The following is a 144,179-nucleotide window of genomic DNA, read 5'->3' as shown; positions in this document are numbered from 1 at the left end:
CGTTCTACTGAATAAAATTATTTTGTTTTTCAGTTTGTAAGGGGTTCCTTGAATGCTTCTAAGTGTTTTATTCTGTTACTGTAAGTAAATGCCAAGATTTCAGATCTACCACATTTAATTAAAACTGCATCAAATGTGTTGCAAATGTATTTCCAGTGTGAATTCAGGATAACTCAAAACTGTTCATGTCTTGAGGGCTGCTCACTCCTCCCATCCAACAGGTCTTTCCATAGTCTTGGACTCATGCTATGTTATATTACTAGTTCCCATATGAACCTCAGGCCAAGAAAGGTATACTTGTGTGTCTTTTCATAGAAACAACTTAATCTTTCCCTCATCATGGTAAGACAGGAGACAAATTGGAGAATAATAATGAAGACGAAACTGAAGGAAGCCGTTTTCTTTTGTTTTTAAATATTTTTTTTCTTATGAGAAATTAAATAGTTTATTTTGCCTGGGTTAGGCTAGCATGTCAATCAAGTGGCTGATTCTTATTATTTGTTTTAAAGAAATAAGTCTTTAAAGTGACTAATCAACATCAAGATTTAGGGTATATATACATATATATGTGTGTGTGTGTGTGTGTGTGTGTGTGTGTGTGTGTGTGTGTGTAATAAAAATAGTGCAAACTCATCTTTCAAATAGGATATTAAAAATTGTAAAAGTCTTCCATATGAAGCCAAATTATGTAACAATCTGCTTTGTAAATATATACAATACCTTTAATTAAAAGCCTAGGAAGAGGTCTTTGCAGCAGGACCAAACTCTCCCCTGGAGACTGTTTTGCAGGGTGAACATTCGGAGTGAAAATGGGGCTTGGAATTAAATGAACACCAAGGCAACCCACACTCTCCAGTGCAGAGCACACAAACAAATGCTCTTTGGGACTGGAACAAATGTTCCCTGGGACTTCAAACTCAAGAGCAACTTAATCAACATCAGCCTCTCATGTAGAAAACTCTACATGCTGATCCTATCTTTCCCTCACTAAGTTCATTATTGCATTGCATCTAATTACTCTTCACAATCAAACCACATCTCCCATTAAATGGGAAATCATTTTAAGATATCATCACTGGCAAGCCATCCCCAGTCTCCACTGATCCCCGTACATTCCCTGAATCTATTTTGTAACACTTCTTTCCCCCAACTGTGGCTTTTTTGTCATTTTCTTCCAACTCTTACCAGTTTAAATATTTTACATACACTAAGAAGATATTCATTCACAATTGCTAGTGTTTTTCTTGAGTCTTTGTTTAGGTAAGTACACACTCGTGTGCACACATGAGCACACACACACACACACATCACCACCATCATCATTATCCTTTTAAGTTAGACCGCTTTCTGTTACATTTCTATACCACATTGGAACATCATGCAGTTGTGAAGCAAGCTAGAAAGACAAGGAAAACTACAGGGCATGGGAAAGGAAAGAAACCTCTCACTGGCATTTCCCAGCTAAGAGTCAAGACTTTCAGAAAATTAACATTTGATGAATTTTGCTACATGGAGAACTCATTTGCTTAATACAGAACAATGAATAATGCTTAAGGCCAAAGCATGGCCATGTTGCTTTTCCAGAAATAAACCTACAATTTTCTAGGACCCTTATAAGAAATCGAATTACGGTGACACATGGTTTGACAGCCTTATACAATCTTGCAATCCATAGTTTTAACTTGTCAGATTTCAATTCCTCACCAAGACATCTTAAGAACCAAGATATACTCTCATTTACAGAAAAAGGCAAAGAAGAAAATGAAGTTGCTTAGCAATACTTCAAGTTATGTGAGAGTCACCCCATCTTGATTGAGAGCTATTGCTAAAACAGTTAACTGTAACTCTTCCTCGAAAGGCCTACATCCACAAGTAGGCATGTACTCTATTTTCCCAGCATTCTTTTAGTAATTTCCATGATTAAGTCTATGCTAAATCTTCCATCTGAGAGGTCCTTGGTCCTATGAAGGTTCTATGGCCCAGTGTAGAGGAACGGCAGGGCCAGGAAGCGGGAGTGGGTGGGTTGGTGAACAGGGGAATGGGGAGGGGATAGAGGGGTTTCAGAGGGGAAACTGGGAGAGGGGACAACATTTGAAATGTAAATAAAGTAAATATCTGTAAAAAATCTTCCATCCAATAAACTCTAATGCTCTTCCTTCACACAGGCTCAACCTGAAATGCTTTTCTGGCAAAATTACATCTCCTCTGACAGAAAACTCCTAGGGCTGCTGCAAGCTTCAAGGTGAAAGTGAGTGGGCAGATGCTGCCCTGCTACTGACTGGTGGTTATTTTATCCACTATAAGCTGGCCATGAGCTTCTTGAAGACTAGCATTGTGTGTCTCTCATGGGGTCTCATTGTACATCAATACTGATACTAATTCAACTCACAGGACTTGAAATTGAGATTAGGTCTCCCTTCTCTTTTTCTCTCGACTTCCCTTCTCCTCTCCCTCCTTCTCTCTCTTCCCCTCCATTACACCCTCCTTTGTCTTTCATAAGCATCTACTAATATATCTGTAAAACAAATGCATCAGAAAATAAATAATTATGGATATTAAATTAAGAATAAAAGGGACAATGTAAAGCAGATATAAACAGAAACCAATATATACTGAGTAAGATATATCTTTTGCATGAGAAACACAAAAGGATATTTTTATGTTATTATCACACTGAAGAATATTTTTAATGCATTTTATTTGTTCTTAAGAAAAGGGTATTTTCCTGCAAAAAGGCCAGGAAGGTAGCAGTCCATGCTCTAATGTCAACCAGCCATCAAGTTGTAGAGGTTATTGCAAGAGTACCTTTCTTCCCTTCAGGTCTGCATCAATACAGGAGAGAAGCCTCTGACAAGAATGTTCTCGTCTGGACAGCATTACATGTACAGACACAAAATAAGTACCATTATATTGCTGTTCCCAGCTCTTCACTCCGCTGCTTGCTAAAGAGATTTCTAACACAATCCATTCTGGTTTTTTGCCCATCTAAGAGGCCAGGAGGGATTCTTTTAGGGCTTTTCAAATGGAAAACAAACAGGATTATAAGTGGAAACTCTGCTGCTAAGAGACTATTGGGGGCTAAAAATTTAGGAGAAGGTAAGGACAACGCATACGAGTGCGTGTAGAAAAGGGATTGAACAAAGCTGAGCACATGAAGATATCTTCACTCAGGATGTATTCTAAAAGATGAGGGCATGTTACATTCTGAATTCAAAACTGCTGCAACAAAACCTGAAAAGGTCTTTGAATTAAGGGGAGAGCAAGAGTCTTAGACCATGCAATTGCCTATTCATCTCACCCCATGGAACTTTCTTCATGTCTCTATGGCTGGAGACAACTGTACACTTAAAGAGAGTATTCACCACTTAGGTGTTAATCCTCCCACTGTCCAGTTTGGGGAACTGTCTATCAAAGGAATAACCCTAGTTCCCACAGAAGGACACCCCAGGCTGTGAATCTGACAAGAAGCTTTAAAAAAAAAAATGTGTCTGAAAGAAGCAGAAAGACCTCATGTAATTATGAAGAATTTTTGTTCTTTTTTTTTTTCTTTTTCTTTCTTTCTTTTCCTTTCCGTCCTTTCTCTCTCTCTCTCTCTCTCTCTCTCTCTCTCTCTCTCTCTCTCTCTCTCTCTCTCTCTCTCTCTCTTCCTCTCTCCCTTTCTTTCTTTCTTTCTCTCATTTTTAAGTAAATGCTTTACAATTCAAGTTTAGGACCTAATGATGTGAAAAAGCTTTGTTTTGGTCAAGGTGAGGAAGCCACGAATGTCAACTGGAACCAGAGCAATTAATTTACATAAGAAAAGGTGAAAGGAAAAATAATTTCAGTTATTGCCATGAACAATTATTTCATTTCATGGTATTTGAGAAATGCTTGAAAAAATAAAAATAAAAAACATGAGTTTGCCATTCATCTTTGGCAATAGTATTTTGTTCCAAAAACTACTGTGAGCCTAAACTTTAAGGATTTTTTAAATAGTATACAAACAATAGTATTAAAAGCCAGCTACTAAAATGAAAACTAACTCATCACACTAAACTTAAATTCCCTGAAGTAATCCTAACAAAAGCCATTTCCCAAAGAAAGAGAAATGACCGGAACTGAGATAGCTTGCAAAGGAGTGACAAACTGTGAAATATTTCCCTAAAAACCAAGAAAACAAGTTTAATAAATCCTGCTGTATTGTAGCCAACTGAGGATAGAGTGACAATGTGCATCAGGGTGGCTAATAAAATGGCCAATAAGAACGTAAGGTTCACTGGGTACGGAGGCTCACATCTCTAACCCCAGCAGCTAGAGGGAGGCAAAGGCAGGCAGAGCACTGAGAGTTCAAGGCCACTCTGGTCTCCATAGTGACTTCCAGGACGGTAAAACTGCAGAGTGAAACACTGACTCAAAAACAAATACATCCAATAAGATAAGAAAGGAGGTAAGATTCAGCTATGGTTCAAAACAGTTCCTCTGTTTAATAAAGATGAGTAATATTCAATGTACACTCATTTACATACACACACATCTGTGTGTGTATGCATGTGTGTGTGTGTGTGTGTGTGTGTGTATGGAAGTTTTATTAATTCCAGGTACATACATATTATCATAGGTATAAGGCTACACATTAAACATGTTTTTCTTGCACAGTTGGTTACATACTCAGAAATATTCATTAAGAACTTTATTGACATTATATGGGAGTGGGTATAGGTTATGAAACAAGGAAAACCACCAGGAAAGGAGGAAATGGGTTTTAAAGAATTCTGTTTGTCTGGTAATTGAACACATATATAACATGAAAGGTAAAGAGTCATACTGGCAGGAGGGAACAGGCTTGAAGGGAATCAGGATGATGGGGAAGGAGCAGAATAGACAAATCAAAGTATGTGTGAGAATGCTGAAGGGATCCCTGTTTCTGCTGTTTTGTCTTGAATCCTTTTGTTAAAAAGTAAGACTTTTAGATAGTAAGCATGATTATTATAATTATAAATAATTATATCCTCCTTCCAGTGCACTGATCCCTACACACACACACACACACACACACACACACACACACATGTGCACGCACACACATACACATACACTAACAATCCAAATTACATTCATGGCTAGATAAAAGTACCTACTGAAGTTCTCAGGGGGAAAGTAACTGAAGCAGATAGCACAGCACAACCTGTGGAGATCTGGCCTCTAAACTCATTCCTCCATGGCTCCTGTTAAGGTGGCAAACATACTAAAGGATGGGGAAGGGAGGAGTCTGTGGGAAGGCGGGCTCTGCAAGCCTGGACTGTCTATATTCTCAGTAGAACCCTCCCCTATGAACCACAACTCTCTCAACAAAAGTCTCTGGCCATCTGTTGGGGATAATCAACTACCAATACAATGGTTTGGGTCCTAATTGCACCTCAATTTAATATTGCTTAGGAAAAACAAATAACAACTTCTCTACTTACCAATTGTCCCGCTGTTTTTCTGGTGACTTAATAAACCTCAGACAGCGATGTGTCAAGTCAGTGACAGAATGGACTTCCTAATTTCCCTATTACCCTCATTCCTCCTTTCTACAATAATCTTAGATTGCTAGAAAACTCAGTGATTTTTCCTGAAACCATCTAGACAAACTGCAAAAAGCTCCTTGAAGTCACTCCTCACAACATCAAAAGGAAAATAAACCCAAGGATCTTTGTCTTTTTCCTCACAATAAAAAGGAACTTTAAAGAGGAGGGATGTTTCATCTCTTCTTTGAAGGTGGGACCTTAGAAAATAAGTCAGAACAGAATGCATTTATGCTAATGGTGTCATCCTTATGATCTACACTGCTTTAAGAAAATCCGAGAGCCCTTGTCTATCCACTCAACTTGATCTGTCAAATAGGCGTGAGTGTCTGGAATGATTTAAATGATTTGACACTGGCACGTTTGCTTCTGTCCTAATCGTGGAAATATGGCAAGTTTGCAAATGATTTTATTTCAAGATTGAATGTGCAATGAAAGTCATCTGAAACGTCACATGGGAGCAGGGAGATGGCTCAGTATCCCCGTTCCCCTGTGATGTTTTAGATCAGAATGAAACTTATAGGCGTCACTCTCTCTTTACCTGGTGTGAAAGCCAAGCCTGATGACCTAAGTTCCATCCCTGGCTCCCATAACAAGTAAGTTTTCCTGTGATCTCCACGTGCATAATATGGTATTTGAATGCACATCTACACACATTCGCATACACACACACATACAATTTTTGTGAGCTTTTTAAACACATGAAAGTTCAAAGACTGAAAGAAATTATATCTGGAGACAACCAGAAAATGCTATGCCATGTGAATTAGTCAGGGCTCTCTAGAGGAATAGAATATAAACATGATATATGTATGTATGTGTGTATATATATTATATATACATATATATATAATATTTATTCTAGCCTGTAGCATATACATGTATGTCACATATATAACACACATATTCAGTATATACCTACATATAGGGATTTATTAGAATAATATATATTATATAAGTATGAATATATATGTGTGTGTGTGTGTGTGTGTGTGTGTGTGTGTGTGTGTGTGTAGTTAGCTAGCCTAACAATAACTGTCTACCAAAGGATGTTCCAAGGATTCAATACTTGTTCAGCCCATGAGGCTGGATGTCTCAGCTGGGCTTCAGTATATGCCAGAATTGCAAAGCAATCTCTAATGCTAGTGAAGGGAAGGATTGGTTAGTGACAGCAAGTAGGCAAAGAGAGAGCAAATCTCCTTCTTCCATGTCCTTACATATGCCGCCAGTAGAACATATGACCAGATTAAAGGTGAATCTTCCACTTTAAAAGATTTGGATTAAAGGTAGATTTTTCTCAGCTCAAAGATCAAGTTTTGAGGGTCTTCTTTGAGGGTTTTTGACATTAACTTACAGAGTTTATTACTCTTTTTTCTCTACCATCTATGGTTATATGAACCATCAAAGGTTGAATGTGTGTATTCAAGCTTTCCATATTAATCTTCTTCATGTATGAAAGAAGCATCCTACAATAATTGGTTGAGCAGACATGCTTTTGTCCCTCATGCATAAGAAAACAGAAGCATAAAGTACTAGACAGAGTTGTCCTCCAACACAAGGCATGACAGTGATAAAACTAAGTAAGAACAAAGAGCTCTGAACTTTCAGAGTGGTCAGTTCTTCCCTCCTCCAGTGGTATGCTAGTGAGACCTTCTCCAGACAAACACACTCAGTATGATATCTATCTGTCTGTCTGTGTTTCTGTCTGTCTGTCTGTTTAGATTTTTAACCACTTATATGTGTTAAAGGCGATATTTGATGGCATAATTATTCTAAAACAAAGCCAAATTCATTCTTATTTCTGGCTACTTAGCTTCTGTACATTTCATTTATGATCTTCATATTAAGCTCCCCAAATATTCTATAATCATGGTCTAATTCTGTCAACTAACAAGCCATTTGTTCCACTATGTAGCTGTGACAGAAAGATTAAAGTAACACTTAACACACCATGAAATTAGTTAAAATTATGGTGACATTCTTCATTCCTTCTCAACAGAAATGACATTTTCCTCAAGTGCCACAGTCCAATTATGATTTTCTAGGCTCCTTCTGTTTCTCTTATATAGCTATATGTCAGCTACAGTATTCATGCATTTAAGCTATATGTTTCTATGTACTATGTTGCAATATCACTTCTCCATCTTCCATAGGCATCATCATCTGTTCGATCTGGATAATTAAAAAAGAAAGGCAATTCTACTTATCTATCGGACCTAACTCATAAAACAGCAATGATATAAGCTTTATTATCCAGAGATGACTGATAAGAATTTAGGATTAACATAGTTTATCTTCCCATTATTATCTTTTAATATTCTTAGTCACTGACCCTTAAAAACATCAAATTCAGTACTAATTAAAATATCTGACAACATTTGCAACATAAGAATAAAGTCTCTCTCCAGAATTGCCAGTGATCATGGTGTTTCGATAGAATGCTTTTCTATTAATGCATCTGTTTATAGATTTATTAGACTTGCAGTAGTTTCTGAAGCCAGTTGTCTGAAAGAAAGCTCCCTGTAATGTCGATATGAGGACATATGGAGGGACATAAGAATCTCTCCATCCTGGTCAGACCATTATTTCATATGGACTCAAGCCCCAAATGTTATCTCTGAAAGTCTCCATAGAGCATCTGGTGTGGAAGTACAAATCAAGCTACTACATGTAATAAGCATGGTATCTCTTCACTGTGAAAGGTGGTCTGCAAAGAAAGCCATTGCATGTTCCATGATATTGTCAACTAGGTATAGTGTACTTTCTGGTGCATGTAAGTAAACCATAATTATTTTCTGGAAAGAACCCTTGAATATCTCAAAAATGGGTATACTGGTAATACTAAATTACTGGGTACCATTCCAGCTTTTAAAGTAATATGCCTCTCCACAATGGTATTTTATGTACTTACCAAGCTCTATTCCTCTTGGGAATGGCAGTGATCAATGGCCTTTTCCCTCAGTTCCTAGTGTCAACCCTCAAAATGTATGCCATTCAGTAGAAACTAGTCAGTGACTTGACACCAATAACTAGTGTGAACATGCTCAAGGCCCTAGATTTAATTCCAAACCCTCCAAAGAGTAAATTTAAAAATTGCATAACAACAATGGACATGCTAATCTGGATGGGGGAAAACTCACAAGACCTCAACCCTACACAAAGAACTATGAGTGACGAAGAAATTCTGTCTTCAGGAGAAATGACCTTCCTCAAGGAAGAACATACCAGTTGATTACCCAGTATCAAATGATTAGCCTTGAAGTCATACATATAACTAACATTATTTAAACTGAGTAGGGTGTATTTATATATTTAGGAGAGAGAGAGAGAGAGTGTGTGTGTAAAACATCAATTAATGGAAAAGAGGTCATGAATTTAAAAGAGAACAAGGAGAGTGTATAAGAAAGTTTGGAGGTAGAAAAGAAGAGGGTGAAATGTAATGATATTATAATCTCTAAAAATCTAAGAAATACTTCTATTAGAAAAAATGGCCAAACTGAGAGGAAGATGGCAGCAGCCACTAGTACCCATGGGGCCTTGGGGCCAATCCTAAGAGCCTGAGAGACTCGTGGAAGCTTTGAAGAGAGATGAGAGCTATGGGGGCGCAGCCTGCAGAGCATACAGTATCTCTAGAACAACTAAAAAAGGCAAGTCTTATGAGAACATGCTTTAAAACGTGGTTTTGAGGAACTTGGAAAAAAGAAGGCAGAGCAGATGTGCACTTGGTGGGAAGAAGCAGAAGTAGAGACATGGAGATGGGGACAGGCTGTGCTGATGTCTGTTCGTTCCCAACAGGGGACCAGATTGATGTCCATGAACTGAGCTACCACTAGAAAACAGGCTGAGGTCCATGATCCATGCTGCTGGCAGCTGCTATGGACCAGAGAGCTTATTTTACAGTATAATTGTTGTCCACAGACTTGTAACTGAGAATAAAGGACACTGAGACCTCTGGGACAACATCTCCCTCACCCTCCACCCCCCAAAAGGAAACAGTCCATACAGAAAGGTATTGAAAAGACTCGTCAAAAACTTTGATAAAGGAACTCAAGTGTAGTTCTTCTGGAGGGATGGGGGTTGGAGGGGGTATGGATGGGTTGGGAGGTATCTCCATTTTCTTAAAGCAGTTGACCACTGGGAGTTTTGCCCATGTTCCAAAGAGGATATGGTCAATACAAATTGGTTCAGTGTTTGTTTGTTTGTCTGTCTGTTTGTTTGTAGGTTTCAAGGGTGGGAGGGTGGACATAGTAGGAATGGGAATCGAGTGTAATTAGGATGCACTGTATGAGATTCCCAATAATTAATAAAAAATAATGTTGGGGCAATAAATAAATAAGAATAGACAAAGGAAAAAAGATAGAAAGAAAAGAATCCAGAACAATAATGATGGAATATATTACAGGTCGTCTTTTCCACTTCCCCCTAACTGTCTAAGAGAATTAGATGGGCTTAGACAGGGAGGAGTTTAAATAAGAATAAGGAAGAGCTGATGGGAGTGCCAGATTTTGACCTTTCTCAGGCAGAGTCTAGGAAATAATCTCTCAATTAATTTTGCTTAGCATTTATGAAGTATCTTTTTCTCAAACAACTTTTCTTTGACAGTTTAATAGATAAATTAGTTTAAAGCATTCAAAATAAAAAATACCTCTCTTAATATTATAGAACAAGTGTGTATTTTCTAAGAATAGAAAGTAAGAGGCACAAACCCTTCCTGTGCATGAAACACCACATCAACTGCCTCAGATTCTCTCAAATCATTGTTCCAATGTTCTACCTCATTTTGCCTGGAACATCTGTACTTGCAAATTCTCAGAGGCCAGTCAATGTCTAGTCACATGGTTTTCCTCCGTAGTCTTCCCATCATAGTAAGTGGCAACTTCAGCCATTTGGTATCTAAAGTCAAATAAATGTCTTATTCATGTTTAACTCTTCTGGCTCAGATGTAATTCATAATCAAGACTTTCTAGTCCTCTCTTCCAAAATACACCTCCAACTCTGCATTTCTCATGCCAGTCTGGCATAATCATCTCTCACCATCTATGCCCATCCATCTGCTGTCCAAAGTTTCCAGTGTGTGAGCCAGTGTGCTACTCCTGGAAGACACAGCCACGCCCCTCATCTCATTGCATTTCTATTTGCATTCCTCCGGTCAGGATGCTTTTCAAATATTTGAAGGAACCAGTCACCTGCTCAGTGCAAGGTAATTTTCACAGCATTCCTAAACACAACATTTGAAATTTCATTTTAGACCACTCCACACAACTCTGTATCATCTTTCTTGATTTATTTTCTGCAGCTTGCTGACAGAGGTTGATGTACAATATGGTATTGTTTCCAGTTGGTAATCCATCACTCTCTGTCAGAATACAAGCCTAACTTTTGCCATTTTTTTTTTCACAGCAGAAACTCTACTGCCTGGAGCATCACTTGGGAGCTGGTTAAGTTTCTCATCTCCTTCCTTGTATAAAAGTCAGAATTCTCTCTCCAAATTCCTTACTTAACAACTCTATATTCCAAATATTCCCTCAAAATGCATTGCTGTGAGAAGTCCATTAGAATCAAGGAAAATTTTCCTCAAACCAGGCATGGCTATCAAACCTCATTCTGGATCAGTCTTCAGTATACAATTAGCCATAAAAAATGGTATTAAACTTTTAGCGCTTTATAATGAGGTTTCTGCATGTCAGTGATATAAAATTAGTTGATTTTATGTATTTAAATCAATGTGAAAATATATGGTGCATTTTATTGACTAAGTGGATGAAACTGTTTATATTACAAACTAGCCATTTGGGGCATAGTCTCTTTTCTACAATCTACAACAGCAACTCTTTTTTTTTTCTTTTTCTATTTTTCCTGTTTTTAAGCCTATATTATAAAACATTTTTAGTCACATAAAAAAGTGTTTAATCAAACCAATGACTCATTCACTGTCTGCTTAGGTTACTTTTAAAAGTTTTAGTTAGCAAGAAAGCCACTTTTCTGCTAGCTGGGCATAGACAGCCACTGGACCTGAATAAAATGCTATGTGCAAGCTAGTCTAATCCTGCAGTAGGCAAAAGCAAGTCAGTTCTTTTACATAGCAGATTTTTTTGCCATTTGCTGTAAAATCCATTCAGTTAAATAATTTGGTGCCATTACGGTTGACTCCTTGTTACAGAAAACCTCAGAAATGACCATGGTTTCATCTACATTAGACTTACCTTGGCTCCATTCTTTTCTATCCAAACCATGTGATCTGAAGGCTGAAGATAAATAGGCAAATAAAATAGTCTTATTACAAAGCAATGGAAAAACAGAAACCTGCCAAAGACTAGCACTTGGTTTCTAAACTTATATCTCAAAAATTTTATCTGTAGAAATTATTAAATAGTTAGTAAAAAGAAAATTATATAAAATGAGTAGAAATGTTAACTCAGAAACTACCATTTAAGACTTTATTTAAATAGTAGGTTGAAAGTTGTTAGGTAAGTAGGTAGATACTGGAATTGTTGCTGGTATTGGGCAATTTGGATTGCTTTAAACAACAGCACAAGTCTTTTATGGTTTGCACCAGGATCGGAATTGACAAATGTAAAAAAAAAAAAAAAGAGTTCTTGAGAGTTTCCCAGTTACTTACGTAAATTTCCATTACATGAGAACAATTCTCCAAACATTCAAAATAAAACCAGAGAATCAATGTGATTAGACATAGTTAGTTCCGCAGTGGGATAAATTAATATATTCAACAGTCTCAGAAAGCTATCTGGAACACAGCAGGCACTGAGGAAATGTCAACCATGTGGTTAGGGGCAGGAGGAGTAGAGCTATCAGAAACTGGAGAAATTGCCACATAAAGATTACTATTTTAAAATGGATTCACAAAGCTACAGGGCAAATCTTTATGGTACAGAAGTTTTCCTGCAGCAAATAAATCAAATATTTCAAATTATTTACTTAAGTATAAATAATGCTTTATGGTTGAATACATTTAAATGAGTATTTTAAGTAAGTAAGCAGCTGAAGAAATGTTAGCACTCAGGAGAATTCTTTGGACTGGATTTATGGTCTCAGCTTAACTTCTTCCTCAGAGGAATACTTTGGAGACAAAGTCTCTGACAAGTGTGCTTTGTGAAAAAGGCACCTCTGCCTCCACACTTCCTTGCACAAAGTGAACTCCCAACACTTTGCTCTAGCTAATAGTTCAAGGGTCATTATTTCTTGCTGCCGTTTTATGAACAGAAAGGCTTTCTGCCTTAGACTCTGTCGACCTGAGGTAATTCTTGAATGTATAGTCTCTTCTCATTTTACTTCTCTGGGCTCGAGACTGATTAATACCTACTTGGAAAATCCTAAAATGTAGCTGCATGCATTATTAATAACATCATTAGGAAGTACCATGCATTTGCATCTGGATGAGAATATTGGCAAAAAAAATAAAAAAAGAAAGAAAAAAAAGGGAAATCAAAATAATGATTCTCGGTGGTTTAAAGAAGTTCCATTGGATTCAATGTACACCTGATGATTATAGTGATTCTCGGTGTTTTTAAGGAGTTCCACTGGACTCAATGCATACATGATGATTACAAATCCTCTTCACAGTTCACAAGTTGCACTTCAGCTCTTTCTCCTACTCACACCTGATTAACCCCATGACCTTCTTTTAATAGCAGGTGATTCATCGTGATTTACTTTTGTAAATTACTAATGAAAAAGAAACTTTTAGCTTTAAAATGCCTGTGTTTTACAAAAATGTAACTTTTACAGATGTAAAAATATTTTGGTATTTTACTCAAAAGTGGTATACTGTCTATATTTAGTAAAAATATCTGATTTTTCACCACTTATAGGAAGAATTTTAAAAATAAGCATCTAGTTAACTCCAAAACCTGAAAACATACTACAGAAGAACAAAAAAGTCATGTTAACTTATAGATACTTGATTTTTATTCTTATTTATATTTATAATCTCTTTTTACCCCTTTTATACATATATACACATATGGAAAAAAGATACAAAAATTTAACAAACATTATAGATTAAGGCACAATAAAGCCAAATATAAATCTAACAAGATACAAGAAGAAATAAAAGCATCACTATTTTTATTATTTTTAATTACAAATTTCAGAGCCAAAATTCAGTGTCAGGATACACTGCAAAAATATGACATAATAAATTTTATAATGCATAAAATTTCAGCAAAACACTATTCAGAACAGATGCAAAGGAGTCTGAGAGCTGGAAGTTTTTCATTTTGTTACTTATAATTCCATTTATGTTCATTATGTATCATGTATTAAATAATATTATTTAACATTATTTTATTACATTTTATTGGCTCCATAAAATTTGATCAAACTATATATCTCATGCTGTCTACACATCTCTTCAGGCACAAGTGATCCAGTTGTTTACTACTAGGATTTAGATGTTGGGAACAAATTGAATGATACCAGTTCCTCCACTGTTGTGATTAATTTCTTTCTTCGGAAATCATAAAAACAATCTGCAACCTGGCACTTTGCCAATAGGTAGTACTCAATCTTCCAGCAGCCCTTCACCTAATGTCTTAGTGTGCTCTGCTAGTCTTTGCCTGAATCCATTATTTCATTATAAATTATAAAATAAAGAGATTTGACTAATTGTATTATTTATTCCATATTGATTAGTTGCATTCTTCAGTGTAAAAAAAAATTTGAGACAATTTCTTTATGCTAAAAAGGATGAGTAAATACTTAAGTTTTTCATTTTAATTGCCAGTACACATGTTAGATAATATAATGGTCATCTCCACTGGTGTGGTTAAAGTTTTAGCTTTTTTTGTTTGCTCATTTGGAAAAAAAGAGTTCTAAAGGCTGGTTCCTGAACTGCTCTGAGGAGGACCCACACATGTCTGACAGCAAGACCTTCCTAGTTCTTTGTTGCACTCTGCCTTGTACACCTGAGGACTGCCATACAACTAGTATTGTTAGGGTCCATGATTCACCAAGGAGTGATACCCCAGACTCAAATAGTATACAAAAGCAAAGAGCATTTTATTATGCAGAAGTCTAGCATACAGGTTCTACCATTCACCAAGATGGAGAAGTCCAGGTGAGCTCAAAGTTTCAATTCAAAGCAGAGTAGGTGAATTCCTGGGACACATAGGTTATCTTTATCTTGATTGGTTGGCTCAGTCTCTAGAGGTATGGGTGCCTTTGGGGTTGGCTAGGGCTCTAAGGACATTCCAGAACCATTGCTAGGAAGTACCTGGAAACTGTTGCTGCGGGTAGGAGGCTGGAAACTGTTGCTGACTCACTGCCTCTGCCTCAGGCCAGGTGGCAAGTCAGCTTCTGATGGTAGGGCAGCTTCTGATTGGCTGCCCATGGACTTTGTTTTTCCAAGTAACTGACTTGCTCGGATTAGCCCAGTTCTGGGAAACAGAAACTTAGGCCTCGTCTCCTGAACTGCCAGTATGAAGCCTGTTATGGAGTCAGCATGGCTCAGACCTCTCAATATCATTTGAGATGAACCTTACAGAAAGACCAGAGTTTCAATGCTAAGAAGGCTTGTTGAAAAAGACAACTTTCCATCCTAAGTTTTATGGTGCTCCACTTTTAAACATATGCCCAGCTCTCTAGGGTACTCTCAACCTTAGGTATAGCTGTTTCTTTCTTAATATATCTCTATTTCTGTAACTGTTTGTCTCTGATATGGTATTTTGCCCCATCCCACAAGAAGTTTCCAATCTCACCAGCTGAGCCACAGACTCTGGTCTGCACCCCAAACACCTCAATGTTAAGATCTTTCAATGTCAACATATAGTGGTTCTTTCATCGGTCAACATTAGAATACCCCATGATCAAGGTCATTTATAAAAGGGCTCAACAAGGCTTATAATTCCAGAGGGATAAAGTCCATCATTGCCAGACAAAGGCATAGCTAAGAGCTCATATCTTTAACCATAAGTATAAATATTTTGGAACCTCAAAGCCTGCCCTCAGTGTCATACTTATTCCAACAAGGGTCCATTTCCTAACCCTCCCAAACAGTTCTGCCAAGTGGCAAACAAATATTCAAATATAAGATTCTTTGGAGGTCATTCTTTTTTCAAATTTTTATTAGATATTTTCTTCATTTACATTTCAAATGCTATCCCAAAAGTCACCCTGTCCTGCTCCCCTACCCACCCACTCCCACTTCTTGGCCCTGGTGTTCCCCTGTACTGGGGCATATAAAGTTTGCAAGACCAAGGGGCCTCTCTTCCCAGTGATGGCCAACTAGGCCATCTTCTGCTACATATGCAGCTAGAGACACAGCTCTGGGGGTACTGGTTAGTTCATATTGTTGTTCCACCTATAGGGTTGCAGATCCCTTCAGCTCCTTGGGTGCTTTCTCTAGCTCCTCCATTGGGGGCCCTGTGTTCCATCCAATAGATGATTGTGAGCATCCTCTTCTGTATTTGCCAGGCACTGGCATAGCCTCACAAGAGATAGCTATATCAGGGTCCTTTCAGCAAAATCTTGCTGGCATATGCAATAGCGTCCGCATTTGGTGGCTGATTATGGGATGGATCCCTGGGTGGGGCAGCCATTTTTATTCAAACCACCTCTCCTATTCTATGGTCATAATTTCAAGAATTATTCACAATGAGAATTTAAACATCACTGGTTTTATAAATTTTCATTAGTCCATGTTCTTACATTCAAAATTGTTGGTAATTTTATGGTCCACAATAAAATGCTAAATTGTTTATGTAAAAAAAAAAGAAAAAGACAACTTTCCTATATATATTAGATAGACCTTTTAATATATAAAATCATATATTCACATGGATATTTTCATTTCACCTTGAAAATTACAATTTTCTTATGCAGATTAATTGATAGTACATGTATTTCTTTTATCTACATGAAATATAAAATACTACAAATACTACTACAACTAAAACTAAGTAAAATTACAACTAAAAATAGTTTTTGATATTCAGAACAAAATATGCCAAAGTACAATCATTCAAAATAATTATATTACTACAGAATTACTAAGTATTGATTGATAATAAAAGTAAAATTTCAAAAAAACCTTAAAAGACGTTTTGAGTAAATTGTGAATGAATCAAGTAAAAATATATGTGTGATGAACCATATGCTTGGAACAGAGTTTTAAATTCTCCATGGAATTAAATTCATAACATTCATAGAAATAAAATTTACCTGGTATCAATACAAAACTCAAACTGTATTTTTAATCTGAAAGAAGGATTGCCTTCCTGAACAAAGTGTGTAAAACTCACATTTTAAAAAGAGGTAAATGAGTTGTACACAGTAGTGCATTCATTAGTTCTCCACATCTACTCTAAAAACTATGCAGGGAGGCATAGCTGAACCCAGGAGTATAAAGGCAGCTTGAAAAAATAGTAGAATCCTATCTTTAAAATTAAATAAATAAGAAAATAAATGGTAGGCAAACAACTGCTTAAAATGAAAGAATAAGCCACTTGAAGTAATGCTGTTTTAATAATAGATAATAAAGAAGAACACTACTACAAAATAGTTTATGTAGAATCCCTCAACTAAAAGAAGACAACATTTGAACATGGTGTTTATAGAAAGAGAAACACAAATGCTGAAAAAAGGTCTTCAGTTTTCATTGATTAAGAAAGAACCAACACCAACACTCATCAAATTACTCAACAAAATAGAAACTAGAGGAACAAAATATTTTCACAAAGCTATTATTATCCTAATGTCAAAACCACAGAAAGACTCAACTTTCTTTAAAATTATAGACTAATATGCCTTATGAACATAGATGTAAAACACTGCAATAAAGTATTTGTAAATTAAATCAAAACATTATCTGCCATGATCAACTTGGCTTCAATCCCAGAGATGCAGAAATGGTCCAACATATATAAATCAATAAATCTAATCCACCACATATACAAACTACAAATCAAAAAGTGCATGATCATCTCATTGGATACAGAAAAGGGCTCTGACAAAATCCAACATTCTGTCACAATAATTTCTTTTAGAGAGTAAGGTTACAAGGGACATAACTCAACTTAAAGGCAATTTGCAGAAATCCCATGGCCAACATCATACAAAATGGAGAAAAACTCAGAGCATTTCCTCTAAGAGCAGGAACTAGACAAGGATGCCCACTTTTTGCATGCCTATTCAATATAGTTCATGAAGTCTTAACTAGAGCAATAAATCACTGAGGGAAATCAAGAGAATACAAATAGAAAAGAAAGTTCTTTGTATTCCTATTTGTGAACAGTATGAAAACATTTTAAAATAAATTCTAAAACATCACCAACAAACTTCTACACCTGATAAACACTTTAAAAAAAACATCAGAATAGAGAATTAACACACAAAAATTAGTAGCTTTTTATATATAAATGGCAATCATATAGAGAAATAAAGCAGGAAAAGGTGCCTTTCATGATAGCCTCAAGAAAAAAAATCTTTGAATAACTCTAACTCATTACGTGAAATACTTGAATAACTCAGACGTTAAGATGCTGAATAAAGACATTAAAAAAGAATCTGAAGATTGAACAATATACCATTCTCATGAACTAATAGGATTGATAGTGTGAAAATGGCCATCCTACCAAAAGTGATATACAGAGTAAATACAATCCCCATCAAAATTCTAACACAATTCTTCACTGAAATTTAAAAAAAAAAACCTAAAGGTATACATTAACACTCACTCACACACACACACACACAGAGAGAGAGAGAGAGAGAGAGAGAGAGAGAGAGAGAGAGAGAGAGAGAGAGAGAGAGAACGCTCCTGAATAATGAAAGAACTTCTGGAGATATCACCATTCCAGCTTTGAAGTTGTATTACAGAGCTGTTATAATAAGAAGAACATGAAATTGACATAAAAGCAGATATATTGATCAATGGAAAAGAATTGGGGACCCAGATATAATTCTACCCATCTATAAACACCCCCCACTTTTTTTTTTTTTACAAAGAAACCAAAAATACACATTAGAGAAAAGACAGAATTTTCAACAAATGGTGCTAGTCAAACTCACGGCTGCATGTAGACAAATAAAAGTATATACATAAATATCTACACAAAATTCAACTCAAATGCATCAAAGACCTCAACATAAGACTATATGCCATTGGTTGTCTAGAAGAGACAATAAGAAACAGGCTAGAATTCATTGGCACAGGAAGGACCTGACTACAATTACACAAGCATTACACCAATCAGAATGGCTAAGATAAAAAACTCAAGCAACAGCACATGCTGAAGAGGATTATGAGAAAGGGAAACACTCCTCCATTGCTGATGGGACTGCAAACTAATACAACCACTCTGGAAATCAATCTGGTGGTTCCTCAGAAAACTGGAAATAGTTCTACCTGAAGACTCAGCTATACCACTCCTGGGCATATACCAAAAAGATGCTTGGGGACTCCTATTGAAGAATAGGGGGAAAAACTACAAGTCCCAAAGGAGATAAGAACTCCACAGAAAGTTCAACAGAGTCAACTAACCTGGACCGTTGGGGCTCTCAGAGACTGAACTATCAACCAAAGAACATATGCGGGTAGTCTGAGTCCTCTGGCACATATGTAGCAGAGGACTCCCTTGTCTGGCCTCAGTAGAAGAGGATGCACCTAACCTTGTAGTGCCTTGATGTCCCAGGAAGCGGCAATGTACTGGAAGAGGCACCCTCTTAGAGGTAAAAGTGAGGGTGAAGAACTCTGTGAGGGAGGATCAAGAGGAGGATCAACATTTGGGATATAAATGAATAAAATAATTTTTTAAAAGACTGACAATAAGTAGAAATTCATGAAGCTAAAAAACTTCTGGACTGAAAAAGACACCATCATTCAATCACAACATCAACCTAGACAATGGTTAAAAAAGAAAGAAATATTTAGCAATTATACATCTGGTAAGGGTTTAGTATCTATAATGTAAGAAAAAACCTGAAAACATTAAAACCTAGACATCAAAAACCCAAATAACCCACTTAAAATGGAATATAAAACTAAACAGAATTATCAAAACAGGAAACACAAATGGCTGAGAAGGTTTAGTCATCACGGAAATGCAAATCAAAACTACTTTGAGATTTTCACTAACCTCAGTTAGAATGGCCAAGGGTAACATAAAAAAATGACAGTAGGTGTTGGTAAGACTGTACTGTGAGGAATACTTATTAATTGTTTATGAGGGCACAAACTGGTACTGGTACTGTATAAATCATGTGGAGGATCCTCGGGGAGATAAAAACAAACGTGTCTCAAGAGCTGGCTACACCAAACTTGGGAAGATACCAAAGGACCCTACAGCTTACTACAGAGATGCTTGCACGATCATGTTCACTGCTGCTCTATTCATAACATCCAGAAACTGGAAACAGACTATTAGGAAGCTTTCAGGCAAAAGATGGAGGCACACAATCATTCTTAGTTAGCTAACCCATAGCCAGAAAAATAAATATCACATTTTCTTTCATAGGCTTTAATGTTCAGCTGTACATTTATCTTAAAGCTTTAAATATGTGTGTTTCATTTACAATATCCACAGAGGTTATATAGCTCATATAAGACCAGTGTGGAGGAGACAATCTTCCAAAGAAGTGGAAATAGAATATACTATTATAAAGGAATAAAGGGAAAATAGAAGAAGATTAAATGAGAGGGGAGGAAAGGGAGGAGAGGAGAATATGGGAAGGGATATTCAATAGTAAAGACCTTTAAAACACCATACTTACTATTCTAGAAGCTTCCTAAATTATGTAAAAATAAATTTAAATGGAGATACAATATAAAATGAGGAAGACAATGTCCCAACTGTACAACATATGCTACCAAGTCAAAGTTTCAGTACCAGGAATAGGTTAGATCCTGTTAAGCCAAATGGGTCTGATATACAAACATTATGGGCTGTTGCTAATGCAATGGGTTACCCACCACAACAGGACAGTAATGTTCTACTGCTGGAGACGCTGCATGCTTATGTGATGAAACGTGAAGTAATAGAGCTGATGCCTAACTAGAAGCTCCCACCACCTCTACTTCCATAGTACTTGAAGGTACTGTACATGCTCCTCGATATGGAAAGTGTTCATTTCACCTTGTAGTGGATCCTATAACCTACAATAGCAATCAGCCTGTATATATATATTTATATACTACTGCAATAGCAGCACAAATATTATAGAAGTAGCCAACCACTTTATATTGTCTGTAAATCTGACTCTATGTGGTGATATTCACAGCTGGATTTGTTAATGAGGCTAGATAAGTTATGGACCTTGAGGGAACTTACTACTATTCTGATAAATGGGCATAGAAATAAAATGGCTCTTAATAACATGGTGCTATACCCATAGATGAGTGCAGGGTTCAAGAGAGGGTTCCTCTTGCAGTGCACAATAATTAATAAGGTTCCTCTTTCAGAGACCACACAAGTAGACAATTTACAGACAGTGAGAAATCTCACAGCACTCACTCCTAAATGAGATATTTTCATCATAAACTCTTCCTCAAAGCTCAGAGCTCTATGTGGAAGAGGCAGCAAAAAGATTGTAAGAATCAGAAGAAATAGATGACTCCAAGGAATCAGGACCTTCCTTAATACACAGTCTCACAGAGACTGTTACAAATGCATCAGACCTGAATAAGTTCAAACCAGTCAAAATTCCAGCACGGAAAAAGGATATTGGGAATAAAGTATTATCCCTAAGAAGCCTTTTGTAGATGATAACTGCTGGGAGAAAGAAAATAAGCTTCCTTCAATAGAGTGACACTGGATAAATCAAACATTTTCTAGTGCAGGTATCATGCTCAGGGGAGGTGACTAACTCAAAATGAACTCCGTGGGTTTTGTGTGTGTTTGTTTTCTTGTTGTTGTTGATAATGATGTGATTTTGTGGTTTCTATTCTTCTGGTTTTTGTCTTATTTGTTGGTATTTATTTGGGTTTGGGAAGTGTTGAGCTGTGGAAAGAGAAATAGAAGGAACATGAAGTTAATTAAGTAGGGAAATGGGGAGAATCTGGGAGATCTTGGGGAAGGAAAGGAATATAATCAGAATACATTTTCTAGAAAAAAATAAAATAAGGGACTAGAAAGAATAAAATAGTAGGGCTTAAAAATAAAAATGGTAATAATATGTCATTTGGGTCTTGTTATTTACAAAAATGTTTAAATATTAAATATTTATTAAAACATGAGAAACAGAAATTCTCAAATAGTTGTAACTATCATGAAACATGTATGTAACTGTTTAGGCAAAGACTTTACAGGACATTCAGAAACTGATCTTTTAAATTTCTAGCCATTTGGTCCTTAGATACACACTTAAAATAATATGTAAACATAATTATTTTTAAAGCATTGCTATTGTTAAATAATGTTATTATTCATTAATATGTAAGTGATTGAAATATTGCACTTCATTTATAATATGAGAATGATATGCATATTTCCAAAGATTATTATGGGACAAAATATGAATGGTAAGGTCTAACTTTTGGAATACATGTCTAAAAGATGCAAACTGGTACAGATCCAATACATAGACAGTTTTGTGGTATGTAACTATAGATAGCATCCTAGCATCTCTATATAACATGATTGGCATTGAAGACTAAACCTAATACCTAAAAACAATGTCCGTTTTACAGAGAAAGTAATTTTTGGAAAACTAACCCAACTACTTGAAATAAATAGTAAAACTCAAAGGATAAGTATTAATTTATACCAATATTTCAGAGAACGGGACAAGGACATGGTGGATGGCTCAAAACGGTAACGTTCCATAATAGATGAGAATTGCAGAAGAGTGCAGAAGAATGAAGAGTGAAAAGAACATTCAGAAGAGAGTCAGGGAAGGGTGATAACTCATTCTTCAATGAGGATATGGCTAAGACATACTCTGAATAAAAGAAATCTCTAAGGGAGTCCTAGTGATGTCCTGGTGACATGCAGCACATTCTAAAAGCTTTGATGCAGGACAGAAGCACTGAGTTCAGTATTTGAAAAGAAATACAGGAGACAATTCTCCTAGGCATAAGATATAGAAAGATAATAGTCATAGGTGAGGAAGGAGCTGTGTATGAAGATAGCAGCAAAAAATAAGACAGGAGAAGGATTGAGATTCCCCATAATAATCTCCATGAATGGAGAGAGGGGATAGTGGGGCTTTCAGTCCTTTACCATCCCAGTACTATAAGAAACAACACAAATCCAGCAGAGCCATAACACAAATGATCAGACTTACAGCCAATACAAAGTGGTGATTTGGTTCTCTGGAGTCTAACTTCTTGAGTACTTTGCATATATTGAAATATTAGCCCTCTATCGGATATAGGGTTGGTGAAGATCTTTTCCCAATCTGTTGGTTGCTATTTTGTCCTACTGAAAGTGTCCTTTGCCTTACAGAAGCTTTGCAATTTTATGAGGTCCCATTTGTCTATATTGTTGATCTTAGAGCATAAGCCATTAGTCTTCTGTTCAGAAAATTTTCCCCTGTGCTCATGTGTTCAAGTCTCTTTACCACTTTCTCTTCTATTAGTTTCAGTGTATCTGGTTCTATGTGGAGGTCCTTGATCCACTTGGACATGAGCTTTGTACAAGGAGATTAAAAAAAAAAGGATCAATTTGCATTATTCTTCATTCAGACCACCAGTTAGACCAGCACCATTTGATGAAAATGCTGTCTTTTTCTACTGTATGGTTTTAGCTCCTTTGTCAAAGATCAAATGACCATAAGTGTGTGGGTTCATTTCTGGGACTTCAATTCTATTCCTGCCTGTCTCTGTACCAGTACCATGCAGTTTTTACCACTATTGCTCTGTAGTACAGCTTGCGGTCAGGGATGGTGATTCCACCTTTTTTATTAGTTTTTAATCTTACATTTTTACTTTTCCATTCCTTCTGCCACTGGAGAATGCAGAGCTCCTTGCTCCAAGAATATAGCACCATGCAACCCTCTAGGGAGCAGGCTAGTTCTTGGCAGACAGTTAAACCTGACTAATTCTGTCATTTGACATTTCAGCCTTTAGAATAATAGGAAATAAACTTCTATTCTTGGTAAACTGCACATCTCAGATATTCTGCCACAGTACTAACCAAAGTAAGAGGAAAATATCTGTTACCCTGCATCAAAGTAGGACCAGTTGTAAAAAAAAAATCAGAATTATGCTCAGTAATCAGGATACCAATAAAACTTTTTAATGTATTGTAAATTTGTATCCTTATACCCTCTGGAAAGTATGACCTCCAATGCTCATCACAGACGCTTCTTTTTGCAACAGATGAAGACTGTTGCTAAGAAACACAACTGGTACAGACGTAGAGAATCAGTTTCTGTTAGGTGCCTGGCCCCAACTGACACATGTATAATGCAACTCCTATACCTGAAGCTTGGGGAAAACAGTGGAGGAGGGAATTAGATGATTGTAAGGGCCAGAAGACTGCAATTTCCTTGCTAGACAGTGTCTTCTGAACATGGCAGAGAAGCTACAGCACAAAACCTGAACAATATGGCTGCCTGAACAAGATCTACTTAATGGTGTCACCAGTCTGCATATCAGTATTGGAGGTAGAAATTTCACAAGATCCCACCCTTTGATGAAGAACTACAGGCAGTCAATGAATACTTAGAAAGGAAGAATGAGTTTTCTCCAGGACTAGTTCCCAATACATTATCTAATCCCAAATAAGCAGCCCTAATTAATATACACAATAGGTTACATACATACATACATACATACGAGAAATATGTATATATATATTGTGTGTATATATATTTATGTACATATATATAATAGTTTTCAGTGTCATTAATTTAAGAAGGATTGGGGACACATAGAAAGAGTTGGGGTTAAAGAGTTTTTGGAGTACCATAAAAATAGTACTCATGTATGAAATACACACGCAAAAAAATAAAAGTTTTTCATGAAAAAAAAAAAAAACCTCACTACCGTCCCTGGGTTGGATAATCCTTCCTTCACCATGCCCATTTGGTTACTAGTATTGCTTACCAAATTGTTTCACCTGAAATGTTTCAATGGGTTTTCATTCTCTAGCTGTATTATTCTGCATTTTGGCTAGGAACAGCATCATGGTGAGTTGCTGTTTGGTAAAAGTATTTTTCTCTCTCTAAAAATGCAATCTACTTAACCTCAGAACTAAAGTGCATGTTATTCAGAAAAAGAGCCAGGATGTCCCTGGTACCAACCTTACCAGACGTGAGCAACCTGGGGTAATGAAATAGCAGCAGATGGTGCTGGTTTAGTCTCATATTCAATTCCATTATCATATCTCAATAGATGTGACCTCTCCATGCTGCTGACTGCAATGCCCTAACTCAGGTGACATCACATTTAACCTGAATGACTGCAGATGTGTAACTATTCTGGCATTGTTTGTTTGTTTGTTTGTTTGTTGTTTGCTTGAATCCATTCTATAACTCTTTACAAAGATTCTGAAGGAATATTTGTACTAGTCACTACAAACTACTGAAACTTACTTGGGCTAATGTGAGCAGAAAAAGAATTGTGTCACAATTATCATAAAATCCTCAGATCAATTGGAAGTCATAGAATTAAATTCAGAAAGGTGTTAAACTCAGAGAGATTAGGGAGCTTAGGGACACAAAATTATATCCTGAGAAAACTCAGGTGATGACATAGTCATTGTCAACAAAGGCACACCATCACTCCAGCTACACACATTGCTGATAAGATAGGATTATATGTGTATGAGTGCTGGGTTAATCTCTCAAACCGAGGAATAGCATAAGTCTTTCTGATTAGCTGAACAATCAGGCCCTGTGCTTCATTCTAGTAGTAGGAAGATGTTCCTCTCCCTTTTTAGTTTTCATCTAGTGATAGACAGAATTCAGCTTCCAACTAAAACCATGTAATAGGGCATTTCCTAAATTATCAAGAGTCATTAGGATGGTAGGTAATGGAAAAATAATAAATTTTAATAATAATCTTCTTTAAAGGAGTCCCTTAACCTTGCTATGCCCCCTATTAACACTAACTGTTGACTACACATTCCCTACACTGTGAAATCTGCAATCTTAATGGAGCACCAAATAATCCCCAGGACTCTATTTCCAGCTTTCTTTTCTCTTCTTTGCGTATTTTTAATTAAGAATTGAGGGAAGACTAGTCTTACTCCAGTTTCATTGCTCTCCCTGGACAGTACTATCTACTTATAATTTTCTCTCTTTATTTCTACATGTACAGCAGTTACATCACCTTCAAGAAACCTTTCAAAGGCTCTACCTTGCAGCTGACTCATACAGATACAAACACCAACAGCCATGAAGTGGGTGGAGCTTGAGGATTCTAATGGAAGAATAAGAGGAAGGATTGTGGACCCCGAAGGAGATAGGAACTCCACAGGAAGACCAACAGAGTCAACTAACCTAAACTCTTGGGGCTCTCAGAGACTGAACCACCAACCAATGAACATACATGGGCTGGACCTATGTATCAGATGTGCAGCTTGGTCTTCATGTGTGTCCCCAAACAACTGGAGCTCAGACTATCCCAAAAGCTGTTGCCTGTATGAGGAATTTGCTCTTCTAGCTGGGCTGCTTTGCTTGGCCTCAGATGCACCTGCCCTCACAGAGACTTGATGTTCCAGGGTTGGGGAGATACCAAAGGGAGACCCCACCCACTCAGAGAACAAGGGAGGGGAAGGAGGAAGGACTGTGGGAAGGGGTAATCAGGAGGGGGTAGTGAGTAGGATGTAAAGTGAATAAGTTAAAACAGACAAAGAATCCTCTCAAATATAACCACTCTCAGTATGCCATGCTTCCAGCTATTCTCCCTCCTTTTGAAGGTCCCAATCAAAAATGCTTACCTTCCTTTCAATTTATAGTTCAATCTTCTATGTACTCTCCATTTTTTGTAGATTATGGTCTCCTAAGGAGCAGGATGCAATTTATTCTTTGTATTTTTATAAATATCATTAACATTGATGTCAAGTAAATGGTAAGCAATATGTGCAAATGTAGCAGTGAGAAGCCAATCTAAAGCATAATAAACCACAATTGCTGTGGAACAAAAAGACCAGGAAGCCACAATAATAGAGATGAGCTCCCCATTAAGGACATTCTGTGTAAGCATAAAATTCTGATGAAGAAATCAGATTTCTTTAGACATTTCCCAAACAAAAGCATTTATTTTCAAATGACTCATTCTGCCCTTCACAAGGTAAGCATCTCGAGAGTACTAAAATAACATTTGATTTACAGAAATGTTATTTCAAATATCTACTGTGTGTTGGAATTTGAACAAAGGATGAAACCTTTCACCAAACTCCTAGACTTCCAAAAATATTCTCTCCATCTCTGTATTTTACAAGGAAACAGTGAGGTAAAATGAACTAGTTTAGTGGAAAGCCAAAAAAAGGTGATTGAAGGGTTTGGGAAAAGATCTAATAAAGTAGGTCAAGAGAATAGATATTATTCAGCATAAAGATTACAGGCTGATTTGAGACAATTTAATAACCATCTGTGAATACATGAATTGCTTGCACATAGAGAATAGTCACCAGCTTATTATCTTCAACTTCATTTTGGACCAGAACAAGATAAATTTTATGTTAGATAAAAGGAAGATTTCTCAATCGTGGAAATTATTTAATTCTAAAAGGATAGCTACATAGAGCTGCAGGCTCTTGCACCTTCTGATAAGACTTTAAAATATGTTTTAAAAGGCACAATCCACCCAAGGGTAAGGAAAGCACACACACACACACACACACAAACTCACCTCAAAAATCTCTTCCAATGTCATAACTCCAAAGTTTCAAATTAATTTCTTTTAGAAATTTTCACTTTTTAAAAATTTCCTGTCCTGACTAAGAAAAACTGTGTTTAAAATAATTTGATAACATTCCAGTTTTCTCCCACATCCATCTTAAAATTCTGCCATTTTGATGATTGCTTTCTGGCATTTATGTGTGTGCTAAACATAGGAAGAAGGTGAGCAAGAATATATGCAATCTAGGCTTTAAAATATATTCTAGCTAGTATTTTTCATCCTCCATACTGAAGAAAGTCTGAGCAAACCATGGCTCTTGAACCACCATGTCTCTTTCTTCCCTCAAGACACAAAACTGCTCATATATGCATCAGAGACTGTTTGTTGGATTGGAAACTTAACGATTCCTTGGTAAGTAGGTTGGATGGTGTTTTCCTGAGGCAAACTTATGAAGGAATGTTTCATTAAAGTGGACACGGATATGAGAGTCTAAGGCAGAGTCTTGAATGAATGTTTTACTAAAACAGACGCAGGAGAGAAGATAGTCTGCTAAAGCAAGAAAGGACACATGATGAAGGGTTCTTTGCTAACAACACACATGTTTTGCTCAATCTTACATTGTGTAGTTGAGCTGCATTTGTCAGGACACCATAGAGAGAAATGCACCAAAAACTTCTGGTGGTGTGCTGCAGCTTCTTACCCCTTCCTCAGACTCGGGCTGATTGGATACACATGCTGAGGCAGGAGACATGCTAAGGCAAGGCACATGGAGGATACACATGATGTTTGGAAGGTATAAATAGGATTCCACGAAGTGACAGAAACAGAGTTTGGCTTGTTGGTACAGCTAGCTGTGTAATGCATGTGGGTCCTCAAATCTTTGCTGATCTTCACTTCCCTGAGAGAGGAGCAGTCAAGAGCTTCTCCTGGTGTTCCCTCCAGGTCCCTCCTAATGACTAGAGCCTTGGCTGAGGCCTGGCTGATTCTGCTAGGTCGTGTCACCACTGTTGCTAAACCAACTCTAACAAACAGGACTGCTGGTGTATCAGTGAAGTGTTTGCGAGTGGATTGAGCTGCCTCTGCCTACTAACCTATGGAGTGAACTGCTGATTTCTAGAAAACAAAAGGTAGTTGCTCCAAAAAACTTTTCTAAACAGGTCAATCCTGCACCATCACCACCCCATATTCCCTTCTTTTCCACTATCTCTGGTGGGTGGTAGGTTACAAGGGAGGTTAAAGCATTTAAGAACCATTGTTAAAAATAGGATTTAAAAATTAAAGTTAGTTTGTTCTCTATCATTGCTTCCCATCAGAGTTTCTGTAACCTAGATTGGTATCAGGAAAAGGGAAGAAGAAAGGAAGAAAAAAAGAAAGAAAGAAAGAAAGAAAGAAAGAAAGAAAGAAAGAAAGAAAGAAAGAAAGAAAGAAAGAAGGAAGGAAGGAAGGAAGGAAGGAAGGAAGGAAGGAAGAAAGAAAGAAAGAAAGAAAGAAAGAGGAAATAGGATCATGATACTGCACAACTATGATCAAAGGTAACAAAGGTAACATTTTCACTAAAGTTTGATTGTTATACTGTATGTTCCTAAATTAGTAGAAGAAACTGAGTATGTAGAAAGACCTAGAAATGAAAGCAAATGATGTTTGCAATTTTAGGAAAATTTAAAGTTCTTGAGACAGTTTCATGGTCTCAACCCAGAATGAGTTGTCCAGACACATTTCAGTGAACTCATTGGGAGACCCAACAGGGTATACACTGAAGAGAAAAAAGACAGGGGAGACTGATTGAAAGGACTTGGCTCATCAGATTATATTGGCTGGCTAATCTGTCAGGGAAGGGTTGCTGTTGGAGTCTTGAGTTCTGAATCTGTAGAGAAGGCTGGTATGCTGAAAATTCAATCCAAATTTCTATATCCATCTTGAGATAAAAAAGTCTTTCTCAAAGAAACCTCATTTTTAAATCTTAACATCTCATATCATTGGAGGGGGCTCATCAACATTATAAAATATAACCTGCTTTCTTTAAAGCCAAATAGTTGTTATGTGTTGGTTACATCTATAAAATAAGTTCACAACCGCATTTAATATTGTAGGTGTATAACACACCTGTGCAGCTTTTATGCAACAGCTGTAGGGATCTGAGTTCTAGTCCTAATTGAGGATTTTATCCATTGAGCCATGCCCCTGCCCTTGAGTCCATGATCTGTTTGTTTGTTTGTTTGTTTGTTTGCTTGCTTGCTTTTAAATTTTTGACCATGTCTTTTCTTTCTTTTCCTTTATTCTTTAATCTTTTTTACAGTCCAGATTTTATTTCCCTCCTAGTCCACCTTCTGACTGTTCCACATACCATACCTCCTTCCCCCATCTCCAAGATGCCCCCACTCTCCGACCCCACCAGACCTCCCAACTCCTTGGGGCCTCAAGTCTCTTGAGGGTTAGGTGTATCTTCTCTGACTGAGTCCAGACCCAGCAGTCCTCTGCTGTATATGTGTTGGGGGCCTCATACCAGCTGGTGTATGCTGCCTGGTGGTGGCTCACTGTCTGGGAGATCCTGGTGGTTCAGATTAGTTGAGACTGTTGGTCATCCTATAGGGTTGCACTCCCTCTCAGCTTCTTTCACCTTTTTCCTAATTCAACCATAGTGGTCACCAGCTTGTGTCCATCAGTTGGGTGTTAAGTATCTGCATCTAACTTTTCAGCTGCTTGAGTCTTCCAGAGGGCAGTCATGATAGGTCCCTTTTTGTGAGCACTCTATAGCCTCAGTAATAGTGTCAGGCCTTGGGACCTTCCTTTGAGCTGGATTCCATTGTGGGCCTGTCTCTGGACTTTCTTTTCCTCAGGCGCCTCTCTATCTCCATCCCTGCAGTTCTTTCAGACAAGAACAATTCTAGGTCAGAGTTTTGACTGTGGGATGGCAACCCCATCCCTCACTTGATACCCTGTCTTTCTGCTGCAGATGGGCTCTACAAGTTCCCTCTCCCCACTGTAGAGCATTTCATCTAAGGTTCCCTCCCTTTGAGTCTTGAGAGTTTCTCATCTCGCAGGTCTCTGGTACATTCTAGAGGGTTCCCCACCTCCAACTTTCTGAGGTTGTTTCCATTCTTCCTGCTGGCATTCAGAACTTGAGTACTGTTCCTCCCACTCAATACCTGATCATGTTCCCCTCTTCCCCTCCTTACCTCCTTTCCCACCCAGGTCCCTCTCTCCCTCCCTCCCTCCCTCACCCTCCTGTGAGTGCTTTCTTCTCACTCCCAATTGGGATTGGGACATCCTCACTTGGGCCCTTCAGCTTGTTAACATTCTTGAGTTCTGTGGATTGCATCCTGGGTGTTCTGCACATTTTTGTCTAATATCCACTTATTATATACTATGCATGTCTTCGGTCTGAATTACTTCACTCAGAATGATATTTTCCATCCATTTGTCTGCAAAACTTGTGATGTCCTCTTTTTTAATAGAGGACATTCTGTAGTTCATTGTGTAAATGAACTGCATTTTCTGTATCGATTCTTCCTTTGTGGGACATTTGTTTTTTGTTTGTTTGTTTGTTTGTTTTTCAACTTCTGGCTATCACAAATAAGGCCACTGTGAACATAGTAGAACATGTGCCCTTGTGGCCTGGTGGGGCATCTTTTGTATATATGACCGAGAGTGGTATAAGTGGGTCTTCAGGTAAATCTATTTCCAATTTTCTGAGGAACCTCCAGATTTATTTCCAGAGTAGTTGTACCAGTTTGCAATTCCACCAGCAATGGAGGAGTGTTCCTCTTTCCCCACATCCTCACCAACATGTACTGTCACCTGAGGTTTTGATCTTAGCCATTCTGATTAGTGTAAGGTAGAAACTCAGGGTCATTTTAATTTGCATTTCCCTGATCTCTATGGACTTTGCACATTTCTTTAAGCGCTTCTCGGCCATTTGGGATTCCTGTTGTAAATTCTCTGTTTAGCTCTATACCCCATTTTTTGATTGGGTTGTTTGGTTTCTTGGTGGTTAGCTTCTTGAGATCTTTATATATTTTGGATATTAGCCCTCTATCCAATGTGAGGTTAGTGAAGTTTTTTCCAAATCTGTATGTTGCCGTTTTGTCCTATTGGCTATGTCGTTGCCTTATAGAAGCTTTCCAGTTTCTTGCCATCATCCCATTTATCAATTCTTGATCTTAGACCATGAGCCATTGCAGTTCTGTTTAGAAAATTTCCCCCTGTGACAATGAGTTTAAGGCTCTTTCCCACTTTCTCTTCTATTAGATTCAGTGTATCTGGTTTTATGTTGAGGTCCTTGATCCACTTGGACTTGAGCTTTGTGCAAGGTGACAAATATGGATTTATTTTTTCTACATACAGACTGCCAGTTAGGCAAATACCATTTATTGAAGATGCTTTCTTTCTTCCTTTGTATATTTTCGGCCTCTTTGTCAAAGATCAAGTGTCCAGAAGTATGTGATTTTATTTCTATGCCTCAATTCTATTCCACTGATCAATGTGTCTGTCTCTGTACCAATACCGTGCAGTTTTTATCACTATTTCTCTGTAGTATAGCTTGAGGTGAGGAATGGTGATTCCCCCAGAAGTTCTTTTATTGTTAAGAATTATTTTTGCTAATCTGGGGTTTTTTTTCACATTCTTAAACATTCTGAGTTTACATTAATTTCTTTGTGCTGAAATTCCTGTAACTCCTCTAACGATCTCATCTCTGATAATAGGAATAGTTTCTTTCAAATGAGTCTATTTGGCTTTGTATTTTGTTTGTTTTTTGTTTATTTAGTTATATATGCCTGTGATCTGGTGGTGTCTAAGCACCAGGGATATAGAAATGAAAATCAGTAGGGCCCTTGACCTCATGGCGCTTACATTCTGTTACCATTCTAAATGTGTTATATTTTCAATTTCCGAAACACTATGTATTACCATTACATAATGTTAATTTTTATATCTACCACTTTATGTGCTTATTACTTTACTCTTAATACTATCATTTTCAACAAGCTTACACTATTTCTGTGTTCTCCAAGCTTTATCTGAGTATAGAGTACAAAATAGCTCTGAGTAGCTATACACAACCGTGCTGTGTCCTGAGAGAGTTAACATTTGAGTACAATCTTTCCACATTGAAAATAAGTTTTAGAATGACCCATTGAGTTTGACATACTGCATGCCATACAACCTTATTCTACCAAGAATAGACTACAAATAGCCAGGATTATATATCTTTTGATAAACCACACTTATTAAAAAATAGGTTTAAGAAAACTATAGAAAATTATGAGAATAATGGTCTTCTGTGCATGCACACATAATTTAGAAAACATGCACAAATAAATTTATAAAAATAATTTATTAAATTTTCAGAACCCTAAAATAAATTAATTTATTTATTAATGCACACCGACTTACTCTGATGCACACAGTTTAGCACCTTAACCAAACTTTAACAGCCTGACAACCTGTTTCACAATTGCTCCTAAAAGAAACTCTGCTTTCCCAGTAGAATTGCTTTTAATGTGCCTGATATAAGGCTATGTCCTAGGAAAGAAAAAAAACCTAAGAGCAAGCAAGCCCTTCTTAACACCCCATTCCTCAGAAATTGGCTCATGATGAGAGAATCACACTTTCTCTGAAGTCACTATGGATGAAGCCCAGAATCTTGAAGCTTTTGGTAAGTGTCTTTTCAATAACATGTAGCAATTAAATGGGAGGGGCTCTCTCGCTCGCTCTCCCTCCCTCCCTTCCTCTCCTCTCCTCTTCTTATATGCATATTGATCATGTCCATTTGTGTGTGTGTATGTGTGTGTGTGTGTGTGTGTGTGTGAGTGAAATCATTTTGAAAGGTAGACATAAATACAACTCTATAGCTGTGAGCTCTGTGGATTCAGGTATTTGCTTTTGTGTCTTTTATACACTGCTGTATCACAATGATGCCTCAGTGTTTACATTCAATAAATACCTGAAATAGTACATACAATATCTATGCTATCCTGGTTACAGTTGGCAAATAAAATCAAGTTAAGATCTCTTCTGCTAGCATAAGTTATAAACTCCAAAAGAAGAACCATGCACTGTGATACATTTCATCTCATTAGTCTTGGTGTCACAGGAGATAGTCACTCTCTTCCTTTTACAAGTGGGCAACTAGAGCTCAGGGAGGTTAATTAACTTGCCCAAATTCTCACAGTAAATGACAGAGCTGGGCATGAAGTGCTCTGTGACTCTACTGTCTGCAGTGTCCCTGTAATATGTGTATATATATATATATATATATATATATATATATATATATATAATTTTAGAAAACGTTTGTCATTGTCACTAATCATTTAACATAATAAAGGCAAATTTAAACCATTTCCATAAAAATTTTAAACAATGTAGAGGCTAAACAAGTTTTGCCAAATCAAGTAACAGTGATTGGAAGTCTATAAAAACAATTACAAAAATTCGCAACTTGTTATCAAGCCTCTGTCCCATTTTTTCAGAACACATTCTAAACACGGAAATAAATGAAGGCATTAAAATCTAATTTATGCACAAAGAATATCCTTATACAATCATGGAAGATTTTAAGATGTCAGCTATTTAACAGTTACAACTAGTTATTTTAATAAAGATGTGTCTGTCAAAGTCTGAACACTGAAAGGGCACTTGGTGGCTTTGATTTACTGTGGAAAATTTGCCACTATTCACCTGCTTTTGTGATTATGAAAGTTGAAACCAAACGAATAATAAGTTTTCAGAAGAACTGTCATGGACTCATATTAATTTTTTAACTCTCATCCTGCATGAGTAATGAAGTAGAACAAAACCACTACATGCATAGGAGGAAACATTCCAAAATTTGCTTAAAATCACCAGTGACTTCCCTAAGTGTCAAAATCTACTGAGGAGAGTGAATTAACACTCACAATGGCAGTGTCCAAAGATCCTACACCAAAGATCCTGCACCTTTTCATAGTGCATGAAAGGGGAAAATGAGATAAGAAAAAACCTGAAACTTAAGCAGGGAATACCCTGTGATGAGCTGTAGTTATGTGAAAAATAAATCAGAAATATAATAAGAAAGGCTACACTGTGTTCTTGAGAATAACGCTTTGCGTTGTGTCAGATGCTTTTAAGCACTGTAACAAACTACTTAAGAAAACACCCTAAAGAAGGGAAGAGTTATGTGGGATCCTTGGTTTGGGTGGTTCCAATGGTTTCCTTGGATGGATCTTTTGTTCTGGCCTAAAACCAGGACGAGAGTGGTAGTGATGGTGGTGGTTGGTGGTGGTGGATGGTGGTGGTTGGTGGTGGTGGATGGTGGTGGTAGATAGTGGTGGATGATGATGGTAGAGGGTAGTGGTAAAGGGTACTGGTAGTGGTGGTGGTTGTAGTTGTGGTGGTACATGGCCAAGAAGGCTGCTTATCTGATAGGAGACAGAGAGAAAGAACTAAGAGGCTGAGAACAGACACTAACAACTCTTCTCAGTAGACCTCACCTCTCATTAATGACATCAAATTATCAACCCATCTGTAGATAAATCTATTGTGTAGGTGAGAGTCTTCATTATCCAATCACTTTACAAAACTCCATCACCCTTTACCACGTGAACATTTTTTTATCCAACTCCTACAGAACAGTGTCAGACAATCACCCGGACAGGTCCTGTCACTCAAGCAGTGGGATCAGAACATCTAAAACTTGTTTTGTTTCAAAAACAAACAAACAAACAAACAAACAAACCCAGAGCATCAGACCTCCTGCTGAAACAGGCACAGGAGAAACCAGAGAAAGAACACCTACAGGTTACTCAAAAATAGCAAAATGGGGGAGGCAAGCAACTCTGATCATTTATTTCCCTTTCAGTAAAAATTGCCCAGGGAAGATTTCTCAAATTACTCTTCCTGGAGTATTTATTATGGGATTTGCTCTAGGTGATCAAGAGAAACTTCACTGAATGAACTCCTAGTACGCAATAATTATATTTAACTACAAGATGTTTCCGGGGGTGGGGGGAGGAAAATAGCACTGACAAGAGGTGCTCAGGTGTCAGAAAATACCTTGCAGAATAAAATTAACACAAAATAAAAACTGGAAGGCCAGGAGAGGAGGAAACACAAGCAATTCCTCAGTTGAATTATAAATTGTGACTTGGAGTAAAATATTACTTAAATTGACAAATCTTTGTCATATTTGAAAGCATACAGAACAACACTATGTTAATAAGTAGACAGACAATGGAAAGACTGAAGAGAATTCAGCAGTTCAGACCTTGTGCTCTTGCAGAGGACCCAGGTTTGTCTCCTAGCACCCACATGGCAGCTCACATCTGTCTGTATCCGAAGGGGATCCGAAGCCCTCCTCATTCTTTGGGTACCAAGCATGTAGTCATGGTGCATATCATATGATCAGGCAAACACTCATACATATAAAATAAAAATAAATATGCTAAAACTAAACAATAAAAATGGAAAGAAAGGCAGAAACAGGTTTCAGTCTACAATTTGTTTTGAGAAAGCTCATAAGGTCATTTCTTGCATTATTTAAGGATATTAACATAATGCAACTACTAGGGGTGAATCTAACTAGAACTTACACACATGTAATACTTTACAGGAATAGGAAGCTGCCACTCTGGGTACTAATTAGGCTCCCCAAAATATTTAATTTTTATACACAGTGTAAAATATATGATAAAATATTATAATCTTTGTGAAAAGGAAGAACAGTGAGAAGAGATAAAAAGCATGCTATCAGATATAACAGAAACGCATTGGATGTGTTTAAGGAAAGAATTGTGACTGGGCCTTGGAGGCACACACTTTTAATCCCAGCACTCCCAGAGACAGAGGCAGGTCGACCTCTATGAGTTCAAGGCCAGACTTGTCTACAAAGAGAGTTCCAGGACAGCCAAAGATACACAGAGAAACCCTGACTCAATAAAATAGGGAGAAAGGAAGGAGGCCGGGGGGAAGGAGAGGAGAGGAGAAGGGAGGAGAGGAGAGGAGAGGAGAGGAGAGGAGAGGAGAGGAGAGGAGAGGAGAGGAGAGGAGAGGAGAAAACAAAGAAACAAAACAACCATAAGTAATTTTAAGTTTTTAACATATTTCACTTTTAATAAGAAAATAAGGATTGTGTATATTTATTGCATACAATTTATTTTGAAATAGACATACATTATAGGAAACCTTATTTAAACTAATTAAAATGCATTACTTTAAAACATACTGTAGTAGATTAACACAGGCAAAATAAATGGTGAGTTTCAATAAAGAAGGAAAATACAAACAAAAATTGAGATCTAGATCTAAAAAAAAAAAAAACAGAATAATAAAGAAAGCATTCAGTGGGCTAACAGCACACTGGACAAAGCAGATGAAAATATCCATAAATTTGAACAAAAGTAAAAAAATACATCGACACCAGCACAGGAAAAAGGCACAACATTAGGAGGGCCTGAGATCTGGGAGGTAACAGTAAGCAATATGCAACAAAGTACATGTTCAAGTGGTTGCAGACAGATATTTATAAATATAAAGAAAATAGTTTAAAGCTATAATAAGAATTATCTGTCAAAATTATGAAAACCAAACTAATGAGAAAAAAATTAAAGCAGACATACTAATACAGTCATGGTGGCACATATCTATAGTCCTGGAACTAAGAAGGAAGGATGCAGGATGCTACCAAGTTCAAGGCCAGCCTGGATCTCATAGGAAGAACAGGTTCCTAGAGGGCCAAATGAATCAAACACAATAAAACTGTGCTCTTTAAATAAGGAAGAAACTCTAGCTATCACATTTAATTATAAAGCACGAATAAAAGACATATTGTCATGTTACATACGGATGAAAAGTACAGACCATGATAGATACTAGATGATAACAGGTAATAGTTAGATGATATACATATGTAGATAATAGTTGACTGATAGATAGATAGATAGATAGATAGATAGATAGATAGATAGATAGATGATAGATAGACAGACAGACAGACAGACAGACAGACAGATAGATAGATAGATAGTGATTGATAGTGAATGTACTCTAATAACATGCATTGTTCTGTTAAATCAGTCTTTTGAACATGCTAGTCTCAATAATGAATAGTTTGATCTTTTCTCAATATTTCATGTTATATTAAATAAATATAAACTGATACTATTATTGTAAAAATAATAAATATTCATAAAAGACACAGAAGAAATCTAGTTAAGCGGAAGGGTAGTGGTAAGATAATTAGCATCCATAATCATGACACCACATATCATCTTGGAGTATATCTGCTTATGTGCTTACAGGGAGGAATAAGGTAAACTTGGAAACTTGATAAAGAAAGCTAATAATGGATTATATATGGTGGATAAATATAGATGATGATGAAATTAAATAAGATATGGAGATTCTGTTTTTATTTTAATAATACTACAGTATGGTTTTAAAACAATTTCTACAGGCTGGACACCCTAGCACATAACTTTAATCCTAGCACTTGGGAGGCTTAGGCAGGAAAATCTAGTCAACATATCAAGTCTAGACCAACTGTGGCAACATTGTGAGAACCTGTCTCAAGAAAGGAAAACAAAAGGAAAAGAGGAAAGAAGGAAGGGAGGGAGGGAGGGAGGGAGGGAGGGAGGGAGGAAGGAAGGAAGGAAGGAAGGAAGGAAGGAAGGAAGGAAGGAAGGAAGGAAGGAAGGGAGGGAAAGGAAGGGAGGGAGGGAAAGGAAGGGAGGGAGAAAGGGAGAGAGGGAGAGAGGGAGAGAGGGAGGGAGGAATGGAGGAAGGGAAGAAGGGAGGAAGGGAGGAAGGAAGGAAGGAAGGAAGGAAGGAAGGAAGGAAGGAAGGAAGGAAGAAGGGAAAGGGAGGGAGGGAGAAAGGGAGAGAGAGGGAGAGGGAGAAAGGGAGGGAGGGAGAGAGGGAGGGAGGGAGGAAGGGAGGAAGGGAGAAAGGGAGAAAGGAAAAGAAGGAGGAGGCACAGAGGAAAGGAGGGAGAGAGGGAGGGTGGAAGGGAAGAATAAGAACAGACAGAAAGAAAAATAGATATGAGAAACTTTATAAGGACTTCTTTTCTTTTTTCAGAGGTCAAGACAGCAACATTATTGTGGCTAAAGACCACCACCGAAATCAATAGCAAATATCTCTTTCAAAATGTGTGTAGATTGCTGTTATTTATAACTTCAGCCAAGAAAACCTGTCCAGACATTACTAAGAGTAAAATTCATGCTTCTGTTCACTAAACCTAAAACCATTGCATTAGTGTGGACCAAGACAAGCACAAAATATCACAATAGTGCTTTGGGGGATATGCGCTTCATTAAAGATAATCCAGTACAGTCTGACAAAACATAAGGTGGCTATTCTCGCTGCAGCAACACAGATGACGACTTTATTTTAAAGCCATAGCAGATTGAATTTTTGCATGATGTTTTCCTTAAACTGCCTTGCTTAATCTAGAAATACATTAAAGCACTCATCCACCAGCTGTGCTGGCTTCAGCTGTAGCAAATTGATGATCAGCTTCCTCCTGACAATATTTTCTTCCTACAAAAATTTTAACCAGATTGAAATAGCAATAAATTTCTGGGATGAAGAATGCAGCTTTATTATTAAACTTTTGAGTCCATTTTGCCTTTAAAACATTTGAATTATCAAAGTGAATGAAACTACTGATATTAGGGAAAAAACACTAATTAGACATTAATGTCTATTACCATCCAAAAGCCATGTAAAGAGGCATAATTAATTACAATTGCCTCTGTTACACTCCAGCACAAAATGTGTGACTCTAGCTATAGTCTCAGAGGCTGTTAATACTTGAAGCCTGCACTGTGGTCAGTGCAGGCAAATCCATGACTGCACTGTGTTGTTCACCTGTTACATTACTTTTCTTTTAGTCAAAATTCAATGAAGTTTGTACCTAAAAATAATTTTTAATTTTTACTTAAAATTAAATTTTATTTACTTAAAGTTAAATGTTACTTCAAATCGAATTAAATTACATAAATTATATTTTTCACATATATGTATTTTTATCTTATATATTCATATGTATTATTTATATATGAGAATCCTTATATTCTGAAGTTTGAGAGTAAAGGTTAACTTATTGTTTTAATTTTTTCTCATCTTGGAAGAACATAGTTAAAACTCACAGGATGGGGTACGTTTGAGGATATAATGTCTTGATCAAATCAACCCCCAATTCTTCCCTCCTATTTCTGCCCTCCCAACTTCATGTGCTTTAACACCCAGAGTCCACTTAGTACTGCCTGCATGTGCATGTGTGTAGGACCTTTGACCAGAGGCTGTGTGGCCTCTCCAGCAGCCAGCAGCAGCAGCCATCACTTTCTAGTATCTTCTCAGCTTGGGGCAGAGCTTCCTGAGCCCACCTCGCTGATTTGACCTTGGATAGGTCTTAAGCATGCAGTAGAGTTGTTATTTTTTTTTCTTTTTTTAAAATAGTTTTTATTACGTATTTTCCTCAGTTACATTTCCAATGCTATCCCAAAAGTCCCCCATACCTTTCCCCCCCCACTTCCCTACCTATATGTGTCATGTCCAGCAAAGACTGTTTCACTTACAGATGTCCATTACCTCTGTCCCCTTTCCTATGACAATCTTTGAGCCTTGAGAAGGTGTATGATATAGATGTCCCATTTACAGCTGAATACTCTGGATCTTCTCTTATTCTTTGCACAGTGATCAGTCTCAGATCTCTGTATTAATCACCATCTACTGCTAAAAGAAGCATTTCTTAGGAGGGTTGAGAGACGCACTGGTCTATGGTTGTGGAGATAGAACTTAGGAGCATTTTATGACTGTGTCCACCTAGCAAAGGACAGTATTAAGTTCCCTTCTAGATCTCAGGCAACCACAAGATTTTAACCCAGTAAACATTATTGGGCCTGAATTCTAGGAACTGTTTTGTGTCTGGCTCTGAACTGGCACAAATTTCATCTGCCTCTGATGTGTAATGCATTACATATTTCTGATTAGCATTTTTTTAATTAGGTATTTTCTTCATTTACATTTTCAATACTATCCCAAAAGTCCCCCATACCCTCCCCCCACCCACTCCCCTACCCACCTACTCCCACTTCTTGGCCCTGGTGTTCCCCTGTACTGAGGCATATAAAGTTTGCAAGTCCAATGGGCCTCTCTTTCCAGTGATGGCCGACTAGGCCATCTTCTGATTAGCATTTTAATTAAAATATACAACCTTTTAACTGAGCGCATGTCACACCTGAATTTCTTTATTTACATTATTTTGTATTTTGCAAAATATAAAGTAATGAGAGAATATAAAGTACATGAAATATAAAGTAAAGGAAAATTTTATTAATTTTGAATCTTTTGAAGACTGAGGTAAACCAAATTGATTAATATCAAATGCATTTGAACTAAAAGCATTCCAAAATCATTTATGGTCAAGAGTTATTATCTTGAATTATACAATCTCTTGTGAGCAATTTTAAGTAACTTTGGTAAACTGCCCATGTCCAAACCTAATTATGAGGTCCTGTGTGAGTTGGTCATGGATTTCATGTATGGAGCCAAAACTCTTTGGATTAACTTCCATATTTTAATTGGGAAGAATGCTATAACTAAGTTCTCTGTAACTGTTGTGAAGTCCAATAAACAGATGCAGGGATGAAACAACACTCATACATCCAAGCATTTTGACAACAGAACCGGGACCTGAAACCCTAGAGAACAAATGCAGAAAAGCAGTATCACTGAGAAAAACACTGAATTTTTAGGGAAGTCTCATTCTGGGAGATGCAAGAGTTATTGATCAGATTATTTGGGGAAAAAATATTTTTAGGACTGGCGAGATGGCTCAGTGGTTAAGAGCACTGACTGTTCTTCAGAAGGTCCTGAGTTCAAATTCCAGCAACCACATGGTTGCTCACAACTATCCATAATGTGATCTGACATCCTCTTCTGGTGTGTCTGAAGATAGCTACAGTGTTCTTAGATATAATAATAAATAAATCTTTGGGGGCCCTGTGTTCCATACAATAGATGATTGTGAGCATCCATAGCTAATAAAAAATTAAATAAAAAATAAAGTAAAATACCTAATTAAAATAATCTGATGACAACATCAATCAATCAATCAATCTTTGGCCTGAGTGAGCAGGGCTGACCGGAGAGAACGGGACCTGAACAAGCAGAGGTCCTGAATTCAGTTCCCAGGAACCACATGATGGCTCACAACTATCTGTACAGCTACAGTGTACTCATACACATAAAACAAATAAATCTTTTTTAAAAATTGTTTTAAAATCCTGGGTTGACAAATAGCTCAGCAAGTAAATCACTTGCCATGTAAGCATAGCCTCCTGAGTTAGATATGCTGAGTCAGCATAATGGCCCACGAAGCAGGCCAACTCCACAAAGCTGTCTTCTGACATCCACGTGGGCCCCCACATGTACATTGTGCACATACAGAAGAATAACAAACATAGCTTATTTTAAAAGTTCTAGCAATGGCAGTGTTCTCCAAGAAGTCCCACTCAGTGGGGACTCTTGTGGCATACTGGATTATAGGGTTTAACAAACACTTCATATCCAGTGTTAACACGGAAGGTTCCTGAGATTGTCAAAAATCTGAACTCAGTACATTCTAACAAAAGAAAACTATGTGAATCTCTTTTATTTACTTGTTTGTTGCTGGTCAGAAGTCTCTCTGCTTTGTTATCAATGTGCATACATGACTGTGTGCTGACTTAACCAGGACATGCAGTATCCAGATACTGAGTCAGTCATTAAATGTAACCTCGCCCAAGCCTGAAGCAGGCTGAGCCAGACCTTGACCTTTTCTGCCTCTAAGGAGATTATGTAAGATGGAGCCTTCCTAGATCACTCTATTGTTCATCCACTGTCGCTGTGCCTCTTCATGATACTGCTACCTGTTGGGAGGCCACTGAGCTATTCCGGAGACCACACCCTATCCTGCACATCATCACCTGCAGCTTGTTCCAGGCTCCAAGGATGAATTGGTAGAACGGGCCTCTCCCCTCGCCCCCTTTATAAGTGCATTCGCCATTAAACATTTGAGCCTTGATCAGAAACCTTGTCTTGGCTCCGTTTCTCTCTCATCCGCCTAGTTTCCCTCTCTTTTCAGCCCCGGTTTGCCTCCCAGGTGAAACCCCGTTTCTTGTGAGCCAGCAGTCAGTTAAAACACAATTTTAGGAATTTCTTTAATTTTTTTGGATGAGAACTACATTTACATTAGTAAAAACAGTGAAACAGACTGCCATCCCTTAATCAGCACTGGCAGTCACCCACATCTTGTGGGCAGACAAGTGTCTGACAAAAAGATCAGGAAAGACTCTCAAGAAATTCCTGAATTAAACCAGACACCCAAGAGTGCACACACAGTCTTCCAGCCTTTCCCAAGAATGCCAGGATGATGGTCAGTACAGCATCTCTGAGAAAATACACATGGGAACTAGTCAGTGCAGAGGCACAGCAAAGAGAAAACTCAACCAGGAAGCATCAACAGCTATTCAAGAAGACAAAAAACTTTAAAACTGTTCTTTAATACATAATGTATATGAAAATGGATTTTTTTCTGTCTAATTATAGTTCCAATTAATTTTATTTTAATTTCAGAGTTAAAATTTCCTCATTTTGAAAGTACCAAATTATTCTGCTCAATTGAGTGGCTAAAGTCTTTAATGTCAATGCTAAGGAGACAGAAGTAGGGCTCACGTAGTTCCAGGCAAGCATTATCTGAATAGTGATTTACAGAGAAGCCAGGGATAAACTGTGAGATGCTATCTCCACAACAAAATATTCTGCTTGATAACAATAAGGTAGCACAAGTAACAATAATATATAATATATCCATCAATAAGCCCATTAGTGTCCAGTTATGATTATGAGCACAAGACTATTCTGATTAAACACTTAAGCAAGTCACAGCAAGTTGTGACTAAACCACTGCCATGCTCAAAGTTAATCCTAATTGGAACATGTATTTATTTTACGTGTGTGTGTGTATTTTACATGTGCGTGTGTGCACATGCACACACATGTAAAATACACACACACACACACATGCACAAGCACATGTGCATACATAATAGTGTATCTTATGCCCTCAGAGATGTCTGCCGAACAAGAACAATTCTTATATAAATAAAAACTTCAATCATGTAATGGGGATTGTCTCTGCCTTCTCGGGCTCTAACAGCTCTCTTCTTCACTCACTCCTTTGCAGACAAACTGGGCTCCTTGCTGCTCCTGATGCTGCATATTGCATCCTTTGATATAGTAGTCCAGTCCATCCAGAATAACCCTCCCACAGATGTCCATGTAACGCGCTCCCTCAACTCGAACACATACCACTTCCCAGCAATTTCAAAGAATCCTGCTGCTATACATTTTTCACATACTAACCGCTATAATTATTTCTCAATTTTCATTATTTATTCTTTCTCTTCCTTCTGAACTATAAATCCAACTATAAAAGGCTTGAATTCTGTTTTGTTTACCTCTATATTCCACATACATAATCATTTTTTAAATTAAGAACACGTGCATATTATGCTTGTTGGATAAAGTGCTTAAAAAGTGTTTGTTCAAAGAATATATAAAGGAACAGATGAGAAGACTAGGAGATTTCAATTGAAAAGACACAAAGACATGAAAGGGGCATCAATACAATATGACTATCAGAAATGAAAAGTGCAACCCAAGTAAAAGTAGAAAAGAAAAACGTATGAAGTGGTGTAAAGTAGTGGAGAAATGGAGATGTCATAGGTTTGGATCAAGTCTGCATCAGAGTATCAAAGAGTTCTGAAACAGATCAGAAATAGATGAAGAGGAGAAGATGACTTCATCTGGGAACATCTGTAGGGACATACTAAACATTGAACATCATCCGGGAATCTCTTCAGGGATGTATTTAAAATCGAGCATCATCTGGGAGCTTCGTCATCCAGGAACCTCTGCAGGGGCATGCTCAACATTGAACATCATCTGAGAACTTCTTCACGGACAACCTAAACATTGAACCCAGGACCTCACACTGTAACTGTCACCTACGTCCCTAACTGTCTCTTGGTTTTGTTGTTTTAATTTTGAGGTGGTATTTCACTATATTAATAATCAGGCCTTGGACTCAGTAGCCCAAGCATATTGTGAACTGATGATCTTCCCGCCTCAGCTTTCCACACAAGTAGTTGGTGTGAAAGGACTACACCATCAAGGAAGAGAACTGTCTAAAAATTAAAAAGAAAATAGATTTTGACTTTGAAAGAATCTGTCAACTTCCCTGTCCAATGAATAATAAGAGATGACAAAGGACCACACATAAAGAGCAAATCACCATAATGTTTTATGATCACTTTGTTTAAGAAATAATATACCAAGTGTCCAAAGGACAAATAAAACAGTTATCATAAAAAAAAAATCAAGATTCAGAATGACCTTGGATTTTCAAAGTAATTCCCGGAGCTAAGAAGCAATGAAGATGTGCATACAGGATTCTAAACTTACAGCAAATAAAATAACTCAAGCAGAAGTATAAGATAAAGCTATATTAAGATTTGTATGATTACCAGAAGAAAAAGAATTTCTTTTAACCCTTTTTAGAAAACTATTGGGGGAGGATTCTATAAACATGAAAAGAAAAAATGGAAACAAGTGAGCCACAAAGCAGAAGCTTTGGCTCAATACAAAGGCAAAGCATTATGTGAGGAAGACGGTACAGCTGGCTGAATTCTGAAACCCAAAACCATACACAGATGTGTGTACACTGCAGATTGTGAGTGTGACCCTGTAGGTCTGTGGAACTAGAAGCAAGTTAAGATGAGGCAATGCTGGGTTCAAGTGGGTCATGTGTCCATCTCTTTATTTTATAAAGTTCAGGCACACTGAGTGATATACACAATACCATGTATATAATTTCTTAAGAAGATGGAGACAGAACCAAAGAATCCCAAGGACTAAGACAATCACTAAAACCAGGAGGGAATCATGAAAGATTCTTCCTCAGAGAGTCCACAATAAATCAAACTGCTGATACCTTGGCTTGGTATTTCTAGACTAGAGACTGGTAAAGAATCTATTTATGGGTCTTTTATGGCACCAAGTATGTGGAAGTTTTCACAGATGTCCTAGGAAAGCTTTACCAATGATGGAGGAAGATTTTAGAAAGACTGGCAGCCAATGAAAATGGTCCAGATGGAAGCAGATGGAACAGCTCTTGGAGAATGCCATGAAGTGAACAAATTAACAGAATAACAAAAGGCACTTAATGTATTGAAAGGAAACACAGACCATTAGGAAGAAGTTGAGGTCCAGAAAAGACGAAGTAAATGGGAAAGGAAAAGGATAAATTAAAATCAGAGAAGAACATGCAAGAAGGAGAAAGAAATAATCTACTTGTAGCTTGACTCTTGTGACAACTAACTCCATGTTCATGTTGAGCAGCATTTGAGGATTTGATTAATATACAATGGGTAAATTTGAGTAAAGCAGATTTACCTCTGTAATATGGATGGGTTTCAATTAGTTAGATGTCCAAATAGGATAAAAAAAAAAAAAAAAAAAAAGACTCACCTCACTGAGCCAGAGGAAACCCTCCCATGGGTATCTTTTGGTTTCATTTGTATCATCAGCTCTCCTAGGTTTCCAGATGATTGATCCATACTTATCAGAACTTATCAGTCTTCTTAATCAGATGAACTAATTCCAGTAATCAAACTCCATCTATAAAGCCTATTGATTCTGTTTTATGAAGAACTTTAAATAATAGCAATACAACTGAAAATAGGATTATCATAATAATTGTAGTGTAAATGTTAAGTACTGATATGATCAAAACCATAAGCACATGTGGAGAATGGATAACTGGGATTTGGCAAGAGTTGGGATGGTGCAAGGGCTAGGTTTTTGTTATCCTACTCGTAGGTGATGCCAAAAGTTTATAACATCAGAAAACATCTTGATAAGCCTGTTATTAGAATCATGGACATAATTATTTAAAAAAAAAAAGAAAGCTAGAAAGCTTTGTGTGTTAAGAAAAGCTACCTTTAACCTTGTCTCATATTTAGAGAACATGAAAATGAATTTCATATAAAAATTAACCACAGATAATTATTAGGGTCAATGCCTCTACAGAGTTATTATAAGATAAAAGGAAATAAAAGCCAGAATCACATCTGAACAATGCAAATATGACAGATGGAGATGCCCACAGGACAGATCAAAGCTGTACTCTTCCTTTTCAGGTAAGATAAAGGGCATTAAGGAAATTAAGCAAGATGAAAAGAAACATAGAACATAATTACACCAATTCAGATATGAAGAGACAAAACTCAGGAAAATAAGTGCGAAAGTAAATTTTAAAATTGAAGAACAAAGTTGTCAGATCACAAGTGAGCAAACATGACATGCAGTGCCTTAAAGGGAAATGTGGATTGGAGCAAGGCTTTGTAAGCACCAAATAAATCAGAAAGAATATATTTTCCTTTCTTTTATGAGGTATTTATTTTTATTTTATGTGTGAGCACCTGCTTGTATGTTTCTGCACAGTGTACCTGCAAAAGTCAGGAGAGGACATAAGATTTCCTGGAATTGGCTTTACAAAGGTTATAAGCCAGCTATCATACAGGTGCTGGGGATAGAACTTGGGTCCTCTGGAAGAGCAGCCAGTGCTTCTAACCACTGAGCCCCTGAAAAATGATATGTTAAAAATCAAGAGCAAGTGACCAATGTTGAGAAATAACAAAGAAAACCTCATAAAGAAACAATAAAACCCCCTAAGGGAAAGCCCCCAGCAGACTTGAGAAGTATTAAACAAATACTAAAAACTGTAACTCAAGGAAATTAATCAGGAATAAGAAATATTTGAAATTATATGAAGTATGAAATGTGAACATCTTACAAGCAAAGGCAAAACCTAACACATACTCTCACAAGACAGCTGGACTTTAAAAAACAGGAAAATCTTTGAGCAGATAACTTTCAAAAGAAAGAAAAGTTGTGAATAAAATATTCGCGAATAGAAGTTGAGATAATGGTTTTACACCTCCCCAAATTAAGTTCAAAGTATAAAAGGTACAGACAGCGTCTTACTGGCGTGAAAAATTTCTATTAGACTCCTGAACCTTTCCTGAGAGTATCTACTAGACAAAAACCTCTGGAAAATGAAAACGTCCTGAGAGACAATGTTTCCATTGGTCATGAGCATATGCATACGATTATCTGAATCGATTCCTTCTTGTATTTCTTGACAGTATATTTCTCCTTCAAGAACTTAGAATGACAGACAGTATCAGAAGGAGAGAAGTACTCCACCTCTTTTGCAATTCACAATGCCTCCGCACCACAGAGAGAGGGCCCTGTGACAGCAGATGCTCAAGTGGAAGTTCAGTAGAATGAACAAGGACTCCATGGCACAAAATTACCATTCCTCTCTAAAACAGTCTTTGATATTTCCCTCTGATGGTATTCATGAATTCTAGATGACTCTCAAATCTGCCCTAAGACCCTCTTTGCCCTTTCAGTTTCTAGCTGTATTGTGAGGCTCTTCAGGCGGTCTTGTCTTCATGCTTCTGTCAAACTGACTCTTCTCCAAACGCTTGTTCCTATATATGACACTATTAAGCAGTCTGGATGACATATCACAGAGACATTTTTAAAAGACTGCTAAAGGTAACAGGTATTATTATACACATAAGAGAAGATCATTCCCTTGATCCACAGGACAGAAGTTCTGTCCAAAGCCAACTAAACTACGACTGCATTTCTACATTCATGATTTAAAAGTTAGTTCCATGGAAAAATTATAAAAAAGAAAAAATGAAATGGGGGAAAAACAGTCTGGACGTGCTTTCAGAAATGACAGTGTAATCTGATTACACAATGTAAGAGGGGGGTGCCCAATACCCTCTAATCTTTCTTAATTTTTTTCTCCACAATCTCTCTACAAAGAGTGAAATTGCTGAAATAATGAAACAAAGCCAGAAAGGTAAGCCATCATAATACAGTGGAAATGGTCTTTGTATGCTCTGTGAGGTATTTAATATTCTTACTCAATACTTATCTATCACACAACCCAAATCTTGCACATTGCTTCCAGGTAAGGATTGCCCTGATTTACTCTCAGCATCATATTCCGAGACACAAAGATTCCTGATTTCTGACAAGCAATACAATTACTTTTAACTTGAATTATGAGAATGGAGCCAACCACACAACCATCTCTATGTCTGCTGAAGAGAACAGTGGAAAAATATTTGGAATCTCAACCAAGACCTTAAATGATGAAGTCAAAGAGAATGGGTAATTAGTTCCAGGAGAACTGTAGTTTTTTGCAAAGAATTTTCATAGCTATTGTATTTAATTCCACAGAAATCTTGAAGATTCTACAGAAGGTAATTCTTTTCCTTCAATATGGTGATTCGTAAGTGTTCTCTTGACAAATTTATAAGTGAAGAAATGTGTATACTATTTAGTTTTGTTTAGCCATTCCATAATGTATTCACATTTTAAATAGTCATGATCTGTATCATTAGCAGGTATATTTTATTAAAAAATAAATATCAATTTACTATAAACAAACTTGAAAAAGTACACTTAAATGCTGTTTTCCATTTTTCTAAAGAACCATTTTTAATCTCCTATTAAATAAGTTTAGTATGCTCATTTTTCCATTAATTTTACAAATATAAAGTATAAGCGTAATGTCTGAAGGATTTTTTGAGTAACTGCTTATCAGAATTTTTTTTGTTACCTTCATTTTTTTAGTCCAGTCATTATCCCACCTCCAGTCTGCCCTCACACAGGTCCTGATCCCATTCCCCCTCCCCTGCCCCTGCCTTGTCTCCAAAATGATATACCTCCTCCCACCCCCAGACATCCCCACTCCCTGGGACCTCAAGTCTCTCAAGGGTCAGGTGCATCTTCTCCCACTGAAGCCAGACCAGGCAGTCCTCTTTTGTATTTGTGTCTGGGACCTCAGAGCATCTCATGTATGTTGCCTGGTTGGTGCCTCAGTGTCTGGGAGATCTCCGGGTCTGGGTTAGTTGAGACTGCTGGTTGTCCTATAGGGTTTCCCTCCTCAGCTTCTGTCAGCTTTTCCCTAACTCAACCACAGGGGTCCCCAACTTCATTTCTTCAGTTCAATGGTTGGGTATATTATCTGCATGTCTCTGTTAGCTGCTTGTTGTGCTTCTTGGAAAACAGCCATGCTAGGCTCCTGTGTAAGCACACCATAGCATCAGGCCTTGAAACCTCCCCTTGAGATGGATCCCAAGTTTGGCTGATCACTGGACCACCTTTCTCTCAGTCTCTTCTCCATTTTTGTCCCTGCTGTTCTTTTAGACAAGGACAATTCTGGGTCAGAGTTTTTTGACTGTAGGATGGCAAGCCACATTTCCCTTTCCCCACTGTTAGGCATTTCACTATGGTCCCTCCTTTTGAGTCCTAAGAAACTCTCACCTCCCAGGTCTCTGGTACTTTCTAGAGGGTCCTTCAACCCCCACCCCTTGAGGTTGCATATTGCCATTCATTCTGCTGGCCCTCAGGGCTTTTTTCCTGTCCCCACCCCATACTTGATCATGTCTTCTTCTCCTCTCCACCTCTCCTCTCCCTACCCCCTCCTACTCTTTAATTACTTTCTTCTCCCTCCCAAGTGACATTGAAGCATCATTACTTGGGCCCTCCTGCTTATTAACCTTCTTGATTTCTGCGGATTGTATCCTAGGTATTCTGTACTTTTTAAGCTAATATCCACTTATTGGTGAGTACATACCACAAATGTCCTTTTGGGTCTAAATTGCAATACTCCGGATGGTATTTCCTAGTTCCATTCATCAGGATTTTTAATTCTAGTCTTTTGAAATTTTTATACATGTTTTGATTATATTCTTTCCCTTTCTCCAACTCCTCTCAATTTCTCAGACCTCTTCTTTCCCACTGAAGTAAATGATATTTCTGTATCATTTGCACTGACCAACTACTGAAAATGGAGCATGCCCTGGGATGTGGTTGATATATTCAGTGTCAGTCCATTGAAGAGAAAAGATTGTCCCTTCTCCAGCAACTATCAATCACAACTCTTTTCTTTGTGAGTGGTGGATTTCCCCTATGGCCATAGTCTATCTAATTTTGAGTTCTTGGACTCATTAGCAGTGTCAGCTATGGGTTCTACCCCATAAAATATACTTTTAACCAAAACACTTATATGCATAAAATAAGATAAATACATCTAAAAACATTAAAAAACACAATTTCATTGGAGGAATCCAAAAAATTGTCACAAATGCTATTTGACTTTAAGTTTTGTCACAAACTTTAAAACTCTATAAAATAAGCCTAATTTTACATTTTCTTACTTCTTTTAACTTTAATAAATGGTACACAACAAGGTGTCAAACACTAAGAGTAAAATATTTTTTATAATGTGAAAAGACATAAAGAAACTGCCAATAGTGTTATACCCACAATGGTTATTAATAATTTGTGATACCTAAGTAAGATTTAGGAACCTATAATGACAGTACTTAAATCTTGTAATTATTTGGTTTATTAAAATATTGTGACATGGCAATTAAGTCATTTAACACATCTCCACCTATGCTGCTACTGTTGGATACAAAACCACTAGTAAGCATATAGAACACACTTAAACTAGAGAATATAAAGGAGATTTTCAACTGTTGATTTATCTCACTTGATGTTCACAAATACAAAATAGCTTCAACAGCAGAATTCATCTGAGTCGTACCCAAACTTACTCAAATCTCAGTCTCACTGCTATTAATAAACAGTGTGAAAAGGTGACAAAAGCTACCCCAAACCTAGCATGGCAGCACTCATCTGTAATTCCAGCACTCGGGAAATGAAAATAGGAGTCTAGGACCAGTCTGGTTATATAGTAAGACCTTGTCTCAGCAGGATGCTTCTGTACAGAACCTGGAATCAATCCATTTGTATTCCAGAAGAGCACCTCAGGCTAATTCCAAACCTACAAATCAGAACTCTCAGAGCTCAGGTTGTTTATTTGGTGAAACATACTCAGGGATGTTGGTCAGTATAATAATCAAGGCCAAGTTTATATGCTGTATGGTAGACTGCAGGGAGCTGGACTCCTTTAGAGAAATGTCTTTCTTTAAAGATATTTTGTCTTGTTCATGAGTAAATATCATCCACTGTGTTTAGAATGAGAAATCAATTATTCTTCATCAAATGTACCCACAGTTGTTACTAAAGGAAGCAGAATGCTAAGAGGTGAGGCTCCCCTATAATTGGTGACCTGAAGAATAATTAAAAACAAGGAGGGAAAACCAAATCCAATTTAATCAGCATTTATCGTTACTCTGTCTCCTTTAGAAAAAAAACATTCCTGGCACATCACTGGAGCATGGAAACACTTTACAGCAGATCATTTATCCCGGAATGAGATAAAGATTCTCTTAAATGCTTCTCATTTACTCCACACATCTAGTTGCAGAACATAAGAACAGTTCAGATCCATTCAAAATTCTAGTTCTTCTGCCCTGCAGTTCTTTCTTCTCCACAAACTGGAACTCAAACTGAAAGGTATAAATCCAGTTATTCATCATGAAGCCATGCAGGACTGATGATGTAGCTTGGTGATGAAGTGAAGAGTAGTTGCTTAGCATGTACAAGGTCAAGGACTGGATCTCTAGGATCAAAGCAGGGAGGCTGTAATGCTGCAGTGAGGTGTCTCAGTCTAAGAAGTAAGTGAGGTATTTAGAAATAAGAGGAAATAAGTAGAATAGAATAGAATAGAATAGAATAGAATAGAATAGAATAGAATAGAATAGAATAGAATAGAATAGAATAGAAAATAGTAATAGAAGGTAGACATAAAAGAAAACCCTAATTCTCACATGACAAATCTATATACAGTTTACATCTGAAAATTAATCCTGAGGGGTGACCTCAAATTGGGCCAAACATCACAAATTAAATTTGTTTGTCAACTAGTAGTTTTATTGACTACATAATTAATGCTGATTCTTCACAGGCATAAATGGATTGTCTTCATCCTGGGAGTTTACAAACAAGTAATGTCACCAGACTTCAGTTTGTACTCTTTTGATCTGTCACTAAAAAACCAGATGACTTTGAGTCATTGTTAAAACACTGTTTTCAATCTGGGTCTCACCCTGAATGAAACCCTGGTGAAGTTCTTAGAATACTTTGATAGTCACCTGTAGTTGTTCCAGGAAGGTTGGAGCTTGCATAATGGCTTATGTCTTAGTATGTTTGCATTTTGACTTCAACTTCAATGAATTACATTTTTTTGTTTGTTTGTTTGTTTGTTGTCCTCTAATCTCCGATCTCTACATTTGTACTCTGGCACACAGGGACCCACACACAAATACACGCATATGTACACCAGTCATTTAAAAACTGTTTTAAATAAAAATTCAGTTGTTTAAATTCTAGGTATTTGGTTTGGTTTGGTTTGGGTTTGGGTTTTCATTTTAGGGCTTGGTTTTTGTTCATGATCTATAGATCAGCGTGAAGTCTTTCATAATCAAAATATTTAAATAAGTAAGGCACATAAGTCACAACTTTTGGTGGGACTGGCAACACTCAGGTAATGTGACCACATTTTATAAGCAAATTAGCCTTGTTAGAATGTGTATAAATTTCTTGCAGAAGAAATGGCCTACTCAGTGAAAGAATGAAATTTCCCACATGAACTGAGAAGTTGGAATAAAAAAAAAAAACTGATCTGGAGGATAGAATGGATTGTGAAAACTTCTACAGTTGTAACAATTTACTCCCAGCCAAGGGTATCTCTCAGGTGCAATTGGAAGAAGGAAAAGAGACCAGAACACTGGGGTACACGTCCAGTATAAGAGGCTTCACTTCATCTCCTTCTTCACAAAAGAAAATATGCTACTAAGGAATAAGAGTCTCATTGCTATAGGCACTGTGTCCACTCCACTGTCCAGGTAAGGCAATTACAAACTTCAATGCATTGGTAATTAGTAGCATCCCATGCGTCCTGTTGAAGCCCAGCGTTCAGATTACAGGTATAAACATGCGTATAATAAAGAAGACTAGATTACAGGTATAAACTAGATTACAGGTATAAACATGCGTATAATAAAGAAGACTAGATTACAGGTATAAACTAGATTACAGGTATAAACATGCGTATAATAAAGAAGACTAGATTACAGGTATAAACTAGATTACAGGTATAAACATGTGTATAATAAAGAAGACTAGATTACAGGTATAAACTAGATTACAGGTATAAACATGCGTATAATAAAGAAGACTAGATTACAGGTATAAACTAGATTACAGGTATAAACATGCGTGTAATAAAGAAGACTAGATTACAGGTATAAACTAGATTACAGGTATAAACTAGATTACAGGTATAAACTAGATTACAGGTATAAACTAGATTACAGGTATAAACTAGATTACAGGTATAAACATGCGTGTAATAAAGACGACTAGAGGAAGGCCTTCAGGGAAGAATCTGGGAAACATCTGTGCTTTTATAAAGGATCTGTGTTGGGGGGGGACACGCACGCGTGAGCATGCGTGCTTGCGTGCACGTGTGTGTCTTTTCTCTAGGAACTAAGTGATCAAGCCAGAGTTAAAACCCCAGGTTGGAATTAATAATTTACGCAACATATCACTAGGTCACAAAGAGAACACCTAGGTACTCCAGCTAGCAGCAAGGCAAAAGACAAGGTACAAATGGCACGTGACTAGATAGGGTTGATGGTGGAATGTTAGAAATTTCTAATCTGATTTTTCTGTTTCTCCTACTGAAATATCATCAAAGGCAAATGAATCAGTAAGTCAAGAAAGGGAAAAGGGAAAGAAAAGACGAGTAAGGGAAGCCCAGGGAGATGAGGAGACATCCTGAGCTACTCTTTTGAGGTCAGGCGTTTAAAAGGTGGCTAACATTCCTGGCTTCTGTTATTCTCCACTCCTGTCCTTCTAGATGCCTCCAGTGCCTGGTGCCTGAGTTTTCGCCCTTTTGTAGCTTATATCCTTTCCTGAGCTGTGAGCAGGCATAGAGATGATTCAGGAACCAAATATTTTTTCAGTTCTGGCTGGAAAACTAGTAAAGCTACCAGCAGTTCTCACATGATGAAAGAAGCATAGAAATGAAGCCAAGCCAACAAAGAAAAACACCTCAAGTCTTTTCCTCAAGTCTTTTTTGTCATTGTTGTTCTTTCTGGGGGTGAGAGAGGTGCAGTACGGATGAGCAAGACAGAAACACTTGCACCTGAATAAATCTTGTCAGTGTTTCTCTGTGCCTTTGGGGCACGGCGAGCAATTCATCCAGGAAAACGTATCTATCTCACCCCCGATAGCAGGGCTCAGATGTATATCTAGTCTTATGTAAAGATGGAGAGCCGATTTTAGACCATCTTAAACTATTCCAAACTGCCCTTTACCAACTTAAGTTACTCTTGTCCCTGATGTCTCTTGTCCAATGAAAAGGATTCACTGCCATTCACATTTACTCGGTAGGACTTCAACTTTTGTTTTCTCTTTCCCTGTATCCCTAAATCTGACATCAGCCATGCTTTCCAATGCCTTTGAGACTTTTTGTGGTCCTACAACATTCAGAAAGAGCAAGAGCCATCTTCCTGCATTAAGTCTTGGGAATTGTATATACAGCCCTAGATACTGCCTGCCAAGGAGTTTTATGTACTGACCAAGGTGCTTTTGGAGATTAAAGCCCTGCACCTAGGTCCCAGGGTTTTGTGCCTGGAAGTAGGCAGCTGGAGCCAGCATGAAGCCACACTGAGATGGACATTTCTCTTCCTCCATCATTAAAAAGGAATCAAAGTAAAGTCCTGCTTGCTGCTGCAGCACACTTCTTGCAAGTAGGACACTTCCTGTCCAACTTGACCAGGAGAGTTTTTAATGAGAGTTGTTAGTACATTTATCTCTTAAGCTTGACCTCCAAAGGGAGCCACTGTACATACTTTCCTCTGGTAATGTTGGATAGAGGTGATCTTAAATTCAAACAAAGTTGCAGAAGCACTCTATGTACCTTACTATAGGGATGAAGTCTAACACAGTAATTTCTAACACTTATTAATTATTTTGCTATATGACCTGTCATAGTTCCAAGTGCAACACTATTTCAAATTTATTTTTTTAATTCACTTTCAAAACCAAGTAACTGAAGGTCAGAGGGGTTAAGTAACTATAAGGCATATTTCAAAACTAAATGCTTAATGACTAAATTCTTCTGCGTGTACTGACATGAAAGAGATGTTCTTGTCCTCTCAATCAAGATCGGACACTGATGGATGAACACGAAAGAAAAAAAGATAAAACTGGCAAATTTCAAATTTTACATTTATGAGGGGTTACAAGCACCATAAGGAAATAGAACAACTTAGAAGAATGCAACACTAAGATTAAGATAGAGCATCAATGCTTATGTCCCAGGACCCAGAGCAGGTAAGGAGCATCCAGATACCCATCACACTGCAGGGTTCCCAGGAGCCAGACCTTCCACGAGAGGCTTCCGATTTCTTGGAGAGACATGAAGGAAGTGATACAATACTACTATGCTATCCTAACTAAATGTGCTTGGGTCAAGAAGCAAAGAGCTCGTGTAACAATGTAAATTCAACACCAAATGAGTGTGCTGCAATTGCGTACAAAGGAATACAACACAATGGATGTTTGTACAAAGGAACTACAACACACTGAATGTTTGTGCGATGAAACTACAACACACCGAATGCTTGTGTAATGGTGAAGGCATTGTGGGGAGTAGGAAGGGTCTTCCTCAGATATGTAAAAAGCAAGGCTTTTTTCCCCCTTCATTTTACTAAAGAAGTCATCATTCAAGGAGAAACATAACTGAAAAATATCAAATTGCCCTCTGATTCCAGTAAAGTAGTTTACAAGGAGCATAATCCTTTTAAATTGCATCAATTTTATGAGTAAGTGGGGCACTTGGCAGCTGTTCTAAATTATTCCCAAGACTTAGCATAATGGCTGCCTCCTTCTGGGCAAAAATGTCTTCCTTTAATGCAGTCACTACTACAACTTTAACACTTCATGGCATCCTTTCAGCTACAATTACACCACACCAACAAACCCCAAAGATGTAAGAAAACCAGCATTCCTCTTCTGAAAATATTATTTTTTCATCTCAACAGTCCAGAAGGGTCACATGGGTAGTTTGGAGCTATAGTCCCTTGTCCTCTCAGTCAACAAACAAGATCAACTTCTAAGCATTGTGCTTTTTCCCTAGCTCCAAATGAGTTAAGTGATGCTTATAAACTTAAGAAAGAAAACAAGGCTCAGCTCTTCACAGTAAAAAATGTCTTCTGGCTTCTGTTTCTATGTAATCTTTCAATGTCTTAAAACCTTTCAAGGTATGGGTTCTTGTCTCCTCTGCCTTTATACTCAGTACTGGGAAAGAAACTACACAAACCATATTTCACCTCTGTTGAATGAAACTTAGGTTGGAGGAGAGTGCAAGCTTGCTCCATAGGGTTGCTCACTCTGGTTAACTATTACCCAGCTAAGTTGCTTCACCTTGGCCACATCAGTTAGCTTCTGTAGTAGCCAGTTCTAGTGTCCTTTCTTGTTTATATCCCAAGACAAAGTTGCCTCTTGTCAATTCAGAGGTATCAGATAGTATTTATAGCATTTTTCTTCTGAACTTCTGAAGCAATCTCCCCACTTTTCTTTCTGAGCCATAGAAGAAATATCTTCCTCCTCTCCTTACTGTCTTAGTTGACATTGTCATATGGTTTGATCATCAAATGTCCCCATAGGTTCAAACACTGGTATATGTGTGATGGTACCATTTAGAGAGACACTGGAACTTTACAAAGTAGGGACTACCTTCAAGAAGTATGTCACTAGGATCTCATCTTTGGAGATCATGACTTATCCTGGTCCCATCTTGTATACTTCCTGTCCACAGCCTCCTTCACACACTGCTTTCTGAACTTAAGCCCAGAATAATGAAGCCTCAGCAATGGAAAGAAACCTTGAACCAAAATAAATCCTTCTGCCAACTCATGTCAGAAATTTGGTCACAATGACAAAAGGTCTGATTAATATACCCTACAGTTGATTTTACTTCCTCTGGGGTTGATTTATTTTTTCCTCTATTACCTACTTATTTATATCCTTATATTGTCTGCATTAAAATAGCTAGTGTCTACATGCCTTACCAGCCCCTGCCAACTACAATTTGTGAGTTAATCCTTGTCCTATAATGTGTCCTCACACACAAGAAAATTAATCATGGGGATCCATTCCAGTTGGGGGCCACCCCTGCCATCTTCCTTCTGAGCCCAGCGGAGGCCGCTAAGGGCTCAAGAGTACTCTCTATGCCACAGGACCGCAGGATCACCTCGGGATCACGGGTGAGTGGAACACAACATCAGCTCCAAAGAATCGTGGAGGGTCTTGTGCCAGCAGGAACAGGAACGGAGGAACCCCGCCTGACCAGAGGCTGGGATCCGTTCCAGTCGGGGTCACCCCTGCCATCTTCCTTCTGAGCACAACAGAGGCTGCTAGGGGCTCCAGAATGCTTTCCACGCTGCAGGACCTCGGGATCACCTCGGGAACAAAGGACCCCTAGCACACCCAGGACCTCTTGATCACCTGAGAGCACATGGGTGATAGAAGTAACAGAGCTTCTTGGTCAAGGTCCCCTCAGGCCTTCATCCTCAGCCAAGAGGCAGAGCTGAGACCCAGACCCCTGGGCACATTCCTTGTCAGAGGAGAGTCGGCCTACAGGGAGGGTTCTGACCCCAGAACTCAGGAGGTGGATCAGAGCTCCAGACTGTTGGACACCTGCCCTGCAAGAGGAGAGCTTGCTTGCAGAGAGTGCTCTAACCACTGCAACTCAGGTGAGAGTTGAACTCCCAGGAGTACTGACAGAGGCTAACAATCACAGGGGGATCAAGCTCCAGCCAGAGACAACTTGAACATTAACACCAGAGATTTCCAGATGGCAAAAGGCAAACGTAAGAATCTTACTAACAGAAACCAAGAACACTGGACATCATCAGAACCCAGTATGCCCACCACAACGAGTCCTGGAAACCCCAGCACTCCCAAAAAGCAAGACCCAGATTTAAAATCATATCTCATGATGGTAGTAGAAGATTTAAAGAAGGGCATTAATAACTCACTTAAAGAAATACAGGAGAACAGTGCTAAAGAGGTAGAAGCCCTTAAAGACGAAGCACAAAATTCCCTCAAGAAATTACAGAAGAATAATGCTAAACAGGTAGAAGTTCTTAAAGAACCACAGGCAAACACTGCTAAACAGGTAGAAGAAACACAAAAATCCCTAAAGAATTGGAGGAAAACACAACCAAATAGGCTATGTAATTGAACAAAACCATCAAAGATCTAAAAACTGAAGAAGAAGAAACAATAAAGAAAACCCAAAGGGAGACAACTCTGGAGATAGAAACACTAGAAAAGAAATCTGGAACCATAGATGTGACCATCAGCAACAGAATACATGAGATGGAAGAGAGAATCTCAGGTGCAGAAGATTCCATAGGGAACATGGACACAACTGTCAAAGAAAATGCAAAATGCAAAAAGATTCTAACTCAAAACATCCAGGAAATCCAGGACACAATGAGAAGACCAAACCTACAGATAAAAGGAGTAGATGAGAATGAAGATTTTCAACTTAAAGAACCAGCAAATATCTTCAACAAAATTATAGAAGAAAACTTCCCAAACCTAAAGAAAGAGATGCCCATGAACATACAAGAAGCCTACAGAACTCCAAATAGACTGGACCAGAAAAGAAATTCCTCCTGACACATAATAATCAGAACACCAAATGCACTAAATAAAGATAGACTATTAAAAGCAGTAAGGGAAAGGGGTCAAGTAACATATAAAGGCAGGCCTATTAGAATTACTCCAGACTTCTCATCAGAGACTATGAAAGCCAGAAGAGACTGGACAGATGTTATACAGACACTAAGAGAACACAAATGAAAGCCCAGGCTACTATACCCAGCCAAAATCTCAATTACCATAGATGGGGAAACCAAAGTATTCCCTGACAAAACCAAATTCACACAAAATCTTTTCATGCATCCAGCCCTTCAAAGGATAATAAAGGGAAAACACCAACAGAAGGGCAGAAACTACACCCTAGAAAAAGCAAGAAAGTAATCCTTCAACAAACCTAAAAGGAGACAGCCACAAGAACAGAATGCCAACTTTAACAACAAAAATAAAAGGAAGCAACAATTACTTTTCTTTGATTTCTCTTAACATCAATGGGCTCAATTCCCCAATAAAAAGACATAGACTAACAGACTGGCTACAAAAACAGGACCCAGCATTTTGCTGCTTACAGGAAACCCACCACAGGGATAAAGACAGATACTACCACAGAGTAAAAGGCTGAAAAACAAATTTCCAAGCAAATGATCTGAAGAAACAAGCTGGAGTAGCCATTATAATATCGAATAAAATCGATGTCCAACCCAAAGTTATCAAAAAAAAAAAAAAAGACAAGGAGGTACACTTCATACTCATCAGAGGTAAAATCTACCAAGATGATCTCTCAATTCTAAATATCTATGCTCCAAATGCAAGGGCAGGGACATTCATTAAAGAAACTTTAGTAAAGCTCAAAGCACACATTGTACTTCACACAATAATAGTGCAGGACTTCAACACCCCACTCTCACCAATGGACAGATCTTGGAAACAGAAAATAAACAGACACATGGACACTGACAGAAGTTATGAAACAAATGGATTTAATAGATATCTACATTTTATCCTAAAACCAAAGGATATACCTTCTTCTCAGCACCTCATGGTACCTCCTCCAAAATTGACCATATAAATGGTCACAAAACAAGCCTCAACAGATACAAAAATATTGAAATTATTCCATGCATCCTATCAGATCACCACAGACTAAGGCTGATCTTCAATAACAACATAAATAATAGAAAGCCAACATTCAAGTGGAAACTGAACGACACTCTATCAATGATATCTTGGTCAAGGAAGAAATAAAAAAAAGAAATTAAAGACGTTTTAGAGTTTAATGAAAATGAAGCCACAACATACCCAAACATATAGGACAAAATTAAGGCAGTCCAAGAGGAAAACTCATAGCCCTGAGTGCCTCTAAAAAGAAACTAGAGAGAGCATACACCAACACTCTGACAGCACACCTAGAAGCTCTAGAACAAAAGGAAGAAAATTCACCCAAGATGGCAGGAAATAATCAAACTTGGGGCAGAAATCAACCAAGTGGAAACAAAAAGAACTATACAAAGAATCAACCAAACCAGGAGCTTGTTCTTTGAGAAAATCAAAAAGATAGATAAACCCTTACCTAGAATGACTAGAGGGCACAGGGACAGTATTCTATTTAACAAAATCAGAAATGAAAAAGGAGACATAACAACAGATCCTGAGGATATCCAAAACATCATCAGATCCTACTACAAAAGGCTATACTCAACAAAACTGTAAAACCTGGATGAAAGGGACAACTTCCTAGACAGATACCAGGTACCAAAGTTAAATCAGAATCAGATTAATGATCTAAACAATCCCATTTCCTCTAAAGAAATAGAAGCAGTCATCAATAGTCTCCCAACCAAAAACCCAGGACCAGATGGGTTTAGTGCAGAGTTCTATCAGACCTTCAAAGACCTAATTCCAACTCTCCTCAAACTATTCCACAAAATAGAAACAGAAGGTACTCTGCCCAATTCATTCTATGAAGCCCCAATTACTCTGATACCTAAACCACACAAAGACCCAACAAAGAAAGAGAACTTCAGACCAATTTCCCTTATGTATATCGATGCAAAAATACTCAATAAAATCCTCAAAAACCAAATCCAAAAACACATCAAAAGGATCATCCATCATGACCAAGTAGGCTTCATCCCAGGGATGCAGCGATGGTTTAATATAAGGAAATCCATCAACGTAATACACTATATAAACAAACTCAAAGACAAAAATCACATGATCATCTCATTAGATGCTGAGAAAGCATTTGACAAAATCCAACAACTCTTCATGATAAAAGTCATGGGAAGATCAGGAATTCAAGGACCATACCTAAACATAATAAAAGTAATACACAGCAAACCAGTAGCCAACATCAAAGTAAATGGAGAGAAGCTGGAAGCAATCTCACTAAAATCAGGGACTAAATAAGGCTGCCCACTTTCTCCCTACTTATTCAATATAGTACTTGAAGTCCTAGCCAGAGCAATTCAACAACAAAAAGAGATCGAGGGAATAAAAATTGGAAAAGAAGTCAAAATATCACTATTTGCAGATGATATGATGGTATATATAAGTGACCCTAAAAATTACACTAGAGAACTCCTAAACATGATACACAGCTTCATCACAGTAGCTGGATATAAAATTAACTCAATCAAATCATTGGCCTTTCTCTACACAAAGGATAAACAGGCTGAGAGAGAAATTAGGGAAACAACACCCTTCACAATAGTCATAGATAATATAAAATACCTTGCTGTGACTCTAACTAAGGAAGTGAAAGATCTGTATGACAAGAACTTCAAGTCTCTGAAGAAAGAAATTCAAGAAGATCTCAGAAGATGGAAAGATCTCCCATACTCATGGATTGGCAGGATTAATATAGTCAAAATGGCTATCCTGCCAAAAGCAATATACAGATTCAATGCAATCCCCATCAAAATTCCAACTCAATTCTTCACTGAGTTAGAAAGGGCAATTTGCAAATTCATCTGGAATAATAAAAAACCTGGGATAGCAAAAACTCTTCTCAACAATAAAAGAACCTCTGGTGGAATCACCATGCCAGACCTAAAGCTGTACTACAGAGCAATTGTGATTAAAAACTGCATGGTACTGGTGCAATGACAGACAGGTAGATCAATGGAATAGAATTGAAGACCCCGAAATGAGCCTACAAACCTATAGTCACCTGATCTTTAACAAGGGAGCTAAAACCATCCCATGGAAAAAAGACAGCATTTTCAAAAAAAAAAAAGGTGCTGGCACAACTGGCGGATATCATGTAGAGGAATGCGAATTGATCCATTCTTATCTCCTTGTACAAAGCTCAAGTCTAAGTGGATCAAAGACCTCCACATAAAACCAGAGGCACTGAAATTTATAGTGGAGAAAGTGGGAAAAACCCTTGAAGATATGGGCACAGGGAGAAAATTCCTAAACAAAAAAGCAATGGCCTGAGCTGTAAGATCAAGAATTGACAAATGAGACCTTAAAAAATTGCAAAGCTTCTGTAGGGCAAAAGATACTGTCAATAAGACAAAAAGGCCACCAACAGATTGGGAAAGAATTTATACCAATCCTAAATCTGATAGGGGACTAATATCCAATATATACAAAGAGCTCAAGAAGCTGAACTCCAGAAATTCAAATAACCCCATTAAAAATGGGGTACAAAGCTAAACGAAGAATTATCAACTGAGGAATACTGAAGGCTGAGAAGCACTTGAAAAAATGTTCAACATCCTTAATCATCAGGGAAATGCAAATCAAAACAACCCTGAGATTCCACCTCACACTGTCAGAATGGCTAGAATCCAAAATTCAGGTGACAGCAGATGCTGGTGAGGATGTGGAGAAAGAGAAACACTCCTCCATTGCTGGTGGGATTGCAAGCTTGTACAACCACTCTGGAAATCAGTCTGGTGGTTCCTCAGAAATCTGGACATAGTACTACTGGTAGATCCAGCAATACCTCTCCTGGTAATAAGGACACATTCTCCTCTATGTTCATAGCAGCCCTATTAATAATAGTCAGAAGCTGGAAAGAACCCAGATGTCCCTCAACAGAGGGATGGATACAGAAAATGTGGTACATTTACACAATGGAGTACTACTCAGCTATTAAAAACAATGAATTTATGAAATTCTTGGGCAAATGGATGTATCTGAAGGATGTCATCCTGAGTGAGGTAACCCAATCACAAAAGAAGTCACTTGATATGCACTCACTGATAAGTGGATATTAGCCCAGAAACCTAGAATTCCTAAGCTACCACTTCCAAAACACAAGAAAATCAAGAAGGAAGAGCAACTCATATCCACTTCATTCCTCCCTAGAATAGGGAATAAAATATCCATGGAAGGAGTTGCAGAGACAAAGTTTGGAGCTAAGATGAAAGGATGGACCATCCAGAGACTGCCCCACCCGGGGGTCCATCCCATAATCAGCCACCAAACGTAGACACTATTGAATATGCCAGCAAGATTTTGTTGAAAGGACCCTGATATAGCTGTCTCCTGTGAAGCTTTGCCCTTGCCTGGCAAATACAGAAGTAGATGCTCATAGTCATCTATAGGATGCACCACAGGGACCCCAACAGGAGCTAGAGAAAGTACCCAAGAGCTGAAGAAGTCTGCAACCCTATAGGTAGAACAACATTATGAACTACTCAATACCCCCTGGAACTCGTCTCTCTAGCTGCATATGTAGCAGAAGATGGCCTAGTTGGCCATCATTGGGAAGATAGGACCTTGGTCTAGCAAACTTTATATGCCCCAGTACAGGGAAAAGCCAGGGCCAAGAAGTGGGAGTGAGTGGTTAGGGGAGCAGGGGCAAGGGTATAGGGGACTTTTGAGGTAGCATTTGAAATGTAAATGAAGAAAATATCCAATAAAAAAGCAAAATATAAAAAAGAAACAGTTTGAAGAAAATGAATCATAACTCATCACCTGGTGGGACTTCAATAGGTGACTAATTTTCAAGCAAACTACCAAATATATTTCCCTCTTATTTACAATAGCAAAAGGTACTTAGATGTAGTAAATTATAATTTACTTTTGCTTTTTCTTGTTTTCTGTAAATAATAAATGTAGTTTTACAAATAAAACTTTCCCTGTTTAGAAACAGTAGGGAGGGAGAAGAAAGCAATCACAAGGAGAGAGAGAGGGAGGGAGGGACCTAGGAGGGAAAATAGAAGGGGAAGTGGGGAGGGGAACCAGATCTGGTATTGGGCGAGAGAAAAGGACTGAAGCACTAAGGGCCAGCAGAAAGAATGGAAACAGGCAACCTTGGGAGATAGGAGATTTGGGGGACCCTCCAGAATGCACCAGAGACCTGGGAGGTGAGAGATTCTCAGGACTCAAAGGGACCTTAAATGAAATGCCCGAAAGTAGAGAGAGGGAACTCTTTTTTTTATTGGATATTTAATTTATTTACATTTCAAATGTTATTCCCTTTCCCAAGCCTCCCCAGAGACACCCCATCCCATCACCCCTCCTCCTGCTTCTATGAGAGTGTGCCCCCACCCAACCACTTCTGTCCCTGTCTTCGCCTTCCTTTGCATTGACCAACCTTCAATCGACCAGTGGCCTCTTCTCCCATTGATGCCTGACCATCCTCCACTACATATACTGCTGGAGTCATGGGTCCCTCTATGTTTAAGGAGAGGGTACTTATGGAACCCACCTCAAGCAGAAAGACAGGGCATCAAGTGAGGTAGGGGATTGCCATCCCACAGTCAAAACTCTGACCCATAATTGTTCCTGTCTGAAAGAACTGCAGGGACAGAAATGGAGAGGAGCCTGAGGAAAAGAAGGTCCAGCGGCAGGCCCAAAGTGGGGTCCAGCTCAAGAGGACCTCCCAAGGCCTGATACTATTACTGAGGCTACAGAGCACTCACAAAAATGGACCTATCATGACTGCACTCTGGAAGACCCAACAAGCAACCGAAAGAGTAAGATGCAGGTATTTGCACCCAACCAGTGGACAGAAGCTGCTGACCCCTGTGGTTGAATTAAGAAAAAGCTAGAAGAAGCTGAGGAGGAAGGCTACCCTATAGGAGGACCAGCAGTCTCAGTTGACCTGGACCCCTGAGATCTCCACTGGGCCACCAACTAGGCAACATACACCAGCTGATAAGAGGCCTCCAATACATATAGAGCAGAGGACTTCCAGGTCTGGGTTCAATCAGAGAAGTTGCACCCCTCAAGAGACTGGAGGCCCAAGAAGAGTTTAGAGGCCTGGTGAGGGCAGGGGACATCCTCATGGAGATGGGGGCAGGGAGGAGGTATGGGATGTGCAAAACAGTTGGAGGGTAGACCAAGAGGGGAACAAAATATGGAGTGTAAAAACTTAAATAAATAATAAATAAATAAATATTAAATTTTTAAAAAAGAAATTATTGTTTTAAAAGAAAATATACAATTCAACCATAACCTATATAACAGAATAGTGAAAATTTTGAAGTTTGTACATCTGTTTCCTTTGATTGCATAAAACCTAACAGTCTCGGTGGTTGAAACAATAGAGGTCACTGCAGCTGCCATGACAGCATGATTGCAGTGGTTATGTCATGCCTCGGGGATGGCATTTCACAGTCCTTCCTCTTATCGGCCGACTCTTACATTCCTCCTGCTTCCTCATCCTCTTCTGCGATGCTCTCGGAGCTTTACAGTGGGTTTGCAAATGCAGCATTGAGAAATGAGCCCTTAGTTGGTACTTATTAGTAGTATCTCAGCCAACCATAACTATCTGCCCTAGTCACCCTTCACTGTAAAGAGAATAGCTTTCACTTATGGGTTTAAACACTGGTATTTAGAGGATAATTTGACAGTGTAGCAATTTACTTTAACAACAGTAGTAAGGTTTTCTTTCCCTTTTGGTCTCCCAAGACATAGACTGTTGACCGGGTTTATAGTACCAGGAAGATTCCCTCCTGTGAAGTGGCCCTCAAATCCAATCAAAAAAAAAAAAAAAAATAGTTGGCTACCCTGTAACAAGTATACCACTGTTCTAGAAATGGGGACATTTTACCTGGAAGATTGGTTTCATAGTTGATAGAGTACACAGTTGGTAAGATTGTTGATACCTTTCCTTCAACCAATCTCACTTAAACAGGTTACATAACACTCTCCAGCTCTCTGAAAGCTAGCCTATAGGGGAGAATTTCCAGGTCAGGTCAGGCTTGATTTCTCTATAACTGAGATATGTGATTTCTTTAGCAATAAGGCCCCCAGACTCACACTCCCTATTGCATCCATCCATGTCAAGGGTCTTGCATCCCTGAATCTAGGCATAGAGACCCTTTCAATAGAGACAACTACACCCACAACCCACCTGCATCCCACCCACTAGTCTCTTCATCCCTGCTGCAAATGTATGCTTATATCTCCAGACAGAAACACTAAACTCATGCCACAAATTCTACGACCTGAGGACTTCCCCTGAAATGGCACTAGACCCACAATGACAACTCCATGTTCCAGCCCCCAGCAACTTCTGAGAAACCACATGTCCCATTATTATGTTTCTAGCTCCCTCTCCTATACCTCCTCTTCATTCAGAGACCTTATGTTGCCAACTCCATCAATATCCATTACCTAAGGAAAAGTCCTAGAAACCTCTCCCAGCTTCCTGGGGTTCGACTTTGAGAATTTTCTGACTTTACAGAAAGTCTGCTCCAGGGCTTATAAACCACACTTGGCCTGAGCTGAGTCAGGACTACTTCCGATAGCCCATTCACGCACCAACATTCAATTGTCCAAATAACTGAGCCCCAGAGAGCTGATTAGCCACCTGACAAGCTGAGATTAAAAAGGAGCCAGAGATTGAAATACCCAGTCAGCCAAGCAGAAATAGGTGTTCCATATCAAGTTATTTTCTAATTCTCACAAAAAGCACTTGATTATGAATTATTGTTGTTATGGGATGTGTCACTTTGTCACCAACTTCCCTCCACATGTGTATTTACTATGGATCTCATCATTGTTAACACAATTGAAAAAAAAAACATAAACATTGCTATAGTAAAGATAAATTTAGGAAACAAGTATTAGGAGCTTTGAGACTCATGTTTCTATCTCCATGTGTGGGAAGAAGGGTGTGCATGGTTATTTGACTTATTTCAAAAGTTTGTATTCTTTCACTGATGTTTTTAACTGGTAATATTATGGTAGCTTCAGGAAACATAAGAATATATAAAAATGAGTGCAGTATTACAATTGCATAGCTAGCCAATTCTTTTAAATAATCACTCAGTATTTCTACCCAAGAATGTCTGTAAGGCACACTGCCATTCACTTGGATGATGTGTTTCTGAAAATTATAGAACACCAGCCTGGAGCAAGTCAAATCTTCTTCGTGGCATTGTCTTTGCATTACCTATGGATTTTTAGTCTGAAATCCTTCAAACCAGACAGTGCTGTTAAAACATAATTTAAAAGCCTCAGAACATGGCTGCCTCCTTAGTAGAAGAGAAAAATGTTTCCTTTAATGTGGACAACAATTTAAAACCCTCAAAAACGCATCTATTTTATTTATTCATCAAGCACATGGGGAAAAGTAATCCTAAAGGTAATGAGAAATTGGAAAAAGAGCAGTAGCTCATTTTGCAAATCTTACAGGTTAATAACCGTGTGATTCAAAGCTTTTGGAGGAACCCAGGTATTATTGTACTGAGTTATATCTAGAAAGGATCCAACAGCAAGTTTTCTACCTTTTGTGTCTCCAGAAAATCCTTGTTAGCATCATTCTGAAACATTTAGAAACACCATGCTTTCCCTAACCTACTAGATCTATTAGCTAATAAAGTCAATACACTAGCGTTGATCTTCACTTTCAAATGCTTAACTCTTCACATATTATCTATGGGTTAATGTAATCCATAACTTTATAGATCACATTATTTATGAAATAAAAGAATTTGCTGACTTGTGTTTTAAGTGTGAGAAACCAATGACTTCCACAGACAGGATTAGCTAGAGGTCCTGACACATCTTCCAATGCTATTTTCTCCAGATCTCAAACACATAGCACTCTGTTCTCACAGAAAATAGAAAAACCACCATATGAACAGTGAATTATCTAGGCCTGAGCTTTAAGCAGCAAACTATGGGAATAAGAATAGTTAAGGAGCCAGATGCCTAGGAAGAACTGTCCAGGGCCAGATATGAAAATAACTGAGAAAGCTGCTTGGTCTCCAACTCAATAGACTCTATGTGATACACAGTCAGATTTGATCAGAATACAAAAAACAGGCAGTCACCGAGAGTTCCTGTAATGCCTTCTCTGATCCTTAAGCTACCAAAACATTTGTTAAGGAATGAGTTATTCCCGGGCCTAACTGTCTCCTTACAAATATGTATTGGTTAAAAAGTAGGAAAGAAAACAATTATACCACAGAGCTATCAGGCATAATTTTGGCCCTAGTGATCAAAATCAAGATCATTTATAGGAAACAGATATGATGCTGTGCATATGATATTCTGCTAATGGCGTAATATGTACTGGTAAGAGAAAGGAAAAGGAAATAAAGAAGATGTTCCATGTTTTTCCTAGTGTTACTGAGGCTGATTTATCAGTGATTAAAACCTGGGTACTTTAAATGTTATTTTTATAATTGTTTGAGGACAGGCCCAAGATCTGACTTAGCATAGTTCTTAATTTTGTCAGATGGAAACTTGAACAATGTGTGCAGTCCATCTCAATTTGTAATATCTAGGGTACCACAGAAATGCCTTGGCTGTTAAGACTGCTTCTTACCCTTCTAGAGGATGCACATCTAGTGGTTCACAGACAAATGGAACCCAACATCTTCCGAATTCCATGTGCACTCACACACACGTAGCATACACTCACAAAGACACACAAGCACACATATAGATAAAAATTTAACAATGTATTATCCACACGAATCTCTCAACATGTCTGAAACCCACTCAGAGAATCTGACCTAGCACATTTTTTATGTTGTCAGGAAAATGACATTTTAACAAGCTTTTGGGTAATTCTGAAAACTCATTTTAAGAAACACTGTGGAGCTGAGATAAAAAGATGGACCATGTAGAGACTGCCATATCCGGGGATCCATCCCATAATCAGCTTCCAAACGCTGACACCATTGCATACACTAGCAAGATTATGCTGAAAGGACCCTGATATAGCTGTCTCTTGTGAGACTATGCCTGGGCCTAACAAACATAGAAGTGGATGCTCACAGTCAGCTTTTGGATGGATCACATGGCCCCCAATGAAGGAGCTAGAGAAAGTACCCAAGGAGCTAAAGGGATCTGCAACCCTATAGGTGGAACAACATTATGAACTAACCAGTACCCCGGAGCTCTTGACTCTAGCTGCATATGTATCAAAAGATGGCCTAGCTGGCCATCACTGAAAAGAGAGGCCCATTGGACACGCAAACTGTATATGCCCCAGTACAGGGGAACGCCAGGGCCAAAAAAGGGGAGTGGGTGGGTAGGGGAGTGGGAGTGGGTTGCTATGGGGGACTTTTGGTATAGCATTGGAAGTGTAAATGAGCTAAATACCTAATAAAAAATGGAAAAAAATAAAAAAATACTAAAATAAAAAAAAAGAAAGAAACACTGTGATGAGAATGGAAAGAAGAGTCAGTTATGAAACTCTTCTTGATAGTTCTCTGCACAGACACACTGGCTCACACAGTCTGTAATTTCAGGTCCAGGAGTTCAGATGCACTTTTCTGTGCCTTCCCCTGCCCCAATTCTAGGGAGCAAATCCATGGCCTTGTGGGATGCTAAGCAAGTAGTCTAGTGCCAGCTTTCATGCCAAACTGCCAACTGTACTTTACTAAGGGAAGAGAAAAGATAGTCTGTGCTTCCCATATTCCTAAACTGCCTTTCTAGTTGTTTTTCTTCCTTTAGTCACACTCTAGAAGTTCAGATTGCCTTACATAGTCTGTCTTGGGAATGCTGCTACCCTTATCAAAGTAGTTTTTACAGAACTATATTGCAATGCTTGACCTATGGGGTGTCATTAATGATTACCCCACACTAAAAATACTAACCAAGTAAATTTAGTATTTCAAATACAGAGGACTTCCATTCAGTGTACAAAGTAGGACTTCACTATATATAAGAAAACGGTTCAACTGCACAACCCAGGGAGAATTTAGATTTGAAATCTCAAAACACATCTCCATGTTTCCAATCAAATACTTTATGCCATGAACTAACTTGTCATGTCTCCTTTGCAATAATCTCTACTTTTCTAAGTTCTCAAAACCTCTAAAAAGCAACCCTTATGCTTCATTCAGCACTGTGTTGCTTGGCACTTGGACTGTGCCATCAATATTTCTTGAATAAGTAAAAGATTTGACCGTACTTATTCTTGGGGGGGGGTGTAGGGATGAAAAGACAAGCCTTGAACCAGGTAACTTTGTACACAGTAATATTATAAAGGAGAAAGCATAAGAGTAATATGCATATGTGCTACAATGGGCAAAATAATATACGTCAAAGATAAACAAAAGGTAATAGCAAGAGGAGTCTCAAATAACTTGTTACATAAAATGATTATCTTTATTCTTAACTGTTAAATAGAAAAGACCAATATAGTATATGCCTCTGGTTGCAGCATTTTGGAGGCTGAGACAAAAGGATTGTAATTTTTTTTTTTTTAAGACAGGGTTTCTCTGTGTAGCCCTGGCTGTCCTGGAACTCACTCTGTAGACCAGGCTGGCCTCGAACTCAGAAATCCGCCTGCCTCTGCCTCCCAAGTGCTGGGATTAAAGGCGTTCGCCACCACTGCATGGCTAAAATGATTGTAATTTTGAGGACAGCCTAGGTTTATAACAGATAAGACCTTGCCTCAAAATAAACAAATAAAATACAAGTCAAGGATAGCAAAATGGCTCAGAAAGTATCAGTGCTTATCATTCAACCCTGAAGGTCTGAGTTTGATCCCTAGAATCTATGACAGAAGAAGGATGGCGGGGGGGGGGGGGAGAGTTGGAGGAGGAGGAGGAGGAGGAAGAGGAGGAAGAGGAGGAGGAGGAGGATCAGAAGCAGTAGCAGGAGGAAAAGGAGAAAGAGGAGGAAGAGGGGGAAGGAAGAGGGGGAGAAGGAAGAGGAGGAGCAGAAGCAGGAGAAAGAGGAGGAAGAAGAAGAGGAGGAGGAAGAGGAGGAGGAGGGAGAGGAGGAGGAGGAAGTGGTGGTTGAATCCTAGAGTTGTCTCTGGCCTCTACACATGCACTATGGCACACATCCACCCACACTCATACACACACATCAATCACACACCACCACCAACACCAACACTGACATCACCACCATTATCATCAAGTTATATTTCTAAATAAAATAAAATAAAATAAAATAAAATAAAACTCAGGCCTTCACAAGGCAAAGCAAGAACTTTACTACCTGAGCCATCTCCCCAACCCTTAAATATTGTCTAAGTGGTGATTCTTCTTCATGCTATCTCATAACTCAAGGTACAAAGAAGAAAGGGGCATTTTGATCTAACTATAAAAATACGATACACAAAAATAGGAACTAAATTATGGAAGAAATGCATAGGAAGCAACAGCAGAAATACAGAGTAACTTTGTGCCAACAATGATAAAAATTATTGCACATACTGATATGACAAATGCACAGTCTCAGATTTTCTCTAGCTGGCCAGTATGGAGGGGCACTCCGTCTTTCTTAGTGCACCACTAAGAATCAATAAGGTGAGTTTTCACACTGCATTCAAAAAGCCTATAATCAATATCTCTTCCCACCATTCCTGATGAGCGACACAGCTACATGGCATGGCATCTGGCTTTCCTAGTACACAGCTCAGTGGCATGACCCAAAATGATGGGTCACTTTTAGTTAAGTAGAGACTGATTTGAGAGAGCTAGTGGATGGATTCTTTTGTGTCCCCATAAATAGTTCTTTGAGTACCCATAAGCTTCTATGCAATTAACCTCACGTAGCCTGAAGACTACCTGTCCTGACCTACAGGATAACAGATAGCTTAGTACCTTCCACTTGCTTCCTTTACTTACATTTTGCACACCCTCATAGTCCTCGGTGCATTTTACCAATAAAGCAGTAGAACCTGAGCTTTGCCCCAGGTTCTCTTTTTGAAGTGTGCTAAAATGTCTTGTGAAACCTCATAATACACAGATATACACCTGAGCATGTAATGCATTTCTATTTGCAAATGAGACAAACACTTAGGTGATAAGCTGGAATCAGGCTGCTCTCTTACAGGTTTTGATTTTACTCTGTAAGTCAACAGAAGCCCATCCACATTAGCATATTAATAGCATAATGTGGCGAGGAAAAGTGCCTGCTTACATGAGGACATTTTCTCATCTTTGAAAAGAAGATTCTGTAATTAATCACAACTCCATTTTAAACCAATATTTTTTCTCATGAGGAAAAATAATGCAATCTATCATCCACAGTACCCATCTAAAATTTAATTACCATGATCAAATACAATCTAGTAAAATGCAACAAAAGGCACTCCACACACCCTAAGATCCGCCAGAACTCAGTGGAGTCTGGACTTCGGCCAGCCTCTTCCTGTTTTCTGGTTGCTAGTCTCCAAAGTGAGAATAATCAGCTGCTGATTGTGAAATGGAATTATGCAAGTTTATTTGATTTTCTTGGGTTGCCTCTTATAGAAAGGCACAAAAATGAAAATGGATTGTTGGTGATGGCGGGACAGGTGAACATGAAATACTGTCATTAATCTCATTGTTTCAGGGAGCAACAGACACAGTGAGCACCAGCAGGCTCAATAGGAGGAAGGAACAGTTCCGGGGTGCAAGAGAGAGTAGCTGACCTCTCTGTACAACACAGTCCACAGGAAAACCTGGAATTGCAAGCCCAGAGGGATGATGCTAAAAGACTTAACTTTTCTCCAACCACTCCAAAATCTCACCTGAAAAAAAACTCTTTAGACCTTGAGGACTACAAGTGCCAGGTAGAAGGCCACTTCAGTAAGACCTTTGCTCAATATTATAAAAATTAAGGGAAAGAGGAAATGGAATTGAGCTGGCCTCATTGACCAGTTCTACCTACAACTAGTCAAAACCAAATGGGTGTGTCTTCAAAATCAGAAAGACATAAGCAAATCTCCCACTAAGAGCTTTCACTACCAAGGGTGTATGTTAGCATTATTAATACAAAGACTAATAGACAGTAAATTGCCAAACCACAAAAGGAAAGGTAGAACTGACACGGTGTGGTGTTTGCCTGCCATCTCAGCTATCTGGGACTGAGAGAAGAGAACCACAAGCTCTAGGCCAGCCTTCACAGTTTAGTAAGACCTAGTCTCAAAATTAAAAAGTGAAATTAAAGATCTGAGATGTATCTCAGTGGAAAGTGATTATTGAGCATGTGCCAGGCCTTGAGTTCAGTTCTCAGGATCATAATAGAAAGGAAAGGAAACGGAGAAGAAGGAACAAGGAAAAGCCTAGGAACTATGCAACCCCATTTACAGGTGATTTTCTGATGCTGCAAACTCACATCCACTTTACTTTTGTGCTCGATTTGGGTGTTTCTTTCTGAGCACATCTTCTACTTCACGCTACTGTCCCCCATCCAAGCTCTTGATCTCTTCAATTTCACTAGAATGAAATTATTCTTAATAAGCTACAACCACTCTAACTCCACTCCAAAGCCATACTAGCAAAGGACTTTATGCCTGGTCCTGTCAGAATTTGCAGCCACCCTCAGAGAAAATATGTCTTTTGTTGCTGTTGTTGTGGTGGTGATGGAGGAGGGAGAGGGGATGGAGAGGAGCATGGTTTGTTGATATTTTAAGAGAGTCTCAAACTGAAACCCAGAGTAGCCTCAATCTCATGGCAATCCTCCTGCCTCACCCTCTGGGACTGCTAGTTGTAAAGTGTGAATCGCCATAAACAGCTGAGAATAAAACATTCTTTCATGTACCAAAACTCCAAGATTTTTGCCTGTTCCAACAGGATTTAAAGAATTTAATTTTTTTTTCTTGAAGTCTTGCTTCATATCTTGTTCTAAAGGATTATGATAGATGAAGTGTTTTTAAACATAATTTTGGCTATGCCTTTCCAATAGAAATGTGCTAACAATTTTTAAAAATGATCATTTTAATCACTATGAAATAATAGTAGGAGCCTGGCAGTGGTGGTGCATACCTCTTATGCCAGCACATTAGAAGCAGATGCAAACTCTGTAAGATTGACGCCAGCATGGTCTGCAGGGCAAGTTCCAGGAAAGTCAGGGCTACATAGAGAAAGTCTGTCTCAAAAACAAACAGGCAAACACAAACAAATACAAGTAAGAAAAAGTTGTCCAGGGGCCATTAAATCATGGAAGGCAGCCTCATTGTCTTGTGCCCAGCATCACGCCTAAGATGAAGAGACAAATTAACTAATAGCATCGGCAAATACAATAACAATCAAACAGCCCCGTAATATATTTATGGGGTCAGACCCTGAACTTTTAAGTTTTCATGAAATTACAGAAGCAAATGACTATACACTTGCAGCAAGACTGCTTTGACTGCCAAGGTTTTTACTCATAAATAGATTTCAATATTTATTTTGTCACCCCTCAAATTGCCATCACATTGCTAAATAGAAAGAACGTTCAGCCCGGAAAATTGAGTTATTTTTATAAGGAAAGTTAAGTGGACAGCAGCTGCAGGATTAATACATTCCCTTGATTTATTTTTTATTTACAGATGCACATTTTCATTAGCTGGGATTTGAATGGAGTGGATTTTACAATAACAAAAGCAGAGGCAGCCTAGTTCTGGTTTTTATACATAGATGGGCCTCCTTCTGTCTCCTTGGACACTTTTGAGTGTATCTTCTTCCAACATAAGCCAGATGCATCTATTTTAAATGTTCAGCTCACAGCCTCGAGGCAAAGGGCATAATTTCCCTCCTAATCTGTACAGCAAATCTCAGATGCAGTATGTTTTCAGTATAGATGCAAAGAAGCCCCAGAGAAGTAGGCTGGAAATGCAAACAGAACTGTGTCGCCTTCCTAAATGTAAATGAAGGCATTTCATGCCTCTACAACGATTTCTCTTGTTATCTATCTATATTTGCTACAGTGCTTTCCTAAGTAGCCTTGGGCCATATTACTTCCTCTGGCTTTAGAAAACAATTGAATTTGTGCTGCAAGTGTCCCCAGCTGACTATTCTGTTTGATCATAGTTATTAGACTATCCTCTAATGTTGTGAAACCTTTACCATTTTAGAACTGGAGCCAGAGTAGTTTAAATAACCAGAGATATGCATGCTTTCTTATATGTGCTACACTGGGCAATTGTATTTGTTTGGGTGTCCAAGAAATGTTTAGTGATTGAACAGCAACATCCATGTGGCAGAATCTGGTTGGGATTCTAACCGTATTCCCCGCTGTGGCTTTGGGGAGCTCTGGTTCTGAACCTTACTCAAGTTTCTGTGTGAAGGCATCCATACAGAGCCTCTGCAATTAGAGAATATAAAGGGTTGGATGTTGTTGGACATCAAATGGGCTTCCAGTGATCAGTGGCAGAAGAATGAGAAACTGTATGGAGGTGGCAGTAGCCCAAGCTTTTGTGACTACAGGATCACAAATTGCAGAAGATGCCTGTGCTCTGAACTTAACCTGCTCCTGTTCTTAGTCCTCAAGATACCCACAGGGGGCAAAAGGAATAACAAGAAAGCCTTATCCATTCTATTTTTCTCTTTGTATTTTTGGGGGCTACATGGAAGTGGTTGAAAAATAAGACAGGAAAGGGAATATTTAAAGTAAATATAGAATCTTCACCATAATGTCCCCATCTTCCCCTCTCTGCCTTGGGTCATTTCCCCCCTTTCCCTTAGCATGTGCCTATCCATATTTATAGTTGTCTGGATTTTCTAAAGACTTTCTTTCAAATCCTGTGGGCCAAATAACTTGGGTCTTGTGCATGTCAAGCATGCGCAATGCACTAAGCTATGGTCAGAGTTCAAGACAGATTATTTTTACATCTGAAATTTAAATGTGCTCATGTTTATAGCATTAAAATGCTCCATGGTCTTTTTAATTAGTCATTTATTTTTATGTACATGGGTATCTTGTTTGCATATTTGTCTGGGTACCACATGCATGCCTGGTGTCCACAAAGGCCAAAGGATGTGTCAGATTCCCCTGGAACTGGAGATAAATACAGTTGTTAACCACCATATGATGCTAGGAATCTAACACAGCTCCTCTGGAAGAGCATCCAGCACTCTTAACCTCTGAGCCATCTCTCAGGCTTGCTCAGTTGTTTTAAGAGCAAAGTGACTTGTGCAAGTCAAACAGCCTCCATCTTTTCCATGTGAAACACAACAAAACATTAAAACGATGCTTCCCAGCAGGAAGGGTAGGTTTTTTTTTTTTTGTTTCGTTTTGTTTTTTTACTCCAATAAAACCAGGTGAGCAGCACCTCTACTTAATATAACGGTGAGAAAACAAACAAACAAACAAGCAAATGAATAATAATGATTTCCCAACTCAAAATGTCTCACACAGCTAGAGGGCCTGCCCAGCAGGTTTCAATCCAGAATGTAGTCCTTAGCAGTTCATTTTCTTGAATTCTAGAATATCAATCGATATTTCAAAAGCAAATGGTTAAGTCTCCCAATCCAATCCCAGGGCAGCCATTCTCTGCGAACTACATTCGCCCTCGGATGGATCATTTGCTGTGTGGAATTTACTGGCAGTGTTTGGTGCTTATGTTTTATTTGTCTAATTTTTTTTTAACTTAATGTGAGTTCTGAGATTCACCTCTGCTTAGCTAAGACAATCACGGAATAAAAACAAATACGTAAATTAGAAGATTTTTTTTTTAAACTGGAAATACTGACACAACCTTAACTGGAGTGGAGGGAGCCATACAGCCGTGATAATAAAAGTTGCAGACGTTAGCAATCTGCTTCATAGCATGAAATAAAATGTATTTTGATAAAAACATGAGTGCTGCCCCAACTGTAATTTTTCACATAGCTGTGATTAAAGAAAAATAAAAGTGATAAGGCAGAACATTTCTCCGGGAGCCACGCAGACAGGGATGTGGAAGGTTCAGATCTAACGGATTTTGTTTTACTTGCAGATGCTGAAAACACCGTGGCTGAAGCCTTGTTTCTTACAAACTGCTATCAGTGCTGTTGACTGGTACATTTAGAGAAAGGTCGAGGCTTCTGAAAACTGCACTGCATTAAGAGATGTTCTACCCTTGCCTATGCGTCTGACACTGCGTCACCCTGTGACGTTACGCCCTTGTGAATAGATAGCTCATCTACAGCATCCTGATAGGAAAAAATAGCAAAAGCAGTATTCAACGAATCCTTCCTGAGGACAAACGCATTTCCTTAGAAGTGATGTGGTTCTGCCACTGCCTATTAAATATCTGAGTCTCAACCAAGGGTCTAGAACAGCTCTTTAATCATTGGAACAAATACATGTTTGGGCAAAAAGGAGAGCAATTATTTTCAAAATAGAAACACATTTTAGCTGTTGTTGTGGGCAGATAAATGATTTTAAGGAGCTTAGAAGATAAAAATGTGAGAGGAAAAAAGATAGCTGTGCATTTTCATAAGAATGGTCTTATTTCTATAGAACATAGTAATCTACAGATCAGAGAATGGTTGAAGGGACGTAGTTCTCTCCCAGACTTCTCCATTAGAACAAATGATTATATAACCACACGCACAGTGAGCCATTGCATCCATCAGACACAAAACATACACTAACTTGTATCTCTGACCTTCTAACAGCCTTCATTGTTGGTGTGATACCAGTTGCTTATATGTTAATTAGTTATTGACTATAAACTAGTACTTAGTGTTTATCAGGTCTCTCTATGACTCACTATAGACAGATTAGCTATGGAGACCGATGATCACCTTTGTAGTTGCAAGTTGCAATGACTATGTCTTCAACAACAACAACAACAAATGTTCCTGACTTTGTGCTCAGGGAAGTGTTTTCTTGGGCATATTCTGTATTTTACTCTTCTGTTCTGCACCTAGGTCACTTTGGATAGTTATGAATAAAGAATCAATTATGCTCATCCTACATACTTTGGAAGTCACATATTAAAGATGGCCATGCCCAAAGAAAGAAAGAGCCAGGTTTCCTTCAGCTAAAATTAGTTTGTCAGAAAACACTTCAAATTCTTATAAAAGAGAGATTAAGGTCCAGTTGTATAAACTACATCAACTCTGGGATTTATCTGTTATAACAATTAATATGATGTGTGTGTGTGTGTGTGTGTGTGTGTGTGTGTGTATAAAAGAATTTTATTTCCAGATTTCCCTTCAGGATTGTTCTACAGGGAAAAAAGTCAAGGATTATTATGTAAAATAATGAAGATGCTAAGAGAAGTAATGGAAAACTAGGGCTTCAGATACCACCTCCATACTACAATGAAGGAACTTGGTAGAAAAGGAGTTAGTCAAGGAGGCTTCGTGGAGGAAGAGCCCTGTTAGCTTCATTTCAAAGGACAGGCAGCAGAATGAGACATGTGAATAAAATTCAAATACTTAAAGGCAGGGGGAACTGTGAGATCAAAGGAGACAGAGAAAGTGCCATGATTTGGGGACAGAACTGTCTGTACAGAAGTAGTCATAACACTATTAGGCAGCAGCCTTCCAAGTTGAGATAGTTTTAAATTTATTGATAATCCAATGTGTAATGGTTATAGCTTTAACACTATAAAGGGTGATGGACATATTTGATAATGACCATTTTAGCTGAAAAGTGTTTTCTTTTTTCTGGGACTTCAGCAACGAGCTACAGCATCTCTCTTGCTACTGTAGCTAGTAAGAGAATGATTCAGGATTCACAAATCTGAAACAAATCACAGAACACAGAGAATGTCCCAGTTCCGTGTGTTTAAAAAAAATGGTTCCCAAAATGCATAGGTCTGTGTGGCTATCAGTAAAGCAGGTCGATGTTATATTAATCAATTACACAGGCTTTAATCAATTACAAACTCAACTGTGAAATTTTATACCTTAATATGCCAAGCTCTAACAAGCATCCAACCAAAGTTTGACATGGTCTACACAAAAATATCAGAAATCAGGTCAGCCTTGGGGTGCAGTTGGAAACCGGAAGGATCCTGTCCCCTTGGCTCCCTGGTTCCTGAGGGCTCCAGGCAGGTCCCTCGGAGCAGAAGAGGTGGTCTTACCTGTGCTCACAAGCTTTTCAACACTCCTGGGAGACCAGCTCTCTCCTCATGGTATTTGGGTATGGAGTGTTGTGGCACAGAATCAGCTCCAGGCACTGTAGCACAGGATCACTAAAGATATATCAAAAATATTAAAAATAATATATGCTGACTCCATTGTCTGCTAATGGATCTCCTTCCCCTCGCGGGACTGCTTTGTGATACCTCAGTGGGAGAGGACACACTTAGTCCTGCTGCAACTTGATGTACCAGGGTGGAGTGGTACCCATGTGGACTTCCCCCTTCTCTGAAGAGAAGGGGAGGGAGTAATGGGGTTGTAAGGGTGGGACAGGGAGGAGAGAAGGGAGGGTGGCAAATGGGATGTGAAGTGAATAAATGAGTAAATATATAAATAAAGGAAGAAAAAAGAAAGACCCCCCCAAAAAATGGAAATTGAGAAGAGAACCCATGGCATAACGATATTTTACCAGGAATGAAGAGGGTGAATGTGTTTGAGTGTGATGTCTGTGCTTATGTGTGTGACTGAGGACACTGTGAAGCCCAGAGCATGAGCTTGGTGACAGGTCTCACCTCCTACTTTCCTGAGGTGGGATCTTTCTTTCACTGTCATTCATGCCAGGCCAAGCTTCAGAGGAGTCTCCTGACTCTGCCTCTATACTATCCTAGTAGCACAGAAACACGCTAGGAACACAGACACACAGACACACAGACACACGCTTCCGTGCTCAGCTAGGAGCACAGACACACAGACACACTGACACACAGAAACACAGACACACAGACACACAGACACACGCTTCCGTGCTCAGCTAGGAACACAGACACACAGACACACAGACACACAGACACACAGACACACACTTCCGTGCTCAGCTAGGAACACAGACACACAGACACACAGACACACACTTCCGTGCTCAGCTAGGAACACAGACACACAGACACACAGACACACAGACACATGCTTCCGTGCTCAGCTAGGTGCACAGACACACAGACACACAGACACATGCTTCTGTGCTCAGCTAGGAACACAGACACACAGACACACAGACACACAGACACACGCTTCTGTGCTCAGCTTTTGCTTGGGTTCTGGGCGTTCAAACTCTGATCCCCATGACTTTACAGCAAACAGTTGACACCTGAGCCATCTCTACAATTCAATAATGCTTTCTGAATATTTACCTATTCTTCAATTAGTGGTTTTCAATGTATTCATCCCACTAAGAGTATCCACTCCATACTGTTAGTAGCACCATCTTGGGAATTATCATCTCAGAAATCCTAATTGACAACAATAAATTATTCAATAAACAGACTTTAGTGCATTCTACTTTTGTTTATATGTAAAACTATCCACTTATATCTAAATATCTACTAGCAAATAACTATTTAGAAAAGGACAGGATGGTCTTGTCTGTTTTCTTCTAGATAAGTCTTTGGCAATGATGCAGAAAAATCCAAATGTAAAACAGCCCCAAGCACCAAGTTTCTAAAAGTTTGAATCACAATAGAGAAAATCTGTAAAAACATAAAACATTTCTTTACTTTTTATCTTTTTAAAGACACATAATCTTCAATGATTTTTTTTCCTGCTAACATTAGTTGTCCTAATATTATTTTTTTTCCAGCTTCTTTTGAGCTTGGGGAAAAGATCAGAGGTTTATTTCCAAGAGAGTTCTGTTTGAAATTGATGTGGAGGGAAGGTTTGTGGTGAGCAAAGGAAGCCACACTACAGCTTCTCCAGTAGCTAAGTAGCTGCTTTGTAAGCAGAGGACCTGTGAAGCCAACACCTCTCATCAAATGTGGCCGTCCCCAGGGTTCCCACTCCCTTGTTATTAAGCATAATTTTTCTCCCCAGAGATACAAAAACTGAACAAGAAGGAAAGTTAGGATAGACTCATGTGGGCTTTAACCTGATGCAAATGTCAAGGAAAGACAGAAAGTCCCCTCTCTACACAGATCACTAGCTTCTTTCCCTCCTACTTTTTCCAAAAGAAAATCTAAAATAAATGAGACTGGAGATCCTATTACAAAGCAAAGAAGAGATGCGTTATGTGTCTATAAGAGAAAATTAATTTTGTGAAACTTTAATTATTTCTATGGTAGAAAACTATCAGAAAAAAAGCAACACAACATATGTTTTTAAAGAAGATTTTCTATGAAGCATTTAATTCAAAGACCTAAACACGCATTGGCTTTTCTCCCTATGGCGATTTTTTGCTCCATATACCTTTCTGAGCATTTTCTTCCTTTCTCTGGCTTCCCAGTTTGTCCTTCATAAAGCCCAAAAATGGGGATACAAAGAATATAGCCTTAACAACATTCCCTGGCTTAGGTCTCTCAACATCTTCCTAATGTCAGCTGCACAAAAGCAAACAGCTCACTTCATAATCCCTCCTATTTTTAGTTTGCCAGTCTCATTTCCTACCAACCCACCCCCTCCCATCGAGAAAAAAAAAAAAGAGTTACTTTGATGCTTAGTATTATGTTTGTTTGTTTCCCATTCTACTTGCTTTGAATAGTATCTGCCCTTTCTCCTTCTCCATTAGGTGCAATTCTGTTCTTTCAAATTCCTTCTACTGAGCAGGATTCAGTGCAATGAACAGAAGCCATTCTGCGTCCCTTAAGCAGAAGGGCAGTCAGAGCAGGCCATGAACTGTGACAAAGCTATTGAAAGGATCAGAGGAGCCCAAGACAGGGACCATCATCAGCTCCCATACACTGGAGGCTGTAATTCAGAAACTGGGGCAGCTGCTGACATGCAGAGATCAAATGTTACAGGAGTTCCTGCCTGTCTCATATCTCCACTACAGCTGAGGTTAGAGACACTAAAATGAAGAGTTTGATTACCACAAGAGACAATGTTGGCTTCACCTTACATTCTGTAGCTAATGAAGGGGAACAGATCTCTGCTTCCTTCCTGCCTAGTGAATTCTTCATTAGAGCACACACACACAAACACACACATACACACACGCACACACACACACACACACACACACACACCAACCTATTATAGACAATCCTCTCCATTGAGAGTCCTTCCCCACATGATTCTAGGTTGTGTCAAGTTGACAAAGTTAGCCATGTGTAACCTATTTAAAGTTATAGGACAATAATAAGTAAATAGCTTTTGAGATTGAAGAGTATTGAATTCATTTCCTCAGACTTCATGTCCTCTGTCAGGGTCTTATGGGTCCTTCTTCCCCCAATGGTTAATTACTCATGCATTATATCAGCTCTTGTTTTCAGTAAGCATCCTCCATCATCTTATACAGCTCAAGATTCATAGACACATCAATACTCCATACACTGTGAATATGTGCTTATTATTTTACTTGAATTTTTTCTTTCCATAATATTTTATGAATGAAATGTTATTGGGAAATTTCACAGCATAACATGAACCTTGATCACACTCACTTACCAGTCATCCCTACCCAAAAAGGAGAAGGAGGAAGAGGAGAAGGAAGAGAAAGAAGGACGAGGATGAAGAGGAAGAGGAGGAGGGAGAGGAGGAAAAAGAGGAAGAGGAGGAAAAAGAGGAAGAGGAGGAGGAGTTCAATTTGTATTGCCAATATACTCACTGCAACATGGTTAAACTTCCAGAGGCCAGCTCCTTAAAGAAAACTCAGCCTTTACCCACCTGCATCCCCTACCAAAGCCATCAATTGTGGAGAGCTATACTTCAGTATCTTTATATTAAGAGCTCTCCTCAATGGCCTTCTATCTAAGCTGTTATTTTTATGGAGAGTGGGGAGAAGTTGTCATACAGGCCTTCTATGTCTCTCTTTCTTAACTGTGAGTATGCAGTCATCATGGCAAAAATAGCTTCCTTACTCTTTACTGTCAGCAGGAGCACAGATCATAGAGTTCCACATGGTCTAAGACATCAATACATGCCAACAAATGATCAGTGGTAGTACAGAACAAGAATATCAATGCATCACTCAGCCAAAGCACAGGGGACCACAGACACCATTATAGCCCTTGGCATGAGCACAAGTCAAAGACAATAACTGGCCTCAGGTGGTAGTGCAGGCTACTCAAATCAACATGGATTCAGGCAGCAGCATAGACCACTGACATTCACATAGCCTTTGGTGGTAACATAGGCAATGGACATCAACACAGTCCCTGACTGCAGTAGGATCACAGATAGTCATGACCCTTGATGGCAGAACAGACCACAAACATCCACACAGCCTTTAGTGGTGACAAGGGCCACGGACATCAACGTGGCCCCAGTCTATGGTAAGAATACAATCCCAGACATAACTCTAGGCAGAATCATAGAACACGGACATGAACGTGGCCTCACATAACAGCACAGGCCACTCATATCAATGTGCACTCCTGCACCCCGATAGCAGAGTGTCCCATGAACATCAGCATGGCTTCAGGCAAAAACACAGACCATGGGCATGACCTTCAGTGGTAATGTGGGCCACAGACAACTATGTGAACCTTGGGTTTCAACATGCCCTGGTGCAGCAGACCAAGGATACCAAAGTGGCCTCCATAGTCAGCACGGACCAAGAAGGGTTTTTGAGAAGATCCAATCCAGAGAATGAAGCATTCTTCATCTCAAGGCATCTTGTCGTTGCTCAGAACCATGGCAATCCTGAGGCTGGGCAGCTTGTTCAGTCAGGGGCTGAGTCTGTGCAACCTTCAGGCTACCCTGTCGACTCTGCTTCCATCCATCACTGCTTGCTACCATATCATCTCTAAGTTTCACCCCTCTCCACCACACATTCACCATTTCATTCTTCCATCTCTCCCACTTTTCTCATTAGAAACGGCAGTGTATCACGTAGTATATTGTTTGCCCAAACAGCTTTCCATGCAACTATTCATTGCAACAAGTCGTTGGTCTGGTTCAAGCGTTCTGGTTCCAGAAGCACCATGAATGTGATCGTTGTTGAGACTTATCTCAGACATCCTGCTCTTGCCCAGAATCAGGGTGGTGTTGCCAATAGGCAGGGCATTCTGGAGCAGGTTCTGTGAACTGCTGGCTGCCACACAGCTCCTATCACCCTGAGATTCACTGTGCTTGTAGCCTTCAGGCATTGGTGGTGCCCCACACTCTTCATTCCCAGAAGGGCGAGCAGTATGGGCTGAAGCTGCGGTAGCTCTAAATTGGGGGCCAGCCTTCCTAGGGTTCAGGGCCAGCCCTGTTCAGTAAGGATATGTTTATGCTGGAGCTACCGGCTGCTGCACACCACCCCATCCTCCAAGAGGCAGCTGGGCACACTATTTTGCTTGTAGGTAATGCTGCAGCCTGTTGCTTTCTGTTTCCCAGCAGGGCAAGCAGCGCAGGCTGAAGTGGAGGGGGCTCCATTCTGGGAGCTGGCAGGTGGGCTTAAGGGCCAGTCTTACTCTGTATTGACTTGTTTCTGCAGGAACTCCAGGCCTCTGTACATCTCCCTGTTGTTGGTGCTGGCTGCCCCATGACTCATGGGGCACTACCTTTGTGCTCGCAGCCTGCTGGCTAAGATGCATCAGCAAAGGGTATAGATTTGCCTCACATGGCTCTGTTCCTCCATCTTTCTTTCCAACTTCTTAAGTTCACTTTTTAAAAGCATCTTTCCAAAAGGCTTGCTTTCTTTTCCCAGTTGTTCCAGAAATAGTGTAAACTATTCTGCAACAAACTCTGCAGACTCTGCAAACTCCTTTTCTGCTGCCCTGTTACCCATCAGAGACCCAAGGGGATTTTAAGTCTCCCTGTGGAGCTTCACAGTGGATGTAAGCATTCACTGCCATCTTTCGTTTCTCCCCAGTGGTTTTTTTTCCCCCCACAGATGATAGCCTAGTTCCTGACATAAAGTATGAGCTGATTTCATTTCCCCAAATTTACTGAGTGGCATTTTAATTTGAAAAATATATAAACTAAATTTCAAAGGTGACGTTTCTAGTTCCAATCTCTTCTTTCAACAAATTTGAAAAATATGCCACCGGGAAGTAATGCAATTCAGGAGTCCTGAGATTTTAGTAAATCCGTTTCCCTTGAACAGTGGTGGAATGGTACTCAACAAAAATACCTATTTGTGGTTCTTTGATTCTTGTCAACAATTTACTCATTATACTCTCTAGTAATCAATTTGATCTTCCCCATTGGGAATATAAACTCAAGAATTCATTGCACTTATTTAAATTATAGTTCATTTATGCAATGTATTGAATAACCTCTGGGCATGATTATACACCACAAAAGTAAGAGCAAAGCAAGCAATTTGAACTGTCGTTTAAAGATACAGAACAAATATGAAAAGAGTATTCAAATAAGGAGGAGAATGTATTTGTGTTTCTTTCATTTCCTCACCAGACTATGGTGGGTAGATCAAGATGGCTGAGTACATGGTCCACAGCTCTAGCACATGGTTTATCTACTTTCAGAAATTACACCAGGCACACTACTGCAAACTCAACAATCAAGTTATATATTTTTTAAAATGCCATGGACACCCTACTATTCAGGACTCCGTGCAAACATCATGGTGTCCATGTAAGTCAACACAAGAATAGAAATTAATGTTTAATAAATATAAAAGTGACCTTTAAGTACTAAGCTAGAAGTGCATTATCTACAGTTATGACTGGTACTAAGAGAATATTACATGGCTGAAGATACATTCACATTTCAGCTTGACTTGTGCACTAGTAAAACTTGCAGGTAAACTAGACATTGCTAGAAAAAAATTGGAGCAGATACTATCTTTATCAGTAGAAATGTTAATTTCAGGGTATTTGTTTTTTCATTGTCTGTCATGAGAATTTCTCTTTAGTTTTATATAAAGAGACCAGAGTTACTCAACATTTATAACTAAGATATTAGAGAAGGAGACTTTGTCGGTGTAATTTTCTACATGTGTGGGTCCCTAAAGTTTCATATACTAAAGCATTGATTTTCAGTGTTGTTTGATTTGGGGAAGGAGGATCTTAAAATGAAATTAAATGCATTCATTCACATAAGAGCCAAACCTGATGAGGTTAGTGTCTTTAGAAAAGAGATACTAGAGCAAGCACCACCACCCCCCTCTCTCTCCAAAAATCAGAACATGGTAGCTTCATAGTGTTGATTCCAGCTTCCAGAAAAATGAGAAGATTAATTTGTGTTGCTTAAACTACCCTGTCTTTGATATTTTGACAGGGCAACCTGTCTTAATTTCCTTTATGCTTCTATGATAAAATAGCCTTGTGAGAGCAACTTAAGGAGGTAAGGTATTAGTTTAGCTTAGAAGTCTAGCCTAGAGGCCATCATAGTGGGGAATTTACAGCAGCGGGAACTTGAGCAGGGAACAATGTTTGAATGAATGCTAATGCTGAACTTGCTTTCTCTATGTTATACTAAAATCAAGCAAACCCTGCCCAAGGAATGGTAGTGTCTACAATGTGAAGGTCTTTCCCCTTCAATTATCACTATCCCAGTAATCCCCACTAGTCCTGCTCAGAGGCCCATCTCCCAGGTAATTCTAACTTTTGTCAAGTTGATAATTAACACCAGCCATCAGAGACCCCAAGAAAACCAATACCATGAATAAAGCAGCTAAAATCCACCTAGGTCCTTTCTTTCCTCTTACTGACATGCCCACACATGTCATCGCCATAAAGCCAGTGGCTTAAGAAGCAGCCCAAGGAAAGAGAGTAAATAGGAACAACAAGAAAATATTAACATCCTTCCCTATTGCAATGCTTTAGGTATGACGTGTTCCTCAGAGCCGGGTGTGCTGAAAACTTATACCCAGTGCAGCAGTATCCAGAGGTTTGAAAGATGACTGATTCATGAATCATGAGCTCAAGATTACTATAGCATTATTGAGTAGTGGTAGAAACCTTAAAAGATGGAGCCTAGTAGAAGAAAATGAATGACCAGAGTAATTCTCCCTCCACAAAAAGAAGAGGTCTTGTCCCTACTCATTCTCTCTCTCAATGTTGCAGGTCACAGGAGGATGAGTAGCTGTTTCCCCACACCCTTCCATCAGGAAGTAGATTCACCACAGCCTTAGAAAAAGTGAACCCAACCAACACAGACTAAAACCTATGAAACCATTAGCCAAAATTAGCCTAAATTTTTGCAAAGGTAATACAGGATATAATCAAAATGAGTTATTTTCCATGTACTGTCTATTGAACTTCTAGACATTTATGAAAACTTCCTCAAGTTCAGAACCAAAAAAAAAAATCGTAAATTCAAAAATGTCTTGGTTCTGGGACTCCGCAGAAAGTAGTCTGCACAGGTGAGAGTGTGCACTACAGAAGCTAATAGCTTCTGGGACAGGCAGAAGCCACAGAGCTTCTGAGGCAGCGTCCTTTTCGAGCTCCAGACATCCGACCACCCTCCCGGCCAGAGGACAGGTGTCCACCCAACCTGGGAGGCTTTTGCCTCGGGATCAGTGGGAGCCATCTTGGTTCGAGGACTCGTCCAAAACTAGTCTGCAAAGGTGAGAGTGTGCACTACAGAAGCTAACAGCTCCTGGGACAGGCCAAACAACACAGCTTCTGGGAAAGGTCCTGTTTTGGGCCTTCATCTTCGGCCAGAAGGAGGTCCAAATGCCAAATATCTGTGCACCTTCCCTGTAAGAGGAGAGCTTGCCTGCAGAGAATGCTCTGACCACTGAAACTCAGAGGAGAGAACTAGTCTCCCAGGACTGCTGATAGAGGGTAACAGAATCACCAGAGGAACAATCTCTAAACAGAGACAACTATAACAACTAACTCCAGAGATTAACAGACGGCGAAAAGTAAACATAAGAATCTTACTAAGAGAAACCAAGACCACTCACCATCATCAGAACCCAGCACTCCCACTTTGCTCAGTCCAGGGAACCCCAACAAACACAAAAAGCTAGACCCGGATTTAAAAGCATATCACATGATGATAATAGAGGACATCAAGAAGGAATTTAATAACTCAATTTTAAAAGTACAGGAGAGCACTGCTAAACAGGTAGAAAACATTAAAGAGGAAGCACAAAAATCCCTTAAAGAATTGCAGGAAAACACAACCAAACAGGTGATGGAATTGAATAAAACTATCCAAGACCTAAAAATGGAAGTAGACACAATAAAGAAAACCCAAAGTGACGCAACACTGGAGATAGAAACCCTAGGAAAGAAATCTGGAACCATAGATGCAAGCATCAGCAACAGAATACAAGAGATGGAAGAGAGAATCTCAGGTGCAGAAGATTCCATAGAGAACATCGGCACAAAAATCAAAGATAATACAAAACGCGAAAAGATCCTAACTCAAAACACCCAGGAAATCCAGGACACAATAAGAAGACCAAACCTACAGATAATAGTAGTAGATGAGAATGAAGATTGTCAACTCAAAGGACCAACAAATATCTTCAACAAAACTATAGAAGAAAACTTCCCAAACCTAAAAAAAGACATGCCCATGAACATACAAGAAGCCTACATAACTCCAAAAAGACTGGACCAGAAAAGAAATTCCTTCGGACACATAATAACCAGAACAACAAATGCACTAAATAAACATAGAATACTAAAAGCAGTAAGGGAAAAAGGTCAAGTAACATATAAAGGCAAGCCTATCAGAATTACACCAGATTTTTTACCAGAGACTATAAAAGCCAGAAGATCCCAGGCAGAAGTTATACCGACACTAAGATAACACAAATTCCAGTCCAGGCTACTATACCCAGCCAAACTCTCAATTACCATAGATGGAGAAACCAAAGTATTCCACGACAAAACCAAATTCACACATTATCTTTCCACAAATCCAGCCCTTCAAAGGATAAAAACAGAAAAAAACAAATACAAGGACAGAAACCACTTCCCAGAAAAAGCAAGAAGGCAATCCCTCAACAAACCTAAAAGAAGACAGACAAAAGAACAGAATGCCAATTTTAACAATGAAAATAATAGGAAGCAACAATTACTTTTCCTTAATATCTCTTAATATCAATGGACTCAGCTCCCCAATAAAAAGAAATAGGCTAACAGACTGGCTACACAAACAGGACCCAAAATTTTGCTGCTTACAAGAAACTCATCTGAGAGAAAAAGATAGACACTACCTCAGAATGAAAGGATGGAAAACAATTTTCCAAACAAATGGTCTGAAGAAACAAGCTGGAGTCGCCATTCTAATATCTAATAAAATCGACTTGCAACCCACAGTCATCAAAAAAGACAAGGAGGGGCACGTCAAACTCATCAAAGGTAAAATCCTCCAAGAGGAACTATCAATTCTGAATATCTATGCTCCAAATAAAAGGGCAGCCACATTCATTAAAGAAACTTTAGTAAAGCTCAAAGCACACATTGCACCTCACACAATAATAGTAGGAGACTTCAACACACCACTTTCACCAATGGACAGATCGTGGAAATAGAAACTAAACAAGGACACAGTGAAACTAACAGAAGTTATGAAACAAATGGATCTGACAGATATCTACCAAACATTTTATCCTAAAACAAAAGGATATACCTTCTTCTCAGCACCTCATGGTACCTTCTCCAAAATTGACCACATAATTCGTCACAAAACAAGCCTCAACATATACAAAAATATTGAAATTGTCCCATGCATCCTATCAGATCACCATGGACTAAGGCTGATCTTCAATAACAAAATAAATGATGGAAAACCAACATTCACGTGGAAACTGAACAACACTCTTCTCAATGATACCTTGGTCAAGGAAGGAATAAAGAAAGAAATTAAGGACTTTTTGGAGTTTAATGAAAATGAAGCCACAACATACCCAAACTTATGGGAAACAATGAAAGCATTTCTAAGAGGAAAACTCATAGCTCTGAGTGCCTCCAAAAAGAAACTAGAGAGAGCACACATTAGCAGCTTGACAACACACCTAAAAGATCTAGAACAAAAGGAAGCAAATTCACCCAAGAGGAGTAAACAGCAGGAAATAATCAAACTCAGGGGCAAAAATCAACCAAGTGGAAACAAGAAGGACTATTCAAAGAATCAACCAATCAAGGAGCTGGTTCTTTGAGAAAATCAACAAGATAGATAAACCCTTCGCCAGACTCACTAGGGGGCACAGGGAAAGCATCCTAATTAACAAAATCAGAAATGAAAAGGGAGACATAACAACAGATCCTAAAGAAATCCAAAGCACCATCAGATCCTTCTACAAAAGGCTATACTCAACAAAACTGGAAAACCTGCATGAAATGAACGAGTTTCTAGACAGATACCAGGTACCTAAGTTAAATCAGGATCAGGTTAATGATCTAAACAGTCCTATATCCCCTAAAGAAATAGAAGCAGTCATTAATAGTCTCCCAGCCAAAAAAAGCCCAGGACCAGATGGGTTTAGTGCAGAGTTCTATCAGACCTTCAAAGAAGATCTAATCCCAGTTCTTCACAAACTATTCCACAAAATAGAAACAGAAGGTACACAACTCATTCTATGAAGCCACAATTACTCTGATACCTAAACCACAAAAAGACCCAACAAAGATAGAGAACTTCAGACCAATTTCCTTTATGAATATCGATGGAAAAATCCTCAATAAAGTTCTCACTATCAGAATACAAGTACACATCAAAACAATCATCGATACTGACCAAGTAGGTTTCATTTTAGGGATGCAGGGATAGTTCAATATACAGAAATCCATCAACATATCCAGTATATAAACAAACTCAAAAACAAAAACCACATGATCATCTTGCTAGATGCTGAGAAAGCATTTGACAAAATCCAACACCCATTCATGATAAAAGTCTTGGAAAGGTCAAGAATTCAAGGCCCATAACTAACCCTGATAAAAGCAATCTAGAGCAAACCAGTAGCCAACATCAAAGTAAATGGTGAGAAGCTGGAAGCAATCCCACTAAAATCAGGGACTAGACAAGGCTGTCCACTCTCTGCCTACCTATTCAACATTGTACTTGAAGTCCTAGCCAGAGCAATTAGACAACAAAAGGAGATCAAGGGGATACAAATTGGAAAGGAAGAAGTCAAAATATCACTTTTTGCAGATGATATGATAGTACATATAAGTGACCCCAAAAATTCCACCAGAGAACTCCTAAGCCTGATAAACAGCTTCAATCAAGTAGCTGGATATAAAATTAACTCAAACAAGTCAATGGCCTTTCTGTACACAAAGGATAAACAGGCTGAGAAAGATATTAGGGAAACAACACCCTTCTCAATAGTCACAAATAATATAAAATACCTTGGCATGACAATAACTAAGGAAGTGAAAGATCTGTATGATAAGAACTTCAAGTCTCTGAAGAAAGAAATTAAAGAAGATCTCAGAAGATGGAAAGATCTCCCATGCTCATGGATTGGCAGGATCAATATAATAAAAATGGCTGTCTTGCCAAAAGCAATCTACAGACTCAATGCAATCCCCATCAAAATTCCAACTCAATTCTTCAACGAATTAGAAAGGGCAATCGGCAGATTCATATGGAATAACAAAAAACCTAGGATAGCAAAAACTCTTTTCAAGGATAAAAGAACCTCTGGTGGAATCACCATGCCTGACCTAAAGCTGTACTACAGAGCAATTGTGATAAAAACTGCATGGTACTGGTATAGCGACAGACAAGTAGACCAAGGGAACAGAATGAAGACCCAGAGATGAACCCACATACCTATGGTCACTTGATCTTTGACAAGGGAGCTAAAACCATCCAGTGGAAAAAAAGACAGCATTTTCAACAAATTGTGCTGGCAAAACTGGCAGTTATCATGGAGAAGAATGCCAATTGATCCATTCCTATCTCATTGTACTAAGGTCAAATCTAAGTGGATCAAGGAACTCCATATAAAACCAGAGACACTGAAACTTATAGAGGAGAAAGTAGGGAAAAGCCTTGAAGATATGGGTAAAGGGGAAAAATTCCTGAATAGAACAGCAATGGCTTGTGCTATAGCATCAAGAATTGACAAATGGGACCTCATGAAACTGCAAAGCTTCTGCAAGGCAAAAGACACCATCAATAATACAAAAAGACCACCAACAGATTGGGAAAGGATCTTTACCTATCCTAAATCAGATAGGGGACTAATATCCAATATATATAAAGAACTCAAGAAGGTGGACTCCAGAAAATCAAATAACCCTATTAAAAAATGGGGCTCAGAGCTGAACAAAGAACACCTGAGAAATCCTAATGGCAGAGAAGCACCTGAAAAAATGTTCAACATCCTTAATCATCAGGAAAATGCAAATCAAAACAACCCTGAGATTCCACTTCACACCAGTCAGAATGACTAAGATCAAAAATTCAGGTGACAGCAGATGCTGGCGTGGATGTGGAGAAAGAGGAACACTCCTCCATTGTTGGTGGGATTGTAAGCTTGTACAACCACTCTGGAAATCAGTCTGGTGGTTCCTCAGAAAATTGGACATAGTACTACTGGAGGATCTCGCAATACCTTTCCTGGGCATATATCCAGAAGCTGTCCCAACCATTAAGAAGGACACATGCATCCCTATGTTCATAGCAGCCTTATTTATAATAGCTAGAAGCTGAAAAGAACACAGATGCCCCTCAACCGAGGAATGGATACATTTACACAATGGAGTTCTTCTCAGCTATTAAAAAGAATGTATTTATGAAATTCCTAGGCAAATGGATGGACCTGGAGGGCATCATCCTGAGTGAGGTAACCCAATCACAAAGGAACTCACACAATATGTACTCACTGATAAGTGGATATTAGCCCAGAAACTTAGGATACCCAAGATATAAGATACAATTTGCTAAACGCATGAAACTCAAGAAGAACGAAGACAAAAGTGTGAACACTTTGCCCCTTCTTAGAATTGGGAACAAATCATCCATGGAAGGAGTTACAGAGACAAAATTTGGAGCTGTGATTAAAGGATGGACCATCTAGAGACTGCCATATCAGGGAATCCATCCCATAATCAGCTTCCAAATGCTGACACCATTGCATACACTAGCAAGATTTTGCTGAAAGGACCCAGATATAGCTGTCTCTTGTGAGACTATGCCGGGGCCTAGCAAACACAGAAGTGGATGCTCACAGTCAGCTATTGGATGGATCACAGGGCCCCCAATGGAGGATCTAAAGAAAGTACCCAAGGAGCTTAAGGGATCTGCAACCATATAGGTGGAACAACATTATGAACTAACCAGTACTCCGGAGCTCTTGACTCTAGCTGCATATGTATCAAAAGATGGCCTAATCGGCCATCACGGGAAAGAGAGGCCCATTGGATTTGCAAACTTTATATGCCCCAGTACAGGGGAAGGCCAGGGCCAAAAATTGGGAGTGGGTGGGTAGGGGAGTGGGGGGTAGTGTATGGGGGACTGTTTTAGTCAGGGTTTCTATTCCTGCACAAACATCATGACCAAGAAGCACTTGGGGAGGAAAGGGTTTATTTGACTTACACTTCCATACTGCTGTTCATCACCAACGGAAGTCATGACTGGAACTCAAGTAGGTCAGGAATCAGGAGCTGATGCAGAGGCCATGGAGGGATGTTCTTTACTGGCTTGCCTCCCCTGGCTTGCTCAGCCTGCTCTCTTATCGAACCAAGACTACCAGCCCAGAGATGGTCCCACCCACAAGGAGCCTTTCCTCCTTGATCACTAATTGAGAAAATGCCTTACAGTTGAATATCATGGAGGCATTTCCTCAACTGAAGCTCCTTTCTCTGTGATAACTCCAGCTGTGTCAAGTTGACACAAAACTAGCCAGTACAATTGACCCCTTGTCAACTTGACACACAAAAACATCACTAATAAGCCTCAACCCTTACATTCTTATTCATCCCCAAAGTCTAAATAACTTTAAACATCCCACAGTCTTTACAAATTCTTAAATTTTCAATCTTTTTAAAATATCCATCTCTTTTAAAATACAAAGTCTCTTTACAATTAAGTCTTTTAACTGTGGGCTCCACTAAAAGAGTTTCTTCCTTCAAGAGGGAAAATATCAGGGCACAGTCACAATCAAAAGCAAAAATCAATCTCCAACCTTCCAATGTCTGGGATCCAACTCATGATCTTCTGGGCTCCTCCAAGGGCTTGGGTCACTTCTCCAGCCAGGCCCTTTGTAGCACACGCGCCATCCTCTAGACTCCAGATGCCTGTACTCCACTGCTGCTGCTGCTCTTGGTGGTCATCTCATGGTACTGGAATCTCCAAAACACTGCATGACTCCTTCAGTCCTGGGCCTTCAATTGCAACTGAGGCTGCACCTTCACCAATGGCCTTCCATGACCTCACATAGTGTCGAGCCTTCGTGACCCCTTCATGCCTTCAAAACAGTACCACCTGGGTGACCCTTACATATTACCAAGTCCCGCTACAGCAGGAGTACAACCTTGGCTATCTCTGGAACACAGCCTCTTTGTGCTTTCAGAAAACACTTCCCAGAAGATGTCACCTCAATGATGCTGGTCTCTTCTTAATCACCACTAATTTCTTAGCTCCAGATAACCAGCATCAATAGTCCCAGTAATGCCAAGTTTTTGCTTTAGTAGTTCTGGTATCTTGTTAATCACAGCTGATTCTTCAGCCCCAGCTAACCAGAACCACAGAATCTTCAGAATCAAAACAGCAATGGCCCTGAAAAGAGTCTTTAATTTTCCCTCTGAAATTTCACAAACCAGACCTCCATCTTCTGCACTGTTCTCAACATTACCTTCCAAGCTCCTACACAACATCTGACAGAACTCTTAACAACAAATGGATCTTCAAGCCCAAAGTTCCAATGTCCTTCCACAGTCCTCCCCAAAACATGTTCAGGTTGTCACAGGAAGACCCCACTCTGCTGGAACCAATTTGTCTTAGTCAGGGTTTCTATTCCTGCACAAACATCATGACCAAGAAGCAGTTGGGGAGGAAAGGGTTTATTTGACTTATACTTCCATACTGCTGTTCATCACCAAAGGAAGTCAGGACTGGAACTCAAGTAGGTCAGGAAGCAGGAGCTGATGCAGAGGCCATGGAGGGATGTTCTTTACTGGCTTGCCTCCCCTGGCTTGCTCAGCCTGCTCTCTTATCGAACCAAGACTACCAGCCCAGAGATGGTCCCACCCACAAGGGGCCTTTCCCCCTTGATCACTAATTGAGAAAATGCCTTACAGTTGAATATCATGGAGGCATTTCCTCAACTGAAGCTCCTTTCTCTGTGATAACTCCAGCTGTGTCAAGTTGACACAAAACTAGCCAGTACAGGGACTTTTGGGATAGCATTGGAAATGTAAATGAGAAACATACCTAATAAAAATATTTTTAAAAAATGTCTTTATTGCCCTTGGTCCTGACTTGACTGTTCTATATGCACTGTCCTCTCATAGGTGAAACTCTAGCCTTTGTCATTTGGCTTTTTGCCAGGCACTGCTAAGAGTAAGAGAATCTGGGCATAAAGGAATTTCTCCTTTCTGTTCCTATCTTATTGCTAAATGTGCACAAAAGACACTGTCAAGGCTAATCTTGGTTATCACTTTGACAGGAAGAGAGAACCTTGGTTGAAAAATTGCTTCCATCAAATTGGCCTGTGAGCATGTCTGTGAGGGACTTTTTTTTTTTCATTTTAAGCTGATGGAGGAAGATCCAGCTCACTGTAAGTGATACCATTCCTAGGTGGGTAAGCCTGGGCTAAATAAGAAGGGTAACTAAATGTGACGGAGGAAACAAGGCAGTAAGTGGCTTTCCTCTATGGTCTCTGCTATATGTCCCTACCCTGAGTGTCGACCTTGGCTTCCCTGTAACTTATATGTAGGTCAAATAAACATGACAGCTCATAATTATCTATAACTAGAGTTCCAGGTAATACGGCATCCTCTTCTGGCCTCCATGGGCACCAAGCACACATGTACTGCAGGCATAAGACAGAGAAAGAGAAAAAAATAGAAAAAGAAAAATTAATACAATTAATACAATTAAATTATTTTAAAATAAAATCCAGGCTGGAATGTAGTTCCCTTGCTAGAGTGCTTACACAAAGTCCTGGGTTCAATACCCAGAACTGCACAGCTTCAATCCCAGCACTCTGGGTTAAATCAGCAGGAGGGATAGGAAATACAAGGTCATCCTCAGCTACATAGTGAGTTCAAAATAAGACTGGGCATGTCAAAATGTCAAAGACTGGGTAGTTTAAGCAACAAAAATTAAATAAGAAATGAAGAAATAGTATGAAGAAATGGTAACAAAGGTTGGATGAAACTATAAGAAATAAAAAATGACCAACATTTATCAGTGGCAAGAACAAAACTGGAACCTCAGTTTGCTGGAGATGTGATCTCTGGTCTGGTGCTGATCTAAAAACTGCTATCACACTGGTCTTCTCTTGTAAGAGGAACTGTGGCGGCCACTTCTACTTAAACCAGCATGCATTCCATAAATAAGGTGACCCTCCAGGTGCTGATGGTTCTCAAAAATCCTGATTGCAGCCCCCCAGGAAGTGATCAAAGCCTGGACGGCAGAGATCTGTGAGACCATCATGTAGGCTGTTCCTCATCTCCCCCTTGTGTGACATACCTCCAGAGTGATATCTCTTTGAAGGCTGGTAGTCAATGACCGTAAGATCCTGGAAGACAGGACAACCTAAGACAGGCACAGTCCAGTATACTGGGAATTTTCTAAGGTGGGGGTCAACAATGTTGAGGCAATGGCACCCCAGAAAGGGCAGAAATGTAAGACGAACAGAGGCTGCCACCTGTATGTAAATGCTGGGGATGCACACCCACAAAGGCATCTCCTGCAAGAGGACCTAATTAAAGACTACCTGAGAGACCAAGAATTGCTCACACAGACGACGCCAGCCAATTGGGAACTGATGTTTAGAAGAGATGCTCTCTTGGGACCAATGGGGCTTGGGTGGAGAGTATTAAAGGAGCTTGCAGCAGCATTCAGATGAGCTTGCTGTTGCGTGTCTCACCTGCTCCCAGAGTCTGTGTCATTGATTCTGCACTACCTCACCTTCAACCCTGAAAAGCAGGCACAGGCAACATCCTCTTACATGTCTAGTGATGCACAGCAATCCTAGAAACACTTCACAGAAATTTGTCAGAATAATAAGTGAAAACTATGGGCCTATAGCTTATAAGTGTCCATTTTATTCCTCTTCTGTTTTGGATGATGAGGATCAAATTCAGTGCTTTGGGTAATGGTATTTTATCACAGAAACAGGAAATCAAATAAGAACGTACCTATTTTGGCAGCCTGGAAAGGGAATAAATTTGGTGAGACAAGCTAGAATGCAAATGAGTAGAGGATAAATTCAATAATACTACACCCCCCAAAATAAAAGAATATTATACCAGATAGCTTACATTCATCTGTGTTCTTTTCCCCTGCATATGCTACATGCCTTCTGTCTCTGTGGGTGGACTTCAAGTGCATGCTTTAATGCAGTGATGGCCCCTCTGAAGAAATGGTGTTTTCTTATAACTACCAAACAGAATATGTATTTTGACCTTGTTATTATGAGAAAATGTACATTTGTTTAGAGCAATAGCTTCTACCTGTGTGGCTCCCTGGCCTTCTGTACAGCTATTTTCACCTTCTTTTCAGGTAATAACAAATTAGAGATGCTATCGCTGATGCTTTTTACCCTCAGAAGCCTGGAAGTTGCATGGCCAGTACACATGGAGTTAAGATGCAGGTATATATAATTCATATTATGCTTAAAAATTCATAACTACCATAAACTTATGATACTTGCATTCAGTTTCTCTACAAAGAATAAAGAAGAGGAAAAAAGCAAACTCTTATTCTTCTATCACTGAAGTTTGAGATGGCATACATATCCATGTATCTATATGTGTATGTGTGTATATGAAATGACTTATTTAAATACAGTTATAACTTTATAATTTGAAAGGAAGCATTAGCTATGGCAGTAACGTATATGTAATACGTAGCATGCCAAGTTGCATAATTATAATAAGTATTTTACCATACATACATACATACATACATACAATAAAAGACAACATTATACATCTGTACATATAATTCAATCAGGAAAAACATGATAAAATGGGGAATATGAGTTCTACCATTCCTAAAATTCCACCTAAGTAGATAAATGCAGTGAGTACATACAATATTACTAAGTGCCTGCTTTAGGTAGGCACTGACTTCTTGGTTGTGACACATGGAAAAGTATATGGAATTCAGAGCACAGGTAGGAATGCATATGCGTAGCTGTTGAAGAGCAATAAGCAGCATCATTTTCACAAGAAATGATCATGTCAAAAGACAATATAAAACAAAACAAACAAACAAACAAACGAGAAGAGGAGAAATTACAGCATACAAGGAAAGAAATGGCTGAAACTAGAATGCTTGCTGCAGAGACACCTTGAAATGATGAAAAGAGTCCACTGGCAATGAATCCTTCTGCCCATCTCAACTAACATTATTTCCAGAGTATAAGATGTAATAGCTTTCTGGCATTTTACCACTGACATCTATTGAAATAGTAATAGAACTCTCTTATCTCAAAGCAGATGAAAAGTAATGTGTACACAAATCAAAATGATTACAGTCTGCTACTCCATCCTCAACCTTGACACCAAATCTCTCCATTTAAGGAAAAAATATGCATCATAGCTCCTTGAGACAATCTCACACACTGAGTAATTCTTTTCTTTTTCATTTTGACTTGTTTTAACGTAGACCTCTCCTATAAAAAAATTAATCACAGGACACTACCCAGGTGTATTTCAAAGCTCTGTGAAAGATGAATAGCCAACCCATAATAAGGCTGTTCAAAGCCTAGCAATAACAACAAGTGCTATAGCCCAGTTTGGAAGGCCGCCTCAGTCCTTATCATTGCTCGCAGACAGCAGTAAAGGACAAAGGCTCTGCTGTGTGAGTAATTGCTGGCTACTTCATCACTCTTCGCTAAAGAGCAAGGTCCTCCCTCTGTGCCATCCCCAAATCAATTGGTTGGAATATAGGGCAAGTACTAAGCCCCTTTGCTTTCTGATTCAATGTATTACAACCACTCTATTTGTCCATTTGTCTGTTTGCTCCACAACCTCAGCTTATGGGAAAAGAACTGTAATGATCAATGGGAAACCTCAACTTATGGACAACAGCTTAGAAATCATTTCTTTGATATTGATGTGGTGTCAATAAAACTGGCAGTGAAAAAGTACTACTCACTTGAGAAAAGAAAAGAAACGCTCTCAAGAACTATTTTCAAGTACAATAGAAAGGCCGAATGATTGAAATTCTTCTGCAGATAACCCGAGGAACAACAGAGGAAGAATAATAAATGGAGCCATAGAAAAGTGTGGCCTAATAACTTCACACTCAAAGTGTGGAAATACAAAGTTCCTCTTAAAAAGGAAATGAAAGCACTAAGAAGTTAGTAATGCCACCAAGTGGCAGTAATAGCACTTAGAAATTTAACAAACCAGGGCAAATTGCAGCACTTGATATCCATCCCCAACAATAACTGTAAATTGATTAAGAATATGTCACCATGTCCAGTTTTCTATGCCTCAGTACGGGGGAGCACCAGGGCCAAGAAGTGGAAATGGGTGGGTCGGGGATTGGGGGGGAGGGTCTGGGGGACTTTTGGGTTAGCATTTGAAATGAAAATGAAGAAAATACCTAAGTACGTACGTACATACATACATACATACATACATACATACATACATAGAATATGTCACCAAAGTCAGCTGTAATGGAACATGCCTAAAACCTCATCATTTTGGAACCTGAAATAAGAATACAGACTCTGGACTGGGCATGTTGACACACACCTTCAATCTCAGAACTCAGGATCCAGAGGCAGGAGGATCTCTGGGACCTGAAGGTCAGCCAGAACTATGTATTGAGTTCCAAACCAGCCAGAGCTACATATTGAGACCTTTCTAGGGGAGGAAGAACCAATTTTCTTTAAGAATATGGCTCCTGAGATGTCAATTAGACCCTAATGGATACTTCAGAGGTATATGAGCAGCAAGATTGGAGTCAGAATGTTATGGAATTTTTATTCTAGGTGCCATTTTCTTTAACAAAACAAAAACAAAAACAAACAAGTATAGATTTTAAGGCCAGCCTGGGCTACATAGTAAAGGGATATTTCCAAAAGTGAAGGGAAGAGTGGAAGGAGAAGAAGAAGAAAGAGGAGAAAATGCAGATGAGAATGATGGAAGTTCTAGAACTTTCTACAGAGGCACAAAGCACATCCCATGGCGTATGCTCCAGTGTCTCTAAATGCCTTACTTGATCTCTATCACAGCCTGTCATAGCTTGATATGGTCTTGTAGGTCCATATCAGCATTATCTATTGAAGTTAATATTGATTCTGCTGAAGTTTATATTACAACTCCTAGGAAACTGGTATCACTGAAGGTCATGACTTCCTTGAATTAAGATATAAATGGTGTTTTTTTATTCCTCTGATATGATGTTGAGTAAGAAGCAGACTGCTGTTTCAGAAAAGCCCTTAGCTAGTAAACACTTTGAAATCTGAGTTTTTGTTCCTCCCCATCATCCAGCTGAAAGAGGAAATAACTTTTGCTTCCCTGTATCAGAAAAGGCATGTGTCACTAACTTCTTGGAAAACATAAGAACAACTGTAATCCAAGAGAAACTCAAAGAAAGAGCTGGGGCTTTCTCTAGAGTAATAAAGTTCTCCAAACTTGGAAAAAATAAGATGTCTGTCAATATTTTCACAAATCAAGATGAAGACCTTTTTTCTACTCATTAAAAAAGTTATAGGATGGCAGACAGAAAAATCTAAAGAATATGTGAGATAAGGTTCATCCCCTCATTGCAAGAAAGCCAAACTCTAAATAAATCCCTGAAACAATAGGAAAAAATGGATGAAGAAGTAAAAAAAGACTAGACAAATATAGACAAGAAGTCATCTATTGGCACACAAGACAAACTAATGCCACTGCAATTTTCCTCCAAACATTCCTCAGAAGGTGCAGGTGATATGCAGCATCTCAATAAACCCAAGGCAGCAGTCTCCACCCCAGCTCCCATCTGCACCAGAAAACACCATTTTAGCTTCCATTGTGCCCAGAGTAAGTACCTGGATTATAGGAAGGGATGATGTGCAAGACACCATCATCAGAAGCACATTCCTGGATGGTATGTTCTTAGGGACCATATAGGGGAGTAGGGTTTCCTGACTGTTGGTTTTTTTCCCCTTTCACCCTGACAACAAAGCTTGGATTTCACTGAACTATATGAAAGACCTAACCTAGATTAAAGGCTAAATAATAAGTGGGATTCTTGAAAGTTTTCCCAAGTAAACTGTGATATGACATTGCTATCATGTGGCAGGAACAATCATTGATCAGGTATTTGTCCTGAAAGTAGAACAAAGATTTGTAGACTTAGAGAACTTGCTTCTCAACATTGGAATCTATTCTGTTGAAAACAGAATGGCCAGTACCAAGCTACTTTTGATACCGTGGCTCTGTAGCATGACTTAAAATCATGTATAGAGATACATACTTCCAGCATTTTTATGAAGATTGCTGTGAATATACAAAGACTACTTTGAAGCCCTACAAATTGTTAGAATGATTTTTATTTCTATAAAGAATAGTTCTGGGACTTTTAGTCAATCAAATACAACAAGGGTCCCAGATATAAACCAATTCAGCTAAAGTCACACAATTTTTGAGAAAGATACCAAAAATATGCACTGGAGAAAAGACAAACTCTCTACAATAGAGGCAGGAAAATTGGGTACCTATAAGCAGAAGAATTAAATTAGGTCCCTATCTCTCAATCTGTATAAAACACAACTCTAAATACATTAAAGAACTTAACATAAGAGCTTAAACTCTGAAACCAGATGAAAAGGGGAAATGCTGGGAAGATGGTTCAGTGGGTAAATTGATTCTTGTGTAACCATGTAACCATGGGAACCTGAATTTCAGTCCTTAGAACCCAAATGAAATCAGCCATGGTCACATGCATCTGTGATCCCAGTGCCCTGTGGTGATATGGAAAACTGGGGTAGGACACACTTGTCTATGATACCAATGTCCCTATGGGGAAATGGAAGCCATGGTCAGACACACTTGTGATCCCAGTGTCCTATGGTGACATGTGAAGCTGGAATAGGAGAATTCCCAGAAGCTTATAGCCAATGCACACCAAAAGAATACTCAGCCTCATTAGCCACCAGGGAAATACAAAGTAAAAGTACCTTGAGATTCTGTGTCTTCCTGGTCAGAAGAGAAGTCATTAAGAAAACAAGTAATAAATGCTGGGGCGGGGCAACGAACAAATGGGAAACCTTAAACACACTATGTACAGTAGTTCAGACACTATGGAAATAAGTATAGAGGGTCCTCAAAAAAAAATCAAATAGAGTTTTACCATATTACCTAGATATATAACTCTAGTATCCAAAGAATTCTAAGCCATATCACAGAGATATGTGTACATTGATGGTTATGGAAGTTGTATTTACAATAGCTATTGGGAACTACCTTCAGCATCCAATACAGGAACTCATAAGGAAAACATCATACATATATAACAATGAATGTTTTTCAAATCATAACTGACATAGCTATGACATTTGAAGAAGAATGGAGTAACTAAAGAAAGGCACACAATGCCCATCAGGCATTAGACAAAGAAAAAAAAGACAAATGGCATATGTTTTCTCTTATCTATGGTTATTAGATTTTATAGTGATACATAAAATCCTGTATGTATATGTGGTATGCAAATACAGAAGGAACTGTCTAGGGTAACAAGTGGGACTGTGTGTGGGGAGAGTGGAGAGATGGAGTCATTGTATAAAATGTTCTTATGTCAAGTGTAAAATTGACATGCACAGTGAAAATAAATAAACAGAAAGGATAAAAATGGCTTTAGCAATAATTTGACAGTGTCAAAGGCTTGTCCTCATGTTGCCTTTTGTTCATAAAGTTATGAAATCATCTTTTATTCTTCATTTACCTCATCTGTGAAGAGACACAACATGGAAAGTGGAGCCCAGGAGCAGGTTTGAAAAGACAAACAGAGTATAAACCATAGCCTGATCACCAGGAGGTGCCAGCTTCTGGGTTCTCTGTCCACACACTCCCCTCAGCCAGTAGTCTGGTCATTATTCTGTTGTCACCATTCTTTTTGAATGAAGTTTAGAAAATGTCATTTTGGTTTTCTAGGGCTTTCTAAAATGCTTAATGGTTTGGGCATTGTGTAAAAATTTTAAAAATCTTATTATGCTTTCAAAATCTTATAATGCCAAAAATTTCAAGTCATTTTCTTCAACAAAAAAGTCTCAGTACCTCTCAGCTATTTGCTATGAAGCAAATGAAAGAGGGGCAGGGAAAAAAAAGCAATTTAATAAAAATTGGCTTTGCTTTTTAAAAGGAGAGCTTTTAATCTTCCTAAATTGGTCCTTTGATGTAGATAATTTCTAAGAGCGGGTCATTTATAGACTAAAAGATCATGTTAAAGCCTTTCCTTATGGTGATGAAGACTTGATAATCCATTAGAAGAACTCAAATCATTAAAAAACAGAAAAGAAAAGGGGTTTATTAGATGTACAAGATCAAGGTCTCCAGCACACTGGCGTAAGCAAGGCAGGCCTGCAGACTCAGGCAAGCCAAAAACTCCATTCTCGCTGAACATTTCTTTAAAAGCAGATAAAGAGCGCTGAATCAATACATCACTGACAAGATTATTATTTTGTACAAGCTGAAGGTTGATGCAGGTCATTCCTACCAAAGCAAACAGAATTTGTTAATTTAATCCAACAGACTTGGCAGTGAGACCAAACAGGAATTTAATCAGCAGGAGAAGGTGGTGAGCATCTGAGAAAATTGAATGATTTCTGTGAAAAGAGTAAATATCATTACGGAAGGGTGAGGAGATGGAAAGACTGCTCCCTTCATGATTTCCATCTAGCTCACCAAACAACAAATAATTCCAACTAAGCCATTTCTGGGACAGCAGTGATGTCCTAATGTTACTTGTGCCGAGAAAATTTAAATTCATAAAGTTTTCTAGTCTCTTACCTTTCCTGCTTTTTCCTAAAACTACAAGGTCATAAAATGAAGGATTAGGGGTTCCATAATTCAAGAGAAAATAGCAACTGACTTATCAGAGTTTTTCATCTGAATAGAATATGCCAGGGCACTGACACAGACTTGAAGGCTTTTAATACAAACAGAAAGCTCAGATGCATAAGGCCGCTGCCGGTATTTAGTTCAAGAGTGTTGTAATCGCCTTCAGAGCTGAGAGCATTTGTAAGGCATGCCTATCATTAAAGAAGGATTAAATTAAGATTGCTTGTCTCCCTGCTGTTCTAAGGGACATCCATGAAATAATCAGGAAAGTAAAATCAGACTCCCACGTCACCTCTATCTGGCTTTGTTTCTTTCCTTCCAAGTTCATCCTTTTCTACAGAACTCCTCTCACTGCAGACTCTCTCTTTTCCAACCCAGCCTCCTTGATACCCACTTCTGAAAAGTATGAGTGTTTGAATTCTCTTGCTGATAAGCTATGAAGATTTGTAAATCTATATCTAGGACAATAAAAAAGGTTTGTTTTTCCCTAGTTATGAAAATCCAGTGTTACCAAACCAATGAATTTATCACTCTTTGAAACATAATCAGTAAGGAAATTTCAATCAATAGAGACAATCTGACTATGTGATAAGAACCAAGATCCAATTCGTCTTAGGTCTCACACAGTTGTCTTTAATGGTACAATATCCCAAGGCAAATGACAAGGTTTCATAAGGCCCTATGTTGTACGACAAAAACTTTGCTTACAAAACACAACATACGTGTCTACACAACCCAGATGGAGAACCCACAGCAGATCAAAGTATGAGTACCACCAAAGTCTAATGAATATATTGTTGTTACTTACGGGAGCACATATTACTTAAAGTAGCTGCATCACCAAAGCCCATCCCAGCATGGAGAACAGCTCACAAAAGTGAGAACCTGGAACACAATGCACAGCCTGAAGATAGCTCAACAGACTGAAGCGTGTCCGTTCCAGATGCTTGGTTTGTTCTAAACCTCTTGCAGGGAGTTGCTCTGGTCTTGTGGCATCCCTTCATCTCAGAGGAACTCTCAGCATTTATTGCTTACTCTGCAAGAAGGCACCTAGAGGATCTGGTCAGTTTCAGGGACTTCCTGAAGCTTCTGTGTGTTGTTTAACTTCCTGCCCAAGAAGTTCCTTATTGGAAGAAAGCCTGGGGGAGACTGTTACACAGTCCTCTAGAAGAAAGTTTCTTGGCTTCAAGAAAAACTAGTCCTACAGGGCCCCCAATGGAGGAGCTAGAGAAAGTACCCAAGGAGCTAAAGGGATCTGCAACCATATAGGTGGAACAACATTATGAACTAACCAGTACCCCGGAGCTCTTGACTCTAGCTGCATATGTATCAAAAGATGGCCTAGTCGGCCATCACTGGAAAGAGAAGCCCATTGGACTTGCAAACTTTATATGCCTCAGTACAGGGGAATGCCAGGGCCAAAAAGTTGGAGTGGGTGGGTAGGGCGGTGGGGGGAGGGTATGGGGGACTTTTGGGATAGCATTGGAAATGTAAATGAGGAAAATACCTAATAAAAATATTTTTTAAAAAAAGGAAAAACTAGTCCTGGAAATCAAGATATAATAAAGACATAAATTGGAAAAAAAGAAAATAACAGGGCTGATATTTTAAGGTATATATTGGGAGAACTGAAATTCTTAGCTTTATGTAAAAGAAAGAATGCTTTTTCATAAATAGTCTATCTCTGAAGATAGCAAAAATACATGCCCAGTTTTTATGTGGTCTTGAATCATTTATCTATATATTTCATCTCCCAAATGAATAAAACTTTCTTTTTTATATGTATACTGTTCATCTGTCTTCTCCTTACAACTATCAAAACAGGATGGAACCTTCTATAGAATTTCAGCTCAGAGTCTGAATATTCATTTAAATATCTATTGTAGGTTGTTTATAAATGGCCACAAAAATCCCTTCTGTCTCCACCTGTACTTTGTCCCTCTGCAATGTGCCCTTGAAGCTTGGAGCATGGAGTAGTGCTCACACCAATTCTAAGCTGTCTTTATCACTTGCTTAGATTAATGGAATAGAGCATAAGGGGCAGTCTGTGACCTCCAAGTCTAGGCCTCATGAAAAATTCTTGTGGCTGTTCTCTCCTTTTCATGGTGTTATATTGAAACTGCCACTCGGATAACAGACTCTAAAAGCATGAGAAGTAAGTGACCTAGCTACCCTATATAACACCCTCCATAACAAGCCAACCAGAACCAAGAGCCTCTAAGATCACCCCTCCCATTCAAGCTACCACTTACACAGTTACGTGAGCTGTTCCAGGTTAAACAAGAAGAGCCACTCAGTTCCGTCCATCACATACTATTTACCCACAGAATAAATTATAAGCACATAAATGTGTACTGTATTCGAGTATTACATTTTGAGGGTTTTAATTATGCGGTCACAGGTCACTGACAAGTAACTGGGACTAGAGCAGGTATAGCTCAACAAAACTTGTTAGCACTGGCTTTGAAACAAGGGGTGCATTGACTAGAAAAGTAATCAGGCAGTAATGTATCACTGAGAGAAAATACTACCAATACTGGGTGACACTATTACCTGTTAAAAATATGAAAAGTTAGGCCAGTGGTAGTGGCACAGGCCTTTAATCCCAGAACTTGGGAGGCAAGGGCAGGGGGATCTCTGTGACTTCAAGGCCTGCCTGTACTACAGAGCAGGTTGAAGACAGCCAAGGATACACAAAGAGAAATCCTGTCTCAATAAATAAGTAAATAAATAAATGAATAAATAAATAAAATTTTCAGTGAACTTGAAAGTTAAATAATTTGCCTAAATAACCTGTTATCCTGCCTTAGGCAATCTCCAGCAACTGTTTTCAATCTTAAAATATAAAATTTCATATATATAATATATATTATATATTAAGATATGTTCTATAAATTACATATTTATACATATATTAATATATAAATAAGTTGATTGGGAATTCCACATAATTAACCCCAGGCACACTCCCTTCGCAATCCTCCCAGGTCTGCCCCCTTGTGACTCTTCAAAAAAAAAAAAAAAACAAAGAAAAAAAGAAAAGTCTAGTTTATGTTGTCCATCTATTCACCAGACCATGGTCAAACTCCCAGTGGCCAGTCCTATAAAGAAAACTGAGACCTTTCGCACCTGCATGTCCTATAGAAGCCATCAACTGTGGAGAGCTACACTTCAGTGTCTTTATCACACCTTTTAAGGGTTCTATTTGATGGCTTTCTGTGTAGGCTGTTATGTTTGCACACAGACAAAGTGGGGCAGGTCAGAGGTGAATTGGGGTTTCCACCGAAGCCTTCTATGTCCCTCTTTCTCAACTGTGACTCCGCAGTCAGCAATGCCAAGGCAAAAGTAGCTACCTTGCCCTTTGCAGGTGGAGCATAGATCATAAAGACATCCACATGGTTTCTGGAGACACCACAGACCACGGACTTCCACACGGTCTCCTGTGTACATGCCACAGATCTCAGCATGGTCTCTGGTAGTGATGTCAGTATAGACCATCAACCCATCCTTCTGACACTGCACAGACCACAGGACACCATTATGCACCTCAGCAGCAGCATAGGCCAAAGACACCAACATGGGCTCAGGTGGCAATGCAGGCCACTCACATCAACATGATTTCAGGCAGCACCACAGACCGCAGGTATCCACATACTTTTAGTGGTAACATTGGTTGCAAACATCAACACAGACTCTGGCTTTAATAGGACCATGGACCCAGACATGGCTTTCAGAGGCAGAATGGACCCAGGAATTACCATAGCCTTAGAGGGAAGCTTAGGCCACTCAGATAGATACGACCTCCAGCAGCAGCACAGCCCGTGGATATCAACATTGCTCCAGCTCTAGCACAGACCATGAACATCTGCATTACCTTCTATGGTAACAAGACTCTCATACATGAACACAGACTCTGGCTGCTATAGGACCACAGACATGCGGCAGCCGACCATGGATACCAAAGTGACATTCTCCACGGGTTAGTATAGTACGCAGAGCTCCATCGAAGGGGTCCAATCCAGAAAATGAACCATTCATATCTTAGACATCTTGTTGCTCATAGACAGAGCAATCATTCAGCTGACAGGGAGTTCAGAGGCTAAGTTGTAGCATAAGCTCCAGACTGCTGCGCACCACCCTGTCGGCTCTACCGGACAACATGTCCCTCCATCCAAGGCAGGCTTCTCTCACATATTCCACCAGACTCATCTCTAGTTCTGCTCCTCTCCACCGTACACTCACCACCCCATTCCTCCTTATCCCACCTGTCCACGGAAGATTCATCTGTCAGTGTCATTGGAAACTGTAAACCCAATCCCTTCACTTCTACAGGCACACAGAAAGGGTCTTTCTCCTGTTTCACACTGTCCCATCTGGCAGCTTCAGTTTCACCTACAAATCCAGTCTTCCCCCCCCCCCACTCCAAAAAAAAAAAAAAGGAGGCTACAACTTTGTTCTTGACTTCTTCAGAATAAAGACACTGTGGAAGTATCTCCTCATGATGTGTTCCCTCTGCAAACTGAGTCATTGCATCAAGATGTTGACATGGTTCAAGGTATCTGTCTTCTGACACACAACAATAATACTGGACCATCTCTGACTCATCTCAGATATTCTGCTGTTGCCAGAGTCATGGTGGTCCCGCAGCTCTGGTTCTTCAGGACCAGCCCCTTCACATATCCCAATAGCTTGTAGATGAGGTAAACATTGGATTGGACCACCTCTGAGCACTGGATATGGGCCCAGATGGTAGCTGAATCGGTCAGCTGTCATGCTTGGGAAAACATAGAATTTCTAATTACATGTGACAAAGCAAAGAGGAAAGAGTAAAAATAAGGACAGAATTGACTTAGTGTTTACAAATAGAATTTAAAGGAAGCTGCTCAATTGGAATTTAGTGTGTATCTTATCCACAGTCTTTTGAGCTGGCAAAGTGGCCAAAATTTTTTAATGAGACTGGAGAGAAGGATCAGCAATAGAGAGCTACTGTTCTTCCAGAGAATAGAGTTCATTCCTCAGCACCAACATCAAGAGGCTCACAACTTCCAATGGCAGGGAGTCTCATGACACTGCCTTAAGGACAATACAGGCTATAGGTACACACACACACACACACACACACACACACGAAGAAAAATAAAATAAATCTTAAAAATATAAAAATAGAAAAGAATTTTTCCTATTTAAAGGTAGGTCAAAACTAGATTATCGTGGAATATTGCAATATTCCTAGCATTTGGGAGGTGGAGACAGGAGGATCAAGAGATGAGGTTCATCTTCAACTACATATGAATTCAAGAAGAGGCTGAATTAAAGGAAGCCATATCCCCTCAAAAATAGTAGACCAAAAGGGTACAAAATCCTTCACTATGACACCAGAAATATTAAAAACTTAAACTTTGTAGAAATATACGAGTTTGCACAGGTCAGCTCACAGACTGCGAAGAGTAAGCAAACAGACTGAAGAAGCGACACAGCTTCTGGCACAGACCCTATTTCAGGCTCCAGATATCTGGGCACCTTCCCCGCCAGAGGAGAGGTGTCCACCTGGGAGGACTTTGCTGGAGCAGGTGGGGAGCCATCTTGGGTCCCGGGTCCCTCAGAGACTAGCATGTGCAGTTGAGAGTGCAGACTACAGAAGCAACACAGCTTCTGGGACGGGCCCTGTTTTGGGCCTTCATCTTCAGTGAGGAGGCAGATCTGAACACCAGATATCTGTGCACCTTCCCTACAAGAGGAGAACTTGCCTACAGCGAGTACTCTGACCACTGAGACTCAGGAGAGAGCTAGACTCCTAAGTCTGCTGATGAAAGCTAACAGAATCACAGGAGGAACAAGCTCAAACCAGAGACAACTGTAACAAAAAACTCCTGAGATTACCACATGGCAAAAGGCAAACATCAGAATCTCACTAACAGAAACAAAGACCACTCACCATCATCAGAACCCAGCACTCCCAACTCAGCCAGTCCTGGATACCCCAACACACCTTAAAAGCAAGGCTCAGATTTGAAATCATATCTCATGATGCAGGTAGAGGACATCAAGAAGGGCATTAAAAACTCACTTAAAGAAATACAGGAGAACACAGCTAAAGAGATAGAAGTCCTTAAAGAATTACAGGGAAAAAAAAACAACTAAACAGGTGAGGGAACTGAACAAAAACATCCAAGACCTAAAAAGGAAAGTAGAAACAATGAAGAAAACCCAAAGTGAGACAACGCTGGAGATAGAAACCCTAGGAAAGAAATTTGGAACCATAGATGTGAGCATCAGCAACAGAATATAAGAGATGGAAGAGAGAATTTCAGGTGCAGAAGATTCCATAGAGAACATGGGCACAACAATCAAAGAAAATGCAAAATGCAAGAAGAATATAATTCAAAACATCCAGGAAATCCAGGACACAATGAGAAGACCTAACCTATGGATAATAGGAGTAGATGAGAATGAAGATTTTTCAACTTAAAGGGCCAGCAAATATCTTCAACAAAATTATAGAAGAAAACTTCCCATACCTAGATGCCCATGAACATACAAGAAGCCTACAGAACTCCAAATAGACTGGGCCAGAAAAGAAATTCCTCCCAACACATACTAATCAGAACAGCAAATGCACTAAATAAAGATCAAATATTAAAAGCAATAAGGGAAAAGGGTCAAGTAACATATAAAGGCAGGCCTATTAGAATTACTCCAGACTTCTCACCAGAGACTATGAAAGCCAGAAGATCCTGGACAGATGGTATACAGACCTTAAGAGAACACAGATGACAGCCCAGGCTACTATTCCCAAGAAAACTCTCAATTACCATAGATGGAGAAACCAAAGTATTCCATGACAAAACCAAATTCAAACAAAATCTTTCCACGAATCCAGCCCTTCAAAGGATAATAAAGGGAAAACACCAACACAAGGATGGAAACTGCACCCTGGAAAAAGCAATAAAGTAATCCTTCAACAAATCTAAAAGGAGACAGCCACAAGAACAGAATCCCAACTTTAACAACAAAAATAACAGGAAGCAACAATAACTTTTCTTTAATTTCTCTTAACATCAATGGGCTCAGTTCCCCCAATAAAAAGACATAGACTAACAGACTGGCTATACAAACAGAACCCAACATTTTGCTGCTTACAGGAAACCCACCACAGGGATAAAGACAGACACTACCTCAGAGTAAAAAACTGGGAAACAATTTTCCAAGCAAATGGTCTGAAGAAACAAGCTGGAGTAGCCATTCTAATGTCCAATAAAATCGACTTCCAACCCAAAGTTATCAAAAAAGACAAGGAGGAACACATCATACTCATCAAAAGTAAAATCTACCAAGATGATCTCTCAATTTTAAATATCTATGCTCCAAATACAAGGGCAGCCACATTTATTAAAGAAATTTTAGTAAATCTCAAAGCAGACATTGCACTTCACACAATAGTAGGAGAATTCCACACACCACTCTCACCAATGGACAGATTCTGGAAACACAAACTAAACAGAGACTCATGGACACTGACAGAAGTTATGAATCAAATGGATTTAATAAATATCTACAGAATATTTATCCTAAAACAAAAGGATATACCTTCTTCTCAGAGCCACATGGTACCTCCTCCAAAATTGACCATATAATTGGTCACAAAACAGGCCTCCAGAGATACAAAAATATTGAAATATTCCCATACATCCTATCTAATCACCACAGACTAAGGCTGATCTTCAATAACAACATAAATAATAGAAAGCCAACATGCATGTGGAAACTGAACAACACACTACTCAATGATTCTTTGGTCAAGGATGAAATAAAGAAAGAGATTAAAGACTTTTTAGAGTTTAATGAAAATGAAGCCACAACATAGCCAAATTTATGAGATACAATGAAGGCAGTCCTAAGAAGAAAACTCATAGCCCTGAGTGCCTCCAAAAAGAAACTAGAGGGAACATACACTACCAGCCTAACAGCATACCTAGAAGCTTTAGAACTAAAGGAAGCAAATTCACTCAAGAGGATGAGACTGCAGGAAATAATCAATCTCAGGGCTAAAATAAAACAAGTGGAAATAAAAGGAACTATTCAAAGAATCAACCAAACCAGGAGCTGGTTCTTTGAAAAAAATCAACAAGATAGATTAACCCTTAGCCAGACTAACTAGAGGGAACAGGGACAGTATCCTAATTAACAAAATCAAAAATGAAAAAGGAGACATAACAACAGAACCTGAGGAAATACAAAACATCATCAGATCCTACTACAAAAGGCTATACTCAACAAAACTAGAAAATCTGGATGAAATGGACAACTTCCTAGACAAATACCAGGTACCAAAGTTAAATTAGGATAAGATTAACGATATAAACAGTCCCATTTCCCCTAAAGAATTAGAAGCAGTCATCAATAGTCTCCCAACCAAAAGAAGCCCAGGACCAGATAGGTTTAGTGCAGAGTTCTATCAGACGTTCAAAAAAGACCTAATTCCAACTCTTCTCAAACTATTCCACAAAATAGAAACAGAAGGTACCCTACCCAATTACTCTGATACCTAAACCACACAAAGATCCAACAAAGTAAGAGAATTTCAGACCAATTTCCTTTATGAATATCTATGCAAAAATACTCAATAAAATCCTCGCAAACTGAATCATAGAATACATTAAAACGATCATCCATCATGACCAAGAAGGCTTCATCACAGGGATGCAGGGATAGTTTAATATATGGAAATCCATCAACTTAATCCACTATATAAGCAAACTCAAAGACAAAAACCAAATGATCATCTCATTAGATGCTGAGAAAGCATTTGACAAAATCCAACACCCGTTCATAATAAAAGTCTTGGAAAGATCAAGAATTCAAGGACAATGCCTAAACATAATAGAAGCAATATACAGCATACCAGTAGGCAACATCAAACTAAATGGGGGGAAGCTAGAAGCAATCCCACTAAAATCAGGGACAAGACAAGGCTGCCCACTTTCTCCCTAACTATTCAATATAGTAATTGAATTTCTAGCCAGAGCAATTCAACAACAAAAGGATATCAAAGGGATACAAATTGGAAAAGAAGAAGTCAAAATATCACTTCTTGCAAATGATATGATAGTACATATAAGTGACCCCAAAAATTCCACCAGAGAACTCCTAAACTGAAGATAAACAGCTTCAGTGCAGTAGCTGGATATAAAATTAACTCAAACAAATCAATGGCCTTTCTCTACACAAAGGATAAATGGGCAGAGAAAAAAAATAGGGAAACAACACCCTTCACAATAGTCACAAATAATATAAAATACCTTGGTGTGACTCTAATTAAGGAAGTGAAAGATCTGTATGATAAGAACTTCAAGTCTCTGAAGAAAGAAATTAAAGAAGATCTCAGAAGATGGAAAGATCTTCCATGCTCATGGATTGGCAGGATTAATATAGTCAAAATGGCTATCCTGCCGAAAGCAATCTACAGATTCAATGCAATCCCCATCAGAATTCCAAATCAATTCTTCACTGAGTTAGAAAGGGCAATTTGCAAATTCATCTGGAATAATAAAAAACCTAGGATAGCAAAAACTCTTCTCAACAATAAAAGAACTTCTGGTAGAATCACCATGCCTGACATTAAGCTGCACTACAGAGCAATTGTGATAAAAACTGCAAGGTACTGGTACAAGGACAGATAGGTAGATCAATGGAATAGAATTAAAGAACCAGAGGTGAACCCACACACCTATGGTCACTTGATCTTTTACAAGGGAGCTAAAACCATCCAGTGGAAAAAAGACAGCATTTTCAACAAATGGTGCTGGCACAACTGGCAGTTATCATGTAGAAGAATTCGAATTGATCCATTCCTATCTCCTTCTACAAAGCTCAAGTCTAAGTGGATCAAGGAATTCCACATAAAACCAGAGACACTAAAATTTATAGAGGAGAAAGTGGGGAAAAGCCTCGAAGATATGGTCACAGGGGAAAATTTTCTAAACAGAACAACAATGGCTTGTGCTCTAAAATCAAGAACTGACAAATGGGACCTCATAAAATTGCAAAGCTTCTGTAAAGCAAAAGACACTGTCAATAAGACAAAGAGGACAACAACAAATTGGGAAAGGATTTTTACCAATCCTAAATCTGATAGGGGACTAATATCCAATATATACAAAGAGCTCAAGAAGGTGGACTCTAGAAATTCAAATAACCCCATTAAAAATGGGGTTCAGAGCTAAACAAAGAATTCTCAACTGAGGAATATTGAATGGCTGAGAAGCACCTGAAAAAATGTTCAACATCCTTAATCATCAGGGAAATGCAAATCAAAACAACCTTGAGATTCTACCTCACACCACTCAGAATGACTAAGATCAAAAATTCAGGTGACAGCAGACGCTGGCGAGGATATGGAGAAAGAGGAACACTCCTCCATTGTTGGTGTGATTGCAAGCTTGTACAACTACTCTGGAAGTCAGTCTGGATGTTCCTCAGAAAATTGGACATAGTACTACTGGAAGATCCAGCAATACCTCTCCTGGGTATAATAAGTCTCCCAGAAGATGTCCCAACCGGTAAGAAGGACACATGCTCCACTATGTTCATAGCAGCCTTATTTATAATAGCCAGAAGTTGGAAAGAACCCAGATGTTCCTCAACAGAAGGAACAGAGGAAGATTTTGCTGAAGGGACCCTGATATAGCTGTCTCGTATGAGGCTATGCCAGTGCCTGGCAAATACAGAAGTGGATGCTCACAGTTATCTATAAGATGCAACACAGGGCCCCCAACGGAGAAGCTAGAGAAAGCCCACAATGAGCTGAATGGGTTTGCAACCATATAGGTGGAACAACAATATGAACTAACCAGTAACCCCAGAGTTCATATCTCTAGCTGCATGTCAGAAGAAGATGACCTAGTCGGCCATCACTGGGAAGAGAGGCCCCTTCGTATTGCCATCTTTATATGCCCCTGTACAGGGGAATGCCAGGACCAAGAAGTGGGAGTGGGTCAGTAGGGGAGCAGGGCTGGGGGAGGGTATAGGGATCTTTCAGGGTAGCATTTGAAATGTAAATAAAGAAAATATCTAATAAAAATATTTCTACACTAAAAAAACAGATACATAACTTCTAAAGACACACAAAACAACAATCACCACACACTATCACACAAATGCAGGTATGTCACAAAAATCTATAGATGTGGCTTTGTGTTCATGCCCTCAATCATAATAACAAATGTACAGCATTCTTTTGGGTGTTTTGTTTTTGTTTTATTTGGACAGGGTCTTTCCAACAAAGCTTTGGGTGTCTTGGAACTCACTACATAGACCAGCCTGGCTGGTCTTGAACTCACAGAAATGAACCTGCTTCTGCCTCTTGAATCTTGGAATAAAAGGTATGCACCACAGTGCCTGGCTAAGAAATAAGAGGGTTGTATAATTTTAGTATGTACTACAGTGAACTAAGCAAGTCAAGAGAAAAACAAACTCATGGACCTTCAACTTCCCACTGACAAGAAAAACAAAATTAACTCATGTCTTAGTCAAGGTCTCTGTTCCTGCACAAACATCATGACCAAGAAGCAAGTTGGGGAGGAAAGGGTTTATTCAGCTTACACTTCCATGCTGCTGTTCATCACCAAAGGAAGTCAGGCCTGGAACTCAAGCAGGTCAGGAAGCAGGAGCTGATGCAGAGGCCATGGAGGGATGTTCTTTACTAGCCTGCCTCTCCTGGCTTACTCAGCCTGCTCTCTTATAGAACCCAAGACTACCAGCCCAGATAGGGCACCACCCACAAGGGGCCTTTCCCCCTTGATCACTAATTGAGAAAATGCCTTACAGTTGGATCTCATGGAGGCATTTCCTCAACTGAAGCTCCTTTCTCTGTGATAACTCCAACTGTGTCAAGTTGACACAAAACTAGCCAGTACAACTCACTACAAGCACAAGTCATTTCTTAAAGAAAGGCAAAAGGTTAGGTCAAAAACAAAAGAATAAAGTGCCGATTTATTGTGATGGAGTTAGTTTCTAATCCAAGAACATTTGCAGAAACAGAATAGAGAAATATGTACCTACTTAGATTTTGTAATGTCCACAACAAGTGATTCCCATTCTTCTTTTTTTAATTTAAAATTATTTTATTAGATATTTTTTATTTACATTTCAAATGTTATCCCCTTTCCTAGTTTCCCCTCCAAAAAACCCCTATCCCTCCCCCCTCCCACTGCTCCCCAACCCACCCCCTCCTGCTTTCTGGCCCTGGCATTCTCCTAAACTGGAGCATAGAACCTTCACAGAACCAAGGGCCTCTCTCCCATTGAAGACCAACTAGGCCATTCTCTGCTACATATGCAGCTAGAGCCATGAGTGCCTCCATGTGTTGTCTTTGATTGGTGGTTTAGTCCCAGGGAGCTCTGGAGGAGAGTACTGGTTAGTTCATATTATTGTTCCTCCTATGAGGCTGCAAACCCCCTCAGCTCCTTGGGTACTTTCTCTAGTTCCTTCATTGGGGACCCTGTGCTTCATCCAATGGATGGCTGTGAGCATCAATTTCTGTATTTCTCAGGCACTGGCACAGCCTCTCAGTAGACAGCTTTATGAGGCACCTGTCAGCTAGCTCTTATTGGCATCGACAATAGTGTCTGGGTTTGGTGGTTGTTTATGGGATGAATCCCTATGTGGGGCACTCTCTGGGTGGTCATTCCTTCAGTCTCTGCTCTGAACTTTGTCTCTGTAATTCCTTCCATACGAATTTTGTTTCCCCCTTCCAAGAAGCATAAAACTATCCACACTTTGGTCTTCCTTCTTTTTGAGTCTCCTGTGTTTTACAAATTGTATCTTGGGTATTCTAAGTTTCTACGCTAATGTCCACTTATCAATGAGTGTATATCATGTGTGTTCTTTTGTGATTGGGTTACCTCACTTAGGATGATATCCACCAGATCCATCCATTTGTCTAAGAATTTCATAAATTCATTGTTTTTAATAGCTGTGTAGTACATTGTTTAAATATACCACATTTTCTGAATCCATTCCTCTGTTGAGGAACATCTGGGTTCTTTCCAACTTCTGGCTATCATAAATAAGGCTGCTATGAACATAGTGGAGCATGTGTCCTTATTACAAGTTGGAGGCTGGAGCATCTTCTAGGTGTATACACAAAAGTGGTATTGCTGGATCTTCCAGTAGTGCTATGTCCAATTTCCTGAGAAACACCCTTTAAAATTCGTGTGATAGTTTTGAAGTTAGCTTGTTAATCTTTCACTATAGCTGTGTGCTAATGCTTATTCTCTTATTACACAAGTTTGTATATCAAGAAGTCATAAAAATGAGCTGATACAGAGTTTCTTGTATATCTATACTACTGAGGCTATGGAGTACTCACAAAAAGTGATTTATCATGGCTGCCCACCAAAAGACACAACAAGCAGCTGGAAGAGTCAGGTGCTGCTGATATAGACAGAAGCTGATGACCTCTGTGGTTGAATTAGAGAAAGGCTGGAAGAAGCTGAGGAGGAGGGTGACCCTGTAGGACGATCAGCAGTCTCAATTAACCTGGACTCCCAAGATCTCTCAGACACTGGACCAACAACCAGGCAGCATATACCAGCTGATATGAGGTCCCCAACATATACAGCAGAGGACTGCCAAATCTGAGAATCAGTCAGAGAAGATGCACCTAAACCTCAAGAGACTGGAGGCCCCAGGGAGTGGAGAGGTCTGGTGGGGTGAGTGATGAGGGGGTGGGGACATCCACATGGACACAGTGGGGTGAGGAGGAGGTATGGGATGGGTAACAGTCAAAGGGGGGGACCAGGAGGGAATAAAATCTGGAGTGTAAAAGAAAAGATTAAATAAAATTTAAAAAAAAGAAAGAAAACAAAATTCTCATCCTTGGGCATGATTATACATAAATATAGGATTTCTATAGGAACCCTGGTGATATAGCTCTTGCTTGAATCTTCAAACTACATGCACACAGGTGACAGAGAAGTGGGAGAGAAGGGGAGAGAAGAGAAGGGGAGAGGAGAGGAGAGGAGAGGAGAGGAGAGGAGAGGAGAGGAGAGGAGAGGAGAGGAGAGGAGAGGAGAGGAGAGGGGAGGGGAGGGGAGAGAAGAGGAGAGGAGAGGGGACAGGAGGGGAGAGAAGAGGAGAGGGGAGGGGAGGGGAGGGGAGAGAAGAGGAGAGGGGAGGGGAGGGGAGAGAAGAGGAGAGGGGAGGGGAGGGGAGAGAAGAGGAGAGGGGAGAGGAGGGGAGAGAAGAGGAGAGGAAGGGAGGAAAGGGGAGGGAAGGGGAGATGAATTATGTTCATAGGAGAAAGATAAGCATCAGCTGTAAAACCCAGAGGCTGGATTCTGGTAATATATATGCCAAAAGGTTCCTAATCCCCTCTAATTCTTGTATGTATGCACAGCTACACAGTTGAGTTCAGCACAAATCTTTTAACCATGGTGTCAGGGAATTATTGTTAAATAATGATTCCTTATTTGTTAATAAATAGCAGATCTATTAAGTGCATATGTCCTGATTTTCCAACACAATCTTTTACATAGTCTGTCTTATTAGCTTTAATGAAATGAATAGATGCTGTTTTTAATTGGAAATACAATCCCACCAGGAAGCAGATACTAAAATGTAGTGACAGCTGACCTGATGGAACACCACCTACCTTGTAGAATATCGTTAAAATCTTTTTATACCTGGACCCATCTAGATATCTCTCTACAAGTATAAACAAAATTGGGGGAAGATAATAATCAAATTCATCTTCAGAGATATTACAGGCACTACTCAGAAACATTTAAGTCCAATAAATTTCTCGAGCCTTCTTCCTCGGTGGTCATTGCCTCCTGGCCATTCTTTCTGCCAGTCTCGCATGGAAAAACGCAGATACATAAAAGATAAAATGAGAAGAGGAGTGAGAAGCTTCAGATGAAGGGGCAAAGATGAATGTCTGTTAAAATGACACCCGAACAATCACATTCCTATAATATATTTTTGCTTGAATTGCTTCCCAGCTAGACCTCTCTTTTGGGAAACGCTGTGTAATTTCTCTGGTTATGTGACAGAGCCAAGATGAAAGATAACTCACAAGCTCCCGTGGCTTAAAATATAATGGTTGAAAATTGGTGGGTTATTTTTAAAGGTTTTTTTTTTTTCCTTTTGACAAGAAAAAGCAAACTATGCTTAACACCCCCACCCCAGTCCTTCGGAAAGAAATAAAGGTCAAATTGATTCTTCTCTGTTTTTAAAGACATAGCTTTAGGGAAAAAAAGCAAATGTCTGGTGAGTGTCACTGTAGTGCCTTCAATAACACTTTCACCAATCCTCCCCAACAGTAGCAATCAGCAGATCAAAACTTCTTAATACAAAGGAGAGACAGAGAAGGAAAAATGCATTAAAAACCACCTATAGTTTAATATCTATAATTGCCAAGGCAATTACTGGAAAATTATATACCATATAGAACAGTCAGGCAGATGCAGTGATCACAAGTTCTAACTCCCAGTATCCTTGGAACATATAAAACTAACAAATTCATATTATCTAGAACCTCATCCCTATGGATAGCCAATCAGAAGTGGAACTTATTTAAATATTGATCATAAATTAAAATTAAGCTATTCTAGACCTCTTGAACTGATTTAGTACCAGAAGCACCTCTATTCCCATACACTAAACTTGAAGGTATTTATACTTGATAAATATGTACTGCCCTCATAGACTCTCTGACCTGTGATTTCGCTTGCACTGAAATCTGTACTCGCTGTGGATGGGAGGTCCCAACACCCTACTCCTGAGTCCAGGAGTTACCATAATTGAACAAAGGGTTTCTATAATCTTTCAATTGTAATCCTATCTGTGACTTATTTATTTGTATTTATTAGAAATGGGAAGAGTGTTAACTATGTATAAAAATAGAAGATTATAATGTGCAGCTTGAGATAGGATCCACTGAAATGTTTTGATTCTTACCTCTTTAAAGGACAAAGGCTAGCAATCACTGACATGCACACCCAAGATGTAACAGATTGTGACTGGATTTGGTCCTAGACAGGAACCTAATCCTAAAAGCTTGCACTTCTTGAAAGAGAAAAGTCAAAAATGGCTAGACAGAGAATAATTAAAATACATCATCTTATGAACATGCCATTTCAATGATACAGACACAAGAACTATAATTAAAAGTTCATTCATCTGTTAAACCGTCTACATCTGTGTATGTTCTTAAACAAGCCTCTTATCATAAATACAAGATTGTATATAGGTTCATATCATTACGCAAAATGCCATGGTGATCTATGGTTATCTGTTCACAGGTTTTTAAATTATCGACAATATGGCTAACAAATATACTTAGACATTGTCCTAGTTTTCTTTCATTACTGTGATAAAAGCACTGACCAAGAGCAACTTGGCTTACATTATAATCTATAATTAAGGAGGCCAAGTCAGGAACTGAAACAGAAGCCATTGAAGAGTGCTGCTTATTGGCTTGCTCAGCTTGCTTTTTATCTAAACCAGGATAGCCTGTCAGAAGAGACCACCACCCCTAGTGAGCTGAGCCCTCACATATCAGTTATTTTCAAGAAGATACCTGATAGGCATGCCTATAAGACATCTAATGGAGGAGGCCTTTTCACAGTTGAGATTCCCTCTTCCCAACGGACTCTTAAGCATATCAAGTTGACAGCTCTCTAGCACAGACATTATGATATTGGAGGGGAGCATTAGTACAATGTTTCACATACCGAGTCTAAATCAAGTCAAAAGCCAATGTAGCCACATCACAAAAAAGTGTTTACAATCTCAAAGGGAAGCTAAAATGTACCAGCTGGCCCTCAGTTCTCCCACCCTTTGTAAGGAGTCCTAAGGTCAAGTCTAGGTTATCCTCACACCTCAGAAATAAGTAAGAAAAATAACACTTTCCTGTTGAAATAAGGTAGTAAACAAAGATGGCTTCCTCACCTCCTCTAACCTTTTCAACTTTAGCCCCAAGGCTGAAAAACTGATACTGAACTGAGCTGGAAGGCCACTAAAAGTTCCCAAATGAAGCAGCACATAGCAGCAGAAGGACCAAGGTGTTTATGCTGCTCTCTTGTGAGACAGAAATCTTTTCAGTCAAATGTGGATTTAGATCATATTTAGCAGCAAATGTTCAATAGTTTGGCCTAACTTCTGAAAGAAGGAAATGTCTCCACGTTCTCTTTTGTGTGAAAAAAAAAAATAAAAAAGGATTAGGCAGGCTTCAGACAGACCTGGGAAGGAAGAAAGCAAGCATATCTGGTTTTATTCTGATGTTCTAGCTTGAGGCATCTTTTAAAGAATTTACCGTTTTGTTTTTCTGCCTCTGCCACAAAATCTTCCCTACTACATTAAACCCCACACATGGCAAACACGAGTTAATTAAGCATTATATTACATCGTATTAATATAAATGTTTCAAATGCTCCTCCTTAAACCACGATGGCATAATTTCTATTTCCCTGAAGGAGAAATTAATTTACATTGTTAACGGAAATACTTAGAAACAAACACATTTAAATGTTTGGCCATTAGTTTAAAAGGAACAGATTAAAAGAAGTGATATTTTAATCAAAACATTAACATTTAGATGGTCCAGCAAGGTAATATGGAGAAGGGAACATGTGTTTTTGCCATTTTAATCATTTTGAAAGAACCTTTCAAATAACCTCATTCACTTTCTCTCTGAGAACTGAACATGAATGCCGTCAATATCTCACTTAACCTCCTTGTAGTCTAATCATGAATATCATCAAGAAAGCATTTCTTCCACTCATCAATCTCCCTTCCTTCGATAAATTAAAACTTCGCAAGCATCAACAAGCAGCTCCAATGTGAAATAGTATCAGGAATAAAACCGCAGGGTTGCAAGGAGCTTCGAGCAAGTATGTGATGCCTCTGCACATTCCATAGGATCCTGTGAGCCAGTGGTTCTCAACCTTCACTGAGTGATGAGAAGTCTTAAAGTTCTGGTGTCCCAGAAATTCTAAATTTGCAGAAATTCTAATCTTGTTGGTCCTAGAACTGCAGCCTGAGCATCAAGGTTTTGTTATAATCTATGTGGATGATTCTAATCTGCAACTTAATGCTAAAACCCATCAGAGACTACTAAAAAGGGCTTTCAGTCATGCAAGGCTAAGGTTACTTGATACAGCATGAGAGACACCCAGAGAAGTTGGGGCTTCTCGGTAAGACAGAAGATATTGGATGGTTTTAACGACAATGTAGGGAAACCAGACTATTTAGAATTGAAGGGCATCAAGAAATGGTACAAAACAGTGATGGGGTACCCTAAAATTCTCTCTCAGAAGACAAAGACTAAAGAGATGCTGGCATTGGTAAAGATACTCAGAGGGTAAGGCTGTTGGCAGCAGCCATGACTAAGAAGTCATTTGGTGGTTTAGATCATTGCTGTATTATAAGTACAGTATACTAACTCTCTCTGATAAACCTTGTACTATTATTCTCAGAAAGTCCAGTTTTCATTTTCTGAAATGATTTAATGCAGCCATTTTAACATTCTCACAGTGTTGAGAACCACTGATTTAACCAAAGCAAAGTAGGAAAAATTCTATCTTGTAGAAGAATTTTAATCCAGCAGCAACATGCAGTTCTGGCAAGAGATCACATTCAAAGACCCTGAGGTATGTGTGATCCAGCTGGAATGAAACATGCCACATACCTTTAATCCCTTTGGCTAGAATACAGGCACACTCATAAAACACACATTTAATCCCAAAGGATAAAAGTTTGTAGAAGGAAGCAGCCTTGTTTAAAAATGACATCTAATTGAGGGGCAGACAAAGTGATGAATCAGAAAAGGATTTCACAGAATGAGACAGAGATAGTATCTGCCAAACATTTTAGAGACAGGACAAGAAAGAGAGCAGTGCAGGGAAAGTCAGTGAGTTCCATTGAGTTTGTTTGAATGCAGAGAAGTTAGATTGAGCAGAGTTCAGTTTATTTCTGTGCTGTTAGTACAGTTCAAGTTGAGGAGTTCAGAGGTAGTTTTGACAAGCAGAGTGGTTGAGTGAGAAGTCAAGAGAAGCCAGTTTAAATCAGTCAGCTTGGAAGATTAGATTGTATGGAGGCTAGAAACTTCCAGGCATAGGCTTAGGAATAATTAAAACAGGAAACTCTCTGGGCTCAGCCCAAGCTGTATATTTAAACAGCTTGGGTATAACTATCATCTGATCCCTTCCTCTGAGAAATAGAAACAGCATTTACACTACATGGATACAGGTACTATCTAGTTGTGCACCTGTCATTCAGCATTGAGGGCAGGAACCCAAGAAAGGAACCTGGAACCAAAACCTGTAGCAGAGGCTGTGGAGGAGTGCTGTTTACGGGCTTGCTCCACTTACCTTGTTCAAATATCTTTCTATACAGCCCAGGCCCACTTGCTCAAATATGCCATTGCCCACAATGGTCTGTGTCCTCTACATCAATAAGCAATCAAGAAAATGCCTCACAGACATGCTTAAGGCCAATCTGATAGAGGAAACAGCTCAGTTCAGATTCCCTCTTCCTAGGCATGTCTGGGCTTGTCAAACGAACAAAACTGTGACATAGATTTTTTAAATTGTGACTAGATAATTGAAGTGTGAGTAAATAATACATAATACAAAGACTGGCCACATCTAGCGTTTTTTGTTGTTGTTGTTTTAAGAAAATTGATGAAATGTGGCTTCTTTTGTAACCATTAATTGTAAAGCATTCATCACACTGGCTTAAAACTCATATTCTACTGATTCTTTTCATCTACTGAGCTCTCATTTCACTCCTCATTTTGCCTGTTATATGGCTATATTTTTCATGGATGCCTGGGGCAGAAAATGATCATGAGGCAGTGACCCAGGAAAAGAATATTATTGAACTCACATGTTTCTCAGTAGCATCTGCAGTAGATTGATGGAAACCATTGTTAATTTTCACAATTACTAGCTCATGCTGTCATAGCATAGCATTGCACATGAGAAGTATGTGACTTCTCATTAGAGAAATGTTTTTGACAATAAGTTGAAGACTTACCTAATACTTTCGTGTGAGAAGTAGGAACGGGTAGCAACTATTTATTCTTAAGTCAGGGATGATGCTTGTTTTCAATGTTAACTCTTCTCTGGCAATCAGGAACGTCTGCTTGGTTTCTTAAGAAGCCTACATGGTCACTAGCTGTATTAGGTCTCCCTAAAACTAAGGTGTTGTAGGTGGCCCTGGTGCTATTTGTATTTTGATGTTAATTCCACTTTCCCAGGAGGGGTTGTCTGGAAAGAGAAATGAGTCACAAATTCAGATGACTTCTTGTGAACCTTCCCTAGTGAATAAAGGAACCAATCTCTGGGCAAGTACGCAGGACTTCTGAGTTGGACAGAGGAAGAGAGAAGGCAGGAGAGAGAGGGGCTTTTTGACAGGGACAGCAAGAGGACAAGTGTCTCGTGGTTTAGATGGCAAATCCACCAGGATTTGACACTGGAGGATTTAGATTTAATAAGGCTTACAAGATCAGGATTCTAGTTGATGTGCCCAGCAACTGAGTTACCATTGATTCTAAAATAAGTTTGTGTGGTGTTTACCTTCACACAGCGGGTTCGACTGAGTTCCAGAGAGAAAGGTATGGCAGCAAAGCGTGGGTTTGCCTGGTGTGCACCCCAAAAGCATGTGGGAGTTTTGAAGCATGGGACTGAGTGGAGAGATTTCACAGCTCTGAGTCAGAGAGTCTCCAGGATATGAGAACAGACTGGCCATTGCTCTCCAGTGCCTGGCTGGCCAGCCTGCCGGTACCCTGCTGGTAATAGCATGGATTCATTTTTTTATTATTTTCTACAACGCTAAGACTCACCTAGCACCTTACAAGCCAGAAATTATATCATCTTTTATGTCTTCCAGGGGTACTAGTAATAGCCCTAGTCAAGTCTTCCTCTTCCATATGTATTACCTACCCATCTAGTTTGCAAAGAAAGAGGATCTCAGTTGTCCTAGCCTAGACTTTACTCATGCACTGATGTATTTAAGAGATCCCAAAATTATCATGATTGTGAAACCACCTGGGAAAGTTAACATTTAAGAAGACAGATATTTAACACCAGAAGTGCTGATATATATATATATATATATATATATATATATATATATATATATATATATATTCAGATAAAGGAGAAGATTGAATAAATAAATAGTCAGAACAACACTGACTGACCTAGTGAAGGCTCCAGAAAAAAAAAAATCAATGCCCATTTGATATCAAATAATTCATTGAAATGGCTAGACCTTCTCAGTCACTGTAGTTTAGTCACCAGATATAGATTGCTCTGGAGAAGGTACAACCTTGACTTAAGCAAAACCATCTATCTCTTTCCAGCCAGCACTGGCCCTAAAGGAGCAAGCAGCTGCAGACACTCTGCTGAGTATCCCCTTCTCAGCAGTACAGCACACTCTTTCTTGACAGAGAGTTTATGCCTACTATAGCACTTTCTGAGAATATGGATAAGGTGTGCCATTCCCATTGATTTCCATATGAGACACTTTTCTACTTTCTTGCTTGTAAATATTCCATTTGGAATTTCATTTACTATACTATATAGGGAGACAAACAGATATAGGGAGAGCAGGGGAGAGATAATAAAAATCAGCAGTGGGTGGGAGGGTACATCTCTAGGACATGACAGACACCTGGGTTGGGGAGAGACCCCAAGGAATCTATGAGGGCTACTCTAGCTGAGACTCCTAGCAGTGGGAAATATAGATGGCTGTAGCCAGACAGAACTCCCAGTTGAGAGATAACCCACCCACAATATGATCTGCCTACAAGACATTCAGGGACAAAAAGAGCAGAAACAGAGGAAATGGCCAACCAATGACTAGTCCAAATTGAGACCCATCCCATGGGCAAGAACCAATCCCTGACACCTATTAATGGTACTCTGTTGTGCTTGTAGACAGGTGCCTAGCATAACTGTCCTCTGAGAGATTTCACCCAGCAGTCAATGGAAACAGATGCAGAGACCTACAGCCAAACATTAGATGGAACTTGAGGAGTCTTGTGGAAGAGTTGGAAGGATTGAGGGCCTTGACAAAGACAGAGAGTTCACAGAAAGACCAACAAAGTCAACTAACCTGAACCCTTGGGGGCTCCCAGAGACTGAACCACTAACCAAAGAGCATACAAAGAATGGATTTAGGCCCCCTGACATAGGCAGCAGACATATAGCATAGTCTTCATGTGGATCCCCCAACAACTGCAGTAGGAGCTGTCCCTGAATCTGTTGCCTGCCTACAGATTCTGTTCTCCTAACTGGACTGCCTTGTCTGGCCTCAGTGAAAGAGGATGCACCTAGTCCTGCAGTGACTTCATACTAGGGTAGGATGATATGGGAGCTGGGAAGGCTCCCCCTTCTCTTCTGAGAAGGGGAGAATTTATGTGAGTGAGTACTGGGAAGAGAGGTGGGGCAGACATTGGGATGTAAAGTGAATAAATAAATATATTAATAAAGACAAAAAAGTAGTTCATTTACTAGAGAGATGGTTGCTTTGTTAGATGCTAAGAAATTGAAAGTTCAAGTGTATTCTTACCATTGCTACACAGAAAAGAACAGATTTATTTATGAAGCCACAAGCAAAAAACTTGTTAGAATCTCGGTGCTGTGCTCTTTTATAATATATAAAAGTCACAAAGAAGATTTTAGTAGCTGTAACAAAGTGACCTATGCTGCAAGCGGCAGCTCAGCAACCACACTATTCATCCCCTTCCTTCTCTCAAGGAGCCATGTGCCTCTTGACCCCAATAGTCCTCTCCTACTAAAGGATAGCTGCCGAGGCAGCTGCTCAAGACGGGAGGTCCTTTGAAACCCAGAGAGCAGGAAGAAGATGTAGCCATGGAGACGTCCACTTATCAGTGAAGTGTTAAGAGAATTCTAAGAGTGTCCAAAAGGTACAAAGCACAGCTCAAAGGAAGAGCATCGAATATGTCAAGAGAGTGTCTTGTCAGTCTTATTCTCAGCCAGCCAGACATACCTTCTTGTAACTAGTCAGCCAGCCCTTCTCATATGATAGGCAGCACAGTGATACAGGCAGTATTCATTTTCAGATTTGATCCACAGAGATATAATCATGACTCGAAGGGGATCACGAACTGTTAACTTCTACATGTGCAACCAAGACTAGACAGTCTTTCAAACATCATTTTAGACTGATGTGCTAAAGTCTGCCATGGAGATTCTTCTGAAACAAGCTTTCCACAATCTCTTCCTGAAGTAGGTGGGACGTAATTAAGGAAAATGCAGATCTGACTTGGTTCTGCCTGAGTATTCCTCAATCCAATGCTTTAACAATGTTCAACCAACTGTGGACTTACAGCCAGCTATCACACAAAACTCTCAGTACTTCCTAAAACTGCAGGTGGCAAGATGAGGCCCAAGAGTCTAAATATTCAACAAGATCCCCTGGATGATTTTATGCGCATTATTTTGTGAGAAATGCTATGAAAATGGAATGGAAACCGTCAGGCAGAAAATCCAGAATTCAGGCTTAAAGGAAAGATCCTACCACAAGGGAAAATGAAAATCCTCATTCAGTCAATAAATACCATGTTGTCTGCCTGCCACGTCCAGTTCTAAATAATGGAATAAAACATAAAACTCAAAGAACATTGTACGATTCAGTATTTGGTCCCCTGTTTTAGGCTGAGCACAGCTCTATGAACTAAAATAGGGATTCAGGCCAAAAATTAAAATTTTGCTGAAAACTAAGTAATAAAAGCATTTAAAATATGCTACATGTGGGAGTTGGTGTATCTCTGACTCTTTTACCTGCTTTGAGCATGTTTTCTTCCTACTGGTAGGCCTTGCCAATCTTTATATGAGGGCTTTCTCTTGTCTTATTGTATCTCCTTTTTGTCCTGCTTGGCTGTCATCCCTTGGAGGTCTACTCTTTTCTAAAGAGGAACAAGACTGGGAATGGACCCTGGGGAGGGTGGAGGTGGTGTGAGGGGGAGCTAGGAGGAGTGGAGGGGAAGAGAAACTGGGGTTGGGATGAATTATATGAGAGAAGAAATCTATTTTCAATTTTTAAAATTACAAAAGAACATGTAGTTATCTCTGAGGTGATTCGTGGTGTAGAGGGTAGACAGACAGACATGGGACTATTTTAAAATAAGAAGGTCTCCTGAAATAAGAGATCAAAGTCAGATATGACTTCCATCCCACTGAGTGAGTTCTTTCTACTAGAATCAGAGAGTTGGTGAACTTTTGATCTGTCCTCTCTTTCTATGGAAGCAAAGATCTAAAGGCTGTTATCAAACATGCCCATGGAGAGAGGAGAAAAGAATGACATAGAAGTCACTGTGGATTCTTCCAAAAGCTCTACAGAATGACATGGCAGACATCATCCCCACCACACACACACACACACACACACACACACACACACACAGAGTCAAACCCCACTAGAAACATCCCCCAGGCTTGCTATAATAAACTAAACTTACTTCAGAATGAATACCTGATTTGGTTTCAACAAATATTAACACAAATAGGTCTATGTCATAAGATATATTATAACAGATATAGAAACACATTTCACTTCCCTAGCTTTAGTTTATTTTTAAAAAATAGACTTTTATGGTGAGAGAGACAGCTCAGAAGTGAATGAGCTTTCCACACAAGCTCGACAACCTAAGTTTGATCCCTAAATTCCCCCCACCCCGTGGAAGGGGACAGGTGACTGCCAAAAGTCACCCTCTGACCTCCACATGCATTCCATGGTACACACATGTGCACACACAAATGCACACAGAATTAAAAAGTCCTAAACAAGTAATTTGTAACATTTTTAAATATTGTATGAGCTCTTTGGGTTCATAATTTTATTCTTTATAATAATTTTTAAAACCTGGTTAGAGGGCTGGAGAAATGGCTCCACGTTTAAGAGCACCACCACCAACAACAATAAAAAAGCACCAACTGTTCTTCCAGAGGTCCTGAGTTCAATTCCCAGCAACCACAACCATATGTAATGGGATCTGATTCCCTCTTCTGGTGTGTCTGAAGATAGCAATTCTGTACTCATACATAAAATAAATAAATAAATCTTTTTTTTTAAAACCTAGTTAGATTTATATGGGGATGTGGTTTGAAATAGGGGTGTGGTTTGAATGCAAAGTGTTTCCTGTAGGCTCTTGTGAAGGAACACTTGGACCCCAAGTAGCTGTACTGCTCCTAAGGCTGTGGAATCTTTAGGAGTTAGAGCCTCTCTGGAGGAAGTGGGTCGGTAGAGGCAGGAATGGAAGTTTTATGACACAGCCTTACTTCTTGCTCACTCTCCACGTCCTTTTGCAGGTACTGGCCTCCGGATCCATGTGATCCCTGAAATGATGGAAGGTAGCCCTTCAAGCAAGTAAGCCAGAGAAACACTCCCTCCCTCCCTTCTTCCCTCCCTCCTTTCCTGCCTTAAATTGCTTATTATTAGGTATTTTGTCACAGTAAGTTACTGATACACATGATTCTATCAACGTCTTAGGCAGGCCAAAATAACTAAAGCACATACTGAAAAAAAATAAAACTGGAAAAAGAGGTTTAAGTCCTGAAACGGTCAAACATAGTTGACTGTCCTACATCCATTAACAGTTACTATAACAAACATTTAAATTTAATTTATTTTCTTAAAAAAATAGGTATACTTTTACATTACACATCTGTGTGTGTGTGTGTGTGTGTGTGTGTGTGTGTGTGTGTGTGTGTGTACACATAAGTGCAAGAGCAGGTGCCCAGTCAACTGCTGAGCTATCTCTCCAGGTCCTAAGGATATTTTCTTCACAGGGTTGTTTTGTTTTGCTTTGTTTTGTTTTTTGTTTTTTACTACAAAAGACAAATTTTAGGTCCAAACACATTCCACAGTGATGGTCTAGAATAGCCATTGTTTCTTTTTACCTTGTGCCTCCTTTCCTCCCATGCACCTTGTTTTTAGGCTGGATCATTTCTATATTATTTTAAACATATAGTCTTCAAAAGTTTTTGCTATTAAAAAAAAAAAGAAAAGAAAAAGAAGTTCTGCTCTCTCTCTCTCTCTCTTTCACTGTAGCCCTGTAAATTCTAACCACAGCTGTTGGCTACAGCTCCATTATCCTCTGTCATCCTGACTACCTGACTTTGAAAACGTATTGCTTTACCACATTAACTTCCACTAGGACGCCTTTTTTTTTTCCACACCTGACTCTCCTACCCTGAAATTTTATATCCATTCTAACAAACAGTTTTCTAGGTAATAAATTATATATGACATCTGTCTTGTCCTCATTTTTTAAATATCTGTAGCCTCTTAAAAGCCTTGCTAATGCCTTCATTGTGGAAACCAGGCCACCTCCAGAGCATCACTCATGTGGTGCTTGCCCTGATAGCTTTTTCTGTCTTTGTCTCTGTTCTCCACTCTCAGTGTTCTGCCACCTCTCTTCCCAGTAAAAATTTTAAGCCTCTTTTTATTTCTTGAATCCTTTCCCATGCCCCATATCACCAGTCTCGAGTTAGTGAAATGTGAACACTTCATTTCCCACCACAATGATGGCCTTTCTATCTACTTAAAATTTAAATATGATTGTGCTGATGACATAATCTGCCAGGCATCACACCAGTTCCTCCCATCAGTAAAGATCACTTATTCCTGGTGCATTAGAATACAGTCCTAGCTCTTAAATTCACTTTTGTGATAACTTTGATAGCCATATTGAAGATGGTGGGGTTCCTTCATGTTCATATCACTAATGTTTACTCTTAACAACTAACAAGAGACAGATGTTAGTAAATATCTTTTAGATATCTTCTTCTCCGTGTAATAAGAATTCAGCAGAAGATACAGAAATCCTGCTCCTTATTAAGCCAGATATTATACATAATGTAATCATTGGTTGATGTTGTCAACCTGGCCTGTCCAAGAGCCACCTAAGAGGTAAGAAAGAGTCACATGGCAAGAGATTATCTACAAGAGGTGGGTGGGTGGCGCCATCCTTTAAGTGGGGACTGTGCATATTCACTGGATATGGTCTCTACAGGTTCTATCTCCTCTTTAAGGGGTATTTTGGCTAAAGCCCTCTCTGTTGGATCCTGGGAACCTCTTGGGTCCCTGGCATCTGAGACTTCCTAGTGCCTACCCCCAGCTCCCCTCCCCCCAAGCTCCCCTCCCCCACTGCTATACACCTACTTTTAAATACCTGACCCTCTGTACTTCTCCCCCATCTCCTCCTATACTTGAACTGGCCCCCATTTTCCCTCCCCCACCCCTTCCAGATCACTCTCTCCCTCTGCTGCCCAGAAATTATTCTCTTCCTCCTACTGAGTATAACTGTAGCATCCACACTTTGGTGTGATCTTCTTTATTCTTGGGCTTCATATGGTCTGTGAGTTGTATCGCAAGTATTCCAAGCTTCTTTCTGGCTAATATCTACTTAACAGTGAGTACATGCCATGTGTGTTCTCTTGTGACTGGGTTACCTCATTCAGGATAACATTTTCAAGTTACATCCATTTGCCTGCAAATTTCATGAAATTATTGTTTTTAATTGCTGAGTAGTACTCCATTGTGTAAATATACATTTTCTGTATCCATCCCTCTGTTGAGGGACATCTGGGTTGCTTGGGGACCGAATTGGGAAGTTAGGGCAAGGACTGTAGGAGCTGAAGGGGATTGCAACCTCATAGGAAGAACAACAGTATCAACCAACCATTACCACCACCCCCCCCCCAAAGCTCCCAGGGACTAAACCACCAGCCAAAGAGTACACAAGGAGGACCCATGGCTCCAGCTCCATATTTAACAGAGGATTGACTTAAATGGCATCACCTGGGAGGGGAGCCCCTGGGTCCTGTGGAGGCTTGATGACTCAGGATAAAAGAACACTAGACTGCTGAAGCAGGAGTAGGGGGATGGGTGTGGAAGCACCCTCATAGAGGCAGGAGGAAGGGAGGAAGGAATAGGGGTTTGTGGAGGGGAAACCTGGAATGGGGATAACATTTGAAATATAAATAAAATAACCAATAAAAAAGAGAGAGATTAACTAAATAGGCTAGATTCTGGGCACGCTTGTGAAGATTACCATGATCAGTCTAATTGAAAGAAGATTCAGCTCAGTTGTAGACTACACCATCCCTTGTGCTGTGGGGATGCAGTGACTGTAGAGTTGAGCTCAAGCGCCCCTTGCCACTGTTCCCCAGCAGAATTCACTGGAACTTTGAGTTAAAGGACAACATTCCCTTCTTAACTTGCTTATGCCAGGGGATTTAGTCAGTAGTAAAATTAACTAAAACACAAAACAATGTCATATTTCTTATTAAATAATTGTAAAAAGCACAAATGCTAATATTTTATAAAATAACCACTAAGCATTAATTTACACGTTATTGTACAACAATTTTACTATAGTTAATTAAATTCACAATTCTTTTTGAAAGAAAGAAAGAAAGAAAGAAAGAAAGAAAGAAAGAAAGAAAGAAAGAAAGAAAGAGAGAGAGAGAGAGAGAAAGAGAGACCCTGTTTCTTGTTTTGCTTGGGTTTTGCTTTCGGTTTTTGTTTTGTTTTGTTTTGCTTATTTGTTTGTTTTTTAATTAGGCAAATGGATATAAAATTATTCAGCCAAGATACTATAAAATTTTATGTACACTCTCAATTTTTGTACATATAATTCCATGGACTAACGTGTCTCTCATACAGAAATAAGCCTTTCACTGGTGCTGCACTACAGCACAGGACAGCCTGGAATCATCCAGCTCTTATATACACACACAAGCCATATCTGCAATCCCTCTGTAGTTTGTCATGTAGTCAAGAAGTGCTGAGAACTTACAGACAAGAATGAGACAGAAAAATACCATGGCATTTTCTGATAGTCTCATGAAGTGGGCAGCAGTCACCCTCAGCCTTGCGACTTCCACAGAGCATCCTCTTCCTTGAGTCACTGTCTTTCTGCCTCCAGCCCCACCTCCCTAGGATTATGCTTCGCCCACAAACCACCCAAACTGAGCACCTGCCTGTAGCTCTGACTTCTGGGGAAGTCTGGAAGCAGCATAGGCTCTGTTCTTTGCACCCGACTAAGGGAAGGGACAAGCACAGTTCCCTGCATACAAACTTCTATTGTTCTTCCACTAACATTGTTCGTGCTTCTGGTTTTCCTCCTCCTCCTCTTGAACTGGCTTTGCAGTTACTGTTTTAAAAAACCAATTATAGTGCAACTCCTCCTCTTCTTTCTCACCACCAGACAATATACTTCCTCTGTCCTAACACTGAACAAGTAAGTAACGGCCAAGGCTCATTCAGTCCTTACCTTAATTTTTTTTTTTTTTTTTGAGCCTTAATTTTCAACGAGGAGGAGAGGAACAGGTTAGGTGGTCTTTCCAAGCTTAACTCCACTATTTTGCTTCCTCCACACTCTGATAGTAACAGACACATATGTGCAGCCAAGATGACTGTCTTAGTCAGGGTTTCTATTCCTGCACAAACATCATGACCAAGAAACAAGTTGGGGAGGAAAGGGTTTATTCAGCTTACACTTCCATGCTGCTGTTCATCACCAAAGGAAGTCAGGACTGGAACTCAAACAGGTCAGGGAGCAGGAGCTGATGCAGAGGCCATGGAGGGATGTTCTTTACTGGCTTGCCTCACCTGGCTTGCTCAGCCTGCTTTCTTATAGAACCAAGACTACCAGCCCTGAGATGGTCCCACCCACAAGGGGCCTTTCCCCCTTGATCACTAATTGAGAAAATGCCTTACAGTTGGATCTCATGGAGGCATTTCCTCAACTGAAGCTCCTTTCTCTGTGATAACTCCAGCTGTGTCAAGTTGACACAAAACTAGCCAGTACAATGACAAACTAGCAAATGGCTGCAGCTCCCTTGTCTAGGATGTTAGCATAGTCACTGTAATAAATGGCATATATCAGTAAAACTTAAGTTACTTGCAGAAGGAGAGGTCAAGAATTCTCCTTTAGGAAATACATTGTCCTGAACACAAGCATACAACCCATGCAATCAATGACTAAATAATGGTTAATTAATCTAAACTTAGAATTTTTATAATATACAAGAATTTGACATCATCCTACTGTACTGAAACCACTAAGGTATTTCAATCACACAAACAAAGAGAAAACCCTGGAAAACACACACACAAACACACACACACATGCACACACATTTAATTCAAAGACAGTGCTAAGTTTAAAACAGAGACAAAGAGAGGGAAGGGTGGGATGGGAAATGAGAGAGAGAGAATTCCCTCACTCAGCATGACAGGTATACAAAACTCATGTCACAGAATAAAGTATAAACATACTAAGTAAATTCCACACTAAATCTCCATCACACATGTGTGCTCATTATCTGTAAATGCATCAAGAATCCTGAAGGCTTAAGAAATACCACCTATAAAAACTATCTAACACTGCCCTTTTAAATTCTTCTAGTGAATTCTGGACACGCTCTTGACAGTAAAACATATAAGCAAACAATGCAAGCTTGTATGCACCCAAATGAGAAGCGTAACTAGTCATCTAGTCAGAAGATGAAAATGTCATCTCCTAGAATAAGCACAGTTTCATGGGCAATTGATAATATATGCCAACACTGTAACTGCCTGCCTTCCCAGACAGCAGCTTAAAGGGCCCTGAGACTAGGAAGGCATCAGGCAAAATTCCGCTGGAAGCAGAATGTGATCATTGTGACTCGAAATTGCTTGAAAAGAAAAGTGATATTACATACCAAATATGTATTTTTAAAGTACTCTAGAAGTTTAAAAGTTACAAAGGGAAATGGAGAAATGTCTCAGGAATGCGCGGGAGACCAAGCTGCACATGCATTCAAACAGGCGTGTGCACACACATAGAAAGAATAAACAAGCAAAACTTCTTTTAAGTTGCTAAATAAAGTCATGGTGAGCCTGCAGAGTAGCAGCCATTGACCTAAACTTGTGCTTTCCTAGACTACAGCCTCCACCCATTTGTGGATTTTTGGGATATAATTGGTCTAACTATCAAAATTGGCTGTTTAGCTGCAATTAAATCTAATGAATTCTAAATAACATTTCATTCTAATTAATTTCAATTGTATTTAGTTTAATCTTTATTTAATTTGTTTAAAAACTGATCCTTACTGGAGGATAACATCCTTAGTGAGGTAACCCAATCACAAAAGAACACATATGATATGTGCTCACTACTAAGTGTATATTAGCCCAGAAGCTCAGAATACCCAAGATACAATTCACAAACCACATGAAACTCAAGAAGAAGGAAGACCAAAGTGTGGATACTTCGATCCTTCTTAGAAGGGAGAACAAAACACCCATGGAAGGAGTTACAGAGACAAAGTGTGGAGCAGAGACTGAAGAAATGACCATCCAGAGACTGCCCCACCTGGGGATCCATCCTCTACTGATGGAGGGAATACAAATTTGCACCACCATTGTGGAAATCAATTTGGCACTTCCTCAAAAAAAAAAAAAAAAAAAAAAAAAAAAAAAAAAAACTGGTAACCAATCTACCTCAAGATGCAACTATACCATTCTTGGGTATGTGCCCAAAGGACACCTCATCCTACCACAAAAAAACCATGATCAACTAGCTGCTTTATTCATAATAGCCAGAAACTGAAAACAGCCTAGATATCTCTCAACTGAAAAAGAATAGAATAAATACAATGTGTACATTTACAAAATAGAATAGAATGGCATCATGACATTTTCAGGCAACTGGATAAACCTAGAAAAAAATCATCCAGAGTGAGATAACCCAGATCCAGAAAGAAAAACATGGTATGTACTCATAACATAAGTAGACATTAACTGTTAAGTAGAGGAGAATCATGACATAATCCACAGACCAAGAAAGGCTAGGTAACAAAGAAGCCTCATAGGTGGATGCAGGGATCTCCCTGGCAAGGAGAAATAGAATAGATTTTGCAGGTGGACTGGAGGGTAGGAATGGAAATAGAAGGGATGAAGTCGGGAGGCAGCAGAAGGAGAGAGTACTTGGATTGAGAAGTAACTGGACAGGGGTGACATAGGAACCTAGTAGAGGGGAAGCTCCCTGATATCTACAAAAGTGACCCTAATAAAGTCTGCTAGTAATGAGGGAATAAGGAGCCAAAAACAACCATCTTGTTTAATCAGGCAAGGCTCCCAACGGTGGGACTGAGACATCAACCTAGTCATAAAACCTTTGGCCTACATACAATAGGTCCTGCCTACAAAAACTGGGGTAATGGCAGTGAGGAACATATGGGCATAGCCAACCAGTGACTGGTCCAACCTGAGACCCATACCATGAGAGGGAGCCCATGCCTAACACTGTCTGGATAGCCAGGAACAGGAGGCAAGACAACCCAGAGATCCAGGATAGAACCAAACAGGACTGGCAAAAATAAATTTTAAAAGATAGGTGTCTAGCATCATCCTGCAAGTGATAAGAGAAATCCAGAGACTGACAACTGAAAACTAGGTGAAACCAGGTGAATCCCGGAGAAGAGTGGGGGGTGAGGATTCTAGGAAACAGAGGGCTCAAGGACACCATAGGAACACAGCCCACAGAATCAAATGAGCAGGCCTTGTAGAAGCTCAGAGTCTGAGGTGACAATCGCAAACCCTCTATGGGTCTGGGCTAGAACTCAGCATATATGTTGTGGTTGCTTATTGGTGTTCTTGTGGGACCTCTAACAGTGGTAATGGGCATGGGGCATCTCTGACTATATTGTCTATAGGACACTTTTCCTCCTACTGGGTTGTCTTGTCTAGCCTTGATATGAGGATTTATGCCTGTTCTTATTGTAATTTCTTATGTCATGTTCCATTAATATCCCTAGGAGGCCTGGACTTTTTTTTTTCCGAAAGAGAGAGTAGATCTAGGAGAAAAGGAAGGCCAGGAGAAGGGGAGGTAGAGAAAACTGTAATACAGATGTAATATATGTAAAGAATAAAAAGTAAAATTAAAAAAATAGAAAATCAGTGACTTGAAGGAAAATAATCTCTAAAAAAAAAAAATAGACAAAGTAGGAAACTGGAAGTTCTCAGCTATCACGAAAATGCATGAGTTTTTCATCTACCAGTTCCAAAAAAAAGAACTGAATACTCTGAAGATGGTAATTTAAAAATGATAAAAGCAATGTAATTCAAGTGTGTAACTAATTCAAATGTGACAGGGTTTTTAATGAGTCACTAGAAGGTCTCACAGCAGAAAGTAAACGTATAAATCCTGATTAGGTGAGACTAAAATTATGACTTCCAGAAGCAAGGCGGGAAGCATTAGTCACGTTTCTGTTGACTAAGCATCGCGGTCAATAGCAACTTAAGGAAGAGAGAACTTGTTTGGGGTCACAGTTCCAGAAGCGAAAGAATCCACTGTGGTAGAGCAGAAGCTAGGCAGCAAGCAACAGAATGATAAGGAAGAGGGCATGAGCTGGAAGACAGAACTGGAAGTAAGGAGAGCCTATGAGTCCTTGAAGCCTGCCCCAAGTGTCATAGCTCCCTCGGCAGCAGCACACCTCCTAACCCTCCCCAGACAGACCACCAACTGATAACACAGAAGCTATATCTCCTGTAAACCACCACACATGGGTACAGAGGAAGACTGCACACACCTGCATCTTCATCTTCCAGCATAGTGAACTAGGAGGCATTTTATAGCTGATGGAAGCACACTTAAACAAGTTATTTGAATTTACATATGCAATAGTGTTTAAAGAATAAACTGGACTGTGAAGAGACAGGAAGATAGAAATTTGGGGTAAATCTTGGAAAATGCCCCCTGCGTGTAGTATAGCAACAGATAACAAGGAATTGGTAAACTGAAAATAATATTGTTAGGAAAAGGATTGGCCCAGGACCCCCCAAGACCAAGTTCTCAGCACAAAGATTTATTTGTCCCAGAGGGACAGAGGGCTCAGAATAAAAGACAAACACAGGAGATAGAGGAAGAAGGAGAGGGGGAAGAGAACAAGGAAAATAAGACTGAGGTATTTGTTCCAGGTCAAAAGACTGCTTTTGCGAGAGAGAAGACAGACATGACAGGTAGGAAAATGACAGTTTATAAAGGACAAGGGGAAACCTGTGTTAGAATGAGGTGTTTAATTTTAATTGGGTATGTTAACTACGGTATGTTTTGATTGCAGAACTTCAATCGCTTGGTATTAATATCAGTAGTCAGCCTCAGAAAGAGGAAGTGGCCAAATAAGGAAAGAGACTATGGTGGACAATTTAGGAATATAATGTAAATATTTTTAGCGAGACAGAAAGAATGGGGAAGAAGAGCAAGGCCTGCTAGGGTCATGCTCTCCACACTCAAACTAGCCAGAATCTCTTCAAATATGGCAGAATATTTAACAATACAGACCATGGCAATTATCACAGTATTATTAACCATTAATAAGAAATTAAATGTAATTAAACATTTACCTTTGGAGGGGTAGGCTGGGATTGAGTAGACCAATATAATATTATCTTATAACCTTTTAGCGTTATTTAACTTAAAATATTATGACCAACAGTGTATCTAGGCTACTTCTATCATCCATGTAGAGGTGTCACAGGTTCTTACACTTAAAGTCTCCACATGGAACCACAAATTATAGTTCAAGGGTAATGTGCTTGCCTGGCATTCACCAAGTCAACACCAATAAAAAATAAAATAAAATAAAATAAAATAAAATAAAATAAAATAAAATCTCCATGTCAATGGCAGCAAAACATGGGATTCTTTGAGGAGATTGGAGGGGGGTTGCAGCAAAGAACAGAATAAGAAAAAGGATGTATTATATAAGATGCCATAAAGAAACCTAATATTTTCTATGTTGACTTAAAAATTAAAATTTCATCATTGCCCCCAACAAGCATTATGCTTCAATAACTCACTCCTTTATGCATTTATCCAAAGCTTGGATATCCATTTGGAACTATGGTTTCATAAGCACGTAATGATGAACAAGATAGAATGGCTTATCTGTCCATGAGGTCAGTGGTTTACAAAGAAAGCTATACATACATGTATTTACATACATACATACATACATACATACATACATACATACATACATACATAGAAAGAGAGAGAGAGAAAGGAAGGAAGGAAGGAAGGAAGGAAGGAAGGAAGGAAGGAAGGAAGGAAGGAAGGAAGGAAGGAAGTTTCCAATTTATCATAGATGTTATAAAAGAAGTACAGTAAGGGATAGGAAATATGAAAATAGGAATTGATTATTGTTACCTAGGGGAGTGCTAGGTTAATAGTCAAGGGAATATTTAAGTCAAGATCTAAGTACTAAGGAGATGGTCATTTTAATGGTCATTTGTCCTATTCATACTTACTGAGTATCTTTTGGATGTATTTCTTATGTCTGGAAAGTTTACTACTTCATAAAGATAAAAGTAAACATTAAGCCCTATTGGAGAACAATATGACATTGTGCTAAATATATATATATATACCAATTAAGCAAAAAACCATCAGAAGAGACCACGTACTGTATTAACCTGTTTATATGAAAAATTCAAAATGGGCAAATCTATTAAGAAAAAAGGTACATTTCTGATTGTCAAGGGCACTGGGAGGGTATGACAAATGGGAAGAGAAAATTAAGGATGATTACTAATTAAGTTAAGGATTCTCTTGAGAATGACGGAAATATTCTAAATTTAGATTAAAGTGGGGTTTGAACAAGTCTTTGAATATATTAAACCTCAACATTGGTGCAGGAATAAATCTCAAGCTTACATGGCATTTTATTTTTAATCATCGTTGGCTTAAACAAGCGTTATGTGATAAAACTTTTCCTGGGAAGATACACTGTCCCAAATATACATGTCTAATCACCCCAGATAAAAAGCCCATGACAAACTAAAGTATGAATACTATCAAAGTCCAACTTGGTGAACCAATGAGTTTTACTTGGGTTACTTACAGAAATACAGGTGAGGGGTTTCTCACAGTAGCAAAAATTATTCAATAACAGCTGCACCACCAAGTTCCACCCAGAATAGATGACAGCTCACAGCTGGGAACCTGGAGCACACTGCACAGTCTACAGGCATCTCAGCAGGTGGAGATTCTATTTTTCAGATACCTGAGTTGGCCTCTTCCAGGAAACTTTGCTTCAGGTCTCTAAGTCATCCTTACAGTTTGGCCTGCCTGAAAGTAACTCTCAGAGCTTGACTTGTTTACTCTAGGAGGGAGAGAGCCTAAAGGATCTGATCAGTTTCAAGGACTTCCTGAGCTCCTTTTCTTCTGAATGCAGTTCTTAGAGCTCAGGAGAAACACCTGCCCTATTTTGGCACAGATGTTGCTTTCTGTTTGCAGTGATGTGAACTGTCCTCAGCCACACGTTCCTGTTACCACAATGCTTTTCAAAGTGTGTAAGACCAATGAGTGTGGACTGAACCTCTAAACCCATGAGCCAAGATAAATCTTCCTTATAAGTGTTTATGTTAAGTAATCTGTCCATGTCAGAAAGCTAGCAAATGTAGCTAGCAGTCTCCAATACCAGCAGCGGAATGGTGACTTATCTCAATTAGTCATCAAATTCTCCTTATTAGACTAAGCTAGGCATAGGCATGCAATATAACCTTGACAAAAAAAAAACTGTATAGCCCACTGTAACATCTACAGAAAGACATCCATGAATAGCAAATGCTATGGGTACTCAAATCTCTTTTTCCTCTAAGAAATGGTTTTCATATAACATGGAGTTTTCATATAAACTATGTGTACTCTCCCATGGTTTACACCATTACCTGCCATACTCTACTCAATGTAAGTGCTGTATTAGTAGTTACAGTACAATTTTATTTAAGAGATAATAAGAAAAATTCTATACCTATTCAATATAATTTTTTTTCAGAATAGTTTCTAGCTATGACTGATTTGAAACCATGTTGTACAACCTGCAGGTACAGAACTCCTACTGTGTATATAACAGGGTCTGTTTGACTGTTTGTATTGTTTGTTTGTTTGTTTGTTTGAAAGCTATGTAGCTCTGGCTGTCCTGGAACCCACTATGTAGTACAGTCTGGCCTTGAACTCACAGAGATCTGCATGCCTCTGCTCCCTGACTGCTAAGATTAAAGGATTAGAGTGAAAGAACCTCATCTGTGTTTTTCCCCATGTACACAGAGAGCTCAAGAACATGGGCTATTGACTAACTAGTTTCACCTTCCTAAGACTGATGCTCCCCCCTTTGTTTCTGGAGGTCCTACATCTATGGATCTACTGCAGCTCATTTAGCACTTACCTATTTGGATCTTTCTACTAAGTTCTGTGTATGAATTTCCCTCAACTTATAGCATAGTGCCTGTGTTGAGTAGTGAGCATAAGACTAAAGCCTGGAGTAATGGTGTATGCCTTTAGTCCCAACACTTGAATGACAGAAGCTTGCAGATCTCTGTAAGTTTATGGCCAACCTGATCTACATAGTGAGTTCCAAGACAGCCAGAGCTACATAGAGAAACCCTGTATTTAAAAAAAAAAAAAAAAAAAAAAAACTTACAATTAAGTGCTGACTTGGTATCTGGTGAAACTGAGAACTCAAATGGAGGTCTGATTCTAAGTTTCCCTTCTCACACATAAGACCTCTCTTACAAATAAGACATCGTAGCCAAACAACACTCCTTATCATATGATAAGGGTAGTTTCTGCTAGTCCTTCAGTGCCAAGTTTCCAGCCTATAATTTATTAACACAAGCCCATTCGACCCTCGCTCAGTAACAAGGAGGCACGACATGCACTGCGTCACTAACAAAGCACGCAGCACGCAGCTCCTGGGCATTTATTTCCCCCCTAAGTGTAGCCCCTAGGAGCACCAGAGTCACGTGGTGCAACTGTAGATTCAAGTCTTCCTGTCTGACACTGGCACTTTCATCCGTCCTCACTCTGTCTTTGTTCTTTCATCTTCAGAGAGCCTGGCCCAGGCTTCCTCTTGACACAGCTCTGGTCTTAAGAGCTTTTGCTACCATCTGTCCTATGTAGGGTGTTAGTGTTCAGTCACCCCCATTACCCTACAACCGGATCCTTCCCCACATCATCAGAGTGAATAGAGCTGATTAAGACAGATGATCGCCTACACACATGTAAGGATGCCTTATGGATAATGGATAAATGAACCATTGTTCTCGCTTGAATTGAAATTAATTTGAATTAACTCCTGTCATTCATTCTTAAACCAACTAGCAATAGTTAACAATTGTTACTACCAATGCTGCTTCAATTCTTGAAGGAAAAAAATTATTTTAAAAGTTTGAAAAGATCACTTTTAAAATGTTTCTTCCCAAAGGTCAAAATATACAAGAATTCTAATAACTACAATATTGAAAAAAGCTTTGTATGAAATTCTCAAAGAATTAATAAAAAACAATGTTTAAATGGAGAAATAAAAAGGAAATTCAAGCAGTTTTTATTATGGTTGGGAAGGGGTTAGATCCAGAGAGCCAAATTTCCAGGTTAGTGGTTTGAAGTTATGCTTGGGGGGGTGCAGGGGGGTGCGGGGGGAGGTGGTTCTGAGAAATGACTCCGTGGTTCAGAGTGCTTGCTGCTCTTCCAGAGCACTCCAGTTAAGTTCTCAGGCCCTGTCAAGCAATGCACAACAATGCATAACTTCAGCTCCAGGGGATTTAACACCCTCTTTTGCCCTCTGCAACGCACCCATGCACATGTGGCACACATACAGACACACATACATATAAATTAAAATAAAATAGATTTTTTCCAATTTTTAATTAGGTATTTACTTCATTTACTCTTCAAATGCTATCCCGAAAGTTCCCTATACCCTCCCCCACTGCTCCTCTACCCACCCACTCCCACTTCTTGGCCCTGGTGTTTCCCCTGTACTGGGGCATATAAAGTTTGCAAGACCAAGGGGACTCTCTTCCCAATGATGGCCAACTAGGCCATCTTCTGCACATACGCAGCTAGAGACACGAGCTCTGAGGGTGCTGATTAGTTTATATTGTTCCACCTATAGGGTTGCAGACCCCTTCAGCTCCTTGGGTACTTTCTCTAGCTCCTCCATTGAGGGCCCTGTGATCTATCCAATAGCTAACTGTGAGCATCCACTTTTGTGTTTGCCAGGCACCGGCATAGCATCACAAGAGACAGCTATATCAGGGTACTTTCAGCAAAATCTTGCTGGCATATGCAATAGTATCTGCGTTTGGAAGCTGATTATGGGATGGACTCCCAGGTGGGGCAGTCTCTGGATAGTCCATCCTTTTGTCTCAGCTCCAAACTTTGTCTCTGTAACTCCTTCCATGGGTGTTTTGTTCCCAATTCTAAGAAGGGGTGAAGTGTCCATACTTTGGTCTTTGTTCTTCTTGAGTTTCATGTGTTTTACAAATTGTATCTTGGGTATTCTAAATTTCTGGGCTAATATCCACTTATCAGTGAGTGCATATCATGTGACTTCTTTTGTGATTGGGTTACCTCACTCAGGATGATACCCTCTAGATCCATCCATTTGCCTAGGAATTTCATAAATTCATTCTTTTTAATAGCATTGTGTAAATGTACCACATTTTCTGTATCCATTCTTCTGTTGAGGGATATCTGGGTTCTTTCCAGCTTCTGGCTATTATAAATAAAGCTGCTATGAACATAGTGGAGCAGGTTTTCTTATTACCAGTTGGACCATCTTCTGGATATATGCCCAGGAGAGGTATTGCTGGATTCTCCGGTAGCACTATGTCCAATTTTCTGAGGAACCACCAGACTGATTTCCAGAGTGGTTGTACAAGCTTGCAATCCCACCAACAATGGAAGAGTGTTCCTCTTTCTCCACATCCTCATCAGCATCTGCTGTCACATGAATTTTTGATCTTAGCTATTCTGACTGGTGTGAGGTGAAATCTCAGGGCTGTTTTGATTTGCATTTCCCTGATGATTAAGAATATTAGACACTGAAACTTATAGAGGAGAAAATGGGGA

Source organism: Mus musculus, chromosome 5 (genome assembly GCF_000001635.26).
Source record: "Mus musculus strain C57BL/6J chromosome 5, GRCm38.p6 C57BL/6J".
In the NCBI taxonomy this organism is placed as follows: domain Eukaryota; kingdom Metazoa; phylum Chordata; class Mammalia; order Rodentia; family Muridae; genus Mus; species Mus musculus.
Note: the sequence above shows the minus strand (reverse complement) of the source record.